Source organism: Paramormyrops kingsleyae, chromosome 11 (assembly GCF_048594095.1).
Source record: "Paramormyrops kingsleyae isolate MSU_618 chromosome 11, PKINGS_0.4, whole genome shotgun sequence".
Lineage (NCBI taxonomy): Eukaryota > Metazoa > Chordata > Actinopteri > Osteoglossiformes > Mormyridae > Paramormyrops > Paramormyrops kingsleyae.
In genome coordinates this window covers 25,562,132-25,704,700 of record NC_132807.1, presented here as the reverse complement: position 1 = coordinate 25,704,700, position 142,569 = coordinate 25,562,132, and the positions used below count along the sequence as shown (strand labels likewise).

General features: G+C 45.1%; 8 protein-coding genes and 1 long non-coding RNA gene across 15 annotated transcripts in view; 2 read left to right on the top strand and 7 right to left on the bottom strand.

The window, feature by feature from the left end:
* The window catches only part of LOC111847973 (collagen and calcium-binding EGF domain-containing protein 1-like), a 21,075-nt gene extending 9,106 nt beyond the window's left edge, over positions 1-11,969 (bottom strand). Inside the window, exons 1-3 of one of the 2 annotated variants that reach the window (XM_023819623.2) lie at positions 11,844-11,969; positions 11,395-11,551; positions 10,227-10,313 (exon numbers count right to left, since the gene is read on the bottom strand). In XM_023819623.2, coding sequence (XP_023675391.1) covers positions 10,227-10,313; positions 11,395-11,537 — 230 coding nt within the window. In that variant the 5' untranslated portion in view covers positions 11,538-11,551; positions 11,844-11,969. Of the gene's footprint in view, positions 1-10,226; positions 10,314-11,394; positions 11,571-11,843 lie in introns of both variants that reach the window. The other variant, XM_023819622.2, reaches the window with a different exon arrangement.
* A 14,015-nt stretch (positions 11,970-25,984) lies between these two features.
* On the bottom strand, positions 25,985-30,965 carry LOC111848034 (E3 ubiquitin-protein ligase TRIM8-like). 2 transcript variants are annotated; one of them, XM_072717786.1, is made up of 8 exons: positions 30,696-30,965; positions 30,142-30,516; positions 29,949-30,044; positions 29,572-29,805; positions 29,447-29,478; positions 28,690-28,805; positions 27,884-28,575; positions 25,985-26,847 (listed from the first exon to the last, which is right to left on the bottom strand). In XM_072717786.1, the coding sequence occupies exons 2-7, from the start codon at positions 30,481-30,483 to the stop codon at positions 27,908-27,910; spliced, it is 1,488 nt and encodes a 495-aa protein (XP_072573887.1). In that variant the 5' UTR covers positions 30,484-30,516; positions 30,696-30,965; the 3' UTR covers positions 25,985-26,847; positions 27,884-27,907. The 2 variants fall into 2 exon arrangements, with proteins under 2 accessions (XP_072573887.1, XP_072573886.1); XM_072717785.1 differs by lacking the exon at positions 30,696-30,965 and having other exon boundaries at positions 30,142-30,687.
* A 16,187-nt stretch (positions 30,966-47,152) lies between these two features.
* On the bottom strand, positions 47,153-58,485 carry LOC111847981 (uncharacterized). The gene is made up of 5 exons (XM_023819634.2): positions 57,932-58,485; positions 54,095-55,089; positions 51,333-51,486; positions 49,694-49,860; positions 47,153-49,511 (listed from the first exon to the last, which is right to left on the bottom strand). Exons 1-5 carry the CDS (start codon positions 57,951-57,953, stop codon positions 49,344-49,346), a joined length of 1,506 nt encoding a protein of 501 aa, XP_023675402.1. The 5' UTR covers positions 57,954-58,485; the 3' UTR covers positions 47,153-49,343.
* On the top strand, positions 58,053-59,444 carry LOC111847982 (uncharacterized). The gene is made up of 2 exons (XR_002839201.1): positions 58,053-58,130; positions 59,043-59,444. It is a non-coding gene; the product is annotated as an uncharacterized lncRNA (long non-coding RNA).
* Positions 59,445-67,766: 8,322 nt separating this feature from the next.
* Positions 67,767-79,362, top strand: LOC111847960 (semaphorin-7A-like). Its single transcript, XM_023819596.2, has 13 exons — positions 67,767-68,023; positions 69,966-70,105; positions 70,322-70,420; positions 70,503-70,593; positions 71,489-71,602; positions 72,077-72,219; positions 73,301-73,479; positions 74,217-74,325; positions 74,879-75,071; positions 76,459-76,574; positions 76,867-77,018; positions 77,625-77,671; positions 78,759-79,362. The coding sequence occupies exons 1-13, from the start codon at positions 67,918-67,920 to the stop codon at positions 79,100-79,102; spliced, it is 1,833 nt and encodes a 610-aa protein (XP_023675364.1). The 5' UTR covers positions 67,767-67,917; the 3' UTR covers positions 79,103-79,362.
* Positions 79,279-117,498, bottom strand: LOC111847961 (AT-rich interactive domain-containing protein 3B). Of its 4 annotated transcripts, none has more exons than XM_023819599.2 (9): positions 115,932-117,498; positions 113,343-113,948; positions 99,252-99,326; positions 98,722-98,794; positions 86,649-86,832; positions 85,907-86,172; positions 83,384-83,674; positions 82,965-83,054; positions 79,279-82,881 (listed from the first exon to the last, which is right to left on the bottom strand). In XM_023819599.2, exons 1-9 carry the CDS (start codon positions 115,965-115,967, stop codon positions 82,733-82,735), a joined length of 1,770 nt encoding a protein of 589 aa, XP_023675367.2. In that variant the 5' UTR covers positions 115,968-117,498; the 3' UTR covers positions 79,279-82,732. The 4 variants fall into 4 exon arrangements, with proteins under 4 accessions (XP_023675367.2, XP_023675365.2, XP_023675369.2 ...); XM_023819597.2 differs by having other exon boundaries at positions 83,384-83,677; positions 115,932-116,837; XM_023819601.2 differs by lacking the exon at positions 115,932-117,498 and adding an exon at positions 115,061-115,901 and having other exon boundaries at positions 83,384-83,677.
* A 116-nt stretch (positions 117,499-117,614) lies between these two features.
* fam219b (family with sequence similarity 219 member B) lies at positions 117,615-124,244 on the bottom strand. Its single transcript, XM_023819602.2, has 6 exons — positions 123,978-124,244; positions 122,228-122,342; positions 121,709-121,802; positions 119,737-119,814; positions 119,601-119,649; positions 117,615-119,272 (listed from the first exon to the last, which is right to left on the bottom strand). The coding sequence occupies exons 1-6, from the start codon at positions 124,032-124,034 to the stop codon at positions 119,123-119,125; spliced, it is 543 nt and encodes a 180-aa protein (XP_023675370.1). The 5' UTR covers positions 124,035-124,244; the 3' UTR covers positions 117,615-119,122.
* An 820-nt stretch (positions 124,245-125,064) lies between these two features.
* Positions 125,065-127,848, bottom strand: LOC111847963 (cytochrome c oxidase subunit 5A, mitochondrial-like). 2 transcript variants are annotated; one of them, XM_023819605.2, is made up of 5 exons: positions 127,689-127,848; positions 126,472-126,588; positions 126,076-126,197; positions 125,420-125,547; positions 125,065-125,202 (listed from the first exon to the last, which is right to left on the bottom strand). In XM_023819605.2, exons 1-4 carry the CDS (start codon positions 127,759-127,761, stop codon positions 125,434-125,436), a joined length of 426 nt encoding a protein of 141 aa, XP_023675373.1. In that variant the 5' UTR covers positions 127,762-127,848; the 3' UTR covers positions 125,065-125,202; positions 125,420-125,433. The 2 variants fall into 2 exon arrangements, with proteins under 2 accessions (XP_023675373.1, XP_023675372.1); XM_023819604.2 differs by having other exon boundaries at positions 125,065-125,547.
* An 8,628-nt stretch (positions 127,849-136,476) lies between these two features.
* rpp25b (ribonuclease P/MRP subunit p25, b) lies at positions 136,477-138,395 on the bottom strand. Its single transcript, XM_023819713.2, has one exon. It carries the CDS (start codon positions 137,516-137,518, stop codon positions 136,817-136,819), a length of 702 nt encoding a protein of 233 aa, XP_023675481.1. The 5' UTR covers positions 137,519-138,395; the 3' UTR covers positions 136,477-136,816.
* Between the last annotated feature and the right edge of the window lie 4,174 nt (positions 138,396-142,569).

Genomic DNA, 142,569 nt, shown 5'->3' with positions numbered 1-142,569 from the left:
ACGGAGACCTCCCCCCGCTGCCTTCCTGCTGCGCTTTATGACCAGGAGGGTTGGCAGACACCCCCAGGGCTGGGAAGTTCCCGCAGTGTCGTCTGCTGACTTTGGTGTCGGGGGGGGGGGGGGGGGGTCAGCATGGACAACGTTACTTTGGGCATCAGTGGCCTGTCTGTGAGTCTGTCTATGAGCCTTTCTGTGAGTCTGTCAGTACTTCTGTCTCTGAGCCTGTCTATGAGCCTATCTCTGAGTCTGTCTCTGAGCCTGTCTATGAGCCTATCTCTGAGTCTGTTTCTGAGCCTGTCTATGAGCCTATCTCTGAGTCTGTCTCTGAGCCTGTCTCTGAGCCTGTCTATGAGCCTATCTCTGAGTCTGTCTCTGAGCCTGTCTATGAGCCTGTCTCTGAGCCTGTCTATGAGCCTATCTCTGAGTCTGTGTCTGAGCCTGTCTATGAGCCTATCTCTGAGTCTGTCTCTGAGCCTGTCTATGAGCCTATCTCTGAGTCTGTCTCTGAGCCTGTCTATGAGCCTATCTCTGAGTCTGTCTCTGAGGCTGTCTATGAGCCTGTCTATGAGCCTATCTCTGAGTCTGTTTCTGAGCCTGTCTATGAGCTTGTCACTGTAGTTTCATGGTGACACTGAAGCCACACCATAAGTGAGCATTATTTACTGTCAGTGGCTCTGTCCGTGGACCAGAGCAGTCAGAACTCCTGACATGCAGGCCGCGGTGTAATTAGGTATGGCTAGTAAACATCAGCCAGATCCATTATAACTGATCCAAACATGCCTGTAAAACGGCTCTGGCAGGAGTCAGTGCCACAAAAAATGGCACCATCTCAGAATCCCAGGGAATCATTTCCCTCTTATCTGAAGTGAAATAACTATGTATTAAATGAAAGTGACTGACTGACTAACTAAGTGAGCGTAAAATTGCTGATTTTACAAAAACAGAATTACAAAGATTGTCAGTACTACTAAGAGGGTCTGTCCAGAGATGCACTGAGTGTCTGTCTGGAGATGCAGTGAAGGTCTGTCTGGAGATGCAGTGAGGGTCTGTCTGGAGATGCAGTGAGGGTCTGTCTGGAGATGCAGTGAGGGTCTGTCTGGGCATGCATTGAGGGCCTGTCTGAAAAGGCAATGAGGAACACGGGCCCTTTGTCTCAATTAGGAGAGCAACTATTGTTGGCAGGCCAAATACAGGCTGGAGCCTGAGATTGGGATCACATTACATATTATGGATTACAGATTGGATCGCCAACAGTCTTCCATTGGTGTTACTGACTTCCAATAATGACTGGCCTGGCCTACAGGTGAGACTGTGCAGGATCTGTAAGACTTAATTAAAGCGACATTTTTCAGCAACAACCACTAACTAAAGCAGCCTCTCTCCTCAGGATCATGCACTGGACTCCGTGAATAAGGGGAAAAGTGTTCGGAGCAGGAACATGGTCCACATGAAAGCATCCCTCCTCTGACTGAGTGCTTGTCGTTACTCCCGGGATGAAATGGAAACACCGGGAGGCAAAGGCGAGCAAGATGGTCACATGACGCAAACCAGACCGGAGCCCCCCCCCCCCCCCCCATCATGTGACCATTCGGGAAATGGACAGCAGGGAGATCCAAGAGCATGTGTGTGACTTCTGCGTATGTATTAATATCGTGCACCTGAATGTACTGCACTTAAGCATGTGTGTGTGAGTCTGTATGTATTTCTGTCATTTTATGTGTATACATTTGTATATGTGTGATTTATGTGTGTGTGTCAGTTTATCTAATCGTGATAATATTAGTCTATATTTTATTACGTATTCTTAGTGTGTCTGTGTGTACTTGTAAGGATTAAATAAAATGTGGTTTTATTTGCCATTTACTCAAGTACAGGTAATACTTCATGTAACGTTTTCCATCCTTTTTGGGAGATACACCGATAGCCGTACAGCTGATCTGAGAGCAGCATCAGGCCATTTCCTTGGTGCCTCTGAAGACTTTTAGGGATTAAGGTTCTTAGGGACTTTTTCGCTGAGGCACAGGCCCAACCCACTGAGCCATACAGCACCCCCCCATGTTTCTATGTGCCAGTGAGCATGTATGTGGGGGTGTGTTTCCTAAGGGGACAGGCCTGAGGAGAAGGGAAAGCGTGTGTGTCCTCCACGCGGCGGTGTCTGATTGCCTGTCCCCCCCACGCGGCGGTGTCTGATTGGCTGTCCCCCCCACACGGCGGTGTCTGATTGGCTGGCACCATGCAGAGGCACTGTGGCATTACAGGGTACACTCACAGCGGCCATGCTGGTCAAAGTACGTCTGCTGGGACTGATACCTCACAACATATCAACTGAGGCACGAAAATGGTTCCCCCCCCCCCCCCCAGTAGCCCCCCAACAGCCATGAGGATGTGGAGATGTTATCTTTGTTGTGAGGGAGACTGCAGCCCCCACTGTTTATTTACTTTATCAGCTCGCTTCCAGCTTCCAGGCATGGGATGCCCCCCCCATGGTCATCCTCCCCGGGGGGGTATCTGCACTCCTCTGTCCCACCCCCCCCCCCCTCCCCGCCCCGCCCCATCAACCTAAGGACTTGTCTTAATGTTCATTGACTCCTGCTGCTTCTGTCATCATTAGTCTTCAAACCTTCCCCTCCGGCGCTAATGACCCGAATACCGTGATGTCCGGCCGGCTTCCTCCAAGGTGGGGGAGAGAGTGAGGGAGGGAGAGGGTCCTGGGCTGCATGACCCCACTAAGACCATGTAGGCGCAAGAATGTGCCACTCCTGACCCTCCCTGGTACTGATTGGCTGAAGCACACTTTGATTGACAGCAGATGCCATGGCAGGACCCGCCCTACAAGGGGCCGCGAGTCTGGCAGATGCCCCAAGGGGAGATCAGCCTGAGAGATTCTGGACAGAGAAAACATCCAATCCTAATGGCCCGCAGTAGCAAATGAGGTGTCAGACAGGGACCGGGTTTCACAGGGAACAGGAAACCGGCAAGAGGGCAACCCAACTCGAAGTGGCCCAAAATCTTTATTTACATCCTCAAGGCAAGACTACGAAAGAGCAGCAAGACCCCAAAGGCAATAGAAAAAAGACTCCTGACCTATAATTTTTGTGCAGTGGGGCCGTCTGCCAGCTGTTCTTATGTTGAGTACTTTCACCATTATGCAAAAAAAAAAAAGTCTGCATGTGCAGCTGGTGTTGCGCAAAAACAATGTGTTTTAAATGACTATGAAATTTCAGCCCATGATTAATTTGCTGGTAATCGCATCGTGATTTTATTGGCTGAGGCTCGACTTATAGAAATTACAGTGAGGTACCGTGAGCCGAAGAACAAATAAAGGCATTCAGGTTAGTGCTCATTCTGGCAGAATGAGAAATCATGGGTTCGTATAAACATGTATTTCACGGGCCCCAAGACGGGCCGAATGTACACTCTCTGCAGCATCATCGAGGAATGGTCAAGGTGTGAAGGGGATTATGGGTCTGAATGTGAGCGCGGCAAACTTCCAGGACAGAGTCACTTATTACCCAGCAATAAGTCATAAGACCATGAAACAGCAGGAGAGACCAGATTCATAATGTGCTCCCTCCGCCAACCGCCCCCACCCCCCCCAATCCCATCGCACCCCGCAACTAACTTCCACCGCGTGACACAAACTGCCATCCTGCGTCGATATAAAGAGGGGAGACGTGAAAATTCGTTTTCACTCACAGCAGCCTGGAGAAATTTAATTGGGGGTTGGGGGGTGTCTGGAGTTCAGTGCAGAATAGACTCCTTGCTTGTCCTACTCTGCTGCACCCCCCATTACCTCCCTGCCAAAATCCCAGCAGGCTCTAAACAATAAAATGGAATCCCTGGCATCTGGTCCTGATTAGTGTCACACAGCGCACACAACTAAATCACACCCCCCCCCCACCCGCACGTCCTCCGCAGGCCAGTTGCATCAGTCGGTGACTCAGGTGGACTCAAACCCCTCTTTCGATCCCACACACCAGACACCTGGCCTCTATGTCCCCAGCCCTTGGGGGCGGGGGGGGGGGGGGGGGCAGTGAAGATCGCAGAGTCTGAGACTTTTCATCATGCGCCGTTGTTTAGATGAACGTTTGGACGAAATAAAGAAAGAAATTATCCACTAGTTGGCTCGAGAGGACAGCCAGTGTTACTTTCCACTGAAATTATTATTTAAATTAACTGCGTACTGGGGAGATCTCTCCCGGGATGTGAAATCCCTCCCCAAAAAATGTGAAAAAGTCTGACCCTGGAAGCGAGCGGCTGGTCAGTCCTGATCTGGAAGTTGCTGGGAGTGTTTGTATGTGAGAGCGGGTATACCTATCCTTATGGGAACACAATGTCCCCACAATGTGATAAATATCCGTTTTTATTTTATGAAAATCGGTAACTGCTATGAAAAAACTAAACATGCTTGGTTACCTATGGTTAGGGCTGGGAGGGGGTTAAGGTTGCCATAGTTAGCTTTAGCATTTTTCCCATAGAAGTGAATGAGCAGTCCCCATAAGTATAGGTATACCCGACGTGTGTGTGTGTGTGTGTGTGTGTGTGTGTGTGTGTGTGTGTGAGGAGTTGGCTGAAAGGTAGCATGGTGGCCCCTCCCCATCTGCACCCCGCTCACAATCACACCACCATGTGGACTGGGCTGCACATGTGTCAGAATGTTTGTAAAGTGCATATTTGTTAAATCTTGATTCTCCAAGACACTGAATTGCAATGGAGGAGGAATAAACAAAAGATGAGGCAGTAAAGGGCTGGTCCTTACTTCAAATTCTTACCTGAATCCTTGCGAAAACAGAGGCTAACGCTAATGGTGAACCGATCTGGAAATTTTGGTCAGTACTGACAACTGACGCCAATAACCAGCTAACTTCTGAACTCCACAAACCTGTTGTGAATCTGTCTTGATTTTTATGAACGTCAGCTAATAGCAATTTCTCTGCTACACATTTCTCTGAAGCACTCTGGCTATACTCAGCTACCCTTACATTTCTCGCTATTGGATTGTTTACTAATATAACATACACAACAGAAATTATAGTTTGAAAGAGACGTCAACAGCCGGTGTACAATGCAACTGAGATCCAAACATTTTGTGAACCAAACATATCATGTGTACCTCTGGCTCTGTTCTGAAAAAAAAAATTAGGTTAGCTTGTCATAATTCTGTTTACAGTTACGTAAGGTGTACCTGCCGATGGGTCGGAGGTCCTTACTGGGTTAGACCCTGCCCGTCGATGGGTCGGAGGTCCTTACTGGGTTAGACCCTTCCCGTCGATGGGTCGGAGGTCCTTACTGGGTTAGACCCTTCCCGCCGATGGGTCGGAGGTCCTTACTGGGTTAGACCCTGCCCGCCGATGGGTCGTAGGTCCTTACTGGGTTAGACCCTGCCCGTCGATGGGTCGGAGGTCCTTACTGGGTTAGACCCTTCCCACTGAAGTGTCGGAGCTCCTAACTGGGTTAGACCCTGCCCGTCGATGGGTCGGAGGTCCTTACTGGGTTAGACCCTTCCCGCCGATGGGTCGTAAGTCCTTACTGGGTTAGACCCTGCCTGTCGATGGGTCGGAGGTCCTTACTGGGTCAGACCCTGCCCGTCGATGGGTCGGAGGTCCTTACTGGGTCAGACCCTGCCCGTCGATGGGTCGTAGGTCCTTACTGGGTCAGACCCTGCCCGTCGATGGGTCGGAGGTCCTTACTGGGTCAGAACCTGCCCGCCGATGGGTCGGAGGTCCTTACTGGGTTAGACCTTGCCCGTCGATGGGTCGGAGGTCCTTACTGGGTTAGACCCTGCCCGTCGATGGGTAGGAGGTCCTTACTGGGTTAGACCCTGCCCGCCGATGGGTCGGAGGTCCTTACTGGGTTAGACCCTGCCCGCCGATGGGTCGGAGGTCCTTACTGGGTTAGACCCTGCCCGTCGATGGGTCGGAGGACCTTACTGGGTTAGACCCTGCCCGCCGATGGGTCGGAGGTCCTTACTGGGTTAGACCCTGCCCGTCGATGGGTAGGAGGTCCTTACTGGGTCAGACCCTGCCCGCCGATGGGTCGGAGGTCCTTACTGGGTCAGAACCTGCCCGCCGATGGGTCGGAGGTCCTTACTGGGTTAGACCCTGCCCGTCGATGGGTCGGAGGACCTTACTGGGTTAGACCCTGCCCGCCGATGGGTCGGAGGTCCTTACTGGGTTAGACCCTGCCCGTCGATGGGTAGGAGGTCCTTACTGGGTTAGACCCTGCCCGCCGATGGGTCGGAGGTCCTTACGGGGTTAGACCCTGCCCGCCGATGGGTCGGAGGTCCTTACTGGGTTAGACCCTGCCTGTCGATGGGTCGGAGGACCTTACTGGGTTAGACCCTGCCTTTTGTAGTTACCGGGATAGACTCTGGACCCCCGCAACCCTGCATAGGACAAGCGGGCATAGAAGATTGACAGATAGATAATCCTAGAGGTCACATACTGACATGTACTATAGCCCTGCACTTCCTGGGGCTAGAATCTGACAGAAAGCTGAACCTCCACTGCTAGGCTAACCAGATAATCCATGTCAGGGAGGACACATTCATTTAGGACAGCATTTGTAAAATACCATTTCAATTAAAAGGACCTGGATCTCAGTTATGCACCAAGTTCTTGCTGTGTGCTGATTGGCCAGTCTCCTATAATCATACATATGCCTCTAATGTTAATGTGTAACAGCTGGATGAGTTTTTCAATCAAACCAGTCAAAGCACAAGAAGAATTGAGCTATTTAGCCAAGCACAGGTGCCTTTCAGTTTTAAAGTAGTTTGTAAAACCTGGAGTAGCTTGAAGTGTCCTCCATGACATGGATTATCTGGTCAGCCTATCTACTGCACGCACCAAAAAAACAGCATTTGGACAGATGCATTAAATTCCATGACAATGCTGACATGCCCGATAATCTAAGCGTTTCTCTGACCCCTACCCCCCCCCCCCCCCCACATTTCAGGAATACTGCCAAGAAACAGAATGTTGTATCACATTTGTTTCTGCAAAATGTATCTCAACACATTTTTCGGATCCCCCCCCCCACCCTCTCCCCATTCCACTCTTCTCTGCGGATCAGGTCACAGTCCCTCTCGCGATCCCACTTCACAGGGGGGAGTCAAAACACAAGGTCCAGGGCTGGTGCAGGAATGTGGAACAGGACCCGGCTCAGGGAAGGAGACGGCAGAGTGGCGAGGGTGGGGACGATTCCACCACCGCGCCCCCACCCGTCCTTACCAACCCCACAGTGACGTAGCTGGCCACTCTGACATCGGAATTAAAATCAGAATCAAAATCATTTATTTATCACCCAGCATCTTTACATCCAAGGTGCTGATTCTGAGGTGTCATGCAAAACGATGAAGTGCAATCAAAAGAATCATCATAATAAATTATACGCAGAAATAAACGTACAATTTTGAAGTTATGGATGACTCACTGTGGTAACTCTTTATGTTAAATTATTACTTTTGAATTTTGAATGTATCATTATATTATATTTTTTACAAAAGTCTAGTAACAGATTAATGCAGCTCGTATGTGTTTCTTATATATACTTTTTAGTTGTTATGAGCATTTTTGATGACATGAAAAAATGTTCTTATTCGGCATGTCAGACTTCACAAAACGTTAAAAAACAGAAGCGAAACAAAACTCTTAGAAAGACTTGCAACACGGTGTAATGTGCACACTGCAATTTAGCAGCAGGTTGGTTAAATGGGCTGGGGGGGGGTTTAGTATCACCCTTCCCCCTTGTCATAGAACAAACATACTCCTCCACCCCCCCACCCCCAAGATAGAAAAGAGAGAGGAGCCCAGTTTGACTGAGGAGGTGTCACCCTTCATGATACCCCGTAACTTGACTCCCTACACAACAAACCCCGCACTCTCTGAAAAGCACCATATCTTCAAACCTCGGAGAGTGACTCTCAAACCCCTGCAGCAATCACAGGCTCTAGGTGGACGAACTGGGACATGCAGTAGAAGGTCACAGCTCCCAGTTTAATCAGCTGCCCCATTTCTTGTCTCAGTCCCATATTTCTTGAGATTGAAAGTGGCAACCCTGCTATGGGCTGAGCTCCCCCCAAGGGTCAAATCCAAGAATCACCCCCCCCCCCCCCCCCCAGGGATAAACATGTCTCGTGAAACATTTTCTCTGTAAATTCAGTAAACTCTCGAGGTGGAGCTGAATCCCAGCATACTGGAACACGTGCAGTTCCCGAACTCCGCGAGTGTGCCCCCACTTCCTGTTGAGTTCTGTGGCAAGAAAGGAATCCACAACATATTACAAATGGATGTTTTTTAGTCTTTGGGTGAAGCTGAGTGCGTGTTGGTGGGGAGGGGGGGGGGGCGTTCACAGTGTGTCATACCGCTTGTCAGGGAGATAACACGCTTGAGTCTAAACATGATCTGTCAGCAATTCAGTAAAGAGACTGTCACTTAAACACCCAGGCCATCTCACGTTTGGTAAACTGGCCACAATAAGACAATTGCATCAGGGACCATGGAGGAAACTCTAAGAGCCTTCACAAAAAACAACAACGCATTTTATATCTTGGCCAGGAACTTGGAAAAATATGAGCAGTATTTTTGAGAAATATCCTTTTCTGGTGTGACAGGGGATATTGGGTCATGACTCTGGCCAGTTCTGTTTACATGCACAAGCTTATGCTGGGTGGTGGTGGCAGGGGGGGGCATAAAATTATGACCCCATACATTCTTTAAAAATGGAGCCCAGCTGCCACAGAATGGCAAGAAACATGCCAAATGGGAACAGACACTCCCTCTGCCCAGGAGACAGCATCCATAGCCCACTTCACCTCAGGGAAGCGGCGGAGCAGTGCATTGTGGGTAAACTCGAAGTTGCCAACTAACCCAACCGTAATTAAGCAGCAATCATCCAAGCAGTGAGTTTCTCACCCCCCCCCCTAGTCTGTTTCCTTTGTCGGTCACACAAAATTAAGTACAATGTCTTCCCTAAGTTAATGAGACTCTTAATCACCAGAATGTGCCCCGCCGTGCACCGTGGGAGTAACCATAACTTAACAAGGGAGTCAGTGACCTGACAGCAGATACAGTCAGAGAACACCCCCCACAAACGTGCCTTACATCGCTCATTCCGGTCAGACTCCCCCTCTTCTGTTTTTGGCTCAGCAGCCGCCTTTCTAACGGACCCCATTGGCTGCCTTCTGGTCCAACTTGCCTGCGCCGTACTGGCTGCAGTGCATCGGCGAGGTTTCGCAACGGCCCGTAATTCAAACAGGGCCGCGCGTTGTTTACCGTGCTCCGCGTTCCCTCCCCTCTGAGCAATAAGCTGCTCACCCCAGTCGGAACCGATGGAATCCAGGCGAGGAGTTTACTGACGAAGACCCCCCATCTACACAGCTGAGAGTGGTTAGCGATTGGAACCTGCGACGTTTCATCTTTACAAAGTGAAGAACAACTGTGGCTAAGAAACAACGAAGCCCCCCCCCCTCCTCCCGTGATTCTGAAACATGCACTCACAAAAATGTACGGAAAGCAAAACAGTCATATGCTTGCATTGGCTCTGTCCTAGATGGTGGAAAGGGAGGTGGAAACGGCCAGTTAACTTTCTACAACTGGTCCCCAAATGAGCCTTCTGTGGAAGCAAGTAGTTAAAGGTGCAGGTGTAATTGATGTGGCTTTGCTACACCTCTGCACTGCTAGGGGCTACAATCCGACACTCATAAACCTTTATGTGGAATAACAAAAAAAAAGCACCGTTAGAAAACTCAAACACAAAACGTTTCATTGTTTCTACTCTTCCTATGACTGATAAAATGCAACCCTTTCCTGGCTGTGAGCAGCTTGCCCAAATCAGGATCCAGGAGGTTCTCCTGACATCCAGAACCTTGCCGGGGTAGAGTCGGTTGTGAGCATGCTCTCCATTACCCAGCACACACACTCAAAATCGGATTGGTCAGGTTGTGGTGATTTAAATTACGCTGACCATGTAGCGCATGGAAACACCCAAAAGAGTCGCAAAACTATCTTGTAAGGCTCCAAAAACATAGGACACACAGATCTTGGATTCTTGTTCTAATTCTAGGGCTTCCATGCCGATCCCTTGTTTTCCCTTCAAACTCTCTTGTGCCTGTGACTGCATCTGTGATATCGGTGGTTGTATTGGTTCCATGCAGAGCAGCATTAGGAGAATCATGGTAGTGTTTCGGGAAATACGTGGAGCTGCTACGGTGACAAAGCGGGATTTACCTGAGGCAGGTGCCCTTTTCACCCCCGGCCTTCATGCAGGTGTACTCCACTGTCACGATTTTGTTCTCTGGACAGTCCTCTGTTTCTCTGAGGGCAAAAGCAGAAAGGAGAAGTGGAGGAAAATGAGCAAAATGATTACAGAGGGTGAAAAAGACAGGCAGTGTGCATGAGGTAAACTCACTGGTATCATCAAGGGAACCACAATTGAGTGACGCTACGACATGACATGTCCCCCCCCCCCCCCCCCCCCCAAACACAGCAAATGAACCCGCCTGTGACTGAACACGTGCCTCACAGGAGGGCCACTCAACAACTAGCTGGCAGTCAGACTGCATTCACCGGGAAGCATGGAATCATGGGAAAATAGAGCAGCTGGACCTCAGCTGATGTGACTCTCCTTTGCTATGATCCAGAAGGATACTTTACCTTCACTGTAATCTCTCAAAGTTTAAAGCTCTTCCGCAGCCTTCAGCACTCTGGACTAAGTTATGCATTTCGGTCTGTTTTATTTTAAGGCACACAATATCAGTTTCATACAGAACATTTGAAACAGATTTTATGTTCTGACAATGCAATACAATTGCTGGACAATATCAACTGCCTGGTGGATTTGCCAATTAAATGGCTAACTTTGTCTTCAGCAGTATCCTATTACAACTGTAATGATCACTCCGTGTCGAGTTTGGTCCGTTTTTCATCTCCCTCTCACTCACCTCTTCTCTCACTAGAAAGTACAACAATGCACTCCTGTGTCTCACTGCTAAACCTGTTGCACAGTCTGTACTGAAGTAATTCCTGTCTAATCCATGCACAGTCGCACAGAAATGTCTTGTTTATCAAGTCCGATTTAACTGTGGGTGAATCTTTGCAGAGTCTGATATAGTCTGCACAGTAATATGAAATGTTTTCAGGTGTCAAACGAAATTTTTTCACATTGCAACACACCAGTAGGGACCTTCAAATACTTCTGATTCAAAAAATAGGCATTAAATTCATAAGCCGGGGTGTCTCTTCTAGAGAGATAAGCACCACACAGTGCTCTGCGCTCATCCAGCACATAAGTGGCTTTCCTAATTCTTCAAACCCATGCAATTTAAAACACTTTCTTATCCTCTTCCTTTCTACCCTAGTAGAAAAAAACATATGCACCAAATTAAGATGAACTCACCCGGCGTGGTTGAGATCAGCCCGTGTTTTCAAGGAGCTGGCTTCCGAATCCGAGAGGAAAACACAATAAAAAACTAGCAGCACCAGTGCAGCATAAAAACGACGATCCATCATCTTCGCAAGGTCTTCAATCTGGGATGTCATAAATCCGTTAAGTCCTTGAATTAGAGAAGAATCCTTTCAGAAAAAGAGATAGTATTTGTCATGCATATTTATGCATAATATATATTTTTTATTACAGCTTGTTCACACATGTGATACTAGTCTAGCATTATTGGTCTGAACTCCACTGTGCAAACGCCAAACACGCGGAGACTTCGGGAAGACTGCGCATCGACCTGAACGGGTTTATAACCCAGAGTCGCAATAAGCGGGAGTCCGCTCTCCAGTCCCCGGCGGACTGGCATCCTTACTCCTAGAAAGTCACTTAAAATTGACTGTATAAAATACCTCCTCTACGTCCTCGCGCGGAGGAATCACCCCATTAACTGAGATCCGCTCCCCCGCTCCACTGTTTGCGACCCTTTCACTGATGCATCAGTCCTGCTCTTATGACACAGGATGGGGGAAAGTGTGTGCGTGTGTGTGTGTGTGTGTGGGGGGGGGGGGGGGTACAACTTGGGCAATTTTTTTACAAGAAACCGTTTATCCAAAAATCGCAATTCGCACGAAAGCAAGCGGTGACTCAAACACAAACAAAGAAAATGAAATCAGAATAGAAAGTGCCCTTCCCTCACCGATTACATTTACGTTGAATATTTTACTTTTTCAGCCAGTGCACGATGCTTTGACGATCCCTTAAAGGCACACACGACAAATGAATGTAGATAACATTAACGTGCTCGCTAACTAAAACAATTGCAAGTTAGAATTATCTAAGTTACAGTACTAGATAAAACAAATAAGTATAGCCTAGCTCTTGAATTAAATAGTAATAATCAATTGTAGATTAGAATTACTGAGTCGCAAACCAAATATATGTTTTTCTCCGAGTAAAGTTAAAGTTGTAAAAAATGCATAGGTTGCTGGATGGAAATACATGCCGATTTTACGTTTTGCATATTTATAAAATATTTATATTGTACAACAAGAGAATTAAGAAAAAAACAGCGGTGAATAATATAGACCTACTATCCTATCTCTGTAGTTCAAATCATACCATCTATTCTATTCTATTCTATTCTATATATGAGATATATAGTTATATATATATTCTATATATAGTTGATAATTTGATAATGATGTATACATAACTTAAAATACATGAATTACTTCTGAGGCTGAGATGCCAAAACCACTGAAGGCAATGAAGAGTGAAATCTAAGAGCCATGTGTGGAACAGTGTGTATCAACCTGTACCATTCAGTGTGCGGAGTAAGTGTCCACCCTATATCACTGATGGGCTTAGGTCTATGCAGGACGCTATCTCTGCATCCTTTATAAAACACGGGGGGGGGGAGAGAGATGTACACTTACACATTTTGTGGGGGAGGGATGTACACTTAAACATTTTGCGGGGGGGGGGGGGGGGCAGTGGGACAGCCTCTTATTCACACAAGCCAGACCACAGTACCTAACACAAGACCCCTGACAGCTGTGGTCAGGAAAGGCATGCAGTTAACATTAAACAGCTGAGCGGAGTCGCGGGGCGGCCTCACCAAGCGTTTCGTCTTGTGTAGGTCACAGAGGAGGAGAGTTCTCTGTGACAGTGTGACCAGACCAATCACAGAGCTGCTATCGGTGGGTAAGGTGAGCTGTGTCATACTCAGGGCCAGTGTGGGATTCACTGGCCAGTGTGGGATTCACTGGCCAGTGAGTCAACTGGGCCGGGACTCGGTGGCCTTGCTGTAATTTTATAATCTGACTGACAAAACTATATGTACAGTGTGTGTGTGTATATATATATATACACACACTCTCTCTCTCCCTCTCTCTCACACACACACACAGAATCATAAAAGAGCCCCAGAGAGTAACAGCCAGAGGAACTGCAGTCTCTGGTTAATTGTCCTCATCATTTATTACTAACTCCCCTTTCCCATGCATGTTTTTTTTCCCACAGAAGCATGTTCTTTGGTTTTCTTTGGTTGCCTTTTTATTTCCCAGTCATATTTTGCTTATTCCCAGGACAAATGTTTCCTACTGGGCTGGTGCTTCTTGGTCTAGCGAATCCACTCACCTTCACATTCTTGAGTTCAGTTCGCTGGCATACGGAGGGCGAAAAGCGCAATGGCCAGTTTGGCAGCAGTGCATGTAAACCAGGAGACACTAGGTTGTGGGAGGAAGCTGGGGGACCTGGAGGAAGCCCACATGAACATCTGGAGAACAATGCAAGCTCCACACATAGATCAGAAATCAAAGTCACAGCCACAGTGATATGAGGCCACTATGCCAAACTGATATAAATCTGAATGTAATGCTAAAAAGGACAAAACACCCAAGTTCATAACTATTTTCAAAACACTTTATAGAGTAATATTCAATTATGAGGTTATTTATTTAAGCATGGGTTTCATAAAGAAAACAAAACGGATGCCTGTAATTGGATCCATTTTAGCTTCTCCATAAAGGAGACCACACAAGGATTTATAATGTCTCAAAGATGAAAAAGCAGTATGTGCTTATAATATGGTCCTGCACTCCATATAGCCTTATGTAGATATATCCTCTGGGGGCACTGAGTCGCTGTTCATCAAACAGTTTTTCGCTCTTATGGAAAACCCTAATTAAGGGACCACTTCCCGACTAATGGAGTGGCAGATTTGATTAACGAGCGCTAACTCTCAGCCACGCATGAAAATCAAGTCGCTATTTTAGAGGGACAGACCGCTGACATAGCCAGAAACTAATTTTGCGGTTGGGGGTGCAATGGGGGATGGTGGCAGGGTGGTGTGAGAGTAATGTGTAAGGTGGGGGGGTTTTGGTTTGATCCCAAGACCCCTCCATCCCCAAGGTATGCCATGAATAATGTTTTGTTTGGCCCACCATTACTTTTTACTCTCCTGTGATCTTTAAAGCCTCTTTATGTCTCTCCTGATAGTTCGGAGAAGCAGGTTGAATAAATATTAGAAAACAACCTGAAAGTACGACAGCAAAATGGGCAGCTAGACTGAGAAGATGCTGCATTTTCTGAGGTCTCTCCAGGTATCTGCTATACCATACAATATGCTGGAGACAGCTTCTCACTTTGGGAGGACGAATTGTCTGGATATGGCTATGGTTTGCCAGAGCATCCATACTGGGTACTGAGGAGACGAGACTGGCTTCATAGGCCTGCTGTGGTATTGCGTCTGTACACAGATTTTTTTGAGAGCATAGCTTTGTGTGTGGCTGCACACATCAGTAGACCTATATGCATTACTATGCATGTGCCCATAGGTCCAAGCATGTTGGTCAAGGTATGATTCAACAGGTATGTGTCTCTGTTGCAGGTGTCTGGAAATATCAGGCTAGATGTTGTGAGACCCATTCTATTAGGCTGAAGGTGAAGAAGTAGCATCCATCCATCCATCTTCAAACTGTTTATGCAGGACAGGGTCACAGGGAGGTGGAGAAGATACTGAAAACTGGAAACCATCATGTTCCACTGAGATGTCAGGGAGAATAAGTGTCTGTCAGACTGATATGTGTTTGGTTGCATTACTAACTGCTTTGAGAAACTTAACCTGAGTATTCGGAAGAGAGGAAATGACAGGAGAAGTTCTAAAATCTGTCCGTTTTGGACTCCATCAACAAGTCCACTGTTTGTTTGGTGCCGGTGTTTCATGGCAACCTTGGAACCCCTTCATGAGTGCAGATCTGATGTGGAACACCTGACTTCCTCACCCAACCACTTTTCTCAGCGAGACATTTTATGCTGGGAATGCTCTGCACCCCCCTTAGTCATCGCACCACAGACATCCTGTTTAATAGACCACACTTTAATAGACCACACTTTTGGGATGTTTGGTCCACTTGGTTACGTCTTAAAATCAACTCTCGACAAAAGGGATATGTTTTCAGTGGGATGTTACCCTCGATAAGAGAATGAAACAGTAGCTTCGGTGTGGGGTCTGCTTTTCAAACAAACCTCCTTGTGACGGCTCACAGAACATTCCACCGCTCTGTTTTTCATTAATCTTTACGCTAAACCTGGACTTAATCTGCTGTAAATGAAGTAAATGTTTGAAGTTCAGGACCTTGGACGAGCTTAAATGTTTAGCGGTTTACAGGACTTGTAAAGAAAGAGGGCTTATTAAACTTAAATGGCATCTTACAGAAACTGAAACCGGAAAAATGGTCATCTTTACTGCTAAAACCCTTTTTTTTTTCCTATTTAATAAACCCCAGCAGGTACCGATTCTTCAAACATGAGTGCAACAGATTTTCATAGTTGATTTACAAGGCGTGTGTCTCGTCATGCCGTTGTTGAGTCCCAACTTGCAGCTGGGCCTTGAAGCCTGTGCGAATCAGTGATTTATTGATGTTTTTATCAGCAAACGCATTCTGTTCAATCGTGGGTCGTGGCACGGTGCCAGGCGCTGTACAGTACTCAGGTTAAATCCAATAGGCAAGGGAAGGAGACAGAATGCACTCTGAAAAGGGACGGGGGGGTGGGGGCGGTGAAGCAGAGAGACAGTTTTAAACATTTCTCCAGGTCCTGGCTCTCTCCCTGTCTAAGACACCATCGAGCTCTCTGTGGTAATCTTTATTTATGAAGCTTGGAAGCCTGCATATGTCGGATCCATGCAACCTTGCGGTCAGTCTGATCGCTTGCACCTTTCCTGTCTGACGTCTGCTGCTCCGTAGGCCGTCCGACGGAATAAGAAATTCACTCTAACCGCCCCCTCCAGCCAAACATCCCTGTGCAGGGCCTCTGACCCCTTTATGAATCTTGTTCTGGTTCCTCTGATGTCAGAATCACTTACAATGGAAAACTCCTCTAGCTCCCAATGGTACAGGTGGTCACCAGCAGCTGACGGAGGTTGGGGTGGAGGAGGTGATAGTGGTGGTAGTGAGGGTGGTGGGGGGGGGGGGGGGTCATGGGATCTGTGGCAGCCAGTTAAATAGTTCCGATATGATACAGATGGAACCAACTCAACTCTGACTCCTTAGGCAAAGACAAGAGCTGAAGAATGTTCAGTGGAGATGTTTGCTATAAAAATAACTTCTAAAGGAAGTGACGCTGTACGAAACCATAGCAGCAAACAAACAAAGGATTTGAAACTATGATTTTGCGAGTGAAAAAAGAGTGAGTGAAATTACAGAACAGCTATGGAACTTTGGACCGCATTTCACATTATAAGGTTCTGAGTTAAATTTCAGTTTGAGTTCTAAATTGTTAATGAATGTATCAATGAAAATACAAAAAAAAGACCTTTCATACAAGATTGTTTGTGCCAGTCTAACGACAGATGAAGTTCGTTTTGGAGCTTCTACCTTCAGTTCAGATCAGAAAAGAAAAGAATAATTCAAGTATATTAAAGGTACAAATATATAAAGGTTATTAAACAAAGCTGTTAATCAAAGTTGGGATCAGGGGGAACAATTTGGATTCCAGCCTGCGTGTGGAACAGTGGGCCAACTCTTTTCCCTTGCACAGCTGTGCGAGGGTTCGTGGGAATATGCTGACACAGTCTACATGTGCTTTGTGGACTTGAAGAAGGTATATAATCTTATACTCTGGGAAATACTAAAGGAAGTAGCGCAGGATTATGGGGCACCGGGACCATTACTGTGTACTACTGTACTATTCAGTCTAGTAAGACTGTAGTCAGATTGTGTCCACATCCTTGGCTCAAAATCAAAGCTGTTAGAGTGGGTGTTGACCTCCAGCAAAAGTACCAGGCCATGGTACTCTCCAAAAAACGAGTGCATTGCTCTTTGCTGGTGAGGAGGGAGAGTCTGCCCTTAGTGAAGGAGTTTAAAGACCTTGGGATCTTGTTCATGAGTGATGGTAAGAGGGAACAGGAAACTGACGCGTGGATTGAATCTGTTACTCGATGGTGCGCTCGAGCCAGCAAACAAGAAGGCGAAGTCGTGGATGACAGCAAAACGGGGTTTATTTAGGGAACAGGCAGGACCGGGGAAGCACGACGACTAACATTACAATGACAGATCTGCGGATACCGACTTAGACACGGACTAAATACACAAGACAGGCTAAACTGAACAAGCAACAGGTGAGTACAATCAGGAGTTAACACGAGGTAATGAGGGGGGCGTGGCACACACGAGGATCGCACGAGCCGGGCGTGACAGAGTCAGTGTGTACAGTTTTGTGGGCGTTAAGGACGTGTGAGATGGTGAAGCAGGAGTTAAGCAGAGTTAAGACTTTTAGTGAAGCAAGCTCTAGATTTACCTCCCCTTATAATTTCAAACCTGATCATATATCTGTCCATCCATCCATTATCTGAAATCACTGAACCCCAACTTGGGTCGCAGGGGGGACCGGAGCCTATCCCGGGAACAATGGGTGCAGGCGGGAACCAAACCTGGGCAGTTGCCAAAACGCCGCAGGGTGCAGACACTCACAGGGCCAAATTAGACTCACCAATCAACCTATCATGCACGCTTTGGGACTATGGGAGGAAACCAGAGCCCCCGGCCAAAACAGGTAGGGCATGCAAACTCCACATAGAAAGTTATAAATATTACAGTAAATATTAAAATATTTGTCACTGCAGTTGCAAATCTCAATGAATTGTAGCCACATTTAGCCTGAGCTTTCAGTTATGTGACTATTTACCTGGTGAGCTGATGCTTAGAAAGTGATGCTGACAAAAGCTATTTTTAAGAGCTTTCTGTTGTATATTGACTGCTTAAATTTGTCCCTTTTAAGACGCTATACGCCCCTCCCTATTGTTGGTTGCGCGCGTTTGCTAATATGCTGGTCCCGGTGTTCCGACATTTAATTACGGTGGCCCCTAGAGACAAAACACACGCAAAAGAAAAAGCAGAAACAAAATGAAAATGCGCAGCAAGTTAAAAAAACACACGCAAAAGAAAAAGCAGAAACAAAATGAAAATGCGCTGCAAGTTAAAAAAACACACGCAAAAGAAAAAGCAGAAACAAAATGAAAATGCGCTGCAAATTAAAAAACACACACAAAAGAAAAAGCAGAAACAAAATGAAAATGCGCAGCAAATTAAAAAAACACACGCAAAAGAAAAAGCAGAAACAAAATGAAAATGCGCAGCAAGTTAAAAAAACACACGCAAAAGAAAAAGCAGAAACAAAATGAAAATGCGCAGCAAGTTAAAAAAACACACGCAAAAGAAAAAGCAGAAACAAAATGAAAATGCGCTGCAAGTTAAAAAAACACACGCAAAAGAAAAAGCAGAAACAAAATGAAAATGCGCTGCAAATTAAAAAACACACACAAAAGAAAAAGCAGAAACAAAATGAAAATGCGCAGCAAATTAAAAAAACACACGCAAAAGAAAAAGCAGAAACAAAATGAAAATGCGCAGCAAGTTAAAAAAACACACGCAAAAGAAAAAGCAGAAGCAAAATGAAAATGCGCTGCAAGTTAAAAAAACACACGCAAAAGAAAAAGCAGAAACAAAATGAAAATGCGCTGCAAATTAAAAAACACACACAAAAGAAAAAGCAGAAACAAAATGAAAATGCGCAGCAAATTAAAAAAACACACGCAAAAGAAAAAGCAGAAACAAAATGAAAATGCGCAGCAAGTTAAAAAAACACACGCAAAAGAAAAAGCAGAAACAAAATGAAAATGCGCAGCAAGTTAAAAAAACACACGCAAAAGAAAAAGCAGAAACAAAATGAAAATGCGCTGCAAGTTAAAAAAACACACGCAAAAGAAAAAGCAGAAACAAAATGAAAATGCGCTGCAAATTAAAAAACACACACAAAAGAAAAAGCAGAAACAAAATGAAAATGCGCAGCAAGTTAAAAAAACACACGCAAAAGAAAAAGCAGAAACAAAATGAAAATGCGCAGCAAGTTAAAAAAACACACGCAAAAGAAAAAGCAGAAACAAAATGAAAATGCGCAGCAAGTAGACAATCCCAAACCGGAAGTGCTCCACCACGCTAGGGGGCGCGGTGAGCTCATGTGGCACAGTCGCTACACAGTAGTGATGGGAAGTTCGACTGAATTAACTGATTTGATTCTTTCGAGCTGTCCGTTGTAATGAATCGATTCTAAAATCGATTCTGTGATTCACTTTTTTTTCCGTCTTTTTTGCGCCTGACCGTATGAGTCAACGAATCATGGGATCGGATAATAAATCAAACGGTGTCTCAAGGTTACGTTATTTGACTGAAAGATGGGGCTGGTGTTAAACAAAAATGTTCAGCTTGACTATTCACAATAAAAAAAACAATATATAAAAAGCAGAAAGGGTGTCGATGCTGAATAAACACGCGTGTATACTGTATATAGTTCTTATTTTCTTGACTTTAGCCAAATTCATGTGCATGAGTATCAAGGACTACATCACAGTTAACAACTGCAATATTACCAATACAATCACACACACATACAATGAGCATGAGTAAACTTGCATACGTTGTTGTGTAAACGTCAAAGTTAATAAATATCTTTGGTTTTTGATGAAAGACATATGGTTTTATTATGCAGAAATGCAATAATTTACTGTTGTGATAAATGAACACAGGGCTGCCAACTCTCACGCATCTGGCGTGACACTCACGCTTTCGGATTCTCACGCTCGTGCAAGAAATCTTACTGCAAATTTATATTATTACATTATAAACCTAAAATTAGCTGCAGCAAAAGCGTTGGGGTAGTTTGCAAACCCTACAGACCATTTACAAGGGAATAAAACTGTCACAAAGGTGTAAATGCGTGTGCGGACTTGTCTGAAATGGAAAATCTCTGGCCAACCGGCTGACCAAAGTTGACAGCCCTGTGAACAGCTGCGTTAATTTTATTCCTTTCAACAGCGTAACTGCATTTCCGCAGCAAATGCCGCGAGGCGGCGAGGGCTCTTGGGATCGGTTCGCAAACCATTCGTTTTAGTCACCGACCGAGTGTCCGAAAACCGTAAGTTCGATTTGTTCATCGAACGGACTCTCGGACACTCCGTCGGCGACTCAAACGGATGGTTTGCGAACCGATCCCAAGAGCCATTGCGGCGTTCACAACAGTAAATTATTGCATTTCTGCATAATAAAACCATATGTCTTTCATCAAAAACCAAAGATATTTATTAACTTTGACGTTTACACAACAACGTATGCAAGTTTACTCATGCTCATTGTATGTGTGTGTGATTGTATTGGTAATATTGCAGTTGTTAACTGTGATGTAGTCCTTGATACTCATGCACATGAATTTGGCTAAAGTCAAGAAAATAAGAACTATATATACACGCGTGTTTATTCAGCATCGACACCCTTTCTGCTTTTTATATATTGTTTTTTTTATTGTGAATAGTCAAGCTAAACATTTTTGTTGAACACCAGCCCCATCTTTCAATCAAATAACGTAACCTTGAGACACCGTTTGATTTATTATCCGATCCCATGATTCGTTGACTCATACGGTCAGGCGCAAAAAAGACGGAAAAAAAAGTGAATCACAGAATCGATTTTAGAATCGATTCATTACAACGGACAGCTCGAAAGAATCAAATCAGTTAATTCAGTCGAACTTCCCATCACTACTGTGTAGCGACTGTGCCACATGAGCTCACCGCGCCCCCTAGCGTGGTGGAGCACTTCCGGTTTGGGATTGTCTACTTGCTGCGCATTTTCATTTTGTTTCTGCTTTTTCTTTTGCGTGTGTTTTTTTAACTTGCTGCGCATTTTCATTTTGTTTATGCTTTTTCTTTTGCGTGTGTTTTTTTAACTTGCTGCGCATTTTCATTTTGTTTCTGCTTTTTCTTTTGCGTGTGTTTTTTTAATTTGCAGCGCATTTTCATTTTGTTTCTGCTTTTTCTTTTGCGTGTGTTTTTTTAACTTGCTGCGCATTTTCATTTTGTTTCTGCTTTTTCTTTTGCGTGTGTTTTTTTAATTTGCTGCGCATTTTCATTTTGTTTCTGCTTTTTCTTTTGTGTGTGTTTTTTTAATTTGCTGCGCATTTTCATTTTGTTTCTGCTTTTTCTTTTGCGTGTGTTTTTTTAATTTGCTGCGCATTTTCATTTTGTTTCTGCTTTTTCTTTTGTGTGTTTTTTTAATTTGCTGCGCATTTTCATTTTGTTTCTGCTTTTTCTTTTGTGTGTGTTTTGTCTCTAGGGGCCACCGTACGCCCCCCCCCTTTGAAGGTCAAGTTAATTTTATTTTCTAAATAGCGCCAGATCACAACAGAAGGCATTTAAAGTTACCTTTCCTATAGAACAGATCTATACATTGTCCTTTTATTAAACAAACTAAATAGCCTTATGTTATTTGTCTTACTTACACAACAGCTTGACGTTTTTGTCTCTACACGGTCACGCGTTTACAATTCTCCTCTGCTCTCTGTATCGCGCATGGCGGAGTTCCACCCCGATGCGCGCGCGCACACAGGTGAGCACACTCCCACAGGCGGACAGAGAGCGCGCGTCGGAAAAAATGTCGCGTGAACCACCTGAAAAGCAGACAAAAATATCTGTTTTTTTAAACGCTCCCAGGTTGGTGAAGATGGCAACACTCGCCCTCTAATTGTCGTAAAAAGAAAAGTTCAGTTGTTATATTGACTGCTGTCATTAAAAGAATCACATGAACACCATGAATCATATCAGTGTCCGTCTGCCCCCCCCCCCCCAAAAAAAAAGCTGTAAACCTAGGGGAAACACTGGAGTCCATCCATCCATACGTTTTCCATACCTGTTTGTCCTACAGTGCAAAGCAGGGAATAACCCAGGACTGGGTGCTAACCCATCATACAGCACTCACACCATTCACATCAAGAAACAATTTAGAAAATCCATTTAACCTTGGCATGTTTTTGGACTGTGGGGGGACACCCGACAACCCAGAGGCAGTCTGGCTTCAAATCAAATAAAATACCAGTGTATCATCACAACGTCCATTGTCATTGCCATTCAAAAAAATGTTAACAAAGGTTTGTGCAAAACAGCACCACCCTTAGGTTATTAAAAAGAACTACAGTGAAACAAAACGTTTTCTTTCTCACTCGGCTACGACTTTAATATACGTACTTATCATCACCTTCTATTTGGTAGTTGATTGGATAAAAATGGAATATGATGTTTTTAAACCCACCCAGTGAAGCAGAGCCTCTCCACAGTCTTTCAAATTTTGTGCGCTCTTTTATGTTCTTGACACAAAGATGATTGACACACGTATAACCATTAAGTACATGAGTTCAGCCATTAGGCACGATAAACTCACTTGTCCAGCAACGTTCCTTGTTCGTTTGTGAATGAGGCATTAATTGGTATCAGTCTACGTGAAAGAGCTAATTGTTCTATTTAAAAATAATTTGATTTATAAACAATGTTCTTGTTGATTGCAGCTAATTCCGTTTATATGGTGTTCCAGTGTTTTTATTTTGTAAAAGGAACATGTCAGTGCTGCCATGCAATTATAAATCTTTAGGGAAATGAGAGGATTAGTGTTGCCCATTGTCCCGTATGTTACGCGATGGTCCTGTACTGAAAAATAAAAGGCTGTGTTCCACTTGAATACGGGATGTGATTTGTCCCTGTGATCGTTCTCCAAGCAAATTGCATCATCGTGGACCTGGGGGTGGGGCTCCATTATATCTTCAGATTGAGAGTAGCAACCCTAGTGAGAATTTATAGAACATAACAAATTTACAAACGAGAGGAGGCCATTCAGCCCATCAAGCTTGTTTTGGGAGAACTTATCTAATAGCTCAGAGTTGTTAAAAGCTCTGATTTAAAGGAACCCAGGGTTTAAGCTTGTGCTACACAAGCAGGAAGACTATTCCATACTCCAACTACACACTGTATAAAGAAGTGCTTCCTCAAATTAAGTTTTAAATGTTCTCCCGCTAATTTCCACTTATGGCCACGAGTTCTAGTATTTAAACTAATATTGAAATAGCCATTTGGCTGAACAGCATCCAGACCTGTTAGAATCTTATAGACCTGGATCATGTCCCCCCTTAGTCTCTTTTGCTCAAAGCTAAACACATTCAGCTCAGCTAACCTCTCCTCATAAGACATTCCTCTAAGACCAAGAATCATTCTCGTAGCCCTACGTTGCACCCTTTCCAAGGCAGCAATGTCTTTCTTAAGGTATGGTGACCAAACCTGCACACAATATTCAAGGTGGGGTCTTATTATATAATTTATAATATAATAATATACAAGGAATTATATAATTGTAGCATCGCTTCCCTTGACTTAAACTCCACACACCTAGAGATGTAACCCAACATCCTATTAGCCTTTTTTATTGCTACAATTGGGGGGACATGGAAGCATCAACATACACACCGAGGTCTTTCTCATAACCAGCTACCTTTATTTCAGTGGAACCCATAAAATACCTGTACTTTATATTTCTCCTCCCTGCATGGATTACCTTACATTTATCTATGTTAAATTTCATCTTCCAGGTATCAGCCCAGTCGCTAATTAAATCAAGATCCCTTGTAGCCTCTCTGCTGCAAGATCAGTAACTGCTATACCACCCACCTTGGTGTCGTCTGCAAATTTAATCAGTTTACTGGATTGGTGTGAATATCAATGTTAATTAGGAACAATAGTGGTCCTAAAATTGAACCGTGCGGTACCCCACTGCAGTTTGATCTATAGTTTGAACTGTAGATGTTCTTTCCCGCTACGATGTTCTGGCTGTTGTTGGTGTGTTTAGGTGCACATATAATGCAGAGCAGAACTGTGCAAAAAATATTAAGCTTTATAACCTACTTGTATTTTAATCACGTCACTCAGTTTATGTGGGGCAGCATGGTGGTCCAGTGGTTAGAGCTGTAGCTCCATACTCTTATCAGAATATCTCAGGATCAAATAGCCCGGCTGGCGGAGTGATGATATCTTTAAACTCTTCAGCAAGGCCTTTAACCCCAACTACTCCAGGGGACAGTAGACAGATATCTGACTGCAAGCTTCACCTGTATCTGTGTTCTGTCTCCAATATAATATGTATATTATATAATTACATTAATCATTCATGAGTAAAATACAGTGTTTCCCTTACAATCCATATTTGAATGTGTACAAGACAATTTCGATTGCCACCTTATCGTGGTGGAGAGGTTTACGTGCCTCAGTGACCCTGCGTGCTACGTTGTCAGGGGCAATAACCCCTGGTAGGGTCTCCCAAGGCAAAAAGTTCCCAGGGAAGGGGCCAGAAAAAGAGCAATCCTAATGAACTCTTATGACAAAGAATTCTACCAAGGTCTCGTTTCCCTCACCCAGACTAGGGTCACCGGGGCCCCGCCCTGGAGCCAGGCATGGGGGAGGGGCCCATTGGCGAGTGCCTGGTGACCGGGCCTTTTCCCATGGAGCCCGGCCGGGCCCAGCCTGAAAGAGGCAAGCGGGACTGTCCCCAGGTGGCGGCCAAGGGAGGCCCTGGCAGTCCAATCCCCAGCTGACAAAACTGGCTTTCGGGGATATGGAATGTCACCTCTCTGGTGGGGAAGGAGCCTGAGCTTGTGCGTGAGGTTGAAAGATACTGACTAGATATTGTCGGGCTCACCTCAACGTATAACGTGAGTTCTGGACCCAATCTCCTGCAGAGGGGCTGGACGCTCTTTTCTTCTGGAGTTGTGGCGGGTGAGCAACGCCAGGCTGGGGTAGGGCTATTGGTGGCCCCACGGCTCGGTGCATTAACAATGGAGTTTACCCCGGTGAACGAGAGGGCTGTCTCCCTGATACTTCAGGTCAGGGATAGGTCTCTGACTGTCATCTGCACTTATGCGCCGAATGACAGTTCAGAGTACCCGGCCTTCTTGGACTCCCTTAGTGGTGTGCTGGTTAGTGCGCCACAAGGGGATTGCATCGTTTTTTTGGGGGACATCAACGCTCACGTGAGCAATGACAGTGTGGCCTGGAGGGGGGTGATTGGGAGGAACGGCCTCCCTGATCTGAACTCAAGTGGTGTTCTGTTATTGGACTTCTGTGCAATGCATGGTTTGTCCATAACAAACACCATGTTTGAGCATAAGGGTGTCCATAAGGGCGACCTGTCCATACAGGTCAATGATCGATTTCATAATCGTATCATCTGATCTGCGGCCTACTGTCTTGGACACTCGGGTAAAGAGAGGGGCAGAGCTGTCAACTGATCACCACCTGGTGGTGAGTTGGCTCAGGTGGCAGGGGAGGAAGCCGGTCAGATCAAGACACGCTGGAGGGATTATATCTCTCGGCTGGCCTGGGAACGTCTTGGCATCCCCCCCGAAGAGCTGGTAGAGGTAGCTGGGGAGAGGGAGGTCTGGGTATCTCTCCTGAAGCTGCTACTCCCGCGACCTGAATCCTTGACAAGCGGAAGTTAATGAATGGATGGATGGACAATTTGTATCTGAGATGTTTTCAGGCATATGAGTGGCACTGGTGCCCTTCAGGCCCATGACCATTCAGAGGGAATCACTGGTTGATGGACCTCCCTTTCACACACAACAATGTCCACAGAGACCAAGGGTGCTTAAGTGTGTAAGAGGAAAGAACTCAGAGGCACAGACCTATGCTGGAAGATTTTAATGGTAAATGAAAGGTAAAGGGTAATAGCAGAAAAGGAAATTTAAAAAATAGCTGATTACATAGCACTTGCTAGAAAAGTTTCAGAGGCTCTGGTGGCTGCCTGGTGAATAACTCCATTTGTGGCTAAGGCACAGCTTGAGCTTGGACGGGGGACGTCTCTTGCTCACAGGCCCACAGGAGGATGGGTCACAGCCATAATCTTGAAGAGCCGTGGAGCTGTCTTTATAGCCTTTGTGGGCCCCTTCCAGGAGCTCCTGCAGGCTCTTCTCCTTCTTTGAGATCTTTTTAAGAAACCGCCTTAACCCTCTGGGGACTAGGGGTAGGGAACACACTTTCACTGACTGGGGCATGAACACACATTTCTTCTGTACCGGAACACAAGACCAGGACTATGCAAGAAACATCTCCTGGATGCCCTGGTACGCATCATCAGTGATGTATCCTGGGGTCAACAGGTGTTTCAGGTCTCATAACATCAGACACCCTCGCCCAGGTGACCCAGCCGGGGGTGATCAGGCCCCGACTTGCGTAGCAGTAGCTACCCACGGATCAGCCCTCTTGAGCCACAGCCACCTTGTGGCTTTCTCTGCAGCTTCGCTCACAGCCTGGATAGCCCTCTTCTTGGCTGCCCCAGTCACACCCAGCTGGCCGAGGACTTTGCAGAATGAACAACCTGCAAAGCCCCTGCATCCCACTTCTATGGGCTCAAAGAATGTCCTCCAGCCCCTTCCCCTGCACTCCTGCTCTCGTTCCTGGTACTTAGCATGTCACGGGGAGGGCAGACGAGAAGGAAGGCAGGCAGGAGGCGCTGGTAACTCGGGGAGGGCCAGACAAATGGAATGTAACTGCGGAGAGAACAGAGAGTTAGAGCGCTCAGTAGTGGCATGCCAACAATACCTCGCACCGACCTGTTGCCGGTGCGGGGCTCAAATAGGGAGTCGCATCATCTCTGGGCAGGACCAGCTGTTGTTGCCGACGTCAAAAGTGGGCGTGACCGGGTGGGTGTGACACTTCAAATATCATAATCTTAACTCATGGCAAATAAATAATTTCTTATATATTTGTTTTGTCATTACACTCATCTTTATTTTGATGTACATTGTAAATATGTCAGATTTTTGTTAAGCTTGTAATCTGACATCAAAGTATAGACATTGCAAAATGCTGTTTGGAACACTTGCAGAAACATTACAAAAGTACATAGTAAGCAATGCTGGCAGTTTGTTTTGATCCCAGATATCTGATCACCAGAGTCTTGGCTACATGAAAATGACTAAATGGTGTAGTTGCAACATTCATTTGGATAAATAGATAAGAAAAACCTAACTCATGGCACTATTTCTGGCTCCTTTCATTGAATATGTAGCAACTTTCATGTGTATGAATGAGCCATTGTCACCTGGCCATGTCCCCCACCCCCTGTTTCTGATGTTTCTGGATCGCATTTCACCGTTGCGTTGTTAATCAAATTACCATGCAAATGCCATTTGAATACGTGCTAATGCGGTTATTTAGAATGTGAATAGCGATTCTCGGGTGAGAGCAGTACTACACGCCCCCGATGCAGGTGACATGGTTTACTTTTTTGCTGATTTAACCTAATTTAAAACTTTAATACTTCCGACAACAGATGTTTTGAAAAAAAGACAGATCACGGATTTAGCCAGCGTTTTTTCATGATTCTACATGAAGATTTCAGCGAGATATAAACAGAAATAGATGAGAAAGTCCCCAGAGGGTTAAGGTGCCCTTGATTGGGAAGAGGGGGATTTCTGGTGCTGTAGGCCTCTGATCTCAGGAGGATCACAAACATTTGATAGATCATGATGATTCACATTAATGTAGCATGAAAGCAAAACTAAAAAGGTTTAAGCCACTTACCTGTTCAACAATATTTGCACTGAACTAGTGCGGGGCATGGCCACGGGAGGAGCTGGGTCCAGGGGCGGAGCTTGGACAGGGGCGAGTGCTGGGTCCAGGGGCGGAGCTTGAACAGGGGTGAGTGCTGGGTCTAGGGGCAGAGCTTGGACAGGGGTGATAGCAGGGTCCAGGGGCGGAGATGTGTCCAGGGGCGGAGCTTGGACAGGGGTGAGTGCTGGGTCCAGGGGCGGAGCTTGGACAGGGGTAAGAGCTAGGTCCAGGGGCGGAGGTTGGACAGGGGTGAGTGCTGGGTCTAGGGGCAGAGCTTGGACAGGGGTGATAGCAGGGTCCAGGGGCAGAGATGTGTCCAGGGGCAGAGCTTGGACAGGGGTGGAAACTGGGTTCATGGACAGAGATGGGTCCAGAGATGGTGCTTGTCCATGGTGGAGAGCTGGGCCTAGTTGCACAGTCTGGCCTGAATAATGTCATCGTCCTGGGGGTGGAGCTGGGTCCTGGAGCTGAGAGGGGCCCCGCTGACCCCTGGGTAGTGTACCGTCTTTTGCTCACAGGCCCGCAGGAGGACGAGTCACAGCCATTATCATGAAGGCCTGTGGAGCTGTGAAGCCTCTTCCTCTTTATAGCCTTTGTGGGCTGCAGTCTGGACTGGGACAGTGAGGAATTTCTGTTGACATCCATTGATGTGCTAGGAGGCCCTGGAGGGAGAGGGAGGCAAGAAGAGCAGATGATGGGGGAATGAGAGACCTGGCCCCACATCTCAGATCATGCGAAGCAGCTCCACAGGCTTGGCCTTGCCGCTCTGTTCTTACCTTCCAGGAGCTCCTGCAGGCTCTTCTCCTTCTCTGAGATCTTTTTCTGAAGCCTTCTTAACCTAAGGTGCCCCTGATTGGGAAGAGGGCGATTTTCGCTGGTGTAGGCCTCTGATCTAAGAAGGATCACAAACATTTGGTAGATTATGATGATTCACATTAATGTACCGTATTTTCCGCAGTATAAGGCGCACTAAAAAGCCTTCGATTTTCTTAAAAAATAACAGTGCGCCTTATAATCTAGTGCGCTTTAAACGTGGATTAATTTCTGTTGTGCATACTGAACTCTTGAATGTTTTGAATGTTTTAGTATTGAAAAGTGAGTGAATTGTGTAGTGCTTCACGTGTTATAAATTAACAATTTCAAGAGTTATTATGAATATGCTGACTTTTGATTTAGCGGTATAGGACCGTATTATAAGTGTTCAATTTTGAGTTATTGTTAATACGCTGACTTTTGATTTAACGGTATAAGACTCTTGTTTTTTTACGTGTTAAAGAGTAGTGAAGACGCTCATAAACGTTTGAACAATGTTGACAGTCATTGTGAACACGTGATGTAAAATAAATTTTGGTTGACTGGCTTATCTGACTGTTTTGTTTTGCTTAAAGCGCCTTAAAGTCCGGTGCGCCTTGTATGTGGAAAAAGTTTGAAAAGAGACCACTGATTGACGGTGCGCCTTATAATGCAGTGTGCGGTATAGTCCGGAAAATACAGTAGCATGAAAGCAAAACTAAACAGGTTTTAGCCACTTACCTGTTCAGCAAAATTTGCATTTCTGCTGTGTCCTATAAAATTAGGGAAAAAAACATATCAGACAACGTGACAGCCTGAAGACCTATGTGGCATTGAGTGAGGTCTGTGTGACCCGATGCAGGTACCTTCATGGAGTTGATGTCCTCAAGTTTATTAAGTGCTGCCTTCACAGAGCTCAGCAGCTGCTCAGCCTCCTGTTGTCTCTCATGGAATTGTGAGACCTGGGCTGAGTTGTCCAAGCAGAACCTGGAGTGAGCCGTGTCCAGCGTATGCAAAGTCCTTTGCATGTCCTGCACCAGGAGCTCATGCATCTTCTGGTAATGAGCTTTCACCATCTCCCTGGTTTTCTCAAAGCTCTCCTACAACACAAGTGGTTTGAAATATGTCACACAGCCAGAAAGCTGAATTACACTTTGAGATCCCGGAAACTTTGGGGCATCCCAACACACCGACCACTCAATGCTCAGAAAGGTCCCCAGACTCCGAGCGGCAGCTGTCCTACCTCTGCCTGCTGTTTAACTGCTTCTGCAGTATTCAAATTAGCCACCATGGCCTGCATCTGCTCTCCTATCTTTTCTTGATGCTTCAGGAGTTCTTGCTAGAAATAGAGAAAGGAATGGTGAGATGTATGATGGGGACATCTGTATGCTTCCCACTCTACAAAACAGGAATTCTGTCCTAATGAGCTGACTCACCTTCATATTATCGCGAGGGACCTCCGTGCCGCACAATGCCTGGCCGTAGCTGGGAACACATTTGGCACCTTCTGGTGCTGCTGATGGTATCAGAGCATCCAGAGCCTTAAAACTTGCAACTATGTTGGCCAGTTTTAGGTTTTTTGTAAGACGTGGTTCTGCATAGTACGGCATGTTGCACTCCGGGCAATGAACCACATCTTCGTTTGCAGAAAAAGTCCTGAGGATACACTGGCGGCAGAAATTGTGGCGACAGGAGAGCCGTACAGGGTCCTCATATACTTCCCGACATATGAAGCAAATAAGCTCCTCCCTGAAGCAGTTTACAAAAGTTGCAGCCATATCTGCTTTTTGAATTGATTACACCAATGTCTTCTGGAACGCAAAAGCACAGGTGGGAAAAAGGACAAATCTGAGTCAATCGCGGTCCAGAGCCGAAAGCAGTTGCCTAGACGGTAGCGTCGATTGAAAACTGTGGTATTTATTTTGAAATGCCAGTTTTAAAAGTCGCCCGGAATTCTAGAACTAGAAAGCGGAGTACGGTTATTACGTACTTATTACACGGCTCTCTGGAATGCTTGATTCTGATTGGTCAGTTGAGACATTTGCAGGTTCATTATTTTCAAATAATAACCGCTCCAAAGTAATAACGCATAGTCACGTGGTACTATATCGTTTCGCGGAAAGATAAAAATGTTATTTTAAAACAAATATGCCAATAAAATGTTTCAAATTCATATTCATGTCCATGTCATTTTCCTTATGTGGCAAGTAGCCGTGTAATAAGCGGGATAATGTACAGGCAGCCGGTAGTTATCGCGAAATAAGCCCCTTCAGTGTGATACAAGACCCTCCGCTTCGCGATAACTGCGATTCTGCGATAACTACCGGCTGCCTGTACATTATCCCTTACGTAACAGCCACAATGTCGTCATTTTATTGATGATTCTTGAGATTTTGCCACCATAAGAAAAAAAAGCTACAGTGTCACGAAGCTCTCTTTTTGTCACGATGGCAGTAAAATATTGAAAACGGAAGTATTATCAATATTAGTATTTGATACAAGTACAATACAATCAAAATACCTTGCGGTTTAATGTATGTTCGATCGACATGACGGCACTACATATAACCACAGGAGTTAACATGCTTACTAGCTAAAGGAGTGTCATTTAGTGGTGTGCGATACTACAAGATTTGGTATCGATACGATACCAAGTTCATACAGGGAAAGTATCGCCGATACCATACCAATATCAATACTTTTTAATAATTAAGGTGGATGCATCATCTAATTGCTAAAGCTGAATTAATTTTCATTACCTTAAAGTGTTTTTGTGATTTTTTTTTATTAATTAGTTAAAACCCAGGACAGAATTTGGGCAAAGATAAGTAAATAAATACTGTAGCGCGGAGGTATACCGGCGGGCAGCGCGGCAGTTTGGACTAATGCTTCTCAATAGTTCTCAGTAATCGCTTGTGTGATTATAAATGTGCTGTGTGTTATGTCATGTATAGCGGTTAATGTTTATTGTTGTAAGTAGTGTGTGTGTATGTGTGCGCGCGCCCACCGTGTCTATGAGGAGAAAACGCGGGTCGATGAGCACGCACGGTGCAGGGCAGTGGGAGTGTGTGGGGTGTATAGTAGTACGGGTGTAATAAACGCCATCTGGTGATTAAACTCTGAACTATCTCTGCTGTTTAATTATTATGAGCGCGGCTCAGCGACCCACTATTATAATACTTTGTTATAAATATTATACTGTGTGTGTATGTGCGCGCGAGCCTGTTTGCTCGCCTGGCGCCGCTCAGTCACGTGACAGCCAGGAGCGGCAACTCAGAGCACCAGCGCATTCAGGAGAGAAATTTTCATCACTCTTTCTGTAACGATCCCCGGAGATGACACACACCTCTGCAACGTGTGTACTTTATTTTAGTGAAAACGCAATTACATTATAATCCGTACAGTACAACACCGTTATAGCGCATTTTAAGGGACCTGGCAAAACAGTCCGTTAGGCCAGGCGCTTTCTAGGCGGAGCTGCAAGTCCGTTATAGCCGAACAAAACTACAGCTATAAGCGGCCCCGGTGACCAAATTGTTTGTCCGTTATAAGCGAAGTTCCGTTATATGCGAGTCCGCTATATATCCGATGTTTTTTCTGCATGTTAGTAAAGGCGCACGGCCGACGTTCTGACGACTTGAGCTACCTTGTCGAGTTAGGCTACCGTAGTGCTAATCGATAGCCCTAACCGCCAAAAAAAACCCTAAAACCCTTACCCTAACCCAAACCCCTAAAAACCTATATTCCTTGTTCAATACTCCTTGTTCATTTGTGAATGAGGCATTGGTTTCAGTCTAAGTGAAAGAGCTAAGAGTTCTATTTAAAAATAATTTGATTTATAAACAATGTTCTTGTTGATTGCAGCTAATTCCGTTTATATGGCGTTTCAATGATTTTATTTTGTAAAAGGAACATGTCAGTGCAGCCATACAGTTAAGTCTTTAGGGGAATATGTTACGCCATGTTCCTGTACTGAAAAATAAAAGGCTGTTTCCCACTTAAATACGGGATGTTATTTGTCCCTGCGATCGATCTCCAAGCAAATTGCATCGTCGTGGACCTAGGGTTGGGGCTCCATTATTTCCTCAGATTGAGAGTAGCAACTCTAGTGAGAATTTATAGTTTGATCTTTAGTTTGAACTGTAGATGTTCTTTCCTGCTACGATGTTTTGGCTTTTGTTGGTGTGTTTGTGTTGCACATGTAATGTAGAGCAGAACCGTGCAAAAAATGTTAAGCTTTTATAGCCTACTTGTATTTTAATCACGTCCCTCAGTTTATGTGGAGCAGCATGGTGGTCCAGTGGTTAGAGCTGTAGCTTCATACTCTTATCAGAATGTCTCAGGATCAAATAGCCCGGCTGGCGGAGTGATGATATCTTTAAACTCTTCAGCAAGGCCTTTAACCCCAACTACTCCAGGGGACAGCAGACAGATGTCTGACTGCAAGCTTCACCTGTATCTGTGTTCTGTCTCCAATATAATATGTATATTATCTAATTACATTAATCATTCATGAGTAAAATACAGTGTTTCCCTTACAATCCATATTTGAATGTGTAGAAGATAATTTGCATCATATGTTTTCAAGCATATGAGTGGCACTGGTGCGGAGGCCCACAAGGTGCCCTTCAGGCCCATGACCATTCAGAGGGAATCACTGGTTGATGGACCTCCCTTTCACACACAACAATGTCCACAGAGACCAAGGGTGCTTAAGTGTGTAAGAGGAAAGAACTCAGGAGGCACAGACCTATGCTGGAAGATTTTAATGGTAAATGAAAGGTAAAGGGTAATAGCAGAAAAGGGAATAAAAGAATTAGCTGATTATATAGCACTTGCTAGAAAAGTTTCAGAGGCACTGGTGGCTGTCTGATGAATAACTCCATTTGTGGCTAAGGCACATTTTCACCCTGGCCAGAACAGTAGCACTGATCTAGTGCGGGGCATGGCCATGGGAGGAGCTGGGTCCAGGGGTGGAGCTTGGATGGGGGTGATAGCAGGGTCCAGGGACGGAGATGGGTCCAGAGATGGTGCTTGTCCATGGTGGAGAGCTGGGCCTAGTTGCACAGTCTGGCCTGAATAATGTCATCGTCCTGGGGGTGGAGCTGGGTCCTGGAGCTGAGAGGGGCCCCGCTGACCCCTGGGTAGTGCACCGTCTCTTGCTCACAGGCCCGCAGGAGGACGAGTCACAGCCATTATCATGAAGGCCTGTGGAGCTGTGAAGCCTCTTCCTCTTTATAGCCTTTGTGGGCTGCAGTCTGGACTGGGACAGTGAGGAATTCCTGTTGACATCCATTGATGTCCTAGGAGACCCTGGAGGGAGAGGGAGGCAGGAAGAGCAGGTGATGGGGGAATGAGAGACCAGGCCCCACATCTCAGATCATGCGAAGCAGCTCCACAGGCTTGGCCTTGCCGCTCTGTTCTTACCTTCCAGGAGCTCCTGCAGGCTGAGATCTTTTGTTGAAACCTTCTAAATCAGGTGCCCCTGATTGGGAAGAGGGTGATTTCCAGTGGTGTAGGCCTCTGATCTAAGGAGGATCACAAACATTTGATAGATCATGATGATTCACATGAATGTAGCATGAAAGCAAAACTAAACAGGTTTAAGCCACTTACCTGTTCAGCAATATTTGCACTTCTGCTGTGTCCTACAAAATTAGGGAAAAAACATAGACAACGTGACAGCCTGAAGACCCATGTAGCATTGAGTGAGGTCTGCGTGACCCGATGCAGGCACCTTCATGGAGTTGAGGTCCTCAGCTTTATTAAGTGCCGCCTTCACAGAGCTCAGCAGCTGCTCAGCCTCCTGTCGTCTCTCGTGGAATTGTGAGGCCTGGGCTGACTTTACCTGACCAGATGTGTGACTATTAATAATTCCGACTACTTATCTGCGCTGGATATGACTGGTCTTCTAACATTTCATCCTACCTATCATAATGTCCTACCTTTGGATTCTGTGCATGCGCACAACAAAATCACTTCGCTCGTGCTTATAGAATTGCCCATGGATCTGTCGACTGGCCGTTACTTAATGTTTATTGTGAAACATTAAGTTGGACAAGTGCAGACCCTGACACTCTGCAGTTCTTATACCCAGCCATAAATAAAGAAATGAAACCTCCATACTTCTAGTTGCTTTCATTCGCTTCAGTGTTACTCATGACATTTGAAAAACCAGATAATTAACTATATCCTCATAACTGAAAAACGGAACATAGGCTGTTATTTTTTCAATATGGGACAATCTCATTAATATATGGGACAGGTGGCAATCCTCCCATTTCTCAAAATTTAATTGCACGACTACATTGATATTCTTCTGACAATGTTATTTAAAGTACCTACACAGCATTATAAGAACATAAAAAATTTACAAATGAGAGGAGGCCATTCGGCCCATCAAGCAAGAGCAGTATATACAAATCAAATTATTTTAGAACAGAACTCTTTCTATCTTTCCATTTAGAGTAGGATTATAGCAATGTTTTATTCACAAACCAGCAAGGAACACTGGCGAACAAATGAGTTTATTTTGGCTGATGTTGTGAATGGTGAAATGTGTGTCAGTTATCCTTGGGTTGAGAATGTGCAAGAGTGTGCGTAATTAGACTAGAAGAGGAAGTGGTTCTCTGGGTAGGTTTAAAAATGCATCATATTCCATAACAATCCAATCAACTACTAAACACAACATGATGAGAAATACAGTCCCTATTAGCTTAGTCAGGCAGAAATTGTTTTGCTTCACTGAATTTCCTTTTATCAAGCTAAGGGTGGTGTTGTTTGGCATAATACTTTGTCAGACATGTTTCGAACTGCAACGCTTTTGCGTTTTACATGGAAATTATCATTGTGATGATTCATTGCTATTATGAATGTATGTGATATGAATGTTGTGATTTTTTTCTGTACCTGAGCTGTTCCTGAACTGTTCCTGAGCAGTTCCTGAGCTGTACCTGAGCTGTTCCTGAGCTGTGACTGAGCTGTTCCTGAACTGTTCCTGAGCTGTACCTGAGCTGTTCCTGAACTGTTCCTGAGCTGTACCTGAGCTGTTCCTGAGCTGTTCCTGAGCTGTACCTGAGCTGTACCACACTGCCATGGCCCTGCTTAGGGCCAACAATGTGAGCAAACCGAGCTGGTTGCGTCACCACCATCTGATTGGTTGAATTCACGGAGATAATGGTGATCCGTGTCAATATGCTTGGATTATCTGAATGAAAAAAGTGCACTCTATATATTACTCATTATTAGTAGTATCGCACATTGCGATATATTGATGCATAACTCAGAACTTGAAAATTTCCAGCCTCCTACTAGCTAAAAGTACTAGAGAACGACTAACAGAATAGTTTCGTAATGCAGATTTACGCAAGCTAATGCTAATTCCGCTAGTGCTTCTTGTTGACGTAACACGGTGATTCTCACAGAGGTGCTGGCAGAAATTAGTGTATAATAAATCATGACGTATACCAGGGTTATTCAAATCACAGTCCTCGAGGTCCGAGCACTGCTGGTTTTCCAGCCTTCCTTTACCTGTCAGTCAGGTGTGAAGCCTCTGACCAATTAGATTATGAATACATTCAGCTCAATAGTGACATTTTTTATTGATGTAAATCATGTGTAAGGCAGTGGTGGCCCTAATGGTTATGGATGAACCCTTGTAATCCAACGATGGCTGGTTTGCATCCCAGATCAGCGAGGCCCTGTCTTCAAGCACTGTTTCTTGGGCACAGAATTAGCTGCCCCCTGCTATGTCACATTTGGGTTAAATGCAGAAGATTCATTTTATTGTGGTATGTCAACAATTAAAACTTTTCACTTTATTCCTTAGCTGATTAAGAATTGTTTCATTGACATGTTTTATTAGATTTACTAGATAGCGACATGTTTTATTGATTATTACCGTATTTTTTAGCTCCATGGAGACATGTTTTGTTGATTATTACTGTATATTTAGCTTAATTACAACATATTTGCTTAACCAGCATGATTTTAATAATTATTAATGTGATAAATCAATAATAGAGATTTTGCTTTATGGATATGCAGACCTAATTATATTAAACCTAATCTAAATTTATAAATTTACAGACAGAAGCTAGGGTAGGCACAAAGGGGATTTCCCCATGGGGATCAGTAAATTGTCATTATCAAAGCAGTAGTTATAAATACTAAAATGCTGAACAGTTAATATATATGGAGAACTGTTGTGTTATAAAGTTATAACTGTTAGTGAGAAGGGTATGTACAGTTAACAGGGGTCCCCTCTCATTACACTCCGCACAGCGATCCGTAGCGCTTCTAGTAGCAAAAGAATCACATATAATTTGCTGCCTATTGAAGCATCACAGCTGTTGTTTCAGCTATGCTACAGTTTGGCGGTATATGAAAAACTCATACCATACAGGAAATTAAAACCAGTATACTGGATGAACCAGTGCACCACCCAGCACTGCTGCCTGGGATCAGTTCAATGGTTGGAAGATGACTGTTCCATTAGTATGGTGCTTCTGTGAGGAGAGACTATCAGTACCTGTTGTGCCCATCCAGCTCGAGGGTGCCACAGGTCACCTCAGTGGGGCTGAAGGGGACAGCCAAAGAGAGCAGGCCCTGCAGGCCCGGTTTCAGGGCCACATCAGTGAGATCCAAGCATTTTGGACGCGTTACATAAACAACAATATAAATGCAAAGACCTTTCCAAAAAAATGGAACCACAGGCCGCTGGTAAAACCCAAATCCCTGAAGTGCTTTGGTTAGATGGAAAGGAGAGTGTGATGGTGTGAAAGCAGGAAAGCAGCAATTTTCCCAAACTGTAAGAAACTTTATCACAGTAAACAAAGACAGATGGTGGCGTAAAATGATTGCTGGGAACATAAAACCGCTTTATATAACAGAGATGGTTTTGTCTGTACTTGTGGTCTGAGTCTGGTAGAGAGAAACTCTATTGTGTGAGTGTGACTTGGGTTAGGGCGATTGATGGAGTCCAGGCGGAGTCAGTTAGATGTAGCTCTGCAATGCTCTGTATACTAAAATCAGCAGTGATAAAGCTGTGGAGATGTGAGCTGTGATGTAATACATGAGCTAGATCACAGACTGAGTACTCTATTGCATGCTGTCTCTATGAACTATGACAGGAAGATATTATGTGGGCCCTGAACTGGGCCGGTCCAAGGCATAAGCAAACCCAGTGGGTGCTAAGTGCCCAGTGGCCACCAGGGGGCCCCCATCTGATCAGCCTGTCAGAATGGGAAGGAATGTGACAAATGACAACTAGGTTAATCAAAATTTGCCTTGAAATTATTTGCCTGGCCTTGGCCCTGGATCCAGATTTACGTGCAGGGAGGAAGATACAGCTAGTGTGAGGATTGGGGTTGTTCTCATGGATTTAGGTAGAAACCCAATGAAATAAGACATAGGAGATGTCAAACATCAGCACTGGTAAATGCCAACAAGGATAAGTGAGCCACAGCTCGAGCTAAATGGTCTAAGTTGTGTTTTGGCAGAGATCTCAAGATTCAGTAAGTAGGTAACTGAGTCACAGGACTTCAATAGACTGCCAGCAGGTGGGGACAATCATTAGTTAATTGACAGGTTGATATTGATAGTTAATTGACAATGCTGGCCTCGTATTTCCACACTAACTGGTTGGCACCGCTTGCCCTGACACGACAGGGAGCGACATCATGAGCCCAGGTGTGGATTAGTGTCTAAAGGAAGTGACTGGCAACCATATTTGTTGTCCAGTCCAGATCGACATCTGTGATGAAGCAGTTAGTGATCATTTTACCTACTTAAGACTGATAGGCCCCCCTCCCAAATGAGTACAAGAAGTATCTGGGATTGAGGAGGTGTTTCTGCACTGGGTTAAAACTCTAGTTTAAAGGTCTCTACCAGGTGAAAGTGACCCCAGGCTCCTTCCCTGGGTCATACTCTCCTATCCACTTTGGTTTTTAATGGTTTGGGTCTGTTTACCCAAGAAGAACAACAAGACCCATGAGTTTTCCTAGTTTATGCTGTATCGTCTGGCACTGTGATACTGGACAGGCTTTTTTCACTGAAATCTTTGGGAAAGTCCCCATCAGTGTAATCCCGTAGGCTTGAGACCCATTTCACTCGCCAGTATCAGACGTCTGATGAGGGAAACTAGCAGAGGCTTCATTGCTGGGTCAGGCACTCCGCCTGGCCATAAAAGCGAAGGCTTGTTCATGTGGTGTTGAGATATTCGCCTAATAACTGAACCACGCAGTCATGTGTCTTCTATTATCTGTTTATTTTGTTGGTTTCATATAATTTAATAACGTCATATGGCGTGAGAATAAAGGCATAATGGCAGCAGACGTTAGCAGCTCGTCTCTTGCAGACTCTGTGCATATTTCATTGGTTTTGTAAGGAAATCACTGCTCTGGACTCCATCGCTGCCAGGCTACCCCAGGGCATCGCAGTGGGCAAGGTCACTGTTTTGGGGAAGTCTGGGTGTCAGTAGGGAAGGGGTGGAACCATCTTATTAATCGTGGATATGGAGGTCACCCTGAATGTAGACGTCTGAGCAAGAGGTCAGAAGGTTGTTTCTTAGCTCACACAGAAGGGGCTCGGAGAAGTTTTAACTGGTCTACCGATCGATCAGCCAGCCCCCAATCTACCGCTAATAACACAGACCAGGGGGGCTACTTAGAAGAAGAGCACCTAGCCATGTCAGTCCAGGGTCCATGGAAGTACTGTATCTACCCCTGGTTATGAAGCACCACTAATGCATTCATCTCCTTCCTATCTGGTTAGAAAGGGGATGGTCTACACATGGCCCAGGAGTTGGTGAGACTTCAGAAGAGGGTAGAGATCCCATGCGGCTGATTGTTTTTAGTCCCATTCCAGCAGAACTTGAAAGTGCTAACAGACCATAAGGCAGTTTCCCATGTTTAAAAAAGCAGACACATGCACACACACACAGGGGTTTGTGAGACTTGCATACCAGCATCAAAGTGTTTTTCATAAAACACAAAGGTGTGAAGTTTCATTCTTATAAGACACAGTGGCAGAGGCAGGAAACTGGTGAGGAAGGTGATAAATGGTGTAAGCAGTGCAACAAGAAACAAAATGGCACAGTGCCCATGTTCAGCACCTGCTAGCCACTAGTTTCCCAGAATCCACTCACATTTAAGACCCAGCTGTGGTTTAATTAGTCATTTTTTTTTATAGTGCATTAATTGGTCTCCCGAGGCTCCTATAATTAAAGGAAGGAGAGGTAGAACATTTATAGTGTTGAAAAAAACTGACTAAATGAGGCAGCAGTGCAAGATGTGTGGCACATGCTGGGAACAAAGACTCTTGTAATCAAGACCTCAGATATTTAGGCTGCCACTATGAAAATTAGAATCAGTGAGTGATGCTGATAGCACTTGGGAGGAACGATACAACACCTCAGGGCTGAACTGTGGAAGCATCTCTACCTGCACCAGTCAGTACAGCAAGTCTCAAACTATGGGCCGTGAACCAGCACCATGTTGAAAGTCCAGCCAGACCACGGCACATAGGCAAAAAGAATACATTGCAAAAGAAGGTTCCAGATGCAGAGCAAACAAAAGAAATGAGAGACAGAGATATGAACCGGGGTTGGTAAGCCAAAAGATCGGTCCGGGGGGTGCAGGGAAAGGCCTAGGTTTAGGTTAGGTTTGCTGTTAGGGTTAGGGTTAGGTTTGTTGTTAGGGTTGGGATTAGGATTAGGTTTGCTGTTAGGGTTAGGATTAGGGTTAGGTTTGTTGTTACGGTTAGGGTTGCTATTAAAGTTAGAGCTCAGGTTAGGATTGGCTTACAGGTTAGACATAGTGCTCTGGTTATGGTTTCTGGGGGAGGGGGATGCCAAGAAGGGTGTGTGCTCCTGACAAATTTTGTATGATCGATTGTGTTGTCCGGTTTTAATTGTATTCTGGTATGTATGCAGACCGGAGTCCGCCAGTTGGGGAACCCTGGGATAGAAGAATGATGATGTTGTTTTTTGTTATCATGATAAATTAATAAATAATAAATGTCAAGCTTTTAAGAAGCTTTGTTTCAACTGTTTACTGCTATATAAATGCAGCGAAGTTGGACAACTGAACAGCACTTACAGGTTGAGTCTGCCAGCTGACTGCTTGGCAGACTTGATGAGAGTATGTGTCATTACTTAACACAGCCTGTTCGGCATTTATGTGAATCAGCGTCAGATTGATTTTTAAAGTATGTAGGGATGACTGAGCCCATTTCCACAGTGCTAGGGGAAAGCAGATGACTGATCATCTTTCCACATTGTATTTATAACCTTAAAGTCACAGTTGATTCTCAAGTCATGATTCAGTTTTCAGTTGTTCTGGACCTGGGGGAAGTGCTCTCTGTGTCACTCTGTGTCATTTTTTATATTTGCAATTAATTCATTTATTTAGCAGACGATTTTAATTTTATCCAAAGTGACATTCAACTGAAAGCACGTTCAGAGTGTTTCTGGAGCAAATGGGGGTTAAGGTCCTTGCCCAAGGGCCTAATGGTAAAAATACTCTGCTGACTCTGGGATTTAAACTGGCGATGCCATGATCCCAAGCACTTCACCTTAACCCACGGATCCACACACTGCCCCCTGGTGGCCCCATGATTCACCTGTGATCCCAGGCTGCCGTTTTGCTGGTCACCATTTGAACCTGGAATTTGACCTTGCAAACCTACAGAGGCGGCCAGGAACGGAGTACGTGACGGAGGATACATTACTGACCGGGGTCCCGTCATGGCGGTGCATGCCGGCTCCCACATGCTGGGCCAAGGGCTTTAGAATTAAAATTAGCGGCTGAACATAAAAGTGAGCATGTCAGTTTCAGCCTGGATTAGTACCTGCTTCTAATCAAAACCAGAAGCACCACAGGAGTGAGAAAGGCAGGCGCTTCTGTTAGATATGAAGGCATGAGCTCCATATTTCAAAACATAAAATGCTGTGCTCCCCGATAAAGGTGACATCCCACAGAGAACCAGAGAGAACGGCATCCAGTGATACCAACAGCTCACCTGTTAAATCATCTGCAATATTAGTGTCCAGCTGCCTTGTATGGCAGAGGCAGTGGCACAGCCTGAGGTTGCTTTCTGATTATGGCTCATTGAACATTCAATTGCACCAGAACTACCTGCCGAAAAGGAAAGTGAAGGACAACTCACACTAATGACCTGGCCAGTCCTGTATAACTTGTATGGGATGAACTGGAGAAATGAGTCAAAAGCAGCCCACAAGCACCCTTCATCTGTGGAACTGGACATATTACTCATCAACAAGGCCTTTACACCCTGTTCCATAATGTGTTACCAAAAGAAATAAATCTGTTCCAAGCGTAGACTCAGGAAGGACATTCCAATTTTAAGCACAAGGGGGCAGTCATATGCTTTTTCTTGATAACCTCCTTCTGCAAAACTTCCCATCCAGAAGGTATCTGCTAACTATGCAGCTTCTCTACAGAAAGTAACACATACCACTAAATACACCTTCATTAACAGCTCCTACTCCTACAAAACCTTCAGTAACTATTTTGTTTCTTTAGGACAGCTTTGATAATAAAGTCACACTCACTCAGACTTACCCATTGTAAATGTCTCCGTAAAGCTCTCTGTAAATAATGCTGGATTGAATTGATACAGCTGGTGTATTTGCAGTGGGTTGTGTGCTGATGATGTGACCAACCCACGAGGCGTAGGGAGAGCCAAGATGGCATTTTCCTGGCGCGGAGACCATGGCGTGGGCGAGAGGCCGAGGGTGACAGCCTGAGTCACCAAGATGCAGGGGTGGGAGCTGGCGGAAGGGCATCAGAGTCGCGGCTAGCCGGGGGGGGGCAACTTTCCCAAAGCCTTCTCCTGTGCAGCTGTAATCCATTCTCACGTGTAGCATCTACATAAACCTTATTGAGATTTCTGCATCTAAATATATTATAAATATGAATGTGTTTAAATGAACTTAATGCTGTCATGCTTGGAGGAGCAGAAAGTGTGAACTAGATGCATGACCAGAAGACTAAATTCAAGCGCTGGAGCTCACCCAGCTGCAAAAACACGAGGAATATTGTCAATTAATGAGGAATTTCACCATCAGCAAATGCATGCCCTTTGTGTTTATGGTGTGGGAATTTAAACAACGACTGTGTCCGGTAGTAGACGAGCAGCCACGGATGTCTGGCAAGTACATTTAATGTTCCCTAGATGATACCAGAGAGCTTTCCAGAAAGGATAGGTTCACTCCCTGTAGGAGATACAGATTTGGTGCTGTCATTGGACCAGAATCTGACCCTAGTGTTCCTAGGAACAGGGCAATTATGGTGAATTATCAGAGCGAAAATTACAGTCCATGATATCACTCCCTGGTCCAGTGTACAGCCATTAGCCGGCCCCGTGGGGAAATTAGGCAGACATCCAGCAGCTGCCTCTTGGTTAGGGATGCTGGAGACGAGCTGAGGTTCTGATTCCAGGCATCTCCCAGTGTTGCTTTGGACCGTTTTGGCACTGTGGTCATGTGGTATAGTGGGTACCGTTTTAAAACAATCAAGAAGAAACACTGGCCCTTCTATTAGTAATGCTCAGCCGATGGTTTCTGCTATGCATGTCTTTTCAATACCGTCCTTAATGGTGCATCCATTGTGTCACTCGTAGACCCACAACTTGTAAACGATGACTTCCTGGTCCTAATGCCCCGGCTGCTTAATCAGTTGCTGCGAAAAACTGTATATTGGAGGTTTTGTGATCACCTGAGAGATCTCAGTGTACAGTGGCCAGCCTGCATAGAAAGGGTGCCGATGTACCTGTGTACCACATGCTGCAGTAATATCAATGCAGGCATTATAGATACCTTCGTTATGCATTATAATGGCTGATATATGAATTAATAAAGCATGACATCATCTTCTATAGACAGTCATAAGGTATTATAATGTTGATTATAATAATTCATAAGCTCCAATGCAGCTCTCATCTATAATGCATTACAGGTGCTGTCATAATGCATTATAATGGTCAGTATAAGAATTAAGGATGCATTCTACTGCATTATGAAGGTATCTATAGTGCATTATACTGTATATCAGAGCTTCATAAAGCATTCATAATGCATAATAAACGTGGCTATTATGTGTTCTTCCTTTTTATTAATATTTATAGCCATGTTTATAATGCTTTATGAATGTATTATAAGGTGTTATGAATGTGTTCATAGATTCTTATAGGCAAGGCATTCATAGAAAGTGTTACCAAAACGCTTGTTGTGACATCACAGCATGCTTTGCCCTGCAGGAAGGCACATATCGACCAAAACCCCATGAGGAGGGGTGTGATCAATAGGCTGGCATCTAAATAGTAACTGGCTGTTGAACCTAGGAGAACCTCGCCTAAACATAACTGCTTTAAGAAACATTCAATTGTTGCCCGGACAACCAGTGGGCTGTCAGATCATGTTCCCCAAAAACTTATTGCCTTTATACCTTCTGGGTGACTGAACTTAATTCCGAAGTGACATGGAATAAAAGACAGTACATTTGTTCCTTCTGAGAACTCACTCAAAGGGTGGTGATACACAGAGCAACTTTATGAGCAATGTTGCTGGGCAATGTTGGTCAGGTACTTTACCATTAATATTATGCAACAAATTTCTGTTTGAAAAACTTTGATCGGCAGTGGGCAACTTTTCGTGATCATCCAGATCCAAATGAGTTAGCTGTTGTCTCACCTGGTTGGCTGTTGCCCGGCAACATTGCTCTAGAATTTGCCCTGTGTATCATTACCTTAAGTCATGTTAGTGTTTTGTACTTACTACCTTTAATAATAAATAGTCATATTTGGTGTGGTTTTGTGGGATTTCACCCTCACGCACATCCACACATGCATACTTGCACACCCAAATACTGAGCTAATCCTGTGGTCACTCCCATTAACACACCCTACACCACAAATCCCTACTTACCCTCTGGGACGCAAAATCATTTATGAGAGGAAAAAGATGCAAGAAATTGTATCGTGTTTTCTGGAATTATACAGATGATCCCAAAGAAGGGGACAAAAACAATCAGTGTAATGGGGTGGGGCGTCAATGAGAATAATTCCTCAGCTGGTCTCCATCCTTCCTTTCCTCGTTAGCACCAGTAGTCACTGAAATGATGTCTTCAGCTTTTGCTAAATTAGAGAATGTTGTCAAGATTATAAATGTAGTGATTTATAGCCGCTCTGGTTTTCCTTTTCATCCATTGCAGGAATGGCCAGCTCTAGCTCTTCTGGATGTTGTTTTGTGCTTTTTATTTTGTTTTGTTTTGTTTTGTTTTGTTACAGCTGTTTACGATTCCACATCTTGCAGCACAATTCCATGCCATAGAACTGTGTCACTGTATGTTTTTCTAGTACAATAACACAGTCAGGACTAAACCAAACTTTTCCTACAACAGATGACTCACAGTTAAAGCAGATTCATATCAGAGAACATCTGGGCCACACCAGTTTTATTTTAAGACAGAAGCCATCAACTTGTTGTTGAAAAGGAATTGCAGGGATGTGTTCTAATTTTTCCACACTGGACACCAGGAGGCGCTACAAAGTTGCAGGACAGCAACGGGCACTTGTATATAAATCAGACAAGAAACTATCAAAACATACCACAAAAAGTACTTCTTTAACTTGCTTTTTTTTTTTTTTTTACATCTTTTCTTGCTTATTTTTTCTATAACCACTGACAAACTCAATAGCCCTAATATGGTTATATGTTGTACATTACTTTGATTGAAATTTTTAATTCTGAATTATTTCTTTGTACGAGGTGTTTAGAGAATTGCATTTGATCTTCCAATAAATTGTGCTGTCCTTTCAAAATGGGGTTCAGTAACTGAGAAACATTACTTCTTTGCAAAGGTGAGTAGAAAACATGTTAATTAATACCAAAGCAGAAAGACATCAATGGACAATAACAAGAATTGCCCGCGTATTTGAACACGGCTTTAAAACAGATAACTAACAATCCCACACGGATTTCTTTGTGTATTTCACCTCATCATCCCAACTTGGCTCCTTCAACTAAATGCGTAAAGGAGATTGAGTGTCACTAATATCCACCCACAGGCCACTAACTGGAAAAATAGTCCAATTTGGAATCTAAGACTTTAGATTCCAAACCCAAACAGTGCAAAACACTAAACTTAGAATCCAAGAAACATAGCAAATGTTGGAAAAAAAACAAAACATCATATCTCAATAGTATTTGCATGGATTTGTCTGTAGCACACTCAGATTCTTCCCCTGTAGTTCACTCAACTGGCCCAATTTATCATCAAGAGGAAAATATCATATCAAGGCCAGCTATGCACATTAACTGAGACTGCTCTTGGCCTGGGCCTGGTGCATTATTGCCATGGCAACAGAAAATCACCCAGTCTCAGTACCATGCTGTCACACTCTCTTCTGCCAGCACACAGCATTTTGAATTGGAATCTACTGTTTTGTCCACCTCAAACTTTTAAGTGTTCGGTTTCAGTAATGTGAACACAAACTGGAAAGCACATTCTTGAGGATTAAACATTTGAAAATGACAAAAGTTACAAAGTAAATAAACATAACACATATAAAAGTCATCACTACACTTATGAAATCCAGTGATGGGCCAAACTTTTGAGTGTTTGTATGGGAAAAAAAAGAGCTTTTGGAACTCGTCTGTTCTGTCTTACGTTTATTGTTTGAGCCACACTCAAGTTTTTTGGAACAGAGTGAGCCTTTTCTACAGCACCAAAGGAGTAATATCTGAACCCCTTCTGGAATTTACAAGTTCCATTTCTTGACCACTTGACCTCCTGCTGCACTTGTTCCATCATTCCTCTGTACAGACATCTTGTACTTGGAAATGAAGTAGTCGATTCCCTTTTTGGCAGGACTACTGTGTAGTGAACAGTGGTGGAAACTTCAGATCCAGGTAATACAAATCCAGACCAAGATTTTGTTTCAACCAACCAGTTGAGTACTCTGTGAATGTAACTCTTTATATTGAACTGACTGGTTGAAACAAAAGCATGGTCTTGATTTGTACATTCTGAATCTAAACTTTTAATCTCTGGTAGTGAAGCACCCTTGCTGAGCATGTTCAGTCAGCTCCTTATTCAGCAACCTGATAAACCGTTTCCTGGTGCAAAATATCCCCAATGTACACCCTTCGGAGTGCTCAAAATCTTATTCAGATCTGCATTCAGTACCTCTCCCCATCATCTCCCACCCCTCGTATGCATCACCTGTTTTTATCCATATCTATCTCTCTATTTAAACGCAGCAGGGAAGCTTCCGGAATCCTTTCTTCGGCTGGTTCACCTTTCTCCGTCGTCTCTCACCAGGCAATCAGAGGTGCTGACAGTTTGCATTGTCCATGAGACCTCAGCAGCATAAAAATAGCCCAAGAAAACAATTATAAAAACAATTTGCCATTAGCTCAGCTTGGATCGGTGATCGAGCCCTGAGGCACAGTAGGGTTTGTAAGTTTATCGTAGTGTCCTATTGGGTAGATTTAAGGCAGCTCAAAACAGACCAGTGAGGTGAATCACATTAAGATACAAGAACAAAGGACACTGACATTCAGAAGCTGGGGGGATATGAAAACTAACTAGCAATATAATGTGTCTGAGCTGAAAAAGAACAGACAATAGGTCAACAACACAGCTTTTTAATTGACATGTAAACCATTAAACAACACAGAGATACTGTATTTTTCCATAGTTTAAAAGGGCTGAACACATTTAGAAGGTTCACTGTAGCAATGGCAACAACTGACATGCTTGCTGTGCTCATCACTGCCGTGCTGAAATGAGGAGAGGGGACACACAGGCCGCTTGGGGAGTATCCAGTGCGAGCATGGACAGTTTCCAGTTGCAACTGGTTGTCAGGGTGGAAGTACTGGTGTAGGATTTCGGGAAAGATCATGATGAGTCATATTTTGGGGGAAAAATTACTCGTGATGAGAATTTTGTTCCCATATGAGTCACAATGAATGTGGTCCATCACTGTTTGGGGGCCCTATTGCCTTTTTGTCAGAATCTCAGTTTGAAACACTGGTACCTTCATAGGCCCCGTTTATACTGTCTGTTAAATGCGACCTAATTCCGATTTTTTGCTCATATGTGACACAGATCGGATCTGTTCTGTGACAGTGTAAATGGGAAAAAAACGCATGCATTCGGATATTTCGAGATCGGTTTCAGGCCTCATTCATATGTGGAAATAAATCAGATATAAATCAGATATGGGCCAATGCGACTGTAATGTAAACAGGCAGATTGGATTTTCTGAGGCATTGCGTTCTGTACGTCATTAAACTGCGTACGTGAAGCGTACGTGAAAAGTACGTGGGAAGTACGTGTGGAAGCGTAACATTAAAAAAACACACGAAACATGGAGGAGGGAAGTGTAGGGCGGTGGTCGGTGCCTGAAATAGCCTACCTTCTCACCCTGTGGGGAGAAGAATCCGTTCAGGATAAAATTAAAGGTTCCTACAGAAACAAATCTGTTTTCGAGCATATTTCGGCTGCAATGATGGCCCTTTTCCTCCTCCTTCGCCTCAAAATCGTGATGTTGTTCGGCGAACTTCGCATACATCGCAAAGCTATCATAAAACAAATTTCGCGTTCGTCCGTCTTGGCTACGGCGTCGTGCAAAAACCCCCGTTGAGCATGCGTGAAATTATAGCAAGTGTAAACACACGAATCGGATATGGGTCACAATTAAAAAGACCGTGTAAACAGACGGTCCAAAAAATCGGATATAGGCAACAAATCGGAATTAGGCATCAAGACCTGCAGTGTAAACGGGGCCTTAGATACCTTCATAATGCATTACAAAGCATCCATAATGCAGTATAGCGGTCGGGTATAAGAATTTAGGATGCTTTGTAATGATAATGAAGGTGATTATAATGTATTATAGATTGGAGCTTCTGAAGTATTGTAATCAACACTATAATGCCTTATGACTGTCAGTAGAAGATGCTGTCATGCCTTATTAATCCAAGATAATGCATAATATAGATGATTTATGATGCATTATAAAGGTGTCTATAATGCATGATAGATGAGAGCTTCAAATAAAGTGTTACCAAAACATTTAATAAATTTCCATTTATGTAAAACACACAAGGTTGTTTTCAATATAGAAGGTGCACTAACACAACAAATAGATTTTCTTTGATATTTCTTTGTCACCGCTAGGCAAAAACAAAGTTACTTGGGCACTTTGAAAGTTCACTTCTGGACAGACACTGCACTGCTATTACCACTGCACTGCACTGCTATTACCACTGCTAAGCACTTGTAGGGCTGGGAGGCCTTCCTGGTGTCCGGCTAACGTGCCAGTGCTTGTAAACTGTACATATTAGTCACTGACATGTCCACATGATTTTACACATATTATGCAGTGCTCTCAAACACTTACCACTGCACCCTAAATCTGCTTCAAAGCCTTCTGTGTGACCTCCCCAACCAGAGGGGATCTGTGTGACAGAGCTTATGGACAGTGTGCTTCATTCGAGTCCACCGCCCTGGGCAAACGTGCATGAATGGATGTGAGTCAGGTTTAAGCCCCAATGCACTTTGATTCCCGTCTCCAGAGATGGTGGGGAGGAAGGGGGGGTAAAAAGAGGTCAGAGATCCTCCCCTGACTGGCGTGACTCCGGCTGTATGGCATGCCAACGAGCCGTCTCCACCCGACCCCGGCTGTACATCTCCACCCAGTGCGCTTTGCCCTCCTCTGGGGCCTCACTGCCAATCAGGACGTGGCCCAGCACGCTGCTTTTGGTGAAGATCCGGCCCTGTCAGCAGGGGAAGTTTCTCACCAATCAGGGAGCAGTGGAAGTTTAACATGCATATTACACACTTAACTGCACCAATAGGAAGAATATTACTGCTTTCGACCGAAAATCAAAACTGAGCCTGACCCACACATAAAGCAGATCTTGGCCCTGCCTCCCCGTTGTCGGAGGACATCCCCTACCTGCATGATGACGAACTCCAGGACGAGTGCCAGCTGAGAGATGTCACCTTGAGGCAGGTCAAACAGGAAAGGGGCGTTCCACACCGCGTTGTATCCACTGGCTCCTTTGGTTTCCTTGCTGTCAATCACACTCCCCTTGTGGTGTAGATTTATCACCACATAATGATCTGTGGAGATAAGCCACCACTGAGTGTTGCAGAGCTCCTTAACGTACAGGGCACGTGCGTCACTGAAGATGTCACTCAGGACGTTCACTGAGAAGAAAGAAGTCAAACACAACTGGCCACAGGTGCTGTGAATTCTTGGCTATTGGGGAAACTATGGCCAGAAGCCCCCTTTGCAACACAGCTGCATTGTGAGACTGTTACGTGCCGTAAGTGTTTCGGATATGTCTACAGGACACCTCGGTCTTCTGCCCCAAGCTCCACTCGCCAGCTGCTGCTTCAGCCCGCCTCCCGGTTCCCAGCCACGCCCCTTCCGCCCTCTGACCTCTGACCCTGGCCCTGTGTTCTGGTCGACGAGGATAAAGCCTGCTGATCGCATGTAGCTCGAGCTCTCGCTTTTGCTTTAGCTGTATTGGTTTGCTGTTTTCTGATTGACTTCTGCGTATGACTGTTTCGGTTTCCTGGTTTCTGACTTTCTGCTTCGGCCCATTTGTACCTTTGCGCTCGGTTTGTTTGTCTTCTGGTTTTCCAGCTCACCCTTTCGGATGCCGTGTTTTTGGACTGTGTGTTTGCTGTGTATATGTCTTGGGTGCGTAAGGAGTGGCTGCCCTTTTTGTTTCTGCGATCGTGGTGTTTAGTGTTGTTTTGGTTAGGGAGTTACACTTAGTCTTTGTCATTTAATATAAAAAACTACAAAAAAATATCCCTGTGTTTCCCGTGCTTCCTTTTCTGTTCCCCGCTTGTCCCGTCTTCCCCTCTCCCTCTCCTCTACCTTTCTGTCGATCCTCAACCCTAGACTGCGGATCGTAACATGCCCAAGGTGCTGGAATTTTCTGGATCACTGATCATGTGTGAAGGATGGCAGTTTTGCAAAGGTATCTATATGATCAGACATGGGGGATTGCTGTACTCTGAAATACATTATATATTATAGGATGTTTTCTCATAACCTGTCCTAGATAATGGCTTTGTCTGGGGGAAAAAGCCTTATAAAAAGTTTAAGGTCCTTAAATGTTTGTTACTATAATGTATGCCGTGCTATGAAACTGGGTCACAGAGAAGTTTTAGAATGGGCTGAACAAGCACTGCCATTTAAACATCTATAGTCTCTATTCAATACATAAACTCATAGAAGTCAGAGAGCCTGTTTATGTTCTTCACGAGCATAAAACATAAAACTATTACTTCACAATTTATGTTGTACTTGTAGTTCTGCTGCCATTAAATAGAAAAAAATATTTAGGATGTGCAGTGGATTTCTGTCAGAGGATTACTGTCATTTTTAACATTTACTCTAGTCAATTTTTAGACCAAAATGACATGAGAGTGTACTGCAATGCAGTAATGGACAAGCAACTGTAAGATGGACAGATGGTTGGACCTGAAATACGGGGTAACAGCAGGGAGGCCTTGGGCCGAGGTTCTTGCTCAGCTGGAGGTGTGAGGGAGTCACAGGAGGGACAAAGGAGGCTCACCTGGCGCTCCGAGCATGTGGCTCCGTCTGGCCATGCTCTCTGCCTTTCGCACCATCACCTTGACGCGGTGAGCTGGGCTCTGGTACTGCAGCAGGATGAACAGCTGGCCCAGATCCCGGGGTCCTCGGCTCAGGGAATCATGGGAGCTCTGACTCTGCGAGATATCAGGAAAGAACGTGTCTCTAGGGGAGAGGCCGAAGATGGGGGCATCCGACCGGATGTCAATAGTACGCTGAGGCCGCTGAATGCTTCACTGGGGAAGGTCAGAGGTTAGATGTCAGCCGGATGCTTGTCAGTAGTGTGATCATCAATGTCAGGAGTCAAGAATCAAGTAGAGTCTATAGCGTAACCGTTAGACTGAACAAACCGTAAACTGCAGCTGAACAAACCGTAAACTCCAGCTGAACAAACCGTAAACTCCAGCTGAACAAACCGTAAACTCCAGCTGAACAAACCGTAAACTGCAGCTGAACAAACCGTAAACTCCAACTCAGACATAATCATGTTCTCGTTCACACTGGGTAAAAGCAGTGTTTTCCAAACCTGACCTCAGGGAACCCAAGACAGTCCACTGGGAGCTGAGAGGAAGCAAAAACACAAACCGTCTGGCAGGGGGCAAAAAGGTAGACTGGCAGGGAGCTGGGAGGGAGCAAAAACGTAAATTGTCTGGTAGGGAACTGAGAGGAAGCAAAAACACAAACCGTCTGGCAGGGGGCAAAAAGGTAGACTGGCAGGGAGCTGGGAGGGAGCATAAACGTAAACTGTCTGGCAGGGAGCTGGGAGGGAGCAAAAACAGACTGTCTGGGGGTCCCTGCAGACTGGGATGGGAAACACTGCTGTAAAGGACATTATTTCCCTTACTACCAGGCCACCATACCATCATATGGCAGCTTTATTCCTTTCCCCTGCAATCTTCTAGCTTTCTCTGCTTGTGTGTTGTACTAGTTGTGTTCTTATATTTGTGTGTGAGGCAGGTTGGGCCAACCATGTTATGAATGGCACTTTATAAAAATTAATTACATATAAAAACTGTTCAGATTTTCCCTTGATTACTAAGTGCTGTGAAAAAAATGTCCCTGTAAACGTTTACTACAGCATATTTGAAAACATCAAAATACTAATTCCCATTTAAATGCAGCTTTCTCTCCATCAGTCTGTAGATTGCAGTGGAATACGGTTCAGCCAAGATGGCCGCCAGGTCCCAAATGGAAGAGCAACCAGGGAGTTGTGAACTGAGGAAATGGGTTACCAGCTGGGCCCAGATGCAGTTAGCCCATCCGCATGCCAAGTGGTGCACGAAAGTGTCTCCCTTCAGCATGTAAGCTCTCTGCACCTGGAGGTGTCGCCCTACATCTGCCCACAGGCTTGCTCTTATGACCCCCCCCACCTGCATATATATAATTCAGAAGATCCAGTTCCATCCAGTGTCATGTGCTGACATAATTACGGACAGTATTAAAGTGGGAAACTGCCAGCGCCCGCTGTTTCAGTGGCCGCCCGCCGCCATGTCCACGGGGCTCACAGTGGGCGGCCGTCTGTCATTAAGCAGCATTCGGTTACCGCTGTAACCCAAACAAAGAGACAGAGCCGGGGGACTCGCCGGCACGCGGCGGACCCTGCAGAGATCACGCGCCACACAATCTGCAGCGCCGGTAATCAAAAAAAGCTAAAATATCCCAACAATAGACGACGAAATCAAACGGGACACAGACTAAGTAGAAAACCTTTCAGTGTGTGAATCACAAAGTAAACGCACCACTAACTGCCCTAGTAACAAGACAGGGACAACTAAACTAGGGCCAAAAGTACAGTAGCATAACAACGACAGAACACCTCCCTTTGCAGAAGCAGGCTTTTATCATCTTTTATCAACCATGCATATCTATTGCTGACATTGTGCAGTAGAACCTACAGCACTGGTGCCTACAAAAGCTATAAGTACATTAGATTGGAAGCACTTTTTTCGCTCATTAATCTTGAAACTGTATTGTGCTGATACCTGGTTATGTTTCTCGCCAAGCAGCCTTCTCAAAATGTGCATCAAACTCACATCATGACTGTATGGGAGGACAAGAGGTGCTGACTTTACATACGTGTGGGGGGCTGCTGAGTGGGCGCCTACCAGAAGGGCAGGAATCCAAGGCCTCAGTGCACAGCAGCACCATACAGTGGAGCTTGCTGGCCCCTTAAAGGGTAAACCTTGGGCATTCTGCCCACCTCTGATTTGAGACCCTCCTCTGTTTGCCTTCACACCACGTATGGATGTCATGTGACTTGAGGGAAAAAAAAAACAAAGCTATTCACCTAATTCTGCGCTCTACAGACTGGAATAAGGAGTGTTGGGACTCAGGAAGAGCTTCTACCCCAGAGCTGAATTCCACCCGCTGTCGCTAGGCCCACCCGCTAATGATGGCCCGCTACCTCATCAGAATCGGATCATCAGAATCGGAATCTTTATTGCCACATGACCAAGGACCATAGAAAATTTTGTTGGCATCGCTTGCTACTGTTGGAGACAAGAGATAATTAACAATTACAGACAGAGAATAGTTACAAAACACAAGATGCACAACCTACCCCTTTAACTCCCCCAACCCCATTAACACTGGATGCTACTGGACTGACCAATCTTTTTTCATTTGCACTACAACTGCACTTAACATCAACAGTGCAATGCTCTTAGTTTTGTAAAAATGTTGCAGATTTATTGGTTTTATTGGTTATATTATGGAAGCTGCTACCAGATTTCATGGTACCCGTACCTTCTTCAGCCGGCTCTTGGCTGGCCGCAGCTCCCTGCTGCAGGTGATGGAGCGGTCGGGTTTCCAGTCCACCTCCCCGCACGCCAGCTCCAGCTGACCCACGGCTGACTCTCGGAGGCCCGAGAAGTCACGGGAGACGACGGCCAGCTGCAGCGAGCAGTCGCGCAGCTCCTCCTGCGAGCCCACCGGCAGCAGCACGCTCTGACCACGCAGCTCGGGTCCGAGGCTGCGGCGGCGTGCCAGGGCCTGCACTGGTGCAGGACAGAGCGGCGGCAGGCTGGCGCGTAGGATGGCCCCGCCCAGGCGCCGGCCCCCTCCCGATAGGCTGAGCACTGTGACGGTGAGGGTACCGCGTGCTGGCGAGAAGAGGAGGGAGAATTGCAGGAGGGGGGCTGGTCGGGTAATACGGTCGGTGGGGGTGGGTGCAGGGGAGGCAGTGGGCTCGAGGGTCAGGTATGAGGACAGGGGGGAGCCAGTGGCGGCCGTCAACCGACTGCGCTCGCTGCACGCCAGGCTGTCGCCCATCACCGTGTAGCGCCGCTCCACAGCACGGCGCGTCCTGGAAACCAGGCCCAGCTTGGGCACGGCGGAGGGCAAAGAGGCACAGCCATGGCGCTGCAACCGGGGGGCGGAGCCAGAGGCCGCAGGGAAGCTGAGTCGGCGCAGGGGGAAGCCAGCCTTTCCCAGGTGCAGGCCCAACTCAGGTGGGGCAGGCTTCTGCGACTCGTGCACCGGCGTGGTCTTGCAGCCAGGGGGCGCCGAGTCGTCGCTCGTCCAGCACGGACTCCCGCACACATCGCCATCCAGCTCCTCGTACTGCTGCCGCACGGGTACAGTAGCCACCGCGGGGCTGCAGAGGTCCTGTGGCGGGGACGGGGGGGCCTCCTTATCCCCGGACGTGCGGGACTTCCGTCGACGCCAGTACAGGAAACAGCCGAGGAGGAGGCAGAAGCAGACGACAGCGAGGGCGACCCCCAGCACGATCTGCAGGTGCACTGAAGGCCGGGAGAGCGACTGACATCACATCACCTGTGTCATCTGACCTCACAACTCCCATAATTCACCTCCTTTTTGTTTCATCAGGCTCACTGGTGCCAGACTGACTGCCTGGTGTGAACGGATACGCATGACTCAGGACTGATCGCGTATGGCACGATAAACTCAGTGTCTCGTATTGATCCTCATCCAGCCCACTGACACAGCAATTATCTTACTGTTCATTTGCGCTCGTCATTCGAACGTGTTATTAAATTACACAGGAAATGTCCACAACACCTAATCAGAACTAATGACTCCCCTTCGGGCTTTGATCTAAAACAGACCAGTGTGGCTGATCTGGCTCCTGTCCATTTCCTGCTTCCTGAATGCATGACTTATATCGTGAGAGGAAAGGTCTAATTATGTGCAAACCTTGTCGTCATACAAAGAGCAAAAATGATGAATAAGAAATTCATCCACGCCTATGTTTCATGTTTCATTACAGTGAACCTGGAGTATATCAGATGGGTCATGAGACAGGGGACACCCTGGATGGGATGCCAGTCCATTGCAAGGTATTACAGATAAGCAGTGGCTCTTCAAACATGATGTGAAATTTTAATTTTATATTTACATGTATTTTATGTACTTTGGTCCAAAATGACGTTCAATTGTGGCAAATTGCACATAATAAATACAAGGCTACCAGAGAGTCCACTAGGCATAAGTGCGGGTGAGTTTCCAAGGAACGCCCTGTTAAGCGAAAAGGGGAGTGTGGCCCGTACGGGGATCGAACGTTATTAGCACCACGCTCTAACCAACTGAGCTAACCGGCCAGCTACGAGAACGTAATTGCTAATACTTTCCTTAAAGTAATTATTGTCTCTTTAAAAGCACTTCATATCGTCTAATTTTTTCTTATTCACTTAGAAATGACCCGATGTGACGCAGAAGTAGGCTACCTTTCGCAAGCAATAATGTCTTCTGATTGCAAAACGATGAAGTTCCTAACTTACTACAGATAAGTATAGTTTCCTTGTGGTGCAAATTTTGAAAAGTTGGAAACTGCCTGTTAACCGGCAGTTTTATCGTGGTGTGAAATACGTGAAAATCCGGTTTTCACACAAGCTTATAGATTTTTCGTCAGCATTAGCTTTATGGATGAGTAACTGAATTGAAATGCTACAAACAGGTTATTTGACATCTATCCGTCCTCTGAAACTGCTTGTCCTGTACAGTGTCTGGAGCTTTCCTTAAAGTAATCACGTCAGTCTCTAGATAAAAGGAAAAATTTTGGTAAGTTTTTAGTGTCATGTTAGCTTTGCATATTTCAATGGCAGCATGATTCACCCACGACTCGCGGAGAGAACATAGAAACTCTACAGATACACACACGCGCGCGCGCGCAAACACAATAGCCTATATTCCTAACATTGTAGGCTAGGGATCCTCCATAGACTTTTGGCTATTTCCATTTTTTTTTTTATTGCTTTCACAGGTTTTGTTTTTATATATATATATAAAACTGAGGTCTATATTGTGGGGAGCTGAAAATGTCACCACAAGCTAAAAAATAACAGGTAGGCCTAGGCTACAACACCTCGCCACACACATTTTTTATTGTCTCTTCTCCCCTGTTTCTCTATTTATAAAAATAACTCTGATAGATACGCACAAGAATTCCAATATACTTGTACTGAACTGTACATGTGCAAATGTCAATAAAAATATCTATCTATCTATCTATCTATCTATCTATCTATCTATCTATCTATCTATCTATCATTCTCCGTCAAGATAAATATTGTAGGCCTACTTACGATTTTTACACAATTATACGTAAAAGTTCCCCTTTATCACACATAATTATCCACTTCTTTTTTTTTTTAACGGCATCTCTATTACAATTGAAATCTTTTTAAAAAGCACTTCATATCGTCAAATTTTTTCTTATTCACTTAAAAATGACCCGATGTGACGCAGAAGTAGGCTACCTTTCGCAAGCAATAATGTCTTCTGATTGCAAAACGATGAAGTTCCTAACTTACTACAGATAAGTATAGTTTCCTTGTGGTGCAAATTTTGAAAAGTTGGAAACTGCCTGTTAACCGGCAGTTTTATCGTGGTGTGAAATACGTGAAAATCCGGTTTTCACACAAGCTTATAGATTTTTCGTCAGCATTCGCTTTATGGATGAGTAACTGAATTGAAATGCTACAAACAGGTTATTTGACATCTATCCATCCTCTGAAACTGCTTGTCCTGTACAGTGTCTGGAGCCTATGGCAAAGTTTACGGGCGCAAGGCAGGGACCAACGCAGGATGGAGTGCCAACCCATCGCAGGGCGCACTCACACCTGCGGGCAATTTGACAACTCCAGCTAAACTCAACATATTTTTGAACTACAGGGGGAAACCGGAGCACCCAGGTTAAACCCCACGACAACACAGGGACCACACATGCAAACGCGACACACGTGGATCCCAGGCAGAGACTTGAACCCGAATCCTAGAGATGTAAGGCGACAGCGCCGCAACAGCGTGTCAGACCCGTATGGTTTACACATTTAAGCAGGGATTAGACCAACCACGATTTCTGGACATCAAAAAATAATAAATTCCGTCCATATATATAGATCTCAGAATATCCAGGACAGCGTTATTTAAAACAACAATTTACAACTATTTCAGGATAAAGAAAACGTTCAATGACTTAAAATTATACAATAATATAAGGTTCATTTTAATTTATTTTCTGTTAATAAATTGCTACACATCACAAAATTTAACTTCATTGAACCTTAAATAAAAAACGAATGACATTACAGTGGCGCGTTAATTAACTGCAAGGTGGCTTACCTTCTAAGTGCACCATTTTCATTTATATTCAGAAGCTCTTCACTACGGAGGTATGCTGTGTTGAAGGCTGAAACTTGAAATCGTGCTTTCTGGTCATTTCTGATCGCTCCTTCAGATTCCCGTTTAGCGAAGCGTGGTGCCCCGACTCGCGCTCAGCCAATAAGCGAAGGCGGCGGCGGCGGAGTCGCTGCTCCGAAAGGTGGGTGGTCATCAAACCGGCAAACGTGCCGAGCCTCAGATACTAACACCGCGGACTGTCTGTCAGTCTGATTTATTATCACTGGGCATTGATTATCACCCTTTAATATTAAAAAGCTGGAGAATAAGAAAGGATATGCAGTGCATGTGCTGGGAACTGTGCACTTTCTGCACGTTTTAGTTATGTAAACGTGAGATTCCCTGGAGCCCTGGTCAGGTTGGTCAGCCTAATACTTGACAAGACGCTCCTTACGCAGTTAGTATACCTGTAATTTCTATACCAGTGTTACTGAGGTAATGGTTACCAAAGTAAATTTAGGAAGGCTAGCTGTTCAGGAACCGCCGCTCACGGTGCCTTAGCCCTGCCGACCCCCCTGTGTGACTCATCGTTGTTTGCGCTGTCCTCGGTTCTCAGTTAATTCTGTATTAAATCGCATAGCCATCCGCCCACATGATCCGCATTACTTAGAGACTGTCAGCTCCCGTTAACCCCCGTATTCCACTCTGCCCCACACTGTCTCCGTGCCATAAACGCACATCAGGGCAGCGTGCGCTATGCCTGAAAACAAACAAAAAGCTTTTCAAGAATAAACCTGTGTGCTGACCCAGATCAACAATATGGCATTTGGGCATGTGCCCACAGGCGCCAAGCTGAGCAACCACCCCCGCCCCCCATAAACTGCCCCCTCCCATTCACAAATGTCTTTTAACAAGTTAAAGCTAATATATTTAGCTGAAAATCTGTGTACACTTTTCCCTATGTCAGGTGCATTTCTGAATTTTGAGCCACCAATCAGATGTTTCTTTCTGATGTGATGTCATGTGTGCTGTTCCCAGTGGCACTTAATACTCATAATCCAGCCCTGCCAGTATACCCCTCTATTACATGGGTTATGTGTCATCATTTCTATAGGCCTTCCACTTCCTAGGGGCAGCAGGTGATGCAGTGGTTAAGGAAATGAATTTTCAGCTACATAGCTGTAGACCCCAATCGCACAAGTGAACATGCTGTGGCACCTTCAGGAGAAGAAGACTGATGTTTCTGACAAAATCATCGGCTAAGCAAAAAGTGTGAAAAATCGTCATTGAGCACATCGCAGCCATTTTCTGCTGCTTTGTTTGGAAGATCTGATTGTATCTGTTTTCAGTGGATGCTACTAGTTTGACTAGGAGTCTAATTACTCATAAGTGACAGGCAATGTGTATGAGCTTTACACTAGCAATTTGTACGGTCATTTTCTGCAGGTCTTCTGTTTTTCAATCACATGGGGTTCCCACATGCTAGATTTGCAGAGAAAATAAAATGCTGCCTTCACTTCCTTCTCCACAGTCTTACTGGGGTGAACTAACAAACCAAAGTTATGGACAATATGGTAAATTCACAAAGCCCCAGTTCTGAAATACAGCCTGTAATTTAGCACCCTGCTGTGAGGCAACATGGAGGGATACCAAGATCAGTCTGTAAATATACACGAAGTCTCTGCCTGTGGACACACTGGCCTGAGTCTGATGACATCTAAATGACTAATTACTGCAACTGTGAGCACATTTTGCTCTCACATGAATCCACCCCTTCTCAAATTGGAGCACAAAGCAGTAGTTTGCTAACACATAAGTGTGACTCGTGACAACTTCTGCATGACAACAGCAGGTCAGCTCACATTGTGTTTTTTGTTTGTTTTTTGCTCCACATCCTTCTTTTATGGCACGACCACAGCATCAAAGGAATATCCCATAATTAAAATGGCAGTTGTGGCCGCTTGTGGGGATGGAGGTGGCCACATGGATGAGAGGAAGCACGAGGAAGAGTAAAGGGTTCCAACAAACAAATGCTTTCAGCATTCATTTCAGAAGAGGCACGGCATTAAAGTGACAGGTGCTTTTTTCCCCAAAAAACCCAAATGACACAAAAATTTCAAAGAAACTCAACAAACTGAAATGACAAAACCAGCATTTGCGTTTCTGTGTACCCCGTCTCCTCTCAGTCAGCCAGCCCAGCTTATCCTTAGCAATGCAGTCCGTCCAATCAGAGCAGCTGAACCTGAATATTTGCTCCAAGATGCTTAACATTTATATGCTGCCAACAAAAATGACAACAATACAGTCAACAGTCGTACCACTAGCAGCTCAAATCAGGCAATACTTCTGAAACGAAGCAGGTTTGGGCCTGGGTATTACTTGGATGGGAGACCAGTGGCCTGTACTACAAAGCAGGGTTACTGGCTTGTTGGGGTAACTTGTTGGATTTAAGGTACCACAAAGGTACCAACACCTTTCCTGGAGGGCAGTCCACTGGAGGTGAATCCTGCTGATTGGCATTATGGACGATCCCCTCCAGATTCCAGCTCACCTGTCCAAAAAAGCAAGCCTCGGGTAGAATAGAAACTAATAGGTTCCTCCTGAACTGAAGAAGGATTAAACTGATGGGATAGAGCATCGGCCTTTATGTTCTAGGACGCTGATACACAGCTGTCCTGAAAGATCGAAACAGGTAAGGAGGCCAATTGTGCCTGACAGGTACACTGACTTGACTGACCTGAGGTACTCCAGGTTCCAGTGGTCAATAAAGACTTGTTCTTTCCAACCAGTGCCGCCACTCCTCCAGGGCTATCTTGATAGCCAGCGGCTCTCAATTCCCGGTGTCAAAATTATGTTCCACTGGGGTGTGAAAGAACGGCCCTGAATCCCACCTTGGAGGCATTCACCTTGACGGCATAGGGCCCGGAGTGGCCGTGCTGGCGGAGGACCAATGCAGAGCAAAAGAGGTGCTTAACGGGCTGCTTTTGCCCCAGGGTTCCATTGGAGGGTGGTCCTTTGGGCATGAAGTAGATCATTAAGCAAGGCAACAACTGGGCCAAAACCCCTAATAAACCATGCATAGAAATTCACAAACTCCAAGGAATGCTGCAGGTTCTTAAGAGAGTGGTTGAAGTCACTCTCTGACAGCCTGCACTTCTCACATCAACTTCTGACATCTCCACTCCTCAGGGCAGAACACTCAGTAAGTCTTATGGAAGATCGACAAAACCTCACACTTAGTGTAAGGGTCACCAGGGTTAAATAATGAGTGGAGCAGGTGTTTCCACTCTGGTAAGGCTAATAATTCTCACAGGGTGGGAGGGTAGGGGGTTTCGGTGTGACACTTAATTAGAAGGCCTACTGTATGTTTTTCATTTGTTATCTGTTTCACTTTTATATGGTATCAAATCAGACTCCACAACCACAACCTGAATTTGAATATATTTACCTGAATCAGAATGTTAACCTGAACTTGAATTTCATTATATGATTATCAAAATCTGAATATGTTTACCTGAACTTAAATTAAAGAAGGCAAACTTGAATTCCATTACTTGAACTTGAATTAAAGAAATCAACTTCAATTTATGTTGCTTTTGTGGTATTAAAAATTCAGGTTCGGGTTGTAAGATTCTGGTCGAGAAAATTTCCAGTTATAGGAAACTATTTGTAGGCCAGACCATCCCATTTGACCACTCTTTCTGTTCAAAGAACGCAGCCTACAAAGGCTACACAAAGCAAGTTCATTTGTATAGCACATTTCATACCATTCAAAATGCTTTACATAATAAGGATAAAAAATACAATACATGAGTAAAATACAATAAAATGACAGAAGACAGTAAAATAGTAGTAAAATGGTAGTACCCAGTAAAATGGAAGCTAAAAAATACGTAAAATGAAGAAAATAAAATGGTACACAGCTGTTTTTCAACTTAACTACACTCTCCAAAACAATGGAGGATGAGCAAGTCGTTTTGTTAGTTATATGTTAGTTATTGAGGCAGATCGATACAGTACTAGTACAAAACGGAAATAAATAAAAATATTTTATTTATACCAACCGCGATATGTATAATTCATCATTAAATCTGGTCGGCGGATCTATCTTTTCTTCCACAGTGGGATGAAACTCACCATTGAATATTAGCCTAGCACAAAAGCGGCACCTGTTGTTCACCCAGGGAAAGTGCACTTAAACGCGGATTTTCTTTTAGTTTTCAGCTAATCTTTGAGCCGTGGGTTAGAAAGGCTGATGGAAGAAGTATTTAGTCCAGTGGCGTAGGCAGAAATTGTATTTTGGGCGGGCCATTGAAAAAGTGAGCGGGCCTATATTTTTTCCTAGAAAAAATATTTTTCCTAGAAAAAATATTACTTAAATAATAATTAAACCTTAGAGAGTAGAAAAAATAATAGACAAACAAACTGCAAAAACACACCTTTATTTTGCAATATTCGGCAAAGGCAATAACAAAACACCGTCTAACCATCATGTTCAACAGTGCTCAATAAAGGCTGGACAAACCACCAGCATAGACAATAACCTGTCTATTTTATTCAGGTTAGTCAGCAGTGCAGAGCAGACAGTTCACCCGAAAATAAAGTAGGCTAAAAGTAAAGGAAATTAAAATAATGAAAACTCTCAGCAGAGAACGGTTTGAAATAAATAAATCAGGTTTATATGAATATATATTTTTTAATACATTTGAATAATAAAAATAAACTAAAAATGTGTTTTGATCAAACTTGCCTGGGTGGGCCAGGGAGTAATGTGGGCGGGCCAGTGCCGCCCTGGCCCATTACTGGCTACGCGCCTGATTTAGTCCTAAATGCATCTGAAATATTTTTAACGTATACATATGTATACCATCTCATGCAATGACATAACAATCCACACCGAATAGTAACTTGAAATACTGTGAAAATATATGCAGATTGAATGTTGAATGTTTATAGCTAATTGTGGCAGATGTCATTAAGAAAATATGACAATCACTCTTTAAATATACATTTTTTATTATTTATTTCTTATTTCACAGTACCATACGGCATGCATGGTTCTAAATACGGGGGGCACTGTACCCCCCGATCAAGACACAGACCCCCCCCCCCCAAAGAGACAAGAAATAGCAGTTTGGGGGGGGGGTCTTAACATTTTTCTTTTGTTGTAAAAAAAAAACATAAACTCACCTTGTAGGAAAAGTTTATGTAAAACGATTTCAGACACCCCTAATGTGGACCGTACCATTTTAACCACCTCGGCGCTAGAAGCAGCCAGTCGGTTGCGTCATTCATTCTCATTTAGTGACCTGTTCGTTGTGTTCGTCTGTCATGGTGCTGTTTGTGATGCGTTGGTAAATGTAAGTAGCCAGCAGAAGTCTAGTCTGTTGAAATGTGTTATTTTACAACCTTCATTTATTCGTTTAAGTGATTCATCTACTAATGCAAGCTGACGTCTTTATAAGTTGAATTACTTACCATTGTCCTTCTGAGGCCGGTGTTCTGTCGAGTTGAGCTACTCTGTCGAGGTAAGCTACCGTAGTGCTAATCGATAGCCCTAACCATAGTTTACCTCGACAAAGTAGCTCAATTTGACAGAACACCGGTACAGTCAACTTTAGTTACGTTAACTAGCAAGATAAGCTCTATTTAAACCAGGCTTATTTATTGAGGTAAAATCGATCATGGTCATTTTCCAAGGAGATGAACTCCCTGTGTTTTCATTCTCATTTTATCACGAATAAATTGTGCCATTCTGAAATTAATTCGCCACTTAGCCTGTGTGGTTTGTTATTAGGCTAATATTAACGCATAAGAAGGTCTAACGTTATGCTCTGAAAAAACATTATTACTATAAGTGGAACCTATAGGGGCAACGTAAAAAAATAACTAGCCCTATTATTTGAATTTTAGTAGTATTGATTCTGCACTCCACAATTTCATATTTATAGAAATTTTTAGAAGCTTCATCTGATAGCCCAGATACTGCTTTGTTAAATATAGATTAGATTTTATTCACAGACACACTATGAGGAAAAGGAAAGATGGAGACATATTGTATATCCATAACAATAATAAAACTGGCAATACAAGAGATTATAAGCATGTATTATGTATGTGTTAAGCAAGCTTCTCATTGGCTCCCCCACTGATAAGGGAACAGAGTTCAAAGCAGTTCAAATCACCCTGGGGGAGCAAGTTGAGAGAGCCCAACCAATGATTCATCCAGATAAATAAATTAGCAAATAAAAAAAATTTAAAAATCTTATATTTCCCCCCCTAACAGATTTGTATGTTTTTCAATTGAATTGTACAGGTTATAGGTCACATTAAAGGCTGGAAACGTTTTGAAATTACTATTTCGGTGGTCTCATTTTTTTACAACACAAAAACCTGACATTTGAACAGGGGTGTGTGCACTTTTTATATTTGCTGTAAATAAATTGTACCCACCTGTATCTTCAATGTATGACTGGTGTAAATTTACTAAAAGTTCACTACTACAGGTTTGTTAGTTCTGCCTTTCAGACAAACATTTTTGAAAGCTTTTCAAAGTCGTATGAATAAGATGTTCAGTTTGATTACAGACTACTAATTTTTGGCTTTGCTAATTAAAACTATGATCCTGCATATGAAAAGTAATTCCCAGTTATGTCATATGGACGTAGCAAAAAAACTTATTCTTAAGGAATGGAAGTCCGCTGATCCACCATCGAGAAATGTGGCTCAATAAAATGTTGAATGGACACTGAATTCTGCAAATCCAAGTTAATTTCCCACCTGTTTTTTATTGTTAACATATAAAAGAAGGTCAAGCTGTCCTCCTCTTCTTTTTGGTGCCGTTTTCCCTTTACACGTTCACAGTATAAGCTAAGCTGCTACCATTAAAGCGTGCCTCCCTTCCTGCTTTGCATTGGGTCTGGCGCTGGGTCTCACCAACGCTAATCACGCTGGAGCAGGTGGCTTCAAACCTGCTGCAGGCGGCGGAGCGCCGGTATTCTGACAAAACGTCCTACTTTATCAAAACATCCTACAGTAGTGCTAATCGATAGTCCTTACCTTAAACCTAAACCCCCCCCCCCCAAAAAAAAAACCCTAAAATTGATCTAGTTTCCTCCAACCTTACGAGTCGGAATTCCAATTTAATGGGGTGTTCCAGTTGAAATTTCCGACCATGAAGTAGAATTTCCGACTTCCCAGTTCAAATTCAGATATCCAAAGTCTCCCGCATAAATAGTAAAAGTCTAATCTACTTATATTAGTGTAAAGATAATACATAATATTGGCCTGCTTAATTTAGTGTGCTGACTAGAGAAAATTAACAAATAATTATAAATATAGCCAATGTATAAATGCTATAATCATCTTATGCTTTCACATATTTTAGGGACCACAACATATCAGGGAGGCTAAGTGCAGGGAAGACTGCTCCAATATATCTCAGTTCTTCTCATCAGAAAAGCAAAGTCTCATAGAGAAGGTCACTACAACTGAGGTGTATTTCACATCTTTCGTTGCTGAATATAACCTGCCAATCCATGTGTGTAGCCACACTGGCAAGTTGGTTAGGAAAATGTTTCCAGACTCAGAAACAGCAAGAAATTCTGCATGCTCTTCCACTAAGACAGCAGCTATGATGAACCTGGCACTGGAACCTGAATGTGCAAAGAATTGTGTACAAATTAATCCGGACAGAAAAAAAAGGCCATACAGTATTTTGGTTGATGAAAGCAATGACATCATGTGTGAGAATGAATGTGCCATTTTAGTCAGATACTACAGTGAAGCACTGGATAAGGTGGCAGTTGGATTTGTGGATATGCCAGTGTGCCATGATGCCAAAGCTGACAATATATTCAACTGCATTGCATCATCCATGCATGAAAAAGGTCTAATTGCATAGGATTCAGCAGTGACAACTGCAATGTCATGACTGGCAAAGACAACCCTGTCTTATCAAGAGTGAAAGCACAGGCCCCTCATATATACAGCGTTGGCTGTCCAAGTCACTTGGGTAACATATGTGCAAAAACTGCTGCTAAAGAGCTCTCAGTGTCACCTGAAGAATTGTTAATTGACATCTACTACTATAAGAAAAGCTCAAAAAGAAGAGAGGAACTTAAACATTTTCAGGACGTCTGTGATGTAGCCCAGCAAAGAGTACAGAAGCACTGCCCTACATGATGGCTTTCTTTGGGAAAAGGTTTGGACCATCTGCTCAACCAAAGGCATGCATTTAGTTCTTATTTTGAATCACATAGTGAGAATCAGAAGTCCTGTGACATTCAGAAGAGGCTGACAGACCCCACTATGAAAATGTACACTTGCTTTCTTCAAAATGTCACAGTGTTTTGACAAATTTAATTTGATTTTTTAAAACAAGGCACCAGTTCTTTACAAGATAAATGACAGCGCTGAAGAGCTCCTGCATGACATAGCAAGCAGATTTATTGTGCCAAAGGTTTTGAGAGGACAGAGAGTGCAGGAGAGAGATGTGTGCAACCCTGAAATTCACTGTGCAGATGAAGAGCTTTTTGTTGGGTTCTTGACAAGGAGGCACTTACTAAGCGAGAAAGCACTTCCCTCTTACAAGACGAAGCAATTCTTTAAAGATGCTAGAGCATTCTATGTCAGGAGCTTTCAAAAAAAAAAAAAATCCCAATGAGAGACCAAATCTTCACAAATCTGTCAGTAGTTAATACAGAGAACCAAAGTGAATCGAAACCAAAGCAGACTTTGACTTTGGCAGGGAGATTCCCTAATGTGATGAAGGCAGATGCCAGAGAACATCTCCACTTACGAGTCCTGGATTATGCCTTAACTAACCTGGAACCACTGGTACCATATTACAAAAACTTTCCAATTGATGAGCTCTGGGGGAAGCTGTCCAAGGTCAGATCTGTGAGCTCAGGGCAGTTTAGATTCAAGGAGTTCTGTCAGTTCATGAAGCTGCTGTTGATTCTGCCAAATTCTAACTTTGATGTAGAAAGGTCATTCAGCAGGGTCCGTCACATCAAGACAGAATTCAGGAATCAGATGTAGCACCAAACACTTGTAAACCTGATGTCTTGCAAGATCAACCAATTCATTGACACAGAATGAAATGAGATTGAGGTTTCAGGGAAATTGCTAAATTCTGCAAAGCAAGCAGCTTCAAAATACAACGAAACCTTGCAAAAGACACAGGAAAGGAAATATGCCTATTTTAGGCTAAAAAAAACTGTGTTCTAAAATGTAAAGATAAGAAAGGAAAGAGGAACACGTGCCATGGAACCCAGTGATTACAAAATGGGTGCATATTGTAGAACTACCGTACACACAGAGGACACCGCAACATTTACTAATTTTTAACCGTTTATTGTATTTTATATGGTATTCTAATTTAGTTACTGTCTTGGGGCATTGGGCTGGGATAAGGTTCCTCACACAAACAGCAGGGTTGGGGTTCGATTATCTGTGTTTACGATCATTATATCGCCACCACATGGTTAACGGGTCGTTTTTTTAAGTGTCATCACATTTTGCAAAATAAAAAGCATATAAAACACACAAATGGTTAAAAACTAATGAAAGTTGTTGTATCCCTTGGGACTCAGGTAGTAGTATTATTTGCACCCATTTTGAGCTCGCAGGCTCCCATGGCCTATAAGTTATTTTTCCAATTTAAAATATTAAATAAAACACGACAAAGGATTAAAATGAGTAAAAGTCGCAGTGCCTTGCACGGTGTGTCAGGTAGTCCCCCTCATATTTAATGGCGACGGCGATCCCTGACAGCTAATTTCACTTTGCCTCAGACAATGTGCGGGGGGTAAGGGGGGGGGGGGGGGGGGGGGAGTCCGCGGTGATGGTATCGGTTATGTAGGCTATAATGTGGAGGCGTTTCAGTTGGACACCATAATTACGCTTGAATAACAGTGAGACAGGACATTCTCGACTGGTTTATTAACCACTTAATGTTTAAATTGTACGGCTGGCTAAAGAAGTAAATGGAAATCAAGAAAAAAACGTGTTTTGTTTTGTTTTATATGTGCTGTTTTTTGGCATGTGTCGCCAAAGGATTGGACAAACCGAGGATTACGCTGAACGCGGAAGGTAAATGAATTATAAAGAAATGTATACATATGTTACATTCACATTTACGGCATGATTTGGCAGACGTTCTTAGCCAGAGCGACTTACATAAACTTGTCTGGCATATCATGTCTTTAGAGGTTTTAACTGTCAAAAATTACACCGTTTTAATGACAAAACGTTCACCCTGTTGGGTCATAACAGAAACGATATATTTATCATCAATAGTAAGTAGATACGTGTATATGGAAATGTATATAGATAAATGACGGTAGCAGGTGTTACGCCCAAGAAGGCGTCCCTACCGCAGAATGCATTACTGTTTGAAGGGTTTGCAAACAACCCATACGCTTTTTAATGCAGCTAATTTTAGGTTTATAATAGAATAATATAGATTTGCCGTAGGATTTCTTGCGTGAGTGTGAAAGATGCGTGAGATTCGGCACCCCCTGGTATTTTCCTTGATCAGATATGTTAAACATATATAAAACATTTGGCTGTAAATGTACAATAAAGGCACAAAAGTAAATATGGGACGGGAATTTAAAAAAAAAAAAAACATTTTTAGAAACGTGTCTGCGTAAACATTTTCCCAGGTGCTGGTCAATTGGGGAAGAAGTTCACTGGAAATAATAGCATCGGTCCAACGGATCATATCAGGAATGTAACATTAGGGTCAAGTTGATCTGTTTGTTTGGCTCTCAGTGTGTTATTAGCTTTATAGAAGGAGACTTAACACATCTGATGTGGATCAGACCAGTGCCCATATGTATGAGACAACCAACACGAAAATTACCGAAACACCAGACGAAACCTCTAATAGGGATGATCTCTAATCAAGGCACTGATGCCATTAATAAGATCCGAAGAACACTTGACTAAGAAACTGAAATAAGAATTCGAAGTCAGAACTTGATTTCCATTATGTGAATATATCGAAATTGGTTGTAGTGATGTGTGAACAGTGGTTTTAGGGTTAATTTGAGTAATTGTTTGCATGTATGATTCTTGATGTTAGCTGCTTTTTAAAGTTATGATTCATATTGTGCGCATGGAACATGCACATCACTTGTGAAAACAAGTTGTTAAAAAGACCATGGGAACGTTCTTCCGGGCAATTCGGTTTTCCTATGTTTCCCCTGTCTATCAGGAAATAATGTTTCTCCTAATATTTAGGCAAATATGTATGTGAGATGTCTGAAAATCACTCAGGTACATTATTACATTAGGGTTGGGGCTTTAGAGTTCTACGGGGTTTTTGGGGCTATTGATTAGCACTACGGTAGCCTTACTCGACAAAGTAGCTTAACTCGTTTCAGATCAGCGACCAATCGGTCATTTAGAGACAGGCATGCATTCTACGGCAGGGATGCCTTTTTCGGCATAAGACCTGTATGCGGGTCTCTCTCATGGACGTGGCTTCCGCCCTCAAGTAGGGTTGGGCGGTGTATAGAATTATATCGAAGTATGTCGAGTAAGTCCGCACACTCATTTACATGTATGCGAGAGTCTGAAAAAATGTCACGCCAGATGCGCGAAAACCCTGAAATCTTTTACAGTCACATTTTACAATTTTTTACAAATATGTAACTCACTCTGGTATCTTGTTTACACTGTCTTGCTTCCACAAGCTTGATTATTTTTTTTTGTCGTTAACTGCTTTTGACCAACTGAAGCAACTCGAAAAAAAAGTTTAGTAGAATAAGGTGTGACTGGCTGTGAATGAGCATCTCGGTGTTAAATGCGCACAGCGTTTTTGAAGAGGGATGAAGCTGCTCTCATTCGCTCTCTCCCTCTGCACCTGAAGGGCTGAAGCATTCAGAGGTCATGGCTGGTGAAAAGTCTAACAATATGATTCATTAGCACTTCAACTGCATAAACTACTCTGCACTGTTTATGCTTGTAAAGATTCAGGCTGCTGGGTAGGTACTCCTTGAGGGCCATTTCCTTTGTGCTTTCACAGATAACATCTTCAGAAATTACTCTCTGGGGGGTAATCACAGCCGGGTAGAGCTTCTTCAGGGGCCTTCTGACACCACCCTCTATGTTGGCGGCGACGGCAAACTCTTCCTCATCGATTTCCAGAAGCGCAACCACTCTGAGGTAGGATAGATTAGAAAGCTGTAATACTTGCCTTTAGACTCTCTCCTGGAGTTTTGCACCAGCTTCTGTGCACAATATTAAATGCTTTTTATCATGTAGACTGATTTATTTGCTTATCTCCAAGAAAAAAAAAATGCATCTGGAGAAAAAGACATGGAACTATGACATTTTCTTGGTCATGTTTAGCCACACTGATTCCATTGTGTCTAATTGCAGATCCCCTTGACATACAATGTCACCTTAATGCACAGATATCCAAACACACAGTACCTCTATGTATGTGGAACCCATGGAGAACCGGTGTGCTGTAATGTGGTAAGCCAGGTGCCTTCTCTTACTGATTTATTCGCCTACTGTTAGTTTTGGTTCGTCTGAATATTTTTGTTTCCCCCAACAGTCTATGAAGCTGACGAACAGCAGTGAACCTTTACCTGCCCAAGGAATCGCCCCATTTGGTGTGGATGAACAAGCGCCATCTTTGTTTATTGGTAAGTTGGCTTCTAAAATGCTTCCTTGGGGTGGCCATGAGCAAAAAAAGTCTTTTTCGCAGGTGCAGACCGTGGGAGTCACGATCCAACACGGGAACAGCCGACTGAAACCGTGCATACGAACAAAAGGGGCTTTATTGCTGTGGTAACACACTCCAAGACACACATAACGTCAATAACCGGACTGGGGAAACGAACGGAAATGCGGACTAAATACACTGGACTAATGACAACAATCAGAAACAGCTGTGAAACACTGGGAATCCACATGAGGTTAACGAGGGGGGCGTGGCACAGGAGGATCGGCACGACCAGGGCGTGACAGTGGGCTCATGTTCTGTATGGTCGTCTATCGACCAGAATGGAAAAAGTCAGTGTTGCTTTTAAGGGGGAGGTAGGGGCAATAAGAATCAAATTGCCAACACCCAGGTATCAGGTTGCCTTCTTTGATAATGACCAAGAAGAACCAGCACAAAAGTAAAAGACACCCGGAGAAGAAAATCCAACATTGACAACACTGATATCAAACCTGAAAACTTATACCTTAAAGCAGGGGTGTCCAACTGCAGTCCTGGAGGGCCGGAGCCCTGTGTAGCTTAGCTGGACTGGAGTTTGAGACCAGTGGTTTACAGTAATAATGAGAATCAAAGACAATGTCAATGATCAGATTTTAATTATTTTAAAAGAAAAATAATAGCTGCACTTGCTGGCTACTCGGCTAGTGGTTTTTATTTTACGTAGTTGACAGATATTTTGAAGGGATCCTGTATTATAACAGTAAATATCTGTTCTCTTTCGCTTTTTAATCGCAAACAAGCAAAACTTTGTGGGAATCACAGTGACAGCCTGTTTGGAGACCCATGATGATGTCTAGGGTTTTCTCTGCATGTTTTAGAGGATGAACTGTACACCACTGCCAGTTATGAGAAGTCGGGTAGCAAGATTGGAATTCGTCGTTGGAGTGATGGATCAATGGGCAGCATCTGGTCAAATCAAGAAAACACCCAAGGTAGAAAAGGGGGGGGGTCTCTAAGTACAATGATTCAGATGCCTAGCTGTAGTTGGTAGTACACCAGTAATAGCAGTTAGTTTAAAGGTCACAGTCATTCTTTTGTTTCTTCTGAACCTTTGGGTAAATTTGGGTTGGTTTCGGTCCTATTAAAGACAGCTTTTGTCACGTATGAAAACAGAAGTATTTTTTATTGTATGTCGCATGATTGAGATTTTTGGTTTTACTAGGGAACTTCATGGTGTATTTGTGTGGGAGGATTTTTCCGGTGGGTTTAGAGTTTGATGACGGCCTGCTTTGTACCCCAGCCCTGTGTTGCCTGGGATGGGCTCTGTTGTTTTGACCTTGTCCAAGATAAATTGTTGCAGGATGGATGGAACTTAATGGTAACTGTACACATGTAGGCACTGTTTGAGGATCATCCATTGGGTGATAGGTTGTTAAGACAAGCCTTTCTGCTTTGGGCCTCATTAGACCTGAGGTACGTAGCACTGGCGTGGAGCGGACCCAAAGAGAATAAGCTGCAGGACAAAGTGTATGCCTTCATGTGGGAGAAGAATCCGGACCCCTCTCGGGAGGCTGAGCTCTGGGTCCCTCTTGTCACACAGATTTGCAAAGTAAGTGTCCCCCCCCCACTGCCTTATATGAACTAAAGATGGCATTTTGGATTCTGGTTTCTTCATCATTGAAGGTGAGAAAATGGGAATAAGAACGAAGAGTCCTTGTCTACATTGGTTCATTTATTATTTTATTATTAATTGATTTTATTTATGACTTCTTGCCAAAAATGTTGAATAGGAGCAGAGAGCCAGGTGGGGAGATAACTTATCTTGGGTGTTTGATGTGAGTGTGAGCATATGTCAGAGTCTTATACGTCTTATGCTGGGTTTATGTGAGTTCTATGAATTACCATGTAGGCTACTGTATTAGTTGTAAATTGGTGTTGTTAGTCATTACCATACCATACCAGTCCTAGTGTTGTAGTATTTGTTAAACCAGTTACCAATTCCAGATAATTGATGTTTCTTTTGGATCTTTTCTTTTTCTTGGAGCAACGGCTCATGAGCTGCAATTGAAAGTCACGGTCAGGCATGTTTATTACTAAAACTTTTTAGTGAGCGCTATGACAGACACAAAAAATACACTTTTATGAGGCAGATGGTAACCTTGTAGATAACATTCAGGATGTCTAAGGGCTGCTTATTTATGATGGACTGGGCTGTGTATGTGCGCTGTGAGCCGATTGGTTCCTCGCTTACACAAAGACAATTATTGTCCCTTCCTGGGCCCCAAGGTGACACTCACCGATAAACGTTTTTTTATGCTAAGCAAGGTCAGCATGTATATCTTCACTCCTTAAATATCGTGCCGGCTAGAACTAATGATTGCCTAGTTTTAATGACCCGGTCCAGGATAAATGGTTGAACTGATGAATTGTTTTAATGAGCCTTACAGAAACTGTGCTAATGATGCTATATTCAGGTGAGTTGACTAATTGAGGATATTGCAATGTAATGGGTAATGTTCCCACATATCAGTGGTATAATTGAATGCTGAATTTTCTTAGATCAGTGTTTCCCAATCCGGTCTTCAGGGACCCCCATCTGGTCCACATTTTTGCTTCCCCCCATCTGTCTGGGGGTCGCCGAGGACCGGAATTGGGAAACACTGACTTTGTTTACCTGTGGCCTGTGCTAGGTGGATCGCGGAGGCCCGAAAAGTTGCCTGCAGAAGTCCTGGACATCCCATCTGAGGGCCCGGCTGTCATGCGGCATCCCTGACAGAAAGCTGTACTTCAGCAAACTGGTGGACGTGACCATCCTATATGCAGAGAGATGGAATGAGGGCCGGGCGTACGCACTCTTCAGCAACGGCTGGTATGGCTTTGCCAACCCGTCTGTGATGCTTGTGGGTTAGGACACCACCTGTGTGTCTCCTTGTGTTGCATGTCATGTGGTCCGAGGCAACGGTCCCGCACACTGCAGAAACACTGTCTGTAATATGTGTTGCCTGACAGGAAGCATCGGTTTTGAAACAATGTTCGGAAGGGTGTGGATTAGTTCACCTCTTGGGCAACTTGAAGGCCGAACGCAAAAACAAAGCACATGTGGCGTTACTTCAGAACGTGATAAAATCCTCAATGTTGCAAACAGAAAACAGATGGAAATTGCAGTGTGTGCCAAACCCTTAATGGAAGTGAGCTAAAGTGATTAACATCAGAGCTTTAGGTTTCATTGGAAGTAGTGTCACATTTTTGGCGTTAGGTGAGGGGGGGAGAGGTGATGAGACATGGTTTCGTGGTCAGGCCGTGTCAAAATTTGGTTACGAGCTGTCTGATGAAAAAAGTGGCGTAAGCTACAAATACAGCAGCTGCTCCTTCTAATTGAGAGGGGACAGCTAGGGGCGACACCTGCATGGACCACAAAGGTGTCACTCCGAGCATCTTCCAAAGGGTGGGGGCCCTGAGCCTTTGTATGATATATAAGAACAAGTTTGGAAATAACTATGTATTACACAAAAATGTCAAATATCAGAGGTAAATACAAAACATTGCAGGAAATGGAGCTTAAAATGCAGGCAAATGACTTTTTCTGAAATTTTTCGCTTCTCGCAGGAACATGTCTGCAGTGTGCATTTACACCTTGGGTGACATCGACCGTGTCTTCACAACATCCTCCTTCAGAGAACACCCAGGCCAGGTTCCACAACCAAGGCCCGGGATGGTATGGAAGTCAGTGCTGATGCTACTCTGCAAAGCGTTTAGTCACAAACCATACATGCATAAATATTTAGGCTTAACATGGTCTCACCTACCAAAAATAAACAGGGGTTTAGGTGGGGAAGTGTGGTTTATGACATGGTGGGACAGGTTTACATTGAACGCAGGAAAACAAACACATATGTCTATTCCTGGAGCGTGGGGGGAAAAAACCTGCAAAGCAAAAAAATCATGGTCACATGACTGCCATCTCAGTCTCAGTGCTCCTTCTTACACTTACAAATTACATATGCATGTTTATTGAGGATGTAGAGTGGCACTTGTAAAATACATTTCTCTGAAATCCAGGAGAAAAAGTTTTTTAGTTTAGGTTTTTTTCATACATTAAGTGTTGGGATGGTGCGATCACACCGCAACACACGTAATGTCACGTTAAAGCCCTAATTTCCCTTATTAAGCAACAACAACACTTAATAGTACCGAATGGGTCTGCAGGGAGTTAAATCAATGAAAAGCGTATGTGTCGGTCAATGACTCTCCTGTCCTGTGTCACCCAGTGCGTTAGTGACAGCACGAAGCTTCCACGGGATGTCCTGAAAATGATGATGGGACCGTTGGAGATGCAGGAATGGGTGAAACCCGTGGGTGACAGACCTCTGATCATTAGCAGGCACCAGTACACACGCATAGAAGTGGACAGCGTGATGGCTGTGGACGGCACGCAGTACAGCGTCCTGTTCCTATCCTTGGGTCAGCTTCTCCTCTATATACTTTACCAGCTATTCTTACCATATAAAGAGCTCAACATTGTTACAAATATGTGTTTTAAAAGTCATGTAACCATTTCAGCTGCCATCTGTTATGCAACTTTCGGTCAGAGCAACGCCTTTGCTGATATACTGGCGGGTTTAAAATAATACAGAAGTGAAGTAGGAACGTTGCTGTTCCTCTTCCTGTGCCTGTTGACCTGTGATCACAGCATGCAGTTGCAGTGGCTTTTGATGATGATGGTTAACGCAGTGTCCTATGACCAGTGGCATAGTTATCTGTACTGAGGTTAGTCTTCTCGGAACAGTATGCCTAGTAGTACTCATGCATGCATATCAAAATTTGTATTTGTTTATCTCCCTTGACTACTTCTGCAAGTCGAGCACCATTGAAGGAAGCTGCTTTGTATTAATCTTGGTGTGAAAGTTCAGCTTTGTTTACAGGAAGTGAAAGACGTCTATAAGTAGCCATGTCTGCAGCCCATTGTCTGTTGCCCTTTACATGTCTTATACAGTACAATCCCGTTATAACGGACTTTAAGGGACCTGGAAAACAGTCCGTTATATCCAAAGTCCGTTATATCCAGAGTTGCTGTAAGCCCAGAACACAATTACAGGACACCATTTACTCATGCCACACCCCAGCAGCCACACTTGTGGTATTGATTATTATATTGTACATGTAGTAATCCAACTTTACCTGACTGTTGGAGGTATATATGGCCTATAAGTGGTTATACATGTACGGTACAGTAGTAACACAGAGTGCCTGGTGATGGACAGCCACATAGACCAATCCGTGTAGCCTGCTGTTACGCCATGCCTATTATTAGAGCGTGACTAATAATCCCAACTACGTATCTGTACTGGATATCACCGGCACGCCACATGCCTTGTAGGCGGAGCCTGCATGTCCGTTATAGCTGAACAAAACAGCTAAAGTGGCCCTGGGGACCAAATTATTTGTCCGTTATAAGCAAAATTCCGTTACATGCGAGTCTGCTATATCTGATGCTTTATCTGCATGTGTGTAAGGCACACGGCCGGGACCAGCGGACCTCGTCAGTTATAGATGATGTTCCGTAATAAGCGAGTCCATTATAACGGGATTTTTAAGGAAATTAGTTTTATCCAGCGACAACCAAAGTACCAACCAAAATGGATTCCTGCCATTGGTACCTGAACAACCATTGATATTTTAGAGATGGATCCCTTTTTAAGTCATTCTCATTTCATTATTCTGCTGACACTTTTCTTTGTTTGATGGGTCAGGATTATTTTCAGTGTAGGTGATGCTTGTTGGACACCAGATAGACACCCTACTGCATTTTGCTGATAACCATAGTCTTCGTCTGTCCTTCTGTCCACAGAGGATGGGCGTATCCACAAGGTCCTGGAGGTCATGGGCCAGTTCTTCATCATAGCCGAGCTCAATGTCTTCCAGCGAAAGACTGTCATCCAGAACATGCTTCTGCAGAACTCCACGGTGGGTTTCAGAGGGGGCTGTCTACCAAGCATCCTTTCTGTGCGTTTCTGGTGCAATCAGGTTGCACACAAGAGGAAGTGTGCTGCAGCAGCCAGTGCAGCTTGAGGTTCTGCACCATATGGTGATATCTCACCAATCTTGTTTGATGTGGCTTTAGTTAAATAAAGCAATTTCCATATATTTATAAAGCTAATCTTTCTAGCACAATAATCCTTTGTACCCTGGCATGTTTTTAGTGTTTACAACATTAATATAACACTAATATTGTGCTGTTTACTCCCACCCCTTGCAGAAGAAGCTGTATGTTAGTAACGGCGTAGAGGTGTTGGAGGTGGACCTGCACGCTTGCAAGAAGTATGGGACTCAGTGTGTAGATTGTGTCCAGGCCCGGGACCCCTACTGTGGCTGGGATGCTATATCCCAGACATGCACCGCAGCCTCCAGGTAATGCTGTAGCTGCTGTGCTCTCACACCAGTCTCACCTCCACCCTCATTTGGGGGGGGGGGGGGGAGAGTTATTTTAAATGCTGATAGCTTTGTGGTTAAGGGTCTACACTCGTGAGCAGAAGAACCTTTGCACCACTGAGGTGGGTAAACTGACCACTGATCTGGTTGAAAGGTACATATCTAAGTTTCCAAAAGCCATCCTAAGCTTTGTGTTCCAGCAATCACCGCCATTGATATTACTAAACAGCTCAATGTCAAGCCCCTGAAACTCAGGCACTCATGCAAGTTGCAGAATACATCCTAAATAGCGGCCAATCCACCTGTATCCCATGGTGTTCATGACGGGCTGAGCTTTGCCTCAAACTTGTCCGCTCTCCAGGGGTAGATGACCTGGTCTAACCAGCAGCTAGAATCAGTGCTTCACAAGGCACCCCCACTGTTTCCCCTCAGAATAATAGAGCCCCCCGCTTTCAGTTCTTGGGTATGGAAAAATGACACCCACATCAAAAGTCCCGCCGGCCCCCTCGGGTGGGGGGCGGCAGAGTGCATGAAAAGCATCTCTCTCTCTCTCTCTCAATGATCCACCTTCTGTCTTTTGGACAGTGGAACAATTCAGGATGTGCAGCATGGAGATTTTCGTCGCTGTGAAGGTGAGATGTTTCCCTTCTCCTCTGCCCACAACACAGAGATGCCAAACTTGTCATCTAAACTTGTGGGGCTTTTTTTTTGTACATTTAGCAGTTCAGCGTGTAATGCGGGGGAGGGGAACTTGGTCCACGGAGAGTCGCTGTGGGTGCGGGTTTTTGGTATGGCCTCTCAATCAGCCATCAATAAAGCAGTGGTTCTCAACACCAGTCCCAGGGACCCACTGTTACTGGCTGATTGAGAGGCCATCGCAAAAACCCACACCCACACTGGCCCTCCATGGACCAGGTTCCCTACACCTGCTGTAATGGCTTTACTGAAGAGATTCAAGGAATAACCTCACCAGCATAGGTGGAAAGTTCAGGTCCAGAAAGTACAAATCCAGACCAAGGTCACCAGCTATTTCAGCAAAAGGGCCCCAACCTCTCGGGTACTAGGTTTGGGTCTCCCTTTTTGTGTAGAATGAGTGGAAGTCTTGGATGGATCTATTTTAAGACATATTGAATGCCAGTCTTAGTTAGTGATGCAGTCGAACATTAGTAGCATTTCCTTGAACTAGAATTTGAGCATGCAAACTAAAACCATTACAGAAAACCCTCAACTTTTTTGCAATGTGTTCATTCAGTGGCTTGTTTTGGTGAGCTGAAAAGGTATTATGCAAAATTCTAATGTAAACAGCTACTCTCACAAAAATATAAAGGGGAGCTTCTGAGATGTATATAGATCTGTGTTTCACAATCCAGTCTTCAGAGGACCAGATTAGGAAACACTGCCCTAGACAAAAGTCCAGTTGCAGTGCCTTGTGGGTATTCAGCATGAGGGTCAAGATTTGGATATAGAGGGTAGGAACATGTCCCTACTAATATTGTGGGAGTGTTTAAGGGGTGGGGCTGATTTGGACTCTAGCAATGACAAAACCAAACCTACTCCCCTGTTGAGGGTACTGGCGTCCCCTTTTGAGATGTTGCTGCTTTATGCCCGATACTTCCAGCCCTCATTTTCCCAGATAATGGGCACTGACAGTAGATGGATAAATAGTCAGGAGGCGAACAGGTAAAAGCCCAAGTTCAGCTCTACGTTTCCCTCCCGCAGACCTTCCTGTATCTTCAGCGCTCCACAGCTTGCCGTTCGTGACGGAGGTGCCACTCCAGGCTGCCCACTTCTTGAATTGCCCCATGCGCTCAGGCCACGCCGAGTACAACTGGTACTATAACGACGATTCCCAGGGCTGCGTTTCCACGGACAAAGGCTGTTTGCTGCTGATAGAGACAATGGGCCCGGATCATGACGGCAAATACGAGTGTAAAGCCTCTGAAGGGGGCTACGAGAGAACAGTGGCCCTGGCTCAGCTGCAGACTGCAGGCAGGGCGGCAGGGCTGCCCCCCCCACTGGCTGGAGCAGTGTGCCTTCTGTCCTGTTTCACCTTCTTCCTGTAGTTCTCACTCCTCTTAATCCACTTATTACTTTGCCTTAAAGCATATCGAACTTTCTTCCCCAAACATTGGACTGAACTGAAAAGATTCATACATAAATATGCAAACGTAAACGTACAGGTTGCGAACTTTCACCAGCTGGCTGGAGTGAGCCATTCAGTTCAAGGCAACTCTGTATATGCATTCATATATGTAAGTTTTATTCTCTTGTAAATAATCTGTAGGGTTTTAATATAGCTAATATAAACACTTTGAATTCCTCATTTTGAGTATGAATATACTAGAAATTATATTTTTTACACACATCTATTTCTGAAAAAGCCAATGCATGTAATGTACCCTAACAGTATCTACAGAAAAAAAAATGTTCTGTGACAATTATAAACTGTTGAACGCTGAATGACATCTCAAGGTAGTACAAAAGACTGCAGTGGGTATTTCTGTCATTTTCACCTTGTTAGTACAATAAGACACATCACAGACTGAGGTCACCTGAATTAATACAAGTCAAGTTTGGGAAAAGCATCACCTTAAATACAAATAGCAAAAATGTCCTTCTTACATAAATTTTTTATTGTTTTCCCTGAAAACAATTGCTGATACCCCCTAATAATAATAATTAATAATAATACACAGAAATACCTCTGGGTTGGTTTTTTATAAAATGGATCATTCAATTTTGTACCAGTGAAAGGTTATTTCTCCATTTAACAAAATATTAAGATTGCAGTGTAGAACACCCAGTCAAGCACTGACTGAGATCGGAGTTCAGCGCTTGTGAAAACAAGCTAAGACCAGCTGTATTTTCCAGGTACATCAAGGCTGGTTCCGTGTGGGGGGATAAAGCAAGGGTACAACGTCAAAATGAGAGAGAAAGATCAGGGAGGAAAAAATGAGCTGGCTTGAGTGTTTCAGCATGCAAATGCCCACGTCCCCCCTACCCATCTCTGGTGGTTCCCTCTTGTGCACAGAGGAAACTTGTGGTGCTCAAGGTGAGGGGACACCTTGGGATTGGTCTATTCCATTACACCTGGGGAGGTGACTCGTTCATAAAGGTAACAATACAAGTGACATAAAATGGATCAGTTGTCAGACCTTGCATTGAAAAGGCTACTCAGCCTGTTTTATTGGCCTAAGACCCAAACTTCAAGTTCTAACATCTTAGGGAACACGATTGTCCAAAACACATCCTTTAAATCAATGCTTGGGCAGCTGGAAGGCTTTCACATGGCTCTGAGAAAGGGCAGGGCACCTTGCCTGATCCCTGGACATAGTTAAACAAAAAAAAAACGTTTAAATAACTCATGAGACATGGTTGCAGAGTGGGAGTGGGGGATGTACACTAGTAGTATCTACCAAGGATGTGGTGACATATCAACCGTCCTCAGTGACTTCCTTTTATACCCCCAGTAGTTAAAAGAAATGAGCTCTTCGTAATGTCTCCAACAAGAAGAAGGATGAATCATCGATTAAAATATCTTAAAATCTATTTTTAAAAGAGAGGCAAATCATCAATGTAACACGGGTGAGAATTTAAGGCAGTAGCTACATTTCTGTCATTTTCTTTGTGGACCCCCGCCACTCCCACCCACAACCTCAAACCTGCCATTGTTCTACTGGAACAATTACAATCCTACATGCAAGTAGTCCAAAGCGAACAAAAACAATCCAGATTCCAGGAGGCACGATGCACTAGGAATCTGCCAGCTTACTCAACACAAGCTAAAAACCACCATAAGGCAAGTTCTCATGAGGTACGTTAAAAGCCAAAAACATCCATGTGAAAGAAGCTGATTACAGTCACATGACAATGTATGCAAGGAAGATATATCAGTGATAAGTACTAATTGGCAAATGGTGGTTCTCTCATTCTGTATATTCCCCAAATGGCTAGAGTATAATAAACTTTGCTGTTCGACCTGAGGTGGAGATACGAGGACCTCTTCATGGGCCCAAGATCAGGCAAAGGCAGAGACACACGACAGCAGACCCCACAGCCTTCAAAAGGGGGATGGAATCTGACCTTGATCTGACAGTAATGGAGCGTGAACGTCAATTTTTTTTTGTAATGGATCCATCGGTCGGGTCAACGATGCCAAAACGAGACACAAACCGGCCCCCGGAGCCATGCGACAGCAGTCGGGGGTATCCAACGTGACCCCCTCCATTTCCACCGCAAATAAGGAGAGCAGCCTGCGGGTGGGTGGTGGACAACATGCAGCTCAGTTCACCAGGTCTTTGGTATACAGCTCTACAGCGATCGGAGTCAAACGAAATGAGGCTAATCAGACAGGCGATGCCTAATGTACACCTGGTAAATATTTTAAATGAGAACAAAATATCACGTTCAAGACATTGCTGCCTGGCAAGGATACGACAAGTCAGGTCAGTTAGCGTGGAACCTCTTCGTAGGTCAACACAACAGACTTGAGCGGAGTAGCTGATCAGGCCAGAGCCATGACAGTAAGCCAAGCTAACCAGCATATTCTCCAAACCATGTGACCTTAAAGCCATCCTGAGGAGCTGAGAGCGTCTTTGGTTACGGATCCATTCTTCGATCAAGCAACGCGGGAAGTCTGCCATTCCTGAGAAAGACTCTTTCCAATATGGAAAGACAAATGTGAGGCTTGAAAACTAAAATGCATTTCACAAGAAAAAAAATTTAAAACATTATATACGTTGTCCTGATGTCTTAGTAAAATACGCCCCTTCTACTTTCAGGGCTATAGGAGTGGTCTGTAGAGTAGACCACCACTGGTCCCAATGCACCTACAAGATGGAAACCAATGCTGTACGGACATTGTGAAGGTGGAGAACGGTGCCAGAGAACCACCAATCAGATGCTAAAGCTTTAGATCACCCAAACTCTCATCCAAACCCATACTATTCACATTGCTCCAATCAGAAGTTGCTACCAGCAGGGACTAAGGACCAGTAAACATCATCTCCATGTTATTTTAAAAAGTGAGCAAAGCAAAACAAGAAGCCCTCAATTGTGAGCCCCCACGAACAGAGCAGGCTGATTCACAGAGGTTCTTTGGAAGGAGGACTACAGGAGAACTGAAACATCTCCGAAGGTCCTTCAAGGCAGCCAGCTTATCTCAGCCACTCAGTCCAGCCTAGGAAGAACCACAGCAAACAGGGGCCCTAACCATGCATAGAAACGTTCTTACAAGGCTTTAGTTCTACAAACCTAAAAAAAAAAAAAAAACCTGATCAACAAAATTATCATGTATATAAAATAAACTTACTTCGGCTACAGTACACTACAGATACCTGTATAATTCAACCAAAGCAGACTTCTTGATCTGAGGTATGCAAGAGAAAGTACTAAAAATACAAATCATAAAAGGTAAGTGGCAATGAACAGTAAAGTCTGAAATAAACATCTTCAAGTTCAGCTGTGGGCACCTGCCGGTGATTTCTGACTGTACTGTTTGATTGTGCTGCGTTTTATCCATTGTGTTCATGTGTCGCTGTCTGTGTACAGTCGAGGTCGACAGGAGCGATGAGGTATTTGTTGTGCTACAGTTAGTCCCTGGTATCCCCATCAGAGCCACTGAAGAATGGGCAGTGTGTCCCTGTTGGGCCAAGTGGGGGGAGGGGCCACGGGAAGGGGGAGTGGCCATATAATTAGGGAGAGCCACTGGTAGAGGGCTCCGCAGGACTGGGGCCCTTTGAAGAAGACAGGCTAGGGCTGTGGGCAGAGGAAGGGAACGCAAAGCCTCCTCCACCGAAGGCAGCAGGGGGCGCCGCTCCAGACTTCTGAGCGAACAGCATCCCTATAGAGAGAGATGGGTAAAGTGTGAACGGGAAGCGCTTATTGACAGCCAGCGCTCAGTGAGCCGTTCAGAGGAGCCCGCACCTGAGTAGACCATGCCGTTGACCTCCACAGACACACTGATGCTGGCGTTGCCATTGGTGGAGATGCTTAATGCCAGGTCTTGCTTGTCTTCTGAAACAGACCCGGGGGCAGGAGGATGTTAGAAGCGCAACAACATGGGAGAAGACACCCGATAGACACAACGAGATATTGAGAGAGAAAGTCCAAGGGACAGAGCAAGCAGGCGTGTGGAATTGGTCATTTAATTGGTGCTGGGGGAGAACTACTCACAGGGGCTATTATAGTGCGTACGTGTCGTGCAAATATGAAGTAGTGGAGCAGAAGTCATTGTGTTGGGTGTTGACACTAATTTGGAAGGTGATCAAGGTCAGGCATCAAAATGAAAATTGTTTATCTAATCATACACTAAGCAAACAAGTGGGGAATAGGGGGGCACTAACCACGACTGGAAGTGGGCCGGCCTCCGACGGGGGCGTGGGCCGCCATGGTCAGCAGGTTGTGCTGCAGCGCGTGTTGCATGAGCCGCTGCTGCTCCTCCGCCATCCGCGCCACCTTGCGCTCCGGCCCGTCGCCCGTCTCCAGCTTCTCTCGCAGCTGCTCCAAGGTCGCGGCTCGCGCCAGGCCCAGCCCCAGCCCCAGCCCCAGGCCCAGGCCCACTGGGGGCGCCGGCGGCTGCTGCTGATGCACACCCAGTGCCGCCCGGCTGGAACCCGTCGTCGGGGAGGCGCTTTCTTCTGGAGGGGGAGGGAAGTGAGACAGTGAGCCTCACGCATGTTACTGTAGGTCAGGGATTCACAAAGTGAGGATCACATGACGACTTCCATTTTATGTTCACTTTAAAAATGTGGGGAAAAACATCGCATTTTAACCATAATTGCAACCACATGATTACCAGCCCCCAGAATGGGGGTCATGATTCACTGTGGCTTCATGGGCTGAGAAGTTTGGGAAGCCACGCTATAGGTCAACGTGGGGGACGGTTGGTGGCTGATGACAGCAGAAATCCTATGACCTTCCCCCCACAAACCAACCTCCGTCATAGGGGTCAGTTTGGATTGCTATGGAAATAGGCCCACAGTTCCTTTAAATCCACAATGAAACTCTCACAGGTGTCTGTACAAATATACTGTCACCTTAACATGGCTGCTTTATTTGTCCGTGTGCAACTCCTCCACTTGCGGGGTTACATTCTAATGAAGTCAAATATGATACGTAAATCACTACTGTCACTGAACAACTACATAAATAAGCATAGGGACAGATCAAAACTCAAAAGTTGACCACTAAATGTGCATCGCTGCTGCACCATCGTAAAGCAAGAAGCATCGGAGTTAAGTAACAATCTGTTGTATGTGGTACTATTAAAATAAAACAATTATAAAAAATTAAGGCAGCTCAAAGTCCAGCAAACTTTAAGCAAACTAAACAGGACCAAGAATGACGGATTCTGATGGACATTTTGATCCAAATGCAATCGGTACCAGACACTGTATTGTAAACTATACATTTGCCGCAATCAAAACATTCTGAAGTGTCTTGCCATGGTCAAGTTTGTCTGACGGTCCCTGACCATGAATGAGAATCGCGGTTGCGTTGGTAAGGAAACGATATGCGAAAGAGAAATGGGAAGACGTTAGCATTCTGTTCCGTTTCAGCGAAATCACAACCATCACCAAGTATAGACATATGAAGCAGTTACGCATAATGACACCCACTGAGAGAGCGACGCAAGTCACCAAAAGGCAGTTTCCAGCACATGACTGCCTCCAAGTCTGGGGACACTTGCTCAATTCAGTAAAAATATTGCTAATTTATTGGTTTCATAACAAACATCATTACTTTATTCCTTTGTTTAAAAAAAAAATATATGCCACATTAGAAACAACCAGTTCTAAACATTCAGTCCAAGAAGTAATACATCGAAACACAAATTATAGTTATATAGTTCATTGACAAGCGGTCTCATTAGGTGCTTATTAATTAGTAACACCTTTGCAGCAACATAAAACACCAAACGTTTGTGTTAAGTATCCTTTTGGGAGCCAGTGGCTACAATTGCAATTAAGAGCAAAATGGCAAGAACAAAACTGAAAGAGTCAGTCAAAAAAAATTATGACATTTTTTACAAAATTAAGCAAGCACCCCAAGGCTTGGTGTGAGCACAGCCTGTACAATCTGGCTACATCAGCTTAACTGTTGAAGATAAGTTGTGCTCGACTTTGTCATTTTTATGTGGAATTTCAAAAATATTCTCACTCTAAGACAAACAAGAAAATTAATTATCATAACAGCTTTCACGTGAGAAGTTTCTCTATACCCAACGGTAAAATTCTGAAAAGCCCCTGTAGGTCCCCAGGGAGTATTTTTTTCTGATTCTGAAAATACCTATTTCAGTGTCAGAATAATTTCTGTATGTTTACAAACGACACTCTCTTCTTGATTTGTGTTGCACTTCGCTCAGAAGATGACTGCTGTTTACAGGAAACTGAGGGCAGGGGGCTGACTTGTGGTGCATCTTAGTACCATGTGACAACCCTCAATACACTCTGCTACAAATCGACACAAATCGCCATGTCAACCTACAATTCCAGAACCCCATCATTGCCTTGAAATTCTCATGAGCAGATCAGAAATAATTCCTTCAGTAACAGCTCTCTGAAAACGCATTTAATCATTTGGAACTTTTCTCATGTAGTTCCAATTTACACCACCAGGGGGTACTATTATACAGAGAATAGAGAGGTAACAAACCAGTACTGTTACCAAAAGACCAAAATATTGTATACAGGCAGATTTAAGTTGGACTTGAATTCATATCACGGTATAATGCTTAACCTAAACAAAAATAGCGTATGTCTTTTGTACAGAGACATTTATCACCTTCAGTAACCAGCTGCATAACAGTTGCCCTTGGTTTTCGAAGCCTTTCACCCGAGCTTCGACCGGACGGATCAGACTAGTACCTGTGCCTTTCTTCAGTGACAGCCCAGGTGACGCCAGTAGCCCATTGTGTCCCACAGGGGCCCCGCCCCCCAGTGACGCCAGGTGCATCTTGGGAGAGGGGAGGATGTGGGGCGCAGAGCCTGGGGAGGCTGGGAAGCGGTAGAGGCTGGCGCTGTAGCTGGGCCTACGGCCCTCGCGCCGGTTACTGTCGATGGCGGCTTGCAGCTCCCCCGGCGAGCTCAGACCCTTTTTCTCACATTCATAGGGGTACAGATACTTCATGTACCTGAAAGAGGCATAGAGGGAGACACGCCCCATGCGTGAGTTTGGCAAAACGTAAAACATCTCATTTGCGAGGCACCAACATTATGATATCGAACAGATTGGGGGGGGAAAAAAAACAGCTTGATAATTAAGAACGAAATTCTAGTAGCCTGCTTATAACGATTCTCCAAGCCTGGAAATTAAGGCAAAGCTGTAGACCAGTGTTTCTCAAATCAGTCCTTGGGCACTGCCAGATGCTCCACATTTTTGCTCCCCCCCAAACTCCCAGGGAATTGGGAGGTGGGGGGGGGGGGGGGTTCCTGGTTTTAGAAACACTGCCGTAGACCACAAGCCTTATGGAATCCATGTAAGTTTCAGAAGAACAACAACAACGCAGTCAAACCCTGCCCTCCAGACTATGAACAATCACACTGATAAGCAAGGCAAAGCAATGCAGAGTTCCCGTCAGTGGCCTGGGGGGCGGGGGGACGGGCTTACTGCGTGCGGAGCGTGAAGGCCGCGCTGGTGATGGACGTGGGCAGGCTGAGGCCCTTGGTGATCTCCCTCCACATCTTCTTGTTGATGACCTCCACCAGGCCGCCCTTCTCAGTCACAAGCTTGTACAGCATGTAGAGGTCCAGCACCTGCTTGGCCATGATGGGGATGCGGTTCACCGGGGTTCCTGGGAATTTTATTTTTTTTGGGGGGGGGGGGCGACATGAAAGCACACAAAATTACGCTGAGAGAGAGAAGGTGCTTTCTGTTCAGTGAACTTACATCTACTGCGCACGGCATTTACGATACGCAGGAGAAAAGGTTTAGTCACACCTCCACGCCCCCCCCCCCCCAACACACACAGCACTGGTGGGGGGGGGGGGCGACTTCAATTTCATGGTAGATTTCACACAGCAGAGGGCTACAAACCAGGGACGTGAACATTCTGCGATTCATCGATTCATATTGACACACCAATAAAATCATAACGATCCTCCTGTATCAGTACTGGGAGCATTGATGTGTATCAAACGCATATCATGAATATTTAAACATAGGGGGAAGCACTTATCCAAAGACAGAATTGACATTCCTGTGACATTGTGCAGTATGACATTCAAAAAAAAAAAGTCCCTCAGTTTCTATTTGATTGGATCAATCGTCACGTCCAATCAAGTCATTTCAAGGAACATCTGATGTCATCATACCATTTCATTTGAACAGTAAAGTACATCATGTGTAGCAAATGATTTACACCCTTTATCATGAGGTTGCCACGGTTCTCCTTCCCACACCTTCCTGCAGACAATTACTGCATCTCAAAACAATATTATCCTAATTAGGAAATGCAGACAAGGATGATCACGGTCAAACAGATCACAACTACTCCATGCTTCTCATACTACTCAGCAAATGCTACCAATGGCTTATGTGTACCTTGTAGCAGAGAAGCTGGGATTACTAGATTCTACATGTGGCACTTAACTAGTGAAGCACCAACCAGTATGTAAAGCTGGCAAATTGACAGCCTTTGTCAGTTTAGACCAGGGCCTCAGCCCTGTGTAGCTTAGCCCTTTCCCTGTTCCACTACAAATGATTCGGCTCAAGAGCTGTGTGGTAATTAGCACAAGGAGTTGAATCAGGTGTGTTAAATGAGGAGAATGTGCAGGGCTCCGGCCCCCCAGGACTGGAGTTTGACACCCTTGGTTTAGACTTATCAGAGGAAATCTGTCCTGGGAAAATGAAGCTTCTTCATTGATGAGTCTTTTGTCCAAAAACAAGTAACTAATAAGATGATTCTTCTATTGGCTTCTCCACTATTGTGGTTTGTATGGTCGCTTCCAATGGGACCCATGGGCTAACACCAACCCCAGGTATCAAGCTGAGCCAGAACAGACAAAACATCAACCTGCCTCAAGAGCAGCAGAGGTCAATCAGAACGCAAAGCCAGCCCTCACGAAATGAGGTGTGACCAGAGCAGCCAGTTAACCATCAGCCAGTGTGGGCCGTGGCTCCGAGTGGACGGATCGATATGTGGGAGCAGCTTCCAGAATCGCACGGCATCATCATGCCATCATTCTAAATCATTAATTAGGTGGGGGTGGAATACGCCACTGTCCCCAGCCCTATCCCCCCCACGCCGAGGCATCCTACAGGGCCAATCAGCCGTTCCGATGGAGACCATGAGATCAAGCCATCGATGCGTTTAGCTGACATGCAGAGTTTAATGGCAGCAGCGAGGCTCATCCCCTGGGTGGGAAAAAAAAGGGTGTGTGTGTGTGTGTGTGTGGGGGGGGGGGGGCTTACTTAACGTGTAGGTACACATCAACCCAACATCAAACAATTACAGAGGCTCCGGGAGGGGTGAGAGGTCAGCCAGTGGTTATTGACGTATGAATTAAAGTGCTGGTCAGCAGGAAGCTATGAGTGACTGGGGGGGGGGGCACACTCATAAAGGAGCTCTAGTCCCAGGAGACAAAGGGGGGTCAAATCAGATGCACAAAGGACAGAAAGGCCCATTTTTTTTGGGGGGGGGGGGAGCTTTTGGCTACCGCCTGCCGGGTTGGCAGCGAACCCAGGCTTGAGGGGGGGGGCTCTGAGAGTGACGACGACAAACACGTGAAAATACAGCGACGTCACATGGGAGACAAGTCCACAAGTCGGAAAGCGATGAATCATATCGCTGTTAATTATCATCTAGACACGATTTACCTACGAACTGCCAAGGACCATAAAACGATTAAGAGACACCCTCTGCATTAATATTTATTTGAAATCTGCTAGGTATTTGTTCCATCAGTTCCATCCGTAGTTCAGCAGAAAGCTATCCGGTCATTTTTTAATCGTTTTTTTCCTTCTTGTAAGCTGCAGCTGACATTCCGTTTTGGTATATCAGCTGTGCGATTTCTCCCTCTCCCGTAACAGCCACTCACTGCACTCCCAACGGTCACTCGGGGCCTTTTCACCATCAGAAAATGAATGAAATCCTCTCCCTTGTTTTTTAATATTATTGTAAAGGCAGGAGTTTATTAATTTGGCATTTTTTTTGTTGCATATTCACTGATTCTCACTCCATTTTACTTTTGGATGATAATGACAGCATTCTTCTTAGAATAAAGCTGCACCCCCTTCCTGCCTGAACAGGTTACCGTCCTGAACGGCCCACAGTCATTCTGGGAAGCTTTATGCCGAGAGACACCTGACAAACTGCAACCCAGAAAATACCAGGAAATTACTAAGGCAATACAGAGTCTTGTACTCAGAAGGGTAACTAGAAATTCTGGACTGCCCAGTTATTTAATTTTATGATTTTACATATTCAAGGGCCCCTGTAAAGGTGCTGGGCCCCCTGAATCTGCCAGGGAATCCAGGCATCTACGATGCCCCAGTGTGCACCCAGAGGACACTGGGACGGCTCGGTCTGAAAGCACCAGCCCACCCTCAGCTTCACGTCCAAGTCCATCACTGCAGCTGCTGGTCTCCAGCAACCTGGATTCGGCCTGGGCAATATGGGCCAAAAAAGTTCACGGGATCTTCTTAAAATGGAAACTAAAATCTAAAACCTACTTGGCAAACGTCTCTAAAAACTGAAGCCCGACAACCATAGAAAGTGCACTTAAGAACTGGAAAAACCCTCATTTTAAGTCATAAGTCTACAAAGTAAAACAAATATCGTACCTTCCAATATTTTTAACTATCGACGTTTTAAAATTAAATGAACCAAGTAACAGTCATCCTTTCCCCTCCGTCAGCTTTCCCGTGAGACACTGACTGTATTGGGTTGATCTTAGCTGTGGATTCTGAGAGTCTGTGCAACGTCACCCCCCCAAGCCCTCGCATTATTCACAACCGGGAAGAAAAACTATTAGCATCTATTACAATCTTTACTAGAGCCCTATTTTTTTGTGCACAATAAAATGTATTATTGTATTATCCTATATCTCGTTCTGAAAGTATATTGATATACTGTAAATATTTGATACGCTGCCCAGCCCTAATTCATACATCATCCTTCTGGCTGCCATGTTGTCCACATGCCTCCCAAGCTTGGTGGCCTCTCTGCCTACTGCAGCACGCACAGCCTTCCTGACCTCTCCCATTATCCCTGTCTGGTGACTAATTGCAGGGCAGCAATTCATCGTCAATGACCACGGCTGCAGCACAATGCAGAACTGCTATTGGTTTACAGTGAGTCTCCATGGACTCAGTCTCAGCGCAGGATTGGTCATGTGGAGAGTCCGTCATTTGGGCAGCAGCATGTGATGACGACTCCTGGTTTCTAATTGGCTAGGACCTTCTTCTGTAGTTGTTCCCCCCCCACCCGATGGATGAGGCCTGTAACTAGGAGAGCGATTAACGCCGAAAGGGGTCAAAGGTTGGCACTGCACTGTGTGAAACTGCTTTGGGGAAGTCAGGCTGCCCAGCTCTCACGCTTCCCCGCTCCCACTGAAAGATGAGGCGCCACTAAGAAGCTTGAACATCCAACTGGGTGTCAGGGAGTCAACGACAAACATGATAGGTGACACTTAGGAAGGTTTTAGATTTTTTTTTCCCCCAGTCTATTGTTCCGGAATGAAACTTCAACTCCACACAAAATTCCAGAACGGCCCAAGGGCTGGCTTTCTATCCCCCAACATCACCGGTCGAAACACAGCATTGGATATGTCGACCCCCACTGCCATACCCCCCCCCCCCCCCTTTCTGAGAATAAGCACACAGTAAGGCAGCAGTGTGTGGTGAGAGACACCTGTCGCACAGATGCACCCGCAACTGCAGCGTTGCCGGCGCGTCCGTTGTCTTGTAACGTCCTTGCTAGTGCAGCTGTCTCACAGTGCTGAACATCCAAAGATTAGATTTAAAAAAAAGACGTCCAAAACATGAGAGCTTCTGCTACACAGTCGCCCTCTGAGTGATTTTAAAAGTCGATACAGCCCCCGATCCAGGCGAGGTAACCTTACATCGCTACAGTGTGAACATGTGTGCAAGTCCTGTCCCTCAGAAAGCATTGGATAAAGGAACCTATAGGCTACCTCTGTCATCTGGTTTAAATTAATATCTGAAAGCAAAACAAAAATGCCAATCTCAGGAAAAAAATATTTTGCACAGGTTGATGCTGATTGGCCGGTTGGCTGCGACTGTCTGCTTACTCCAATGGCCAGACCCTGGTGTCACAAAACTCATTTACCTGATATTCCTTAAACAAGCCCAAGTCGCGGAGCTCCGCCCTTCCTGTGGCGTCGACAGAAGAGGGGATGGAGCCCTGTACTGCCCATTGTCCCACGAGCAGCACTGGAGAGCAAGAAGGAGGCGGAAGGGCCAGGGAACAGACTGGGCTGATGCAGAGGACACACTGCCCACTCACTGGCAAGATGAAGATCACATGACAGTTTGGAGGAGCCGCTGGCTGGGGGAGAGACCCCCCGAACTACTGAGGAGAGGAACTTGCCGGAAGATGTGCTCTGAGCTCCTCACTGGCACATGACCCAATGGTGCCTAAGCTCCGGCCAAGGTCCAAACCAGTGATAAAAACCAGTTGGACAAGCTTCCATTTTATCTTTAAACGCATTGTGCATTCTGAATAAAAATACTACTGTAACAGGAAAAAACGGAGAAGGGGGGGTGCGGAATGAGCGCATCATGACTGTCAGATGTTGATTAGACTGGGGTGGGGGGGTACAGGAAACGTGAGCTGATGGAACTGGTTGACAGGAGAGACAGGGGAGTGCATGTGGGGGGGCATACAAGAATCCAGACACTGAAGAACCCAAGACTACACCCTGCCCAGGGGCTGGAGAAGGCCTTAAACGATCACCCCACCCCAATCAGCTTTTCAGATTGAAGATAAGGCAGTAGAGTGAGTTTTGGGGGGGGGGGGGGGCACATAGCTAAAGGCTGCGGGGGGGGCTGTGCTAAAAGGCACATCACTTCCTCCCAGTTTCCAGCTTTTAACATGTTAAAAAGAGAGACCCCTCATGCTGAGAAAGGCAGCATTGGGTCTCGCCTGCAGCTTCTCGTCTGCATCTGAGGGCTCAGCAAGTCCTCCTACCGTCGCCTTAAACTGGAGCTCCACAGGACCACCATCTGCTAGCGCAACAGCAGAAGAACCTGCTCCGGCGAGGCTGGAAGACCGGAAAGACCACTCAGAAGATATTTATCTACTCCGTGTGCTCTGAGAATCTCCCGCTTATGCATGTTTATTTCTGAGTTCACGTGCTGCACACTTCTTGGCCTGTGTCTGCCTACTCTATACCCCAATGGCAGCTTCGGATGCCGCTCTGTGAAGAGCTCATTGGTACTTGTGTGAAGTGCATCAGACAACGATAAATTGAACTTGAGTGAATAAAACAAAAGGCACATACGATCACACGCAGACGCAAGCAGCATTGTTTTCAACTCAGTAGGGTGGGGCATAAAAGAGGTCAAAACGAGAGGGAATTTGGGGGGGGGGGGGGGGCGGTTGGGAATAGAATTACACTGAAATTACCCCCCATAAAATTTCAAAGGTTGGAAGAGCAGTTCTCTCCAAACCCCCCCCCCTCCTGGGACCTCTACTCTCTGCACATCCCACTCTTTTATTCCCAAGTTTAGACGTAATCAATACAGCAACGTCACGTGGGCCGTTCTCTTTAAAGGGAGCATTTCCCTTTGTATAACCCTGATAACACAGACCCCCACCCCCCCACCCATCCCTGGCTGTAAGGGAGACCTGAGGAACTTGTTGAGGCAGCACTCTGCACACACAGGTCCCGGGTGGCCTTTATGAGCTCTGCTACCGTGGGAGGAAATGTGACAGGACAGGTGCATGTCGCTGGCGTCCTGAGACTTCACACCTGTCTGACTGACCTGGGGGTGGGGGGGGGGGGGTGGGGTTGATAGTGTTTACATCATCATGCTCGCCCCACACGAAAGTCTGCGGCCGCCTCCTCAACACTTTCGCTGGGGGCTGCAAAATCTGGAATTAATGGACAGAAGATCCCAAAAACGGAGATGCGGAGAGGGGGCCCATGGAGGACACAGCCATCAGAATCCCCCCCCCTCCTCAAATCCACTGGGGACCAGCCATTAGCTCTAGCCTAGAGACTGATCAGAGTACACAGCGCCTCCTTGATTAAAGAGCATCGGAAAACTGGGAGACTGCGGTATCATCCGGCAGACAGAGTCAGGAAATGAAGATTTTGAATGGGGAAGAGTGGCGGGGGAGGGGTCACTAATTCCAAATACTGTGACGACAGGAAGAAGGCAGCCTTGTAATTTGTGGGGGTCGGGTGGAGCCATAATAATTTTAGTTTTGGCTGTGGGCCTCAACCATATCAAAACTGCGACCCCACCCTTAAATTAAAACAAAAAGATCTAGGAACAGGCTTCCCAAAAAGAGCAGCTTCTTTTTTGGGCAGATTATAGATATATACCTTAAAAAGCACTGAAAAGGAGTGTCCACTGTACATTAGTGTGGGCGGTCCTGCCTACTCACATAAAAAAATAAAACAGCGCCGTAGTACCAGAGTTATTACAGTTAACAAAAACTAAGACTAAAACTAAAACTAGGAGTGATGAAATCATTTGGTTAACTGAAACAAAAATAAAAATAACAGTTTGCTAAAAAATTAAAACTACATAAAAACTACAATGAACACAATACAAACTAAAACGAAGAAGAAATGCAGGTAAAAATCAGCTTTGTTTTCCCCCCCCAGCCTCTCAATTTGCACTCTGGTCACAATGTACATGCCGACAGGAAGCAAAGACCATTGTCCGCCATATTGGTGCATCTCTCGTCTGGTCGAGGTGTGCCTGCGCACCGTTTTTCCACGTTCATCAAGGTTGAAGGTGCCATTTCCGGCTGAACTAACAACAGTGTTCACGACAAAGGTAAAGGATTCTTTATGATTCCAAAAGGAGCTTAGGCACCATTGGGTCATGTGCCAGTGAGGAGCTCAGAGCACATCTTCCGGCAACCGTGATCCAGAGAGGAGAGATTAAGTTTTATCTAGTGGCTGCCACCGCACGTTTTCTCCATTCCCTCAGTCTTACAGTCACACATAAATGTGGCCGATTGCCATACTTTAATAATTCTAAGAATAATTTCTCACTCTCTAACCACTGCTCCCCTAGTGGTCTTCCTTGGAAGACACCCAGGCAGACTTAATTTCTCGCATCAATAACCCGGGTCCTTCATAGATATAAAAACATGATGGTGTTAAGGGAAAGAGGGAGGGGTTTGGAAGGGAACGTTAGGGCATGAAAACAAAATACTTCACACTTTCACCTTAGCTGTTTCACGGTGAAAGTATGCAAGTCACTTCCAGAGCGGTATCAATACATGGTACTGAAAACAAAATAAAAACTTATCTAAAACTAGAAATGATCATGAAATGGAAATGAATCTAAAACTATTAGTACATTCTTCAAAGAAACTGAACTAAAATTGAAAAACAAAATGGAGAAGTGAAGTAAAAAAATAATTAACGTAAATTTGAAAACTATGACAACAGTTTATACGCGTCCTCAATCAATCACAGCACATCTATTTAAAAAAGCAATTTCATTCATATGTATAGACTTATATTCCACATTCCTGCTCTGTTAATTTCTTCTTTGCTGTCGGTGAGCTTCACGCATGTTCTCTCTCCCTCAGTCAAATCTAACTCAACATACGCAGGGTTGCCGGCGCATACATGTTAAAAAGGGGGATTAAAACATTCTACATATGGCACAGAGCCTGCTCTCACTCTCCCATCTGTGTCCCAGAGGTCAGTCCCCAGTACACATATCTAAGCAGCCAAACCCGGGAGCTGGCAGGACATGGAGCGGGACACAACAGGACCCGCTTAATGCTGCTTAAAGCTCGCCTCATCTGGCAACCCATCTGAACAGCCAGGAGGTCGCGATCAATCCTGGACCTTCGTAGGGCCAGCTCAGTAGTCTGTCAGTAACTGCAAACTATAACTATTTTAATATTTTTTTTTCTGAATAGCTAGACAGTGTTCAGTGACACGAGGAAAAGTTCCAAAACAGAAAGGTACCCTGCTCAAAGGCCCCATTTCATGAAATTATGATGCAGCCCCCCCCCAAAAGCTGAACAGGACGGTTTTCCCCCACGTCTGCTGCCCATCACTCCCATCCCGCGTAAAAAGGCCAGGCCCGGAGTTCCGGGGGCTCATTAATCATCCTTCACAGGACAGGAGGCCCCTTAATCCCACCCCAAGCCCCAACCCCCAACACTTAATGGCACCGCCCTCTTCCCCGACCCCTATCCCCTGTAGCGTTATCAAGTTTCAGTGGCGGTGACTGTAGCACAAGCCAGAGATGAGTGGGGGGGAGGGGGGGGAGCGGACATGACAGAGAACATTGCCGCTTCCCAGTGCCAACTACCCCGAATCGCAGCTTGTAAATTTCTGCATCCCTAAACCCTACGGCGGTATACACTCCGCGTACCACGGAGGAGAGGTTGTGACCACATGTTTGAAAAGCATGCTCGTTATTTTTATGATGGCGGGGGCAATACAGCAGAGGGGTGAGCCTGGAGACCTTCTGCCAGAAGTAACGGGAGTGTGAGATCAGCAGGTGGTCCGATCGCCACGCTGCAGAGCACGAGTCCAGCGAAGACACTCACAGAAACAGGAATTAATGCAATAAACATGTCTAAACAATGTCAAAAAAAAAAATGGAAGGGCGGCTATAAAATGGGTCAAAGGAGGAACCTTAAAAAAGTGAAGTTTGAAAAACATGCAAGCAAATCTAGGAATGAAAAAGCGGTGGAAATTACTGATCTGTGGGTTTGATCCTTTGACTGAATATATGATGTGAATTTGATACGTCGGGTTTTTTCATGTCTCTACGGCAATGAAAAGGACCATTTCCCCATGCATGTCGCCAAGCGGTGCTGCAGGTCTCCAACATGCCTGCTGTTCCCACGACTTTCCCACCACAAACCTGGATCGATTAGCGCAACTAGCAAAACTTAGCTTTGTATGCGTGAGAGGGGAAGTTAGCCAACTGCTGCAGCAGAAAGTGCCTGCTATACAATACAAAGTGTGTAAGTGTTCAAGATGGCGTCTCTGAAGCATCTGGACAGAGCAGATCGTCGTGACCATGAGGGACACCACCAGCCGGACATCTCCCTCTGCTCGCGAGTCCCGATCCACCAGGCAGCACAGCACGCTCAGCGTCCATCAAAAGCGAGGTCATTAATCATGGCCGGTGAGCGGCAGTGACAGCCAATCAGACGTTATGCAGGGGTTTCCCCCATCCATGGGAGTAAAGTGTCGGCGGTCTCGCTTTACCACCCCCACCAATGGCAGCCCCCCCCCAGCTGCCTGAAGAGGGGGAGCCGGCCAACACAAACACACACCCATCTGCTTAATTCAAACCTTTCACACGGGGATTTTAATGGTTTCATAAAGCCCTGTCAATCAAATCCTTCCAGACTTTTCTACAAGTTGTCCATCGGCCTCAGCACCTGAGAATAGTAGGTATAATTAGGATTTTTTTTTTAATTTTGCAGTACAACAAACAAACACTCAACTTCTACGGTTTCAGCTCCGCCTTCCAACAGACCACGACCAACTCATCTAATGAAACGGAAGAAAAGAAAAAAAAAACGAAACGGAACGGGGGACATCACAGTGTTTAGAGCAGCAGCCCACGAGGCAAACCGACATGTTTACATAGCTATACCGGGTAACCACGACGACGACGGCCAATGATGATAATTACTATGATAATAAGGCAGAGAGCAGTGCACGGCTCCCCTCACAGCCAGGATGGAAAAACAGCGCAAAGACGCTCCTGTGATTAAAGCCGTAGAGAGAGACCCCAGAGGTCAGCCAAAAGGCATTTAGGAGGAGAAAACACGGGGGAGGGGGGTCGAGGCAGTACACAGCTTAACAGCCATATTTAACTGATTTTACAGCCCCCAACACCACACCCCAGCTCTCCATTTTTCTGTTGCAGACACAACTTGTGTAGAAATGTCTCTTCTCTTTTTAGGGAAGTTTATTAAGACGTATTGACAGGCCAAAAATAGAGAATTTAAAAAAAAAACATGAGCAGCAGTGGGTCTGTATTGAGTAAATGTATTATGATGCGTATCAAGACAATCCAACGAATTCTAACCAATGGGCATCCGGGTATCGTCCCGGAAGTGAGGCCGTGAGTCAATCTGGGCGCCTCTCGATCATTACGGGGGGGGGGGAGGTCAAATACACTGTGTGACATAAGGCACAATGTCACACACGTTTAGCTACAGCTCCATAGTGGCAGTGCGACCGGGTTAGTAAGTCAACGGATGACTAATTTTTAAATGCAATGGCAATGGGATTGTGATGGAGCGTGCGGGGCTGCAGAACCTAACCCTAACCCTAACCCTGAAGCTGAGCTTTGAATACCAGCCTCTGTGGGCCCCCAGCAGCCAGATCATTTATCAGGTTTTCTCCCCCAGCTTTTGGTTTTAGTCGCGGCTCCACTCTAGAGTCACGTGACCTGCCCTTTTGACCCGAGAACTGCAGTGACTGTAAACAGTGAGCCGCAGACCTTGGAAAGAGGAGAAAAGGCCTCTCGTGAAACACACCCGACTGAATTGCCACTGCGTCAAATAAGAAGAAATCTAGCCGTACCAAGCTAAGCGAAATGATCACTGGCGGCAGTTGAGATTCACAGGACCAGCCCTGCTTCTTGAGGAGGGTGGTGCTGCTAGATGACAATACAGATCAATAAATCATCCAACCCGGCTTCTGCAACACATCCTGCCATAACAGATCAAGCTATGCTCCTTGCCAACAGTCTTTAATGCTGACATGTTGCCACTCAACAAGGTCCCATAATAAAACCTGAGAGCATGAGGCATAAAGCAAAATCGCCAGGAAAGACAAGGAATCACAACTGTCATGTGACCAGAGCGAATGGTCCCGTCTTACAGCAAGTTAACGAGTATCAGGTTATGGTGGAGCAGAACCGGCTCCAGCGACTCTGCCCTGATGTACCAGACGGCCTTGATCCAGCAGTCTGTGGTACGAGCCCAATCACAACTGCTGGTTTGAACCTGCTTACTGAGACTTGAGGCATTCCTGCCCCTATATCCCTCCCCCATTAGAGCCCCGCCCCTTTGAGTTTCTCTGACATCATGCCGACAGGGAGACAGGCGATACACGGAGGGTGCTAGGTAAACACAGGTTCACAGAGTGCTGTGCGAGGAAAAGCGGTTCCTGCCGAGATGTGAAGATAGATAACAGCATCCTAAGAAAATGATATCGTCAAAGTGGGGGGCTGGGGGCTCTGCGGGGTTTTGGAGGGTCTTACCGCTACATGGATTAAATTAGCAGTCCATTCTGGTTGCGGCTTATGTCACCTGCTTCTTACTGCTTTCAATAACATCATTAATTTAGCCAGTTTGCCGATTAAGATGTGTCACCTGGGCAACTATTGACTTAAAACCAGCTGCACCGTCCCTATAATCAGGAATCCATTTGCAAACACACGACACACCCAGAGTGGAAGTAGAGTGTGGATCAGCGTTACAAAAGACTGAGAAACCCTACTGACCCATGGGTGCCGTGCAGGATGGGCGGCTAAGCCTCACCTCTCTTTTGCATGTAGGCAAACAGGTCGTCCAGGAACTCTTTGCGATTGGGGTCGTTGTCCAACTCGTAAAGCTGTGGAGAAAAACAACCGAGGTCGGCACAAGCTACGCTACTGGTGGACGTTCATTTGGATGATAGAATCATACATTAGACACTTCCATTCATATACAAGACGTGGGAGGAGAACTTATGGTGGAGAACTTTGACAAGCATGCAGAAGTAGACTAAAGCGACTGGCTGGAATGAGTGATTTTTATATTTAAATTCATTGAGCATCTGAACTTCACTGGTGGTTACGCCAAATCCACCCACTATCCACAACATGTGCTTCAGAAGCTTAGGATGCTGTGCTAGTGATTGGAAGGTTGCAGGTTCAAATCCCAGGGTCAGCACAGTGCTTTCACCATCGGGCCTATGAGCAAGGCCCTTGACTCCCAATGTCTCCAGTCTGACTTTGCTCTCTCAGCTGTATGTCTCTTTGCATAAAAGCATCTGCTAAACAAATTTGTAGTATGTTATATTTGCTCACTTTGGCAAAGTCTCTGGATGCCTCTCCTCTTCCTCTCCCACCGTCAGCTTCATCGGCCCAGGTAGTGCTGCCATTCTGCGTAGAGAGAGTGCGGACAGTCAGAGCTGGGAGGCAGATGCGTGCGTGCAGATGGAACATTCCAGAAGCTTTGCGGATGACATTCCTACAGCCCCTCCCCCCCACACCATGTCGACCACTCTTGCCTGGCCCCATCCACCGTTGCCTTGCACTTCTTTTGTATCCCCTTCCCATCCCAGCGATGTTTCAGGGAGGTGGGGGCCGGTTGACACGCCACACGTGTTATAGGTGCTGACAAATGAGCACCAGCACACAGTATGTGCAGGGCAGGCGGGCAGGGCGATGCCCGTCAAAACAGAGCGGAAACCATGTGGAATGAAGACAAGCCAAAGCCTTACAGCAGCATGACTTCCCCAGCAGTGACGACTCGATCTGACCATCTCTACCCAACTGACCCCAACGACTTCGAGGTACAAATCGATCAGAGCTGGATCATTCCCTTATGTTACAGGCAAAGAAAGCAGACCAGTAAGACCAGGAATTCATTGATTTGTGGCAAAAAGCCTTTAAAAAACATTTTAAAGAAATTTCAACAAGGCGGTTCTATAAAATCCATTACAGCATCCATTTGCATGGCGACAGATCTGAAGTACTTCACGGAATGGTTCTGACATCCCATCACAAATGATCCTAAATGGAGATGCACGCCACTACAGACATTGCTGCTATCTAATCACCCCTCAGCTCTGACATGCCATGTTTAGCCCTTGTATGTAGAACATTGTCAGTACCATTCTCCCATTTCACTAAATGGGAAACCCGGAGCCAAAGACCATATATGATGAAGACCCCAAAGATGCAGCATAGGCATACTATCACCAGTAGAGTACACTGCAATAATGACTGATTCTATACCTCCACTGGACCAATCTAAAGCTATATGTATAGATGTGAATTGTTAAGAGTCCCACAGGATATGCTGAAAGAAGTGGGAGGAGGGTCTGTGGTCATAAAATGGTTTTTATTGAAGTTCTCTTGGGCCTCACCCACCCCCGCTGGGCGCTGCAAACACCAAGCAGCTAGACACCAAGTAGGGGGGGGGCAGACGCTGGGAGAACGCCTGCTACCGGGTAATGAGCGACTACTGTGTGACCGAACCAGCAGCTCAAGAAGAAATCCTGCCTGATGTGGTCAATAGATCCTGAGCTCCAGAACAGAGGTACCAGTTCAATGTCCAGGTTCCTCACTGCACGTGTGGAGGACGGGCCAGCCGCATCGATTGGTACGTGTTAGAGAAACCGGCTGTAAATTAAACCACTGCAGCTCCACTCCACTGCCAGTTTTGGGCATATCAGCTAACACAGACGTTCACCTTCAATCCGCACTTCTTAAAATAAGCGGAAGCTCTCCTTTACAGCACCGTGTTCGAGTTCACACCGAGGATCCTCTGATATTGAGCTCTGGCCCAGCATGCACACAGACTCCTGTGTTTTCAGACACGCGTACGCAGGTGCGGACTCAGACATGCCGGCCGCCACAGACAAACACTCCGAACTGCCCCGCAAAACACGAACCCGGACAGGAATGTTATGAATGTTTTGCGCCTTATGTTTAAGTTGCTCTTTCTCCCATGACTTGATGGAGAGTATACTAACCATTCTACTCCATTAAGTGCGTACACACACACACACCCCCCAATAGAAACGGCTCTTCCTACCCCCTACGTCACCGCCCGGGTAATCCCGTTATCTCGTTCATTGGTCTCACTGCAGGATGAGTAATCACGTTACTGCTGCACGTGACTCCCAACTCAGATGTACATAAAAAGAGGGCACTCACTGTAAGAGAGGAAACTGAGACTAGGCTGCTTTTCCTCCTGCACTGATACAGAGTAGCAATAATGACGGACGCAGCCAACCACTAAATAGAAGAATCCGGAGCCTACAGGCCACTTCCCAACCTGGCAAGACGGCCACCAGTCACATTTTTGTCCAATACTTCATTACATTTGTTTTACTTGTACTACTAGTGCCAGTACTACAACTGCCACTATAGAGAGTAATAGAAGCTGACGTGCTTCTCGTCATGCGATTCATATCCCTGTCGCTCCACCCCCCATTCTCTTGGCAAATCACATGATGGTGTGCATAAAAGCTGTATGCTGATTGGTGGAGTGATATATGCTCCCGCAGTGCCGATAACAGCCCATGGGGATGTGACAGGCAGTCTGTATGCCTCCAACACAGGCACTGAGCCCTGAGACGACAGCTGACTGATACACTGCGCAGTCTTACCGCGCTTCACTCCTGGCTTTGAATGCCTGGCACGACCAAATGCCTAAAAGATGTCATGGAAAGTGCCAGAAGAAAGCAGAAGCAGGGGATTCCAGGCTTCTACGGCCGGTTACCGAAGCGTCAGATGGACGAGCGTCTGTGGCCTTAACGCGGAAACAAGTTCTCCAGCATCTCACCAAGAACGTCGCCCTGCATCTCTCTTCCTATAGGTAGGTGATTCATCCCACTGCGGGTTAATCAATAGCCCAGGATTTACAAACATGCAAACCTCCCCCCACAAATAAACAGTACAGTAATGTAACAACAATAAAAAAAGATACTCAGTTAACCCTTTTAATATTGGACAAGTTAAACATAAGCCCTTTCATAATGAAGTCACAGAGTTCACATTGAGATCATTGAATTTCTCTGGAAATGTAACAACGGATCAACAGAAGCCTGTGCACGGTTCAGTGCCCCCCAAAAGGTCAGCATGAACAGGGCAAACACGCCCCGCCCCTCCCCTCCCCTCCCCTCACCCTACAATGTCTATGGAGACAGGAGGTCTGCTCTCTGTGTATGTAAAAGGTTATTATATAACCACACACGTCGCAGGGTTTGCTCTGTAGGCCGGGCTACACCAGCGCTGGGAGCCGGTCACTGGTGAAGGGGGCGTCTAGTCTGCATTCCAGGGAGTGAAGCGAATCGCCCTGCCCTGGGCCCGCCCCCGATAACCTTCCCCTGCACACTCTCACACCATCAGCAGGGGGACGGCATAGGAAGTGACTCTCGCAGATGCCGGGAGTGTTCATTTCATTAAAAGCTGTTCACTCCCCGGCCGAAATGCGCCACTGAAACTAAATTATACAGTTTATTGCAATATAACTGGAAGCAAAACCGACTTCTGGATGGATCACGGCGTGAATCTGCAACCTTTATATGTATTAATCCCCTTTATCAATATTAATCCCCTTTATCCGTCGCCACACTCTAAACTAATTACCGCACACATTCCCGCGGTGTCCAACTGGCGACTTACAGCTGCAAACTGCTGCACCCCAAGTGCCCGTTACTGCAGTGAGCTTCTTAAGGTGGCATTCCAACAGGCGGCAAAATCCCGAGTGCCAGTTGCACCCCGTGGTCGCAAGACAGACATTTTTTCATGCAAATTAAGCAACATGCTAAACTCCTGTGGGGCTTATGGGTCATTCATGCAATGCCTTGCTGTGCCTGGGGGGGGGGGGGGGGGTACAATGCCAGGCATCACTGGGGAGGCCCAGTGACCTACAGTGACCACGAGGTCCTGCTTACTAACAGCCATACTCATAGTAACTGCAATGGCTTTATCCGGTATGGAACAGGGCAGTGAAAAAACAGTAGCGGGAGCTTGCTGACTGGAGAGCAGCGGTAATGATATTAAATAAGACATTACAACCCTGGGGCAGTGTGCACTGCATATCACATTAAGGATCACAGTGAGTCGCAGCAAGGCTCACAGAGGGGGTTGCAGTGAAGAGCGCAAGAAGGCCTGCAGTGCAGTGAGGATGGCAAAGAGGCCCGCAACAAGGATCACAGTGAGCATTGCAGTGAGGCTCACAGTGAGCTTTGCCGTGAAGGCTGCAGTGTGGATCACAATGAGCCCCGCAGTGATCATTGCAGCGAAGATCACAATGAGCCCCTCAGTGAGCATTGCAGTGAGGTCTCTGCCTGGGCTCCAGCCTGAAAGATGGAGACAGTGGGACTACTAGCCCATACTTGGCAAGCATGCTGAGACCCGCCTGTCCTGCGCTTAACACCCCACAGAGCCTCCGTAGAATCAGGCCTCCAGCTACATCCTGACCCCCCATGACCCCAGCCCCCCCAGCCATTAATTGCCTGAATCACACCACTCCCCTCCAAAGAAGCATTTTCCACCACCGGGGGCTTGGTGAGAAGCTTCATTCAGCCGGCGGCTCAGACGAGGTGACATGCGTCTGCCGTGTCGCATGAAATACCGCCGACGGTCTGAAAGCCACCTTCACTGTCGGGCAGCTGCGGCCAGGAGATCAATCTATCGGGGTGGGGGCCTACAAGGGGGGGGGGGGGGGGGCACCGAGGCCAAATGGCTTTTCCACCCCGTTCTGTTTACATTCCTCTAACTCTCATTCTTGGAGAGGAGAGGGAAAAAAAAGGGAGAAGGGGTGGGGTGGTGGGTCTGAAAGCCCCAAAGACAATGAAGGCAGCTTGGAGAAAAGGACTTCACGTGTCAGCACGAGGAGTCAAAGTAAACAGATCCGCTGGCTGGTCATCGGCAGCTCCGCTTAGCCAAACACACGGACCATGTTCCTGCGACTGCACCCCTTTCACCCGGACGGCACATTCCTCAGAGAGAAACGACAAACTTCCACACACGCACACGCACACAAAACAGGGTTCACACAAGTGGAAAGCAGCATAGTGAATTTTCATTGCCGTGTCGCTCTAGAAATGCACATAAAGCTTGGAAACATCTAATGAGAATCTGCATTCTGCTGTCTAGTTCCCGATGCCAGAGAGCTGCACAGCTCAGCCCCAAACTCAGAAATCTATCAGCTGCTGAAGCACTAAGGAATATATTTCTTTTCAATTTAAAGGGATTTAACAAAATGCTTAATATACCCAAATAATTAATGTATGAACAAAATAACACAAAGAGAAGCCAAAAATCAGATGGGGAAAAAACGAAGGTTCCTCTTCGTCAGCTTAGAGGAAGTATGGTCAGTTGTTCACAGGGTCCTGTTTGGTTTTGGTCAGCAGAAGAGTCGTTCTACACCTCAGTTAAAAAAAAACATCACGTGCTGCCTGGGGTATGGGAAACCAGTAACCACTTCTTCAATATGTCGAATGGTGCCGCCACATCCCTGGGCACGCAGCTGCGCACCAGAGTGCCTGTGGGCATGAGCACAGAGGAAACTGGGCAACAGACATTATGGAGAGATCAAGGGGCAACCACAAGTCACGCCTCTCTGCAGCAGACATCCCCGAATTCCCTGGAAAAAAACAAGCAAGTACCAAACATGCACATCTGTGGTTAGCTGACCACACACAGGATGGTTCCTCACCCACTTTACCGTCATGAGTCCCAACCCAAACACCACCACCCCCGCCCACCCCCCCAACCCAAACACCAACACCAACACCCCCCCCCCCCCAACCCATCCCATCCCATCTTGTCCCCAGACGGGCCACTCAAGCCACACCTGTCCAGCAGGTCCGGTGGTAAATGATTCACTGCCCTAGTCCAGCCATTTGTTTTAAGAGGCCAGTCATCCATTCGGGTTTACAACCACCTGAAACCTTATCCAGGGAACAGAGGTACACAAACAGACAAAATCTCGCAAGACAGAGTGACAGGGTACATCTGCACTACTCAGGATCCCCTGTCTGACCAACAAAATCTATTTTAGCACCAGCTGACTATTATGAATAATAAAAAAACACATCTTAAATATGGGCTTTTGCATGCACAGACTCAGCGATATAGAGTCATGATAACAGACGTCTGAACCACGAATGCTCTGCGTCATTCCAGCAGTGTGCAAACCTGTGGTATTACCAGCCTCACTCAGCTCCCGAACATCAACCATTGGCTACTTCCCATCAGAAGTAACCAATGGCTGTTGGGAGAGCATGTGGACACGATGTAAACGTGCAGGACACTCTTTGGAGCAGGTAGAGATGCGATGCCAAGAAGATAACAGAGCCATAAACTAACCCAAGAGCCGACAATCATAGACTTTGGAGAGTGATAAAGGGACTCGGAGTGGAGCAGATACCAGCTAAACTGCAAAGGGGTATTAATTCAATTGTCTCTGGACATGCCTGAAATTTATTTTCGATTTGTCATTCGCATTTTAAGGGCATATTAAAAACACTCGGGTTTGAATTTACTTTTAAGGACACACACAGTCACAAGTTCCTCACAAATGGCTTCCTCCTGATCATTCCTACAGCATGAGATCATGAGCGTTTTTTTGATCAAACCAAACAGGCATTCAGAGAGGACACCCATCAACAGGGTCACGGAGGACCAGCATGGAAAAAAAAATGCCAACTGCAGTTATTTTCGCCCAAAACGACAGGCAAATTTAATTCAGTGGTAATGCAACAACTACTTATTCAGCACAGAGAAAACTTGTATAATTTTCCCACTGCATAACTCAAAAATGAAATGAAGCATGCCAACACTCTCTGCATGGTCACCAATTTCTCACTGAAGAAGGGCAGTCAAATGTTACTTAATTACATTTAGACTCCTGCTCTTTTAACAAGCAAACCCAACAAATTAAACCATGAACAGGAGTGCCTTGACCATGAGAAGTTATTATTTATCAACACTGTAGTAGCGTTTAATGGCGTAATGGTGGATTCAAAACATTTTGTGAATATTTCAGGCCAAGATCACAGCAGCATTTCTCCAAATTAAGGATGTAAATCAAGTCACAGAGTGGAAAAACAAGCTAGCAGGAGGCAGATACATTGCTGTAATTTTCCATCGCTTCCAAAAACAGCTTTATAGCGATTGTGAAACTGGCACGGCTGCCGAATCATAAATATAAATGACAAAACCACACCTCATGTTAAAAGCAAAAAGGGGCACATGACAATGACACAATGCCATCTATGATGAATTTTCCCAAGTTGAGCTTCCAACCTGCCGCACAAATAGCCAAGTCAAACTGAATGATTCCAACATGCTCTGAATGGAGGTGTGACGGGATCGAGCCGGACCTTTACGGACCGTGACCCTTGGTCGTGCTGGAACCTCTGGGTGTAAAAACGGGCCTGATCGCTAGAGTGGAACAGGCTGAAGGCGATGCCTGGGGGGGGGGGGGGGGGGGGACAAAAACACAGAGAGGATGGGAAGGGGAATATGTCATAACCCCTCCCCCCCAAAGACAGTGCTGTTAGAGGACGGGGGTCGAGAGTGAAGGGCGTGCATTGCAGGTGGCAGCGGGTCACACAGGATGGGTGTGTCTGTAACAAACACTTGGCACCCTTTGGGTCCCTCCACACAAAGTGAATTGGGGGAGGGGGGGGGGCTGTAAATGCATGTGCACATATGCACATCAGTGAGGTGATAAAGTCAAACACACGTCTCTCTCTGGTCCCCCTCCCCCCAAGCGACAAAGCAGACTCCATAGCAGGTGGCAAGCAGCCAGACCACCGGGTTGGGAGGGGGGGGGTGAGGGGGCTGTCAGTGTTTACACGGTGCTCCCGACACCTCTGTGCCTGTTGCGGTCTTGGCCCTGTGCCAAAACAGGCCTGGAGACGCAGCGGGCTTCAGACAGCATGAGGAGACTGGAGCACTCACTCATACCCTTCCGGAGCCAGTCACAGGTAGCTGTACAGGTCACATGACACTGTAAATGCCCCACACCTCACTCCCATAACGTCACCGTGTGAGGAAACGCAAGACAAACCCTTTTTAGGCCATTTGCAGACGTACAGGTGTAGGCATGCTTCTTTTCACATATCCCATCATGCTCTGAGACTTACACACAGGTTACAGCACAGGGTTCGGCCATTGATCCAGCACCGACAGGTTAAGGGCCTTGCTCAAGCGCCCAGTGGAGATGTGAATATTTAGCCACGGACGGGATTTGAACAGACGGCCTTCCATTCACAGGCACAGAGGCCTAACCCGCTTTTCTTAGACGCCATTACCTCCTGCTGTTCTGTTCCCGTAAAAAATGGGATCCAGGTTCATTTTGTCATTGACTTACTCATCTCCGCTCGACCACCCAGGTGAATCAGATCACTGGCAAGTAGGTGCCATGATGTTAGCGTTAGCCAGCCGCTAGTCAGAGCCCGCATTGCTTTAGCGTGATGCTGAACAGCCAGCCTGCCCTATCCAAGGCAGCGTATGCTGCTTGATAAACACTATGCTTCTGCACTACGGTAGGTGCTTATTAACTAACAGGCAGGGAAACAGACACTCAGACATACAAGGTGTGACCGCAGACCCAGACTGGAAGTGGCGCAGATGGATGAATGAAGGGCAGGACCAGCAACATTCAGGGCATTCATGGTTGGTCGGGGCGGGGGGAAACAGCCAATAAAAGAAAAAGGCCCGCCCACCCCCTCACCCTCACACTACCAATACTGTTTCTCCTCTGCCCCCCTCCCTTTTCCGTTTAGCCGTGAATGAATAGAGATCACAAATCACAGTATGGGTTAAGTGTAGGGACCCCCCCCCCCCCCCCACTCCAAAGAGGGAAGTCTTGCTGCTGGGGGAGTTGACTCTAATTCTGTCTGGAATGTTTCCTCTGGGTGGGGCAGAGCAATCTACAGGCAGACCACGGCCCCCACCAGCTCGCACCAAACACCCAAACACCTCCCCATCTCCACGCCACACAGGGGGCGTCTAAACTCAACTACAGAAATCCACCACCCACCACGGCTGGGGGGCTCTTTGCTATAAACGTGTATAAAGAAGCGGCACAGCAGAGTCTGACTAGTGCATATGAGGGCCGACTCCTTTGTGAAGAGACAAAGAGCCTCTGGAGGTTAATATTCTACTTAAATATATCAAATCAAATTTTTTAAAGTTGTGGGGACATTAGCTCCAGGTGGGCAGGAGGGGGCAGGATATGTAAAGGCCCCCACCACCAAACCCACAGGCTCATCAGCAGCACCACCCCCCCCCCCACAACGCCCCCCCCCCCCCCCCACCCGGGCCCAACCTCCCCCCCCCAGCAGACGAGCAGGGGCTTGCTGCAAATGGGCCAAAACAAAGGCATATAAAGTGTTCTGCCACACACAGAGTGACGACCCCCCTCTCCCCACCAACACCACCCCCATGCCCAAACAGCCAGCCACATGCGAAAGCCATGTATAAGTATGGGGGGGGGGTATGTAAAACTGGAAATGCCGCATTAACCACCCACCCTGTACCACGTTGCCAAAACGGATCCATCTGAACAGCCATATCAAAACATATATACTTAGAACGCTATACACACATAGAACTCAGACGCTTTATTGCCAGTATATACACGAACATACCGGAATTATTTGTGATGTAGTGCCAAACATGAATTACAGGATGAAATTACAAGACAAACAGAGAAACACTTCACTGAACATACATGTATAAATAAGAGTACAACAGAAATTAAATCAATAGAACATAAATTTACAGAACACAAAACGTCTTAAGACAAAAAATATACATATTAATGATGTGTATCTAACCAAGGCAGAGGCCTGCCTACATCTAGAGGCCTGCCTGCACCTATAGAGGCCTGCCTGCATCTACAGAGGCCACGTCTACATTAAGGAGTCACAATACAGCTGCATGAAATAGGTGGTCCCCCTTCCTGATTCCTAATCTAATTGAAAGCACACTTCCTCTTTCTATATACGATAGCTATGCAAATGCTAATGTCAGACCAAACACGAGGACTGAGCTGCAGGACTGTGGGTGTGACAGCCATGGCTCACATCCAACTAGGGATTACAAGAGTCTAGCAAAGCCTCCCGTTTACTGATCTTAAAGGCCATTACCCATTCTAGAGGCTCAAAAAGGCCTTTTAAGTCCAGAAAAAATACACACTTAAGCTGAACAGAACAGCTCACAGCTTTTTTTGAAACATTAAATTAAAGAAATTTTAATTCACTTAAGTGTTAAATCAGTTTGTGCTCCTAATTATTCAACTGCAGCTGTATGTGAACATTGGAATCCTTGGTTATACATTGATGCTTTCTCCTCCTCATTCACTCGTGTGACTTCCGATTAACAGGTAACGCATGAACGTCTGAGGATGATTTAATGCACTACTTTTCAGACAAAGCCATCTGTAATTTCTGATAAACCGTGAAATACTCTAAATCTTTGTGCTTATTTTCTTTTAACAGCGTGATGGATTCATCTCGAAAGTTTAATTTTGAAAAGTGAAAAATGTATGGCTGTCTTATGTTTTCCATTATTAAATCACAGATATGATATAAAAAAAAAAAATACATGAATAAATTTTCCACACTTGGGTTTCTCACAATTTCCCACCAGAAGTCTGAAGGACCACAGCCGACATTAATCCCGGGTATTCCAATTACAGAAGCATCCGAATTAACTCATCCCATCTCGTCACGGAATAATAAGAATGTTCCGGAAGACCGAGCATGAACTGGGAATAAGGGGCTGCACCAGGAGCAGGGCGGGACACTTCAATTGCGTCAGACAAAGAGGCCGAGGGCCCGGCGGCCGGTATCAGGATACACGGTGGTAAAGGCATTTCTCACGTTTCCATGTCGCCTCGTTAACAGGCCCGAGTCCTTTCAGGGACGGACACACCTCACTCTACTCATTACGCGTCCCATTGTCGCAGCAAATGCACGGATACACACCAGAGACATAAATAAATGGTAGGACTCCGGAGTGCTGGGCGTTCCTTCCCTTCCTGAGCCTTTCGTAACCCCTCATACCCACTGCAGTTCCCCACAGTTGTGCAAGTCTGGACTTCCTGGAGGGCCCCCCTCTGCACAATCATAGTGCACCAGCTCTGCAGACCTGATAAAGTGAAGGTAACGCAGCATCTCCTAGGAAACCTCGAGCCGAAGCCCTAGAAAGTGCCAGACAAAGGTCACTCTGCAGCTGAAGTGTGGCTAACGTGCCTGAAAGCTCATCCCCCCCCCACCGATCCGTTTCCCCTGATCCGCACAGTTGGCGCAGGTGTCACCTGACCCTCCTTAACAAATCCCCCCCCCAACCAACCCCCACCACAACCCATGATCCTTTGTCCACTCCCTTGTTTGACAATTATTTACTCTGCCATTTAAAGCTGGGCTGAGGTCAGATGGCCCACACAGAAGAAGAAAAATTAAAAACTGTCCGCATTCCCTTCCCATTTCTGCCATATTTCATAACCTACCAACAAAATAAAAATACTGCTATGGAAAATTAAGTTATACAGAAAGACAAAACATAAAACAACAAATATTTGCATGTATGTAGTCATAAAACATCCAATTAAACATTTTCCCAAGTTTTACACCCCCAGCACATACAATGTCAAGCCCCCCCCCCCCCCCCCCCCAGAACCTGCCACAAGGCCGGAGTTTCTAAACGCTGGGGGGCTGATGCAACAAGAGGCCGAAAATTACAGCTAAATCACCAGAAGCCTGTTCAGCAGTACTTAAGGGACCCATAACTAAATGGATTAAGCGTAACATTCAGCCCCATATCCAACTTATTCAACCTGTCTTTAGACCAGGTATCTGCTGGGGAAACCAACCTAAGGTCCATGCTCACTTAATGAATACAGGTGCCCCTCCTCTCCCTTGAAAACTCATGCAGTTTTCTCCTGAGGTGCCGGAGATCTGACGATAATAATACTCCCCTCCTATCACACCTGTAAGTGTTTTTTTTTTCCTCTGATTTAAGGAAATTCCTTCATTCTGCGTGGAAATGTAGTAACTGAAATTCCACGAGTAAGTATTGACATTCTGTATGTTATAAGGTTCAGATCATGACCACAAACATTAACAGTCATGCTATACACTCATGCCACTTCTACGTTTCAGTCAGACCTAGACTTCCTAAGTGAACCATGACCTAAGGACTTTTGCTAATAATTTCCTAAGTGATCTGCTATAATGGAATTAAATTTCATCCATTCAAAAATAATTCATCTGTAAATGCTGGGGGGCGGGGGGGGGGGAAGCTGCTATTACTTGCAGATAATGACACATAAATTCCCTTGTCAGCTTTTAAAACTCTGAGGTTAAACTTATTTTGCCTATTTATTTATTAATTTATTTAAAATCTCAGGTTGACTTCTAATCAAAGGTGCACATCTGCAGCTAAGGAACAATGGAAGTATGAGTAGCCACTGTTTCTCAATGCAGAGCTTTCGGCATGCATAAATCGCTCGCTCAGGGATGCATAAATTGCTCGCTCAGAGCCCCGCAATGCAGCATCAAGCATTGTAACCCAATCTAGAAAAAAAAAACTCCCATATCACACCTGCTCTCATTGTTTGTTCACTGACTTCCTGTCAAGACAGACTTGAAAGGTACTTTTCTTTATTAGGTGCCGGAAAAGCTGAGATCCATGCCTGTTTAACTGACCTAATTAACCAGAACACAGTCTAAGACAGCAGACCAAAGCCCATCACGTAACGCCTCTAATTTCATTCTATCTATTGTGGGCAAGACTTTCAGCGGCAGGGTTTACGGTCCCGGCTGGGAGCATTGCCAACTGAGGTCGGGGAAGCCCCCCACTTCCAGAGCGGAAACCCAGGCTGAAAGCCTTCTCTCAATCAGAGTATTCCATGATGCATTTTTCTACACGTCATAGTCTTATACCTTGACTGAGGGAACCGTACAAGAATTCCAATGTACTTGCACTTCTGTAGGCTTCCCTGTGCAAATGGAAAATAATGTTTAGATTCCTCAGGAATTGACTGCCTGACAATCAGTGCTCACCCCAGATCGCCCCTCCCCCCCAACCCAACCCAACCCAACCCAACCCAACCCAACCCCGCAATCACACCCCATGCCGAGCATCAGCTGAGAGCCTCAAACCAGCATAAATTTACTTTACATTTTATTTAGCAGATGTTTTTATTCAAAGCAACATCCATCTGAGGAAGGGGGCCAACCAGTCCCCGGAGCAATTGGGATTAAGGGCCTTGCTGTGATATCACTTTGCCAACCCAGGGATTTGAACCGGCAACCTTCTGATCACTTGCAAACTTTGCAAACATGCTAAGCCACATATCAGTCGCCATAAGGACGCTGCAGACTGACCAGTGCTGGTTGCCTGAGTGGAGGGCCTGACTAGAGGCTAACACCTACACACCTGTTTATGTTACAATGTCTGCATGTTTGGGGGGGGGGGGGGGGGGGGCAGGGGTGGTGCTTGAACAGCCCCCCCCCCCCCCCCGACCCTCCTGTTTTGATGCCACCTTCCTGTAATGTGACCTGCTGCTCACGTAGCCACATGGTACACCATCAATAACACGGGGTAAATATAGCAGCGAGCTCCACCCTAAATGTGATGGCTGGCTTTGGGCTCCACCCGCTGCTGTTCTGCACTGCCCTCCCCAAAACCAAAATAAATGAGATAACACGCAGTTGTTGAGGCAATTTACCGAAATAGGCCATTCTGAAATAGCACCATAAATTCTGGAAGCACCGCCAAGAAGCCGGCATACCTGCCCCCCCCCATCGCTCCCACCCCGTCGCTCCCACCCCAGCACCATTAGCTGCACGCCGTTTCCGCTGTGCTGTTTATTTTCCCTCTCTGGCTGCGCGCGGCGAGACGATGATGTCATACTGCCAGGCCACTGTGCACATGACAACCTGGAAGCAGCAATGTAGTACAACTAACACCCCCCCCCCCACACACACACGTGCACAGTTCCGATCCGGCTGGCTGCGTCACCTGGACGTGGGCCAAGCCAGGATCCCCGCCATGAGGGGAGGGCCCAGACGCAGAGAGTCCCAGCTGTAAGCAAGCTGGGGAGGGAAGGTAAGACCGCCGTGAGGGCAGGGGCGCGAGGGGGGGCTGGCTGTCTGCCAGAGTACACTTAGCTGCAGGAGCCAAAACGGCAGCCCTCCCAGAAGATTCAGCCTGACAGGCCCTGTGCCACGGCGGAGATAAGCACCCCAACCCTCTGAAACAGCCACACGAGCCCCCCCCCCCCCCCCCCTCCAGGGGAGAGGACGTGTGTCTCAATGCAGCGGATGGAACTGTTACTGCTTCTCCGTTACCAGGGGATGTTGGCACAGACATTACACAAATCTCCCCCCCCCCTCCACAGGAATTATCACGGACCTGCTTAAGCTGCTCCTCGTAGCTCCAGTCGGCCTGTCCGTTGGGCGAGGTGGCCGAAGGAGGCCCCGCAGGCGAGCGGCTCTCCTCCTCAGGCTCCTGCTTCACTCTGACGGGAGGCGATGTGGCACACTGGGGCCCGGGGGTCAAGTAGGGGGGGCAGGGATGAGCGGGGAGGCGCGAGGTCGCCTTCTGCAGCGCCAGGCTCTGCTCGCGCAGATACTCAAGTGCAGCTCCCCCGCTGGCTGCATCCTCCTCGCAGCCTTCCTCGTCCTCCATCGCCTCCTCGTCCTCCTCGTCCTCCCCCTCTGAGTCACGGGCCCCTTCTCCGCAGGAACGTCCCGACCCCCCGCCGCCCTGCCGGCACTCCGCGGCCCTCCCCGGGAAGGGGCCCCCGGGAGCGCAGGCGGAAGCCAGGATGGCCTGCTGCGCCGCCACCTGTTGGACATACATGACATGGGCCTCGCGGAGGCGCTGCTCCTTGCGCTCCATCTCCAGGCGGGCCTGCTGCTGTCTCTGCAGCTGCTCCATCACCGCCTCCAGCTTGAGCCCAGCCACGCCAGTGTTCTGGAAGGCCCCGCCCAGACCGCTCTCCTGGGACAAGCCGGACTGGGTGGAACGAGTCGTGCGATACAGTCAGATCAGAACAGCACTCAACATGCATTTCAGGCAACAGCTCATAAAACACATGGATGCTGTTGACATAACGATCAAGAAGAAAAAAAAATCAGACACAATCAACAGGTTTCACAAGAGCAACTCCTGTTTATCAATAATATTATTTTAACAAGGGACCAACGTGTTGAATCTCAACGAGGGTTAATCTCGCTCCCTAAATGCAATGGTTATGTCATGCAGGCAGTTCTCATCTGAAAGCAGAGTGAACAGTTTATAATTACTGGCTTCAGTCGGTTATATGACAGGAAACTTCCCATGGTAATTGTGGGTTAAGCGTCTTCCTCAAATTTAATTGGGCCAGTCTTTTTGGGCAAGGTCCAGGGCTAAAAGGGTTATCTATTAAACTGGGAGCCTTGCAAGTCCCTTTAGATAGAAAATTACACGTTGCCCCCATAAATAATGTAAATAAATGAAATATAAGAGCACCTGCAGACACTGGAGTACCTGAGGCAAATGTAACTCCATATTAGACTCCAAATGAATGTCGTCAGATTTTTAAAAAAATATTATTTCTTTAAAATTGATATCAAACCATCACATCAGAGACATTATATACAAGATTCTGCACAATCTGTCCTTCTTGTAAAATTTCATTTGCCCAGACCGTCAAATTTCACTATTTAGGTAGGCCACTTCCACAAAATCTACAGGAACATTATCCAGAGAGTGATGAGTGCAAAACAGGAAGGGTACTTATTACTGTTAAAAACGAATCCGGGAAATCATTTCTATAATCGGTTTAAAGATGAGCTCCGATCTGCTACAGACTGACAGAGAAACGCAAAGAGCGCAGAGATCACTCTTCTGCAGTGATTAGCTTCGTCACTGGTAACACAAAGACCCAAATAACCTGGTCAGTTGTTCTGTCTCATCTGCACCTTCCAGAAATCAATCCTTGAACCTTTAAAGGTTTTAAGGATGCAACTTAACGTTTCGTTTTCCTACAACCCAGTGATTTACTATGGCGCCAGTTTACTTAACAAAAAAACGAAACTGCTTCCAAGCGTCTGTGTTCCTTTGGGTGATAAGAAACGAATGAATACCTACTGACTTAACGAAGGCAGGCCTTCAGGGAAAACAGACTTCCCCCACCTTTGATCTCCACCATGAAGTGGCCAGAGGGACGATAGACCTGTTTTTAACCGCAGATACCCGGATCGGACACTAAATCATTAAAATTACTCGGTGACCATCCTTTCGTTTATGTGTCACAGTGAAACATGGTAGCCGCTATATTAGGCTTATCAAACAGATAATAATATCCAGTCAATAAATATTTAGTTACGTCAATGTTTGCCTTCCCTTTAAAAATATTTAACTCCTAATGACATAGACACCAACTGGTCCCCCTCCGCAATATGGTAAAAGCCAGCATGTTAAATGACATTACAATCCCGGAGAATTTAATGTGGAATATGCTCTGTTCTGTAGCCACGTTGACAGTCAACAAATGAATCATTCTGTGTCGTTTCAAAATATTTACCATACACGTATCCCTTGAACAAATTGCAATGCAAAGACTATTCCGACAGGATTAAACGACAGTGTTTCATGAAAAAAATGAACTAATTTGAAAGATGAATATCCAAAAGCGTATTTTTACAAACACATCTTTTACATTTTTATTACATTCATTGGCTGTCCTACAGTATCCAACGACCTGAACTTTAATGAAGAAGCGCTCAACTACAGTACCAGGCTGTTATCTGAAGTAATATTAACCGCGATCGCTCCGAACCAAGTTTGGTAGAACCGCTTTCGGAAGCCGTATGAAAATACAAACGGGTTCCGTTTAATTGAATCGCTGTATGGTAACTACTGACGATAGATGCAATTTCCCCTTTACTCCCACTACTGTCTCAGCAGAAACCGATTGCAGTCCCGGGCACCGGGCCAAACTAGGACGAAACTCACCATTTGCGATTTGCTGCTACCGGAATTGTCCACCATCCCTCCTTTCTCAGCTAACCTTTCCCCTCCTTGCTGGCACACTCTCTCTCCCAACCCAAAGCACCGGGGGGGCTATGCATGCACACAAAAAGCTTTGGGATTTTGTCCGCCGACAGAAAACGCGACTGTGGAGTTTCGAGGGCTGCTACCAAAAAGCGAACTTGTGATTGTTATATTTTAATCAAAAGGGGCACGGGGGAAGGAAGAAAGGAAAGAAGAAAAAAAAAACGCCCAACCTCATCCCTAGGAGTTTTGCGTTGGGTTTCCCACACCCCTGAATTACACCCCCGCCTATGCACATATCATCTATAAGATCCGCCCCTGACAGCGACTAGGATCCGAGCTTGTGCGCCCGGGCCGCCGGAATAATTACAGCGCATCCCGTGGGCAGACGCCGATCGCGGGGACAGAGCTCTCCTTACAGATACCAGCTCTGAAACATGCCGCTTTATACTCATCTCTTTCATAAGGCTCATGTCCCAAGTTGTATAATTAGTTTCCACCCTGTATTAGTCCTCATTGCACTCTTCCTCTTTTATTGTTTCGTGCTATATTCGAAGACCGTCTTGGAGTCCGTCAGCGATCCTTAAGAGTTTAGAGACGCAATTAACATCTTGTTTTTGTATTATTGTCTGTAATTATTAACACGATTAATATTAGCTCGGTCGAAACCACAACATACGAACCTCATCAAACTACTTTACTGATATCTGTATTGTGAAAGTAGCCTATTGTTTTCATAGTACTTGTTTCTACATTTGAGTTGTACGTACTAATTATTAACACATTCTGCAGTTTCGTGAACAATAAAACAGGATAAAACCGCAAACAGGTTTAAAATGTATACCATTGCAATTGTTTACGGCACTTTGTTTACGTGGCTTTTGCTGTAGGCTAAGGAAATTCATAGCTTACGGGCAAAGTATTGTGCATTAACATCTACCCAACTTAATGTTACTGTGCCAAGATACCGCAAAGCTTTAATGTTTGCTTAGACACAACTGCAACTGCTTCAATGCACATACATTTAAAAACACTATATATAGAATCGTTATATTCTATGCCTTAAACTGAATATCCGGATGAATAAAAACATCCTGAATACAGTTTAAAGGAGTTTTATTGTCATCTGTTTGACCAGCCGGCACGATCAGATACGTCATGGATTGAAAATATTTAAGCATAGTCATAGCTGACAGGACGTTAACGAAACATATGAGAAAGCCATCACGTTTTTATTTATTTACTCCTAATAAAAGGCTCTACACTGTAATGGATTTTGACTTTGTACCGATGACCCGATTCTGCCCCCTGGCGAAGAAAATGTGTATTTGGATGATGCTCGGGAATTCTAGTGCCAGACGCTACAAAATTTACCAAATAGACCCATTTTCATGCAATTTACTATTAGCTAGATGACACATCTGTGACGTAAACAAACACTTTAAAAAAAATTACCCTTTCACCTGTCCCACTTTGAATCCATAAATGCATTCATCCAGGATATTTCAGTATGTTGCTAATTCATAGCCACCTACTCCAGGTACCTGCTGTTCCCCAACCCTAAATGCTTTCTTACCCATGCAGATGCAAACCTCAGTACCATCCAACTGCTGGGTACAGCTCAAGAATTTGCCCGGGGATCAATAAAGTTCATCTTCATTTTAATTAAGCAATATATCCCACATTAGTGTACATGTATTTCCTCTCAATCATGAAAATGGACATATGTACAGACAAGCAACAAGAGAGACAGGATTTTATTCATGACAGCCAATAAAAATCATTTAAATAGTCTTTTAAATAATAAGAAAAACTCATGTTATTGCAAAGAACACTCAGTAACACTTGCTGAAAGTATATACGTTTAGCTAGTAAATTCTATATAAAGATTGTCTTTGCTAGTTGCATAGATACAGGTATAGTAAGTTCAGACTGGGAATGGCTGCGTTGCAGCAAAAAAAAAAAAAAAACACACCTCAAAAACGTTTACACACGGATAAGACACTCAGTCACTCAAAATAAAGACACGTCCACAGAAAACACACACAGACACCAAAGCGTAATTCAGCACCTCAGACTCTCATACCCAAAACGCCTACTGCAAAAAACGGCGACCCTCAAACCACTTTAAAGAAAAGCTCCACGCCCACAGTGCTGAACCCACTGCAGCGCTGCCTGTGTGGAGCAGTAACAGAAAAATACTCTGCTTCATAATGCTCAGTCGTTACGGGGAAAAAGATTCACTCGTGAGTCAGAGCAATTAAGACAAAAAAGCAATTCAGAAACGGAACTCGCAGCATTCCCCCAAAAGAGATCCTACACATATTAGGCCCATACCGTTATTGCGAGGTAAGCAAGAAGAAAGTTAGTGTTTCTTTCAAGGCGTCTCACTTAGACACCAAATCGGTTCCAGGTCTGTGTGCACAGACATGTAGGGGAAGCTGAACTCAAGGCAGCCCCTGCTGGCAATTCAAACACTGCAGAGAAAAAGGAAAATCACAAGGTAACAGACCATGATGCCTGATCTCTACAGATCCCATCTAAGCTCAAGCTGCCTTCACTTTCAATTCGCCTTTCTAAAAAAAAAAAAAAACTATAACCCATCAGCTGACCTCCGTGACCCCTGCCATTCTGGATTATGTTGTGACCTTTAAATATCCAGGAAACTGAATCCAAGTCCTTATTCCTGGATTCCATACTAACTTACAAGCAACCAATCTTAAGATCTAAACGGTGACAAAGGTTTGTATTTTGAAGGGATATCAAAAACAATAATACGAGTTCAAGACCAGTTCTTCCAATGTTTTTTTGTTTCCCACAGAGTGAAGTGCAGAAAGGAAGTAGGCTAACGACAGCTCAGTGCTCATCCAATCAGAGAGCCGCTATGGCAGAGATGCTTCTCATTAAAGGCAGGCAAGTCGGTGTCTTAGTTGGGGATGCACAGTATACGAAAACTCACACCCTCAACCCCCCCACTGCACTCCCCCATCGGAAACACACAGACTGACAGCCAGCAGGGCCTCCCTCATGGACAGCAGGGAATGGGAATATTCGAGAAAGAGGTTTGCAGCACCACCTAGTGGATGGGGCGGTAAGGCAGCTCCGGGGATAAGGCTGGGGGAGGCCGTGGCCGAGCCTCGCTCACTGCACGCTCACTGCACGCTGCAGGACGCGGCGTCTGCGCAGCAGCATCGGGAGGCGGTCAGGGACTTGGGCGGGATGAGGTCCAGGTCCTCGTCGTCTGGGATCTCATCTAACCGGTAGCCGTCCTTCAGGAGCTGCCTGCTCACTTCAGGGTGGACCTGAAGAGGCGGATGAGAGCGAGTAAGAAAAATAAAATGAAATAAAAAGAAAAAGCCTTACCAGCCTGACATCATCATGAACTGTCAATAATAACCCTGGAAGATCACTAAGCAGGACAGGTTATCAAACATGTGTAAGGCCTGCAGGGTCAGTAAAGCACTAGGAGGACCCCTAGTGTTGACTATGGACACTGCATGTTGCTTAAAATGGAGTATTACAGTTAGGATGACAGGGATAACCATTCAAGGAAACTTGAGCTGTCTGTCTGTCTGTGTGTGTGTGTGTCCATGCGTATGTATGTGTCATAAATAATGTTAGAAATCTCACCTCGGATGAGGAGTACCCAGAGGAATACTGCGATTCCAGCTCAACATCACTGCAGACATAAACGGGGAACATAAATGGCTTGCAAGCTACCAGTCAAGAATAATGCATCCTTGGGTGAAGCTGCCTCTGTTCTCACCTGTCCGAGTCCAGCGACACCAGGGCGTCCTCGGGGTTCTGGCTGAGGGCCGTGTAGCCTTTATTAAACTTCACGTTCCTTTGAAAGGCAGAGAAATTGGGCTCAGACAATAATTATCCGTCACAAAGCAGGAGTACAACCATCGATGGAACAGCTCTGGCTTATTGAAGTCAACAATCTCACTACCTTGCAAGCTGATGGCAGAGAGAGATAAGTCATGTTCAACCTGTAGCATGATTGCAGCTTCTAATCCAAGCACTGGAACTGCCATTATACATGTGCTCAAGGGTCCCAGCTGAATTACTGGAATTACATATACTCAGTTCTACAGTTTAAATCTCCCATCAAGGCTCCCTTGGATATGGTTATGCATAATCCAAGGAAATCATTGAATTTTATTTCATCCCAACAATTTCATCACCATTTCAGTACCAAAGCACAACTCAAAACAGAATAAAGTACAACAGATGCTTCCTTTCTCAGTTTTCTATGTTTCAATATTCAAACCAGAATTTAACAGGCATCTAATGCAGCTCACAGAGCACTGTGATGCACATGAACACCCAGCACTGCCAATAACACCTCAGCTGCAGCCGCGGCTCCCAGCAGGCAGGTCACTGGACACTTACTGCCTGGACTCCAGTTCCCACTGGCTGCCTACAGATCCGTCATGCACAGCAGTGTCGCCATGCAAGTCATCAAAAGACTATGGACTCATCAGCCATACAAGAGCTTCCACCTTTCTGCCACTGAAACTCTCCTGGGCAGCCTTGGCCCGTGCTTTGGGGGGGGTGGGGGCGTCACGAGCATCACCACCAAGGAACACCCTCTGATGTTAATCACCAGGGCTTCATCATCACTAACTGACATAGAAGCTGGTATGAAGACTAGACAATAGTGGACCAAATTTTTGTGCCCCCCCCCCCCCCCACAGTCTGGACTTAACAGCCCAGGAAACACCCCCGCTTCGCTTCCATTAAGCACATGAATAAAGCCCCCGTCTCTTACTCACTCTCCTTTCCCAAATGTTTTCAGGAAGTCAAAGATAAATTCTGAGCTGTACAACAGAGATATGCACTAATCCCAATGACAAGGGAAAGAAAATCCCCTTATTAAACAAACTCACACAAAAAAAACACCATTTCAGGGCCTGCCTATAAAACAACCTGTAATTTGAATTTCATACAGACTTTGGGCTTTTAAACCAGCGGCTTGCAAATGCGCTCTATCCCGGCTATTGTGAGATTAATGAATTTTAAAGTATGCTGCACTATAATTTTTTTCTTAATTAACTCCTGTCACTTGCAAATGTGTAATTATTTTCCTCTCCTTTCACCACAGAAAGAAGCCATACAAGCATTACTCAAGTAAAGCTGATGGGGGCTCTGAGCTGGAATTGGCCGCTTTTAGTCAATGCACTCGGGGCACTGCGGTTAATGCATTCATCCTGAACCGGCCCATAAAATTAAATGGGCTCAGTACGTGGCCTGCATGCCACACACCACAGATACATATTCGGGAAAACCTATGGTCCCTAAGCGGCTTCCATCAGGTTTTTTTAAGACACTGTTCAAATATTTTTCTAATGGCCAACCACAGTATGCTTTCTTAACAAAAGCCATAAAAATAAATACCTAACCGGTTCATTTTCCTGTTTCATTCCGAGTCCAGCTTGCTGGAGCAAGCAGCTGAGTAGCAAGTATATTAACAATTTTTAATGCAAAACAAACATTGGCTCCTCGACTGCAGCAACACATACACACGCACGCTCACACACACACACACACACACTATTCTTTTGGTTGTTACAGCAACACACACACTGTTCCCTCAAGCACTAGGCAAACATTTTCAGTAACTTTTACTACTAGTTTACTCTTGCAGCAGATAACACTCTGCTACTACTCTGACACACTATCACCATGGTTACTAAGAGTCAGCAACGTGAACCCCCCCCCCCCACCCCATGTACCTCTTGGGTCCAAGCCTGGGCTGTTGCATTATTGGTCCCCCCAATGTAAGGGCTTTCTTCTTCAAAGCCTTTCGAGCCATCTCTCTGTGCTTTTCTGGGTTAAAAAACAAAACAAAACACAGTGATCATCAGTGAGAGAGAAATGCAGCCAGATGAGAAGGTCTGTTGATGGACAAATAAACATTTTAAATGTTTGTTCCTATTCCTTAGGCTGATGTTCTTTTTCCACAGGGAGGTTCATTTGAGCAAGTGAGCCATTTACAATACATGTATTAAATTACATTTCTATTTAGAACTAAATTTAAACAAATGGGACAAAACTGATGTGCACACCAATACTCCTTAAGATGTTAATTCAGGGATTTATTTCGGTCATTATACACCTGGTTGGCACGATTACAATGGCCACTCCGTGATCATTCATTCCTGTATGATGTGTCAGGCTGGTGTTACTTGGGAGAGGTGCACCGGCGTGAGTATGCAAACCGCACGGAAACTCGCACACATTCCGACACTCACGTAGTTTCTGGTGAATGGGTGGAGCTCGGGACATGATGTATGGACCACGCTTCTCCACAGGCCTCAAGCCCGCCTCTGCACCTTTAGCTTCACCACCATCGCTGCCATTGGGACCCTTAAGAACAGAATTTGTGGGGAGAAACGGGGAGGGGGGGGGGGTGCTGTTGAAGATAATCCATCATGGGAGGTGACTCTGCCAACCTCAGGCAATTACCCATGGAGTGGGGGGGGGGCGGTGAGGAACGGAAAATGGGGCCAAGCTTTAGCACCTAAATCCATGTTGTGTTGGTGCCTATCATGGACGCTGACATGGACGCCGTGCCAATTTCTTCAGTCGATATCTGTATTAGGGCACCCACACTTCCTGCCAGTGCCAGTGCTGCATTGTTTCACTCTCAGCAGCACAAGGCTGTGATAAAGAAACTGGACTGGCCTCTTCATGCATTTCAATATTTAGCAGTTCACAATCGGACCCATGCTTAACCCTTTTGTAGGGACATGAGGGAACACGTTCCCCCAGCAACGTTTACGTAATTTCTTTGTATTTGAAACTCTGGGACTTCTCATACTTGGAGAAGGGTTACCTAATCACCAAAAAGTTTGAAATTTTCATGCTCTTTCTGTTAACACCAAAAATGACACCTAAACACCCTTTGCACTGGTACAAAATGTTTGCTCAAGGGAATAATGATTGGTTCAGAGAGACAACCAACCAATCAGATTGTAGAGGAGGTGGGTCCAAGCAACTAGAGTAATTGGGACCAACCAATCAGATGTTTTGGTCCTACCTCCTAGTTGCTTGGACCCACCTCCTCTACAATTTTATTTGTTCAGAGACAACCAATCACTGTTCCTTCTGCCGTCAGAATATTTTTGTATAAGTAAAACTCTCACAAGCAAGGGGTTTAGAATCTTATCCGGACACAAGTTAATGTACATAGTACTCTATTTATAAATACTATTATGTCTATTTGATATCTGTGTGGTCAGATGTGTAAAAACAGACACCTCACTCTGGAGGAAACAGTTATTTAAAATGTTTTTGGAGGAAACATTAATTCTGAACATTTTCAGAGCAAAGTTATAATACAGTCCGAATATTCACAGTTGAGTCTGACTGAAGGAAACTAAGCGTTTCGTTAAACAAGTGCAATCAAAAACAATAACAAGCAAGACAGCACGCAAATCATGACTCTTAAGTACAACGGCAATCCAACTGTTAAGTATAATTACTGATACCTTTTGTATGAAAACAAATGAACAAGAATTCACTGTTATACTACTTTCCATAAAAAGGGGGAGACGACAATCAAGGCAGTAACTACTATATGGTTTTACCAACAAAAAAAAACACCTGACTGCGCTTTGCAACTGATACCCCAAAAGACCCATAACAAGCAGTGAGCAGCGCTAGACATTCTATTTATGGACCATAAAGAGAATCCAATTACCAATTTTACTTCGGTATTTATAGCTGTTTTTAGGAGGCACATTTTTACAACTGACAGACAGTAGATGTAGATATGCCACAGATTGCTGATATTACGAGGCTTGAGCTATTACAATCACATGATCAGCAGCTATGGGGCTGGCTCATAGTTACTGGCACAACACGAACACTACGGCTTCAAATACTGATTTTAATGTAATAGCAGAGCATTCTGGCAGTGTAAAGTTGAGATTTTCTGAATAAACGGGCTAATATAAATCAAAGTTGCCGAACAGTTAGCTAGCTGCTAGCATGACGTACCGATAAAACTTGGGATTCGGGCAAAGCAGCCAGCGTGTCCCTTTCCTGTTCCTCCATCTTCGCGTTAACTGGTTACTTCAGAAAAAATATCTGGGTGCGATCATATTTTCCCCGTCCAAGCGGACTATTAACTACATTCCACAATACCTGCTAACTAGCCAGCGCAGACCGAGTGGTAACTATTTACTTCACTTTAGTTTAGCAGAGGAGCCAATCAGACTGGAAAACAGCCGTCGCCTCTTACGTCAGTCCGTTTCCGTTTCCGGTCCCACGTCGTGCCATTGACCTGTCACGAGGCAGTGCAGGGTTACAGGTCAAACTCGAAAAAAACAGATATTTCATTGCGTAAGGCTAGTAGAGGTGTTCCCAAAACATGGGGATCCAGGTGACATTGGCTAGCTGACCCCAGAGGGCGTGACGGGATACAGGTATTTCATACATACAGTGTACGTTACATGTTGATCATTGGTTACATGAGTTTTTTTTTGTTGTTGAAAATGAGAGTATAGCCGCATTTCAGTTTGAAACATGAATGAGATCATACTAAAGTGTTACATACTCAGTACAGTAAATGTAGCTATACTATAATGTATCATTATTGCTAACATTGTCCATAATTTATTACCTGTAGCTGTTGCACAACAAAATGTCAACTATTTTGTCTCAAAAAGGTAGCACTATATCAATTAAGTTTGTAACATAGGTACTAAATCTAGAAGCCACATGATTTATATGACATTGGAATCCTGCACCTTAACAACTGCAGGCAATATGAAAAAAGTGCTTATGCTTTAAAGCCACAAAAACTATTTTCCATTTGCTCCCTTCCATGTTTACTGGTATAGAAATTTACACAAAATCATCTGACAAAAAAAAATCCTAGAAGTTTATATGGTTTTCTAGCCTGTGAATAGCAGTGTGCAGTTTTATTCAATCTCCAGTAAGAACGACAGTCAAGGATAATATTCATATGAGACTTCTAGTAACCTACCAAACATGGATGCATTTTGAGAGCAGTTACATGTAATGTGCAATCGTCATTAATAAAAAGATACACAAATGTAGTTCAATAAGGATATAGCCCAAATCATTCAAGAATTTTTATAATTTATTATGTCCATAATTTTTACAGAAAATATGAGAGAAAGCCAAATTAAATAAAACACAAACAAGTGTAACATGCAAAAGCCAGACAGCAGCTTTTCTCCCAGCTACAAAAGTCAACCTGGATGAGTTAAGAAAGAAGAGACAACTTAGTTACACATCACCAAGGAAACCAAGGGCTTTGGTTCCAAATTAAAATGCATGTGAAAATAGAATAATCCGAGTTCTTTTAAATAATAATGACCATTCTACTGAGTTTCTACTGAAAGCAAGGAAGTGCACAGCGACCAGCTCAGTTGGGCCACTCATGACAGCTGGACTGCGTATGCTGTACCCACCCCATGCTAAGGGTCTACAGCTTGTCCAGACCAAGCTCCTCAGGTGTTGAGATTCCAAGCTCGTCAAGAGTAGGCTGCAGCTCTTGAATCACGTAGGGGTAGATATCTTTATGAGTGCCTGATTTGTCCTAAGCAGAAAAAGGTAAGAGCTCCTAGTTTACTCTCTGCAAAAATAACATCTAATATTTAGACAGATATGACATTGCAGGCACAACTTCTGAGTTGAACATTTGAAGAGAACTAAGCTATTTTCTAAATTTCTCAGCTATGTGATATTCACCAAAGCAAAATAATCTGGGTGCACAGAGAGTCAGATTCTCCAGTTACCAAGGGTTTACATTACCAGATTTGAGAAGGTGTGATATACTTCCACAAGACTCCTTACTTACTAAATATAATAAATACCAAAATGTTAGGGAAGAGTTCCAAGTAAAGAAGCCATATCAACATACTGAAGAGAAACTAAGGATCTGATGTTATAGATATAATACAGCTGTTAAATCCTGAGATCCTGATGTATTGGAAAGACCTAATAAGTGATGTCACCACAAAACAGTGATTCAGCCAAAGATATAGGAGCATGTCATACTATGAGGCCGGATAGGTAAAAAGGAGGACATTGCTCCACTCGATGACCAAAAGCAAACTCCTATTACCTTAACAGCCTCAAGGATACGAATGGCACTCGCCATGTCGTCCAGCCTCCGACAGGCTCTGAGGGCAGAGTCCAGAATCTTTGGTTCAGGTACCAGGTCATAGCCAACCAAAGTGTTCAGTCCTGGAATGAGCAAAAGCCCTGGGTAATGGTAAACCTAATAACATTAACAATTTTAATTATATGAATAGATGGAAATATTGTTATAATTGTTAGTTAATAAGCAAGAATTCCTTGAGGACAAAATTAAAGTGACAGTATTTTGAAAAACACTTGTTTTATTTGTAACCTTTAGGTGACAAATGCAGTTAGTTTTTGCTCCTCCTCTATTAACAACTGAAAGACTTTGGTCACCATGCAACATGGGTCATAAAACAGACATGGGCACCTTCCTCACCTTTCCTCAGCTCCCAGTGGTCAATGTCCGGTTTGTTGAAGTAGGTGACCCAGCGAGCATCAAATTCCTCCTCTGTCTCCTGTCTGCCATGTGAGTAGCACCTAGAGGCCAAAGGAGCTGCAGATGGGTTTTTTATTACTGTTTTGTTAGTTTGAATTATACTAGCATCTACAGTACTGTTCTCTGAGTTGAAAAGCAAGAAACACTGAGGGCTCTTAATGCACAAAAGTGTATTTGTGCCCACAGAGGAAAATGACAGTTTTTTTTTTTATTATTTAATTTTGCAAGATGAGGGCAACTAAGACATTGTACAAATACAATGCACAACTTAAATAAATATTGCAAAACTTACAACAAAGGCAAAGCATTCATAATACAGCTGTTAGATCGTCGCAAAACAGTTATACAGTTAAGTAATCTGCCTTTCAGATAAAAAAATAAATGAAATAGATCAGTTCTCCTTTTAAATCCTTCGGTACGATACACACACCAGACAGAGGACATTGATTATACCCAAATACACAAACATTTCACAGACAATACATTTAAACAACGCTTTTTATATTTTTCTCGGTTAAAGTTACGTTTTAAAATAACACTAACTCGATAACACAAGTTTTTCTTGATTTAATTAACCTAGAGGTCAATGTCAAACGCCAGTATGAAGCGGCCGGCTGAATGGCGCCCTCCCAGTCGTGCCCAAGGACACGTACCTGCCAAAGAGTAACACCACACACCCCTAGCCGCGGCAAACCAGCGCGTATCTGCATGTGTGCTGCTTAGCTAGCAAAACTTTAACCGTAACCAATAGCTGGCGAAGCCGTGCCAGCACACAAGCTGACATTTCAGGTGCCACAAAAATATCTGCGTGCAGGAAACGCAACGTTCCGACATTTAAAAGGCTAATTAAATGGATAGGTAAAGCGGACCTTAGACACATTAACAATTGTTGACACATGCGTTTATTTCGCTACCTCTACCACTTACTGTAAATGTAATACCAGCTCACGGCACCTGAGAAGCTCTTAATTCGTTTTCTGTAACTAAATGGTCGGCTGGCATCACCCAACTTGGTGACATTTCATTTCTTGTCATTCCCCGGACGCTACTGTATAACAACCACCAGCCACGGTTGACCTCCGCCGAGTTAGCAGCTGCGATCGTCCGCTTCCTGCACTAGGAAACCCAGCCAAACCGTCACACAGCTAACCACCCACCGACAGAAGCAGGTCGCGATACCAGCACACCCCGGAGTCCGGAGACAGAGAGTCGAAGTGCCGTCCGAAACATGGTGCCTTCCGCCAAGAGGACCCAAACACTGAAGTTCTGAGAGAGAACCACTGCGCCTGCGCGGCACGAGACTCTGCGAGCAGTTCCGGTGCGAGGCGTGTGTTGCACGCATAGGGCTGCGTGCTGGAGTGAAACATGTAGGCGAGTTTTCGTTTCTCCCACATTAAACCTATGCAAATCAGCTTATTGATTATTTTCATAGTACTTTCGGCTAAATGCTACAGCTATCAACAGTAAAAAAAAGAGGGCAACTGAAGAAGAATAAGTACAAGCCGTCATCGACTTTGTTCTACAAAAGTTCACAAAAAATTACACAATAATTTTGGCTATGATTCATGTATGATTTATGGGCACTACTAAAACTATAGTTGCGTCACATGCGTTTGGGGAAACTTATCGACGTCGCTCACCTGAAGAAAATGGGGTGGACATCAGGGACAGGGACCTGAATCCATTTTGGGCGGGGCTGATACCACCCGGTCCCCCATTGGCCCCGCCTTTGGCTTTTACCACAGTGTAAACAGATGGCCATGAGGTGAAGTAATATCAATACCAACGCAGACTATATTTTCAAGATATCCTACTGATATTTATCTCACTGGTATGGTTTTCTGATTTCCTGGCACATCACACAGAAGCGTGCTCAGACTGTGTGTGTGTGTGTTTTACATTTCTGGTTTCTTCACTTTTTTAAACTTGTACTGGCATCCAGTCCAGGGTATTCCCTGCACCATACCTTGTGCTTCCTGGGCTAGGCTCCAGGGTCAGTCACCCTATATATTGGCTAATCAGTAATGGCGAATTGATGAATGGATAAAGTTTACTTTATGTCAAAATACTTGGTGACAATAAAATGCAGTCAATTTATACAGTGTACGTGCTGCTAGTTGCTGCTGTTGGTAGCATCTTATATCCTATGTGCGTATCTCATACAGTTTAAAAAGCCTGAGTGTTTCAAATGAAAGAGGATGAATAGAAAATAAAAGAAATCTATATTTGGGTCTATAAAAGCAAATTAAGCAATCATCACATATCTGGCCATTTTTAAGTCTGTTACTTTTCGTTGTTTTGCTTCAGTGCACATTGTATTATTTTGAAATTAGGAATGAATAACTTCAGTTTTCATAATTTACCTAGAGATCCATACAGCGGCGATGCTCCCTTTAGCCAGCAGGTGTCAGCATTGTCAGAGAAGTCAAGCGCAGTTTTGTAATGAGGAATTTTCTTTTTCTGGGTGGCAGAGTGTCCGCGTGGGTGTCCTCCGGGAATTTTAGTTTAGGAGGACTGACCTCTCTATATTGCCCTTAGTGCCTATCCACGGTGTCTCACACTCTCTGCTTCCTGAGCTAGGCTGCAGACTGACAACAAACCTATATTTTGGAGATGGATTGCACTTTATGAAGCAGTATTCACAAACTAGTACACAGTAACTTTAACAATAATAATAGTGTGGAGGCATAATCAAATAAGTTTCATTTTATAAATGTATAGTGGCCACTTTATTAGGTACACCTGCTCACTAATGCAAATGGCGTGCTGCTCCAAACAGCAGATCGTGCTGCTCCCTCTGAATACATACAGCATGCACTCAGTTTAAAGAGGTGCACTTACTGTTTAACCAAGCGTTGGAGTAGCTGATGGCATTCCTGATGTAAGCGACTTTGATCATGGTGTGATTGTTGGTGCCATATGTGGCGGTTCAGTCATCTCAGAGACAGCCATCCTCCTGGGATTTTCGCCTATTGCATGGTCTGTAGTTTACAGGGGGTGGTGTGATGGACAGAAAAGGCATCCAATCAGTGGCAGTTCTGCAGGTGAAAACACTTGGCTAACGGGAGAGGTAAAGCTAACATGGAAGCCACATGGTTGCTATGAAAGCACTTTTCTACCTTTGATGTAGGCAGAAGTGGGTCCTACGTGATACAAACTAGGCATTCTTAATAAAGGAGGCACTGTAAGTGTACATTACATGCTATACCTATGCAGGGGTGGATCTAAGGGGTGGCTGCAGCCCCCCCCCCAGTAAATACATGGCCACCTCTCACCAAAAAATAAAAATGATATATGAAGCATTTCATTTCACTTTGTAAACCAGAGCTGCCTAACCTGCCGACCGTGTCGCGTCTCCAGCTCAGTTGCTGGATGATTAATGGATAATACTCTTCCAGTTGATCATGATTGGAGGGGGGACCCCAGAATCTCCACCCCTGTTGGCAAAATATACCAGACCCCTCCCCCCGATCAGACAGATGCAGTGTGGCGTAGCAATCCCCATAAATATAACTGGTCCCTGATGGTCACCCCCAATCGAAATTTCCTGCAGTCACCACTACACCTATGACAACCATCTGTGTTGGGAATCAAAACTCAGACGTCCACAGCAAAAGTGGCCTCAACCACCACATGCAGGAATCGCTGCACTTCTCTCTGCATGTTCTGGCTGCCAGGAGTCCTGATACTAGCCCCAAACCCCACTCACATCCACTCACCTCCTTTGCCAAACGTATGTGTGCGCTTCAGTTTTAATGAAGCACATTCTTTGCATACGGATTATGGGAAGAATTAAACCAGGGGTGGCCAATCTTATCCGCAATGGGCCGGTGTGTGTGCGGGTTTTCGCTGCAAATCCCTAATTAGATTACTAATTAGAGGACTGATTGGCTGAAGAGTCCTCACACCTGGGTTTTAACAGCTGACCTACAGGTTATGCCAAAAACCTACATACACACCGGCCCTTTGCGGGTAAGATTGGCCACTCCTGAATTAAACCCTTATCTCATTTTTTTTCTTTTTTTTTCTTTTCTTTTTTTTTTTTAAAAAAAACAGTTTTAAAAAGGTCATTTTAATACCATATTCCTTTTTGATATTACATTTCATCATCTGTATTTGGGGTATTTGTATGGTATTAATGGTATTATTGAAATATTTTGCCGTTATCTGTACACAGCATTGAAAAACATCGCCTGTGAATGTATGACGGTTGACAAAGGTTAAGGCTTTGCAAAAAAAGGGCAAACTGCAATTACTTTGGCTTTGCACCAGTGGCCTGTATCACAGCCATTAGATACAGCTTCGTGGCTTTGCCTCGTAATATTCGAGAAACTCGCGCAATGACATTTCACTGCATGGAATCCAGTAAAGCACCTTGTTCAAGGGTAATACAGACACGTCTAATTTGTGATTGGGACTCGCCGCCTGGTTTTGAGTCCCCTTACCGGTGTCACCTTAACGAGGCGTAAGGCAGGAGGTTCACGAAGTGGCGCCTCATCAGGATAAATAAATGCAGACTTGCGCGTGGCAATGAAACGCCATCATTCGTACGCGGCGACCATGTTATTAGCTCGTACTCCAGGTTTATGGAAGTGCAAACACCAGGGTCTGACCTGCTGTGCGAAAGCTCTGGAAAAGAAAGAAGCAGACAGAACTTAATAAAAGGTGCTGTTGCACGTTTATCATCATGCTTAAGTGCACCATCCAGCAGGTTGCATCATCCAGGAGCCGCAAACGATGCGCCCCAAATTGGCTCACGCCCACATCTCGGCCAGTTGCCGCAGCGGGTGCGGCAGTGGAAGGTACCATGTTCTCTTCAGGCTGGTGTAGAGGGGTGTGGGGATTGTGGGGGGCTGGGGGAGGGGGGGGCGGGTAAGGGCAGTGAGAAGAGGGGAAGACACTGGAGGAATAAATATTCAATTGAAAGGGTTCCCTGATAAGAGGAGTTGAAAAATGAAGGCAGGGCCCACTCTCACAGATAAGGAGAGACAGACCGTCTGGCGGGAGGTAGATAGAGAACTCGCGAACCGTCCCAGGGGGGTCGCCGCTCTCATCCGCTGCCCCCAAGGAGCAAGCAGAAACGGGGCCTGTTCACTTTGCGGCATCTTCAAAATAAATTAGTTTTCCATTCAGCGCATGCAGTCTTTGTGGCTCCACTTGATATTACAAGCAAATGTAACAAGAACAGAACAAATTAGTTAATCAAATTCGAGAAATAATTCCACGGATTCCTCTGTGGATTTTATACTTTTGGTTTTTACTTTTGCCGACACAGAAAAAAAGCAACAAGATGAAAGGCGCAACTTGTGAAAGCTAAATTATAACAATACAGTCCTTGTGACACTTGAAATGACAGTAATAATGACGACAAGAGAGACCAATACAGGCTGTATTTTCAGCAATCTAAAGACAATTTCTCAAAAGTGTCTGCAGCACTAACATATGGTAGCTGTCAGTGACTATCGCTAACTGTGAAGCATGATATTGACTGTTAACCATGTATGGAGCTAGAATTAGACCGTGCCTATAGAAGGGCTCTTCATGGCATTTTACAACACAGTACGATAAAACCGACTGCTGAAAAATGGCCACATATTTTACATTCATCAAAAGCATCTGTTCAAAATGGTTGCGGATTATTGAGTTTTCCACGGAAGATGAATGGTTGGCTTTTGCCTGTTTCCATTCACGGTACACCTAGCTGCTGTCATGTCTGTAGGGCACTTCATTGATTTGTTACCTTAGTTACCTGGTTGCGGTCCCCTGAAAAAGAGCCCCGTTGAGATCATATCATTGGCATGTTGACAAATTTACAGCAGCAACTTTGTTCAGCTGGGATATTGTCAAAACAAAAGGGCTGGCAAAACAGGAGGGAATCACCAGCACCTGAAACTCTGCAGACAACAATATCTTGATAGAAACTCTTTGTGGAGGAGAAATCCGATCGATAAAAGCACTATTGACGTTTTTGTTACAAATTGAGTTCCAGAAGATGTGGGTTTGCCTGGTACTAAATGCTTAGTCAAAATCAGTGAGGATTAAGGTCAAAGGTCATTGGGTCAAGGGGCTGTCCTCCAGTCTGTGATGTGAATGAAAGCCCAGTTTATAAGCTAAGGATGATGAGAAATAATTTTAAGGGGGGGGGTTATGGCTTAGTGGGGGTGCTGGAATCTCCCCTTCACCCCATCCCAGATCCCCATCATTTTGAACTTTAAACCAGACACAGACATGGAGTTGACATATGGGTGGGAATTTTAATAATCGCGTATCGAATCAGGGTTACCCTGATTCAGTCTAACAGCAGAAGCTAGGAGAGATGTAGGTTCACCTCCCAGAGTTGAAGGCTGGAGGATGAACATGCAGGGGCAGAGCGGAGCGGCTTCCTGGGGCTGAGAGGCAACTGCTCAGCAAGTTGCTGTGTTACCTGCTGGATCAGGGGTCTCCGACTCCGGTCCTGGAGAGCTACTATCCAGTAGGTTTTCTGTCCCGCTTGGCTTCTGATGAGCCACACCTGCTCCTGATATTTACCTGAGAACAGGTGTGGCTCATCAAAAGCCGGGTAGGATAGAAAACCTACTGGACGGTAGCTCTCCAGGACCGGAGTTGGAGACCCCTGTGCTGGATAAAAGCACCTGGAGGTTAGTGACAGGGGCCCAGCAGGATCTGCTGTTTCATAGCTGAACTCATGCTAAAGATGCAGAAAGCTCGAATGGGGGGCTGACATGCTAGTCAGACAGAGTCTCAATGGTAAGTTGAGGTGCAAACCATCCATCCATCCATCCATCCATCCATCCATCCATCCATCCTTCCATCCAGCCATCCATCCATCCATCCATCCATCCATCCATCTATCCGCATATTCTGGAGCCTAGAGCCTTTTCCAGGAAGCACAGAGAACAACGCAAGAGATGCTTTGGAGGGGGTCCTAGTTCATTGTAGGGGAAACACACACAAACACACACACACACACACACACACACACACAAAAGTCTGTAATTATATCCTTGTGGGGACTCTCCATTCATTTCTGTGGGAAAGCCCTAATCCCAACATGATGACCTTAACCCCCACCCAGCCTTAACCCTGCCCTTAAGTAACCAAACAAAATGCAAGACTATACGCTTTTTGTTTTTTGTTTGCATTCACAGATTTTTATAAAATTGAGGTTATCCTTCAGGGACCAGAAAATTTGGTCCCCACAAAGTGGTAAATACAAACCCACAGAGAAGTGGTGGAATTTATGCCCCCAGTCCTGCAAGTCTGAAGATGCAGTGCGACCCACTTTGCCATCATGCAAAAAGGCAACCGAACATGGTAACTGACATACATACTTTGCTAAGCCAAGCATTTCATTACTGTGTTAAGGCTTTTCCTGTGCGTGGTCCTGCACTACCTTATTTTAAAGTGTGATTTGTCTTTTATTAAAGTGAAATTGCACTGCTTCATGATTCAAAAGCTAAACCTCTTCTCATTTGGACACGCCTCATGATAGAAAGGGCTTGAAATTTCAAAATCCTTTAACCGTGTTGAAACGGATTCTCTCTGAACTGAATATAAGGGTGATGGTATCAGCCAGCTTAAGAAGATCACTGATCGGGGTTTGACATATGTCATTAACATGAGACTTTTGGTAAGCAGGGGAAATACTCCAAGAATTATCAATACCTATTTTTATAGAATGAGTTTATGCTTGAAACACCGAAGCCAACAGGACATCCTTGCAAAAACGTAAAAACAGCAAACAATAAGCAAAGTGCTGTTATTATGTTTCCGTAGCCTGATGTTAATAGCTCTCTTTATACATCATGCTGGTGTCAAATCAATGTCTCAGCTCATTCTGGAATATTCTTTGTCTTGTGCTATTTTGTACTATATTGTCATTTTTGTTCCTTCACCACTCACCAAGCTGACGCCTCTAAAATATAGAAAAAAAAAACAAATTTCTAAAGGGGTAATTAAGTAAGATAGTCCTTTATTCCTTCGCTCTCCTCAGCTGAATGGTTTTTCACATCCCCGTTTCTGTCCCTGTCCAGTCGTGCTTTGCTAAGGAGGTGACACAGAGTATGTTTCAAATACACAGGCATGGATTTTTGAAATTTAGCCAGTAAAAGTACAAAAAATGCTGTTTTGACCCAGTTTAATGGAAAAATTTGGGGCGGGGGGGGGGGGGGGCTAACACTTTTTGCTGTAGCCATAGATCATGAAGGAACCTCACTTTTTACATACTAATGGCTTCTTTCTGTGCATGGATTCTGCTGGATAAAACTCAGTAGAATTGTATAGACAACCGTGAAGTTGGAAAAAAGGAATCAATACTGAGTAGGAGCCTTCTCTGTTTGCTTCCATTGCACTGTATCATTACCATTCAGTTGAAAAGGCTATTTCTTTTAACTTAAATAAGGTTTAGCTTTGGGGTAATGTCTTTGTCACTGTGATTTATCTGTTCTTTCACTCAAATAGAGTATTGAGTTATCCATAATTACCCCTCTTACATTTTAGGGCTGGACCCGAATGCATAATGGCTGATAAGCGAAGCGGGTCGATACAGGTTTTATCAGGCGATATTGGGCCAGGCTACCTTCCGCGGCACACGCAGTAAACAGAACGGCAGCAGCTTGCCCCGGGTTCACCTCAGAGGATGCGCTCTACACCACTGTCGAAATCGCCTGTCTGTCGTACTGTGGACAGTGACAGTCGTCACCCCCCTGCCGACAGAAGAGTAATTATACTCCCTGTAGCCACCCATACCTGGCTGACTAGGATTTGTTCTTTTTTCTTTAGACGAGTACTTTATTAATTACTCTGAGTAGGAAGTTGTGTTAATCAACAAACCGATCAGAAGGTCCAATTCATTTAAATGGGGTAATTAGTTTAAAATCATCAGGGAAAAGTAACTAAAATCCACCAAAGAATGGCAAAGAGATGCCGTAAAATTGGTGATTAAGCATCCCGTTAAAAATACATCTATAAAATATTAACTAGTAGAGGTTTTATTTATAACAATGCATAGTTATGTAAATACTCAGTGAAAAGCCAGAGATGTGATTTCATAGGTTAATTTTCAGCAAAATTTCAGATGGTTAATTTACTGTGTGAAGCCTCAGCCTCGTGCAGAAGAATAAAATCAATTTCACCATGGTGCAGTTTGTTGGACATGTTTAAGCGCTCAGTTGTGGTGTACGGGGACTGTGTTGGGGGTCATAAGCTAAGTGCCCCCCCACATCCATCAATAGGTCATTGAGTGGTGGGGTTTGGGTTACAGTATAGATTAACACTAGATTATCCCCACATGCACATGGACTGGTACATAGAACAAGCACCAGCAATTATCTGGGAATGAAAGAACGGTTAAGCTATCGAATAACAGCACATATGTATGAACAGAGTGTCATAGAATAGAAATAGAATAGAAAACTGCTTTGTTCCCTTTTTATAAAGGTAGCTAATCTAGGAGCTTCTCCCCGGCTTTATGTGTTTTGGAACCTATGAAGATAAATAAATCTTAACAAATCATGCTGAAATTTACCTAGGGCCACCCGTACCGTGAGCTCATCTGTTCCAGACGACACACTGAGCTTCCCACAGAGCAGGTCACCTTCCCGGCGGATCAGCGTCTCACAAAATCCCCGCTGGCCTCACACGTTAACACCCGGATTTATGTTTTTTTCGCCATTCACACAGCACTGTTTTTGACTGCCATCTGTTAAAGACTTATCATTGACCCGTCTGCCTTCTGTAACGCATGACATTACCGGTTTACCGCTCTGGTTTATGATGAAAAATACCCCCTTTTTTCCTCAGGATTAGCATGATGAAATTCATAAAATCCCAGTCAAAAGTGAATAGATTCGATTGCCTCGACAAATGTTTATTTAATCGGCAGAAAAATATGCACTTCCTTCACCAAATCATGAATTTTAATGCATAGGAATGTAATGGAAATTCACAATGAATTGTACAAATTGTCTAGACTGAGTAGATACTTGCTTGGAAATTGAAATAAATACACTCAGTATGTGTTTAAGGAGTGTTCTGGGGTCACGTTGCCTGAAACACATTTTTGACAAAAGGAACAGATTAATAGTTCTGTTACCATGCCGACACCAGCCGAACCCTACAGAAAGCGCAGTGGTGTCCTGTGGTTCAGCAGCATGTGCTACAGGACTTGTCTGTCTATAGTTAGTGTTTCTGTTCGTTCCCGTACGTGCTGAGTGGCAGGCAGACCGCAGTTTGCCATAGGTGACGCTCAAGCCTGGTTCTGCTCCGTCTTCTGGGGGTCAGCAGGTCAGGAGGTCGACTCCAGCGATCTCACACCGGGGCATGGCCTCTTTGTGCTGAGGAGTGAGTCGGGACTTGGGGGTCTCTTTTGTGCCTCCTGAGAGGGTTTCTCCATCTCCATCTCCTCCTCCCTGCGACAGCCAGGCACCCACAGGGGGCTGTGGTCCTCAGGGGGCTGGTATCCCGGTTCCAAGGGGTCCAGTGGGTCCTTGGACAGGAGTATGCTGATGGAGGGGACGTCGCGCTGGACGGTGGTCTGGCCGTCACCGCTCTCCCAAACTTCCCGCACGGCACGGTAGCGCAGCTTGGTCAGCTGGTGCAGGCCGGTCAGCCGGCGCTTCATGATCTCGGCGCAGGTGATGGTCTTGGTGACGGCGCGGCCAGAACCGGTGAACACCACCTGCCGTGGGCCCCCGCCTGGCCCCCCCTCCTGCATGCGGGCCACAGCAAAGCCCATCAGGTTCCGGATCTTGCTGCCCTCCTTGACGCGCATCTCCAGAGCCCCATCCAAACCCTGGAAGGGGCTGGGACTGGGGTCCTCAGTTCGGCACACCTTCCGGAAACCTGCTAATGCTGGCTTGACAGGGGTGGCCGGGGGCACGGTGGTGGCGAGGGGGGGTGGGGATGCGTGTGCACTGGTATGGCTGTGAACTCCGGAGTTTGGACTCTGGAAGGCATGAAGAATGTCCGGAGACATGCTGAGCTCCATCCTGGATGAATGAAATGTGTTGTGATGGGAGCCTCTTCTTTGAGTTATGTTGAAGTGATCTGTGAGCTTCTCACCTGGCTCCAGGCGCCTGGCTCCTCTGATCCAGTCACTCTCCCAAGTTCTCCACGCTATCTCAGATGAAAGTCAGCTCACAGATGAATCAGTGCCTTTCTGAGAATTCATTCCTATCTACACAGATCTGTCGTTATCTTACTTGTATTTTATTTTCTTTTTGTTGTGAGTAAACGAGAGATCACAACGGTCCCAGAGATGTTCAGGCACCACAAAGGGCTTCCGAGACAAGCGTTTGGGGATGAGAGCAGAAAGAGGAGTGTTTAGATTTGAAGTCAAAAGGAAGAAAGCTTTCTGCCTCAGACTTGAGCAGACCTCATGTGTGCAACGTCGACACTTTCTCTACAGAGCCGTGCTTGCGGGGCAACTCAATCTCACGCTCAAAGGAGCAGCGGAGAAAAAAAATGAAAGGAGGCAGTGGAAAAATTTCTGCCGAACAATTTGCTCCTCGTCAGAAGCCTGAACCCTCCTGATGAATATCAAACTGACTGTTACTGTCTTTCTGAAACAATGTTGCTGTTTCCCATCCTTATTATGAACTTTGAATCTGTCCTCACCAACTTTTGAAAGTAATTGTTTCTGTGTAGCTCACCTCAGGACGGCACGGCGACTCCATCCTGCAAACCGCTCCACCGTGTGATGGAGCCCCATAGATTCCCAGCATAGACTCCCTGGGGAGATTAGTTACCCTCTCCAGGGATGCTCAGCAGTAAGCAGGAGGTGTTTCCCAGGAGATGGAAGCTCTGTGCTCAAAGCCCGGCTCCTTCTGGCCAGCCTCTTGTCATGCCTGGGACATGTGCCTTACTTCCACACACAGCAGTGCGAGAGACTGTAGCTGTCTGCCGTGTTTATAAGGGGGAGTTTCACTGTGGCTGAGGGAGAGAGAAAGAGTGTGGATTGGATAAAGGTTGGAGGAGGCGGGGCTGCGCATGGCAGACCTTTTAAAGTTACAGTGCAATGCTGCAATGAACGCCGCGTCTTAACAGTGTGATGTACGCGTTGAATAAAAAATGCTCCCTGTTGCTTTAAGAAAAAGCACTCCGATGACACGCAACTTTGTCAATCTCTTTAGAGGACATTTCGGGGCATGTGTTCAATGTACATGACTGATTAATCCTGAGTTCTCAAACAAAGGAGCAGTGAGGCTTAAAAATGCATTTTCGGCCGTGTTACAGTTGATTAAATTAGCAGCGCTATAATTGAAAACATCCTTCAAAGAATTGTTCAATGTCAGGGGCATGTACACTGTGCTTAGCTCTTAACCTATTGGATGCTTCAGACTATTAAAATTTATAACGAGTGCCGTTAAAGTCTTCATTCGAGAAATTAAGATCTCCCGGGAAAATGCATATACTCCTTGACGAATTGTTCTTTGGAGACAGCTGACATAAGTAAAATTTAGGAGTTTCGTTCTAGAGCTTCCATCAATTTTCTAAGCGCTTGTGCAGTACTGGGCTGAGGGCCTCCACACCTTTATCCCATCTGGCCAATGAGAATCAGGAACACTGGATCAGTTTCTACGCGACGTAAGGACTTGGTTCTTCAGATCCTTGCTTTCTAACAACATGATTGTAGCCCCATCACTGATATTTCTCAGACTTTTTCGTGCCACAAAGCCAGTGCTTATAATTACGCTGCATTAGTCAGTGTGACGACTGCTGCTGACGGTGGTTTGACAAATGCTGATGTTGCCCCATTGGTGATTGTTGCAGCTAATGAATTCCTGACATATTAATTGCTTCTCATGTGCGTTGTTCTGAATAACCCCATGACCCTGAACCGGATTAGAGGTTGGAAGATGGAAGGATGGATGATCTGAATATGAACAAAAGGGAGCAGAAGCTGAATGACGACCCAATTGCACAGCAGCATCTTCTAGTTCATGGGTTTCATGATATGAACGAAACCAGGAGTTTCATTGTTGCATCACAGGAGCCGAATGGATGAATTGCTGGACACACACACACACACACACAGGTTTGTAAGTATACCTTTGTGGGGAGTCTCTAGTCATTTCTATGGGGAAAACTCAAATTCCAACATGACGACCTTAACTCCTACCCAGCACTAACCATACCCATAAGCAATCAAACAAAATTCAAGTCTTTCGGCATTTTTAGTTTTTTGATTGCATTTACTGATCTTTGTGGGGACCTGAAAAATGGTCCCCACAACATGAAAATAACAGGTTTTATCACATTGTGGGAACATTTGATCCCCACAATTTAATATAAACCTGGACCACACAGATGCGCACACTCGCAGGAAGCTGAAGTGCAGAGACATGGTTTCGAGAACATAGCTAGTTTGAATACTCATCCTGACACGTCAAACCCATTCCACACAAGTGCTTCAGGCTCATTTCCCCATCTGAATACCTTACCAAGAGTCAACGGCTGGCAACTATATTGCTTTCCAAAGAGAAATATGGGCACATTACTGGTGCCAGTACAGAGCCCCAACCTCAGCCCAACACAGCATCTCTAGAATGATCTACAAAGCAAAATTCGGTCTAGTTCAAGAGCCCCATTCTGGTGGTGGAGTTTCCCAAATGCCTGAGTGGAGCACAATACCACCAGCTTCCTGCAAGAAGTTACTGATTGTCTGATTCCTTTTCATAGCTACACATGTTTCATAAGCCTTGCTAGGTAGAGGGTGTTTGTCATGCACAACACACATATTGTATAGGGTGATAGATGGAGGGGGGGGATTAGAAATGAAACAGTTATGCAAAACATTTTGACCAGCTTATACACGTTTTTACAGTTACGACCCTTCTAATCTGTTGGGCCTTAACCACCACACAGCTGCAGCGTAGAGTCCAGATAAGCATGCTGTGCATTGGCTCTTAATTAATTTATTTAACAAATTATTTTGCAAAGCAAAATCACCTGGCGCTAATTGAAACATGTTCCCTAGAACTTTCTGAACCACAGCTCTCCGTATACAGGGCTGGTCAAGCCTCAGACCCAAGGTGTCCTCCCTGCAGTGAAATGCAGTGAAGCCCCGCTGAGGACTCACCATGGTGGGTCTTCTTCCTTTGTTTCCCTCCCGCTCCCGGCGGTAACTGTCACTCAAGGACAGATAGAAGCTACTGGACCAGCAAGTCTCCCGCTGTGCCTGTTCTCTGCTCCGTTCCCATCCCATCGCTCTCTTCTGTCTTCCTCTCTCTTGCTCAGTTCATTCCATAGCTTTTTCTCCCTCAGTTTACCTGCCTCCCTCTTTTCCTTCTCAGCACTTCCGTAGAAGACAGGGCGACAAATGTGTCTAATCTCATTCAAGATGCCGTGGGAAATGCCATGAGGAGAAATCTCAAAGTCTGCTCTTTGCTGTTCGGGAGAAATTACCCTCATCAGTCATAAAGAGATGCACTTTTGCCTAAGGGAGATTTGGAGATGGGACTGAAAGAGAGAGAATGATCATGAAAGAAAGTAACGGAACGACGAAGATGCTTCTGACTGAAAGATCACACTCATAAGCAAAGTAAATGGCCCACCAAGATGTGGCGAGCATGTAAAATGTTAGTCTACCCAAGGCTCCTTAAGATCCATCTTCCACAGACATCTGTTTTGGTAACATTTTTCGTAGGCGTTACCCACAATGCCTCACAGCGCCAGGCCGGGCACAAAGCTAACAAACACAGCTACGCACCTAGTGAGACGTCGCAAGACGAATGATTCCTTCAAGGCGACAGTGTTCAATGGGGGCAGAAGTGAATCAATCAAGAAATGGGAAAATGCCGCGAGTTGACAGGAAATAAATACTCAATTTTCTCCACAAGTCTCACAAACAGCTGTTGTCCACTTGGGGAGGCAGTAGGGAGATCGACGCTCAGCAGGGGTGTTACAGGGATGAAGTCACAGGCCAGGACCTTAGATCACCTGGAAGGAGGGTCTTACGAAGTGTCATGCACATTGGGCGCCAGGCCACATTTTTAATCATCAATGTCACAATAGGGTGTTTAGACAGTGTTTCCCAATCCAGTTCCTCTGGGACCCAAAGTCCCAAAGAGATCTTCTTGTAATTGCATACATTTGGTCCCCACAATGTAATAATAACCTGTTATTTTGTCATTGCGGCGACAGTGTGCCTCTCTGGACTGTCTGGCAGGGAGCTGGGAGGGAGCAAAAACATGGACTGACTGTGGGTCCCTGAGGACCGGGGTGGGGAACGCTGATCTTAGCTTAAGATGCTCCCATGGCTCTTCTCTACACCCCCCGATTCTGTTGACACAATCTACCTCCAAGCAATGAGGTGCCACTTTTTTGGCACTAAAAACCTGGCAAATAGGGCTGGCCAGCAATCTGCCACTATCTTTTACCTACTCCTGCAATATTTGCACTACATTGAAATTGCACTACATGTATTATTCCATAACGTCTACGTATTTATTGTTAAACTTGTAATTGCATTTATTGTCTGGCAGCATGCACAGGTCTTAACTTGTATTTGAAATCTATATTTTCTGTTTAATTTGTGTTTACAGGAAACAAATGCAGAGACTTTCATTGCATAATGAAACTGTTGTGTGTAACACAAATAAATGTGAATCATTAGCCTTTTGCCCATGTTCACAGCTGTAAGCTTGCAGAAGCTGAGCTGGTCCTGAATTTGAGGGCATGACCTCTGTTTCCACTCACTATTTTATCGCAGGTTCAGTTCCTTTTCTTTTTTTTATCTATGGTCACCAACAGAGAGATAGACTGCAATGTCACAGTCTAGCCCCAGATGAGTGTCGGAGTAGCCTGCCCATAAAACACCCAGCTTCTGGAGATCTTCAGCTCAGATAGGTTCCTCACTTTTCCATAGGGTGTCGAACATCAGATGTGTTTGGTTACGAGGAGGACCGGCCAGACAAGATGGAACATAACAAAAGCTACATGATGGAGTGGTAGCACTGAAGCTTCACAGCTTTATCTTTGGGGGCTCAGTTCCCACCCCTGGCTGGGTGTGTGAGTGTGAGTGTCTGTGTGAGTGTA

Excerpts from the sequence above, each read along its gene's own strand:
- fam219b (XM_023819602.2), bottom strand. The coding sequence starts at position 124,034 with ATGGAGGAACAGGAAAGGGACACGCTGGCTGCTTTGCCCGAATCCCAA. Across the intron at positions 122,343-123,977 it reads CCGAATCCCAAGTTTTATCG|GGTCCCAATGGCAGCGATGG; the intron begins GTACGTCATGCT and ends TCTGTTCTTAAG. Across the intron at positions 119,273-119,600 it reads CTGGGTACTCCTCATCCGAG|GTCCACCCTGAAGTGAGCAG; the intron begins GTGAGATTTCTA and ends CCGCCTCTTCAG.
- LOC111847961 (XM_023819597.2), bottom strand. The coding sequence starts at position 115,967 with ATGGTGGACAATTCCGGTAGCAGCAAATCGCAAATG. Across the intron at positions 98,795-99,251 it reads CATCCAGAGACTTTGCCAAA|CTTTACGAGTTGGACAACGA; the intron begins GTGAGCAAATAT and ends TTTTCTCCACAG. Across the intron at positions 83,678-85,906 it reads GTCACTGAAGAAAGGCACAG|AAGAAAGCGCCTCCCCGACG; the intron begins GTACTAGTCTGA and ends CTCCCCCTCCAG.
- rpp25b (XM_023819713.2), bottom strand. The coding sequence starts at position 137,518 with ATGGAGCTCAGCATGTCTCCGGACATTCTTCATGCCTTCCAGAGTCCA.
- LOC111847963 (XM_023819604.2), bottom strand. The coding sequence starts at position 127,761 with ATGTTTCGGACGGCACTTCGACTCTCTGTCTCCGGACTCCGGGGTGTG. Across the intron at positions 126,198-126,471 it reads CCACTGGGAGCTGAGGAAAG|GACTGAACACTTTGGTTGGC; the intron begins GTGAGGAAGGTG and ends TGCTCATTCCAG. Across the intron at positions 125,548-126,075 it reads GTATCCTTGAGGCTGTTAAG|GACAAATCAGGCACTCATAA; the intron begins GTAATAGGAGTT and ends TTTTCTGCTTAG.
- LOC111848034 (XM_072717786.1), bottom strand. The coding sequence starts at position 30,483 with ATGGCTGCAACTTTTGTAAACTGCTTCAGGGAGGAGCTTATTTGCTTC. Across the intron at positions 30,045-30,141 it reads TCCCTCGCGATAATATGAAG|CAAGAACTCCTGAAGCATCA; the intron begins GTGAGTCAGCTC and ends CTCTATTTCTAG. Across the intron at positions 29,479-29,571 it reads AGGACATCAACTCCATGAAG|GACACAGCAGAAATGCAAAT; the intron begins GTACCTGCATCG and ends CTAATTTTATAG.
- LOC111847981 (XM_023819634.2), bottom strand. The coding sequence starts at position 57,953 with ATGAAAATGGTGCACTTAGAAG. Across the intron at positions 51,487-54,094 it reads CCAAGAGCCGGCTGAAGAAG|AGTCAGAGCTCCCATGATTC; the intron begins GTACGGGTACCA and ends GATATCTCGCAG. Across the intron at positions 49,861-51,332 it reads CCACATGCTCGGAGCGCCAG|ATCATTATGTGGTGATAAAT; the intron begins GTGAGCCTCCTT and ends TTATCTCCACAG.
- LOC111847960 (XM_023819596.2), top strand. The coding sequence starts at position 67,918 with ATGGAAATCAAGAAAAAAACGTGTTTTGTTTTGTTTTATATGTGCTGT. Across the intron at positions 73,480-74,216 it reads GCACTCTTCAGCAACGGCTG|GAACATGTCTGCAGTGTGCA; the intron begins GTATGGCTTTGC and ends CGCTTCTCGCAG. Across the intron at positions 76,575-76,866 it reads TGCTTCTGCAGAACTCCACG|AAGAAGCTGTATGTTAGTAA; the intron begins GTGGGTTTCAGA and ends CACCCCTTGCAG.